The sequence below is a fragment of the Lissotriton vulgaris genome, chromosome 3_1, assembly GCF_964263255.1.
Source record: "Lissotriton vulgaris chromosome 3_1, aLisVul1.2, whole genome shotgun sequence".
In the NCBI taxonomy this organism is placed as follows: Eukaryota; Metazoa; Chordata; class Amphibia; order Caudata; family Salamandridae; genus Lissotriton; species Lissotriton vulgaris.
The window spans coordinates 1591167059-1591311237 of NC_141689.1; the positions used below are offsets into that span (position 1 = coordinate 1591167059).

General features: G+C 45.0%; 1 long non-coding RNA gene across 1 annotated transcript; it reads left to right on the forward strand.

Annotated features, from left to right (window-relative positions):
• Window positions 1–917: 917 nt before the first annotated feature.
• On the forward strand, window positions 918–4024 carry LOC147728225 (uncharacterized). Its single transcript, XR_015309543.1, has 3 exons — window positions 918–1016; window positions 1771–1896; window positions 3692–4024. It is a non-coding gene; the product is annotated as an uncharacterized LOC147728225 (long non-coding RNA).
• The last annotated feature ends 140155 nt before the right edge of the window (window positions 4025–144179 follow it).

Below are 144179 nucleotides of genomic sequence, written 5' to 3' on the forward strand. Positions count from 1 at the left end.
AAGTATGCCCCTAAGGGGCAGAATTGCAATTACCGTCGCATCCCTGCAAAGTAGCAGGGATGCGCCATTAATTGTGCGGCCCGCTACCACCACCAAACATGGTGCGCCGTATTTGCAATGCGGCTCCCCATGGGCCCAAAACGTCACCGAAGCTTTACTGCTGGAGTTGCGTCGCAACGATGGCGCAGCTCCATCAATGCTCTGGGGTACCCTATCTCCCCAATGCTGGGTCAAGCCGTACGTCTGCTTCAAGCAGGTGCAGGGTTTGTGTGACGCATCATTGTCCTAAAGGTGACTGATTGATATTTTGTAGATTTCCCTCAGCCACTATTAGGATGTGTTCCAGCGCAGGAATGCCCTCCCTTGCGCCGGAACGCCCCCTGATGGCGCAGGGCTTTATAACGGGATGCATCTCCCAAATGCGTCACGTTGTTATAATATTATACGCCGCACCATGGCGCCCTTTTTTGTTTAGCTGCTGCGTCACAAAAGTCACGCAAGAACGGCGCAAAAGAGCCGCAAGGGCTTAAATCTGCCCCTTCCTTTGTAACCCTGACAATAAGAAAAATAGTGGCGGTGGATTGATAGTTTGACTATTTAAATGACTGGTAATGTAGCAGGCAACTGTTAGTGTTGTCACTGATCTGACTGAAATCACAATGGAGTTTGTCTGTCACTTTGCGTCTTGCCTGCGGACTGCTGCCTGCCAGTCCTAGGTGAACGTTTCAGTACTTTGTTTAGTGAGTTACGTGACTTTCGAAGTCACAGGTCCGCAAATAAATAAAAAGTAACCATAATCAATATAATTTCGCGGAAATATTTTGTTATTGTTCTTTTGAAATGTTTGATTTGGTTGACATTGACAAGCAACAATCATCCATGTTTTCTGTTCTTTCTTTCATGTTGTACGTCAGCTCCCCCCAGGGGCGAGAGGAGGACACAGGAGCAGCAGGCGGCGGATGCTGTTCATCAACAGGGCCAGGATCGGGCAGGCGAGGGCTCCTCTGCTGGCCCCAGTAAGTTTTCATTTTAGACTAGTACCTATTTTTCCTAGCGTTCCTCATTTGAATTTTTTCAAAATTGTCTTTGCTCTTCTTGTAGACTGTATCTAAATTCTTATCCTGCCTCTACTATGACTCCCTGTGGTATTACTAGATTATTCTTATTAGTCTGTCTGTGTAGCTAACTAAGATTGCACGGTTGGCGAAACTCCCATGATTCTAGTCAGCAATAGCTCTATCAACTTAGTGCAGTCCTCTGGGATTGTCCATAATGTCTTTTGAAGTGTTCTATCTGGACTCATGCTTGCAAAAATTGCAAAACCTTTCGTTCAGTCACTCTAGTCTGGAGGACCAAAAAACACAGATTGTATTTAAATTTAAAAGCTTTATTAAAAGTAAACACATTTATTAAAATGAAGTCATAATAAAACTAAACGTTTAACTGATAATGGAAAAGTGGTTAGTGCTGACGATTAATTGAAGACATTTCTTGTGGTCGAGCCGAGCTCTCACCTGGTTTCAACTTGATCTTGTTGTTAGAAGTCCATCTTCTGTCTGTGTGGAGAAAAATGGTGCGTGTTAAAAAATCAGCCTTCATCAGTTGTGCCAAAAAGTGCAGCAAGACAACCTTCCCTGGAAAAAGGGACATTTTTTTTAACTTTAACGTAGACAGTCACAAATTACATTGTTTTCACATGTCTTCATTCCTAGACCAAATACTAGTGACTAGTGAGTGCTTTATTCTAAGATTCTTAAATGTACTTTGTAGGTGGAACATCTGGTGGCGGGGCCAGTGTGGTGGTGGTGCTCGACACGGAGGCGGAGGGCAATTCATCATCAGGGGAGGAGGCGGCGGCGCCGGATGTGAGAGTTGAGACGGTGGTGGCGGCCAGAGGTAAGCTCTTATATATTCCTTACTTATTGAGATTGAAGACTAGCTGGGAAGGCAAGAATATGAGATGCATGGCTGGGTGAATGATGAAGCAATGATGGGTGGAAGGACAACAGCCTGGGTGGGTGACACAGAAACTGTATGTGTCCATATACCTGGATCATGCTACTATCTGACTCTTAGATAGCATATGTGTATCTAGAGCAGGGGTACTCCTAGTACGGCCCGCGGGCCGGTGGTGGCCCGGCAAGCCTTCGTTGGCGGTGCGCTGACCTTGCAGACAATCACTGCTCCCCCGGCCCCCACAGAGCAGAGGCTTTTTTGTATTTCACCTGTTAGCGCCCCTGCATCTCCACTCTGACAATCACTGCTCCCCCGGCCCCCACAGAGCAGAGTGGAGATGCAAGGCCACAAAGAGGTGAAATAGAACTAAGCCTCTGCTCTGTGGGGCCGGGCAAGCAGTGATTGTCAGGGTGGAGAAGCAGGGGCGCTAAAACAAACAAAGCCTCAATAATATGTTAATGGTCTTTTAAAGACCTGTTAAGTACTTTGGTGTTGTTGTCTGTGTGTGCGCGTTGAGGAAGCGGTCTCAACCCGGGCTGAAGGCTGACACAGATAGACACACACACAGTGAGATGACAGAGGGAGAGGGAGGGCAGGAGGGAGAGAGAGATGGAGGGAGGGCAGGAGGGACAGCAGGAGGGAGAGAGATGTATGTAAATGCTGGGTCTGGTGGCTCAGTGGATGAGGGCATCTGCTGCAGGGACCTGTGTGCAACCTCATGGTCACAAGTTATCGTTTTGCTTTAGCCCCGCCCCCTCTGACTCCGCCCCCACCAGTGCGGCCCTCGGCCCCAAACTACACTGTAAATGTAGCCCCTGAGAGAAAGTTTGTGAGTACCCATGATCTAGAGAGAGTAGACGGTCAGTGGATGAACTAAGTGTAACTTTGAAGAGCATGTAACACTAACACTGCACCCGCACGTCCGTTCCAGTGTAGGAAAGGCAAGGAAAAGAACTTTTAATTTTGTCCAAATACTACCATAAATAGTAGCAGTAGTTTGTATTGCAAGCACTGCATAGATCCGGTTATTATGGTGGCCACTCCCTACCTCTCTTAATAAGTTTAGTAGTACTCAGTCATTCATGTGTGGATGTATCACTGCCTGTCACTCAATAAAAAGCAAAGCACCTAAAGTCATCCCATATATAAGCAAAAACATCCCATGTGAAGTGATAGATAATCAGATTATTTATCTTCTTCAATTTTCCATTTCTAGTACTCATTTCCACTGTAGGGTGAAAGTTAAATTAATTAAGCAGTAGCCCTTGAGTTGTAACAGAGTATTCTCAGTGCCACCCGTAATAGAAAAGTAAGAGATTCACCACCTGCATGTACTGGACGGGTACAGTAACGCAACGGCAACGCAAGTCTAGGTCACTCCTCATGGCGTGCGTCTCTTTTTCTCGGGTGCAAGTTTACCGCGCTGGCATTATGCCGGCTTGCAGAAAATAACGTACCAATTTTCCAAAACAAGAGACAAGAAGAAGAATAAGACTGGTGTACTTTCATAGTCGACTCCAATGGAAGTCCACAGTGCTCATAGAATTTGTTCCTTAAACTCCCACTAATGTTAGAGCAAGGATGAAGAAGTGTGAGGTTAGATAGATACTGGCCTCAATAGTTATGTAATGCGCTTGCAAGTTGCTAGTTGTACTGCAGCACACATTTCTGCTGAATGATTGAGTTAATCTTAAAGAGCATTGGTTACAGACTATGTCTTTCTTTCTTCATATAGGTTCTCCTTCCAAACGAACAAGGAGGAAGGAGCTGGCTAGAGCGGCCCGGCAACGGAGAATCGAGGCCACTGTTGCGGAATATCGGCGGCTGGTGGCCCTGGAGGACGTGGAAAGTGTGCGGTCGACAACAACGACAACGTCGTCCTCCGTGGCCTCACCGGCTGCCACCGTGACCCAGCACAGTGGTCCACCGAGACTGAGCCGGGCTGCCAAAGGCAAACGCCACCCCCGAGCAGCAAGGCCAACAGCTGCTTCTCACAGGCCTTGCACCTGCAAGGCAGTGAAGGCACGCCTGCGCCGCACCACCCTGATGGTGTCCCGCCTTCAGCAGGAGCTCGCCTTGCTCCGCGAGGAGCATGATGCCCTGGCCCAAAAAGTGAACAGCATCCACCCATAGTGTCCCTTGCCCCTTTTTTAGAGACTTTTGGGGGGTGGGAATTGGGAGTTGGGTTTTTGGGGACTTTTGAAGGACAATCGTTGGGGTTAGGGAGGGTCTTGCGGGAGATTATTTTGTTAGGGATATAAATATACTTTTTCAAACTTTATCTGAGCATACCTGTTTTTTACTGCTTGCCTGGTGGGTGGGGGTTTAACGTTGACTGTTTTCCTGAAAGTTTAGTTCCATTTTCTTCCTTTAAGTGTAAATGCCCAAATGTTTTCAACACTAAGTGCCTCTCACAGACTAAGTGAAGTGAATCCAAGAGTCCTAGGACTTTAGTAGTACTACCTTCAGGCTCTCGTCTCTCGTACTAATACTCCATTATACCCCCAAACCACCAAACGCTTATCTTACCTGTAATTTGTGTTTGAAAGTAGGGCTAGGCCCAGGGCTGGCTCCACGGGAAACACCGAATAACGTTGGCAATCTTGGTCGGATAAAATTTCCTCATAGCGGTGGTAGTAGTGGTGTGACACAGTGGCAGTTGCATGCCTATGAAAAAAAAGAAAATGAAATCTGGTTTGTCCTCCTGAGCAATTCAACGGTACAACTGAGAATATAGCAGGTGACAGAAGTACAGTAGAGCAGTGCCACATTGTAGCCTAACAAATGGTAAAGTATAACTACTAATTCGGTTGAAGTTCTTTCACATTAGCAATGGTTCTTTGTCAAGCAGAGTAAGAATATATCATCGACAACTGTGGAAAGAAAGAATGCGACAGTACAGGGCCTGTGTGGAATTATTGATAACTATATTCAACATAAGGTCTCTGTAGCCAGATACCCGAGAGCCTTGCTGGTCACTATAAATCCATTCACAACAACACTCAATGGGGTTGGTCTGGAAGGTGTCACGTTTACTCCCCGTGATCCAGTCGATGCAAATATGGTTCCACCTCCAAATGTCACCAACACCCAGAAGTGTAAACACAGGGTGTTCGAGGCATTAGGCGAGGGAGAAAAATAACAAACTAAAATAAAAAATGTGGGATGGGTAAAGGTAGGGTCAGCAGGGAAAGGATACCTGTAAGAGAAGACAAGACAGGCATCAGTGAAGTGATGTCCTAACATACAAGGGTACTCTCATATAGTCTCACTAAATAGTCTGCAAGTCTCCCGCCTACTCATGGGAAATGTAGTTTCATAGTACGGTAGGCGCTTAGGGGCTGCGTAACCTGACAGAAGGTATAGTAGATAGAAAAGGAGAAATTGCTTTTTTTCTAGGTGTCCCCTCACTCACCAGGGTTGCCCCTTGGTGACATGCTTCATCATTGGGGCCATCCCAGTCCTCTACGGCCTGGGGCGTGCTGCGACTTGCGAATTACGTAGGAGCACTTACAAATGACTATGTGTGGTGCAGATAGTGGAGTGGACTAAGTGATGTGTTAAGGGATCAATGTAGAAGCCGAGAGAGAGCAAAGAAATGCAGTCACAGTCAGAGAAAAAGGCAAGGGATACTGTATCTATGTGGTTGTAGTGGTCCTGTTGGAAGTGGTAAGTAAGTTGCCCGCAGAAAAAAAATCCTCCTATTAGCGGCACTCCTCCATTGCAGCCGACGCTTCGTCCACCGATGTTGGTCACCAGAAGACACCCTGTCCACTGCCTGCCTGATGCTGAATTGTGGCTCGCTACTGTGAAGCCTGACTCCATCCTTTTTTCCCCATTGCAGAGACTGAAACCCGGCCTGTAATTATTCAACGAAAAACAGGAAGTGATATAATATTACAACACCACTGATAAATAAATATAAGGTATGTAGGCTGTGGAGTGCAAAAAGTCACAATTTGTTTTTCCTAGTAGACAGACAGTACAATGTTTTTGAAAGTGCGTACTCTGAGTCACCTTTTGAAGGATAAGTAAGTATGGGCAAATTAATGTAGCGGATCTTGCCCCTCAAGCTAGGTGTACTGTAAACTGTGTTTTAGAACAAAAATAGATCTTCCTAGCAGTGCTCCCACCCAAAAAACGAGGCCTAGCAGAAAACTGGAGACAAAACTTACTTTGAAAGTAAAAGTAGGCCGAAGTACCCTAATTACCCATTACCCCCCGTGGATTGTATTCAAACCACTTGCAAGCAACCAAGCAAAAGTAGCCATAGCCAGCATCGCTCCAAGACTCGAAATCCCCCCCACTCAAACACATGCAATAGAAATACTGCTAACCCTAACGAACCCTAAGTTAAGAATAGTGGCAAAGGCTTTCTTTAACTATGCCAAATCCCCCCTTTCCCACCATGGATTTTCTTCAAATGACTTGCAACCAAAATTACACATTCTCACGAGTGCTCTAAGACCCCAGAACTCAGTTTGAAAAATCTAGAACACCCCGATACACATGCAATCCTGCTGCTAGGGCTAACCCTAACGAACCCTAAGTTACAAAAAGTGCCAAAACTAAAGGCTTTTCCGCGCGGATTTTGTCCCAACCACTTCTACCCGGTATTAGACCTTCCCAGGAATGCCCCAAGACCCGGCAACCCACCCGCCAAGAAGCATAACACCCCCAAACAGGCCAAAAGCAAAATCTCATACTTGCAATATTTCTGGGCCTTCGGTCCAAACGCGCTGCGTAGCTAGGCCATAAGTCGGGGTTGGCACGACGGATTTCCTGAAAAGCAAATGCAATCAAGATTAGAGTGTCCCAGCAGTGCTCCCAGACCACGAAACTCACCCGCAAACAGACGGAACCCCCCCTAAGAGCACCTCAAAGGCAAGCAAGTCATCAAAAACACAAAAAAAATTCCGCCTGGGATTTGGTCCAAAACACTTTTATCCGGTATTAGAGCTTCCCAGCAATGGCCCCAGAGCCGTCAACCCAGGAGAAAACGAGTAGAAGACCCCCAAACAGCCAAAGAGCAAAAGTACAAAAATGGGGACTTAGTCACTTTTTCACAAATTTCCCAAATCACTCCGCGCGCGCTCTGCAGCTAGGCCCTAAGTCCCCTCAGCCACCATGGATTTGCTTCAAACCTCTTGCAAAGTAAAGTATATATACCCAGCAGTGCTCCCACACCACGAAACTCACCCGCAAACACCAGGAAGCCCCCCAAACAGGCCCCCGAAAACGCTACATAGAGCAAAATGTCAGAAATAGCCCAAAAAAAAATCGGCCTGGATTTTGTCCCAACCACTTCTACCCGGTATTAGACCTTCCCAGGAATGCCCCAAGACCCGGCAACCCACCCGCCAAGAAGCATAACACCCCCAAACAGGCCAAAAGCAAAATCTCATACTTGCAATATTTCTGGGCCTTCGGTCCAAACGCGCTGCGTAGCTAGGCCATAAGTCGGGGTTGGCACGACGGATTTCCTGAAAAGCAAATGCAATCAAGATTAGAGTGTCCCAGCAGTGCTCCCAGACCACGAAACTCACCCGCAAACACCAGCAAGCCCCCCAAACAGGCCCCCGAAAACGCTACATAGAGCAAAATGTCTGAAATAGCCCAAAAAAAATCGGCCTGGATTTTGTCCCAACCACTTCTACCCGGTATTAGACCTTCCCAGGAATGCCCCAAGACCCGGCAACCCACCCGCCAAGAAGCATAACACCCCCAAACAGGCCAAAAGCAAAATCTCATACTTGCAATATTTCTGGGCCTTCGGTCCAAACGCGCTGCGTAGCTAGGCCATAAGTCGGGGTTGGCACGACGGATTTCCTGAAAAGCAAATGCAATCAAGATTAGAGTGTCCCAGCAGTGCTCCCAGACCACGAAACTCACCCGCAAACACCAGGAAGCCCCCCAAACAGGCCCCCGAAAACGCTACATAGAGCAAAATGTCTGAAATAGCCCAAAAAAAATCGGCCTGGATTTTGTCCCAACCACTTCTACCCGGTATTAGACCTTCCCAGGAATGCCCCAAGACCCGGCAACCCACCCGCCAAGAAGCATAACACCCCCAAACAGGCCAAAAGCAAAATCTCATACTTGCAATATTTCTGGGCCTTCGGTCCAAACGCGCTGCGTAGCTAGGCCATAAGTCGGGGTTGGCACGACGGATTTCCTGAAAAGCAAATGCAATCAAGATTAGAGTGTCCCAGCAGTGCTCCCAGACCACGAAACTCACCCGCAAACACCAGCAAGCCCCCCAAACAGGCCCCCGAAAACGCTACATAGAGCAAAATGTCTGAAATAGCCCAAAAAAAATCGGCCTGGATTTTGTCCCAACCACTTCTACCCGGTATTAGACCTTCCCAGGAATGCCCCAAGACCCGGCAACCCACCCGCCAAGAAGCATAACACCCCCAAACAGGCCAAAAGCAAAATCTCATACTTGCAATATTTCTGGGCCTTCGGTCCAAACGCGCTGCGTAGCTAGGCCATAAGTCGGGGTTGGCACGACGGATTTCCTGAAAAGCAAATGCAATCAAGATTAGAGTGTCCCAGCAGTGCTCCCAGACCACGAAACTCACCCGCAAACACCAGCAAGCCCCCCAAACAGGCCCCCGAAAACGCTACATAGAGCAAAATGTCTGAAATAGCCCAAAAAAAATCGGCCTGGATTTTGTCCCAACCACTTCTACCCGGTATTAGACCTTCCCAGGAATGCCCCAAGACCCGGCAACCCACCCGCCAAGAAGCATAACACCCCCAAACAGGCCAAAAGCAAAATCTCATACTTGCAATATTTCTGGGCCTTCGGTCCAAACGCGCTGCGTAGCTAGGCCATAAGTCGGGGTTGGCACGACGGATTTCCTGAAAAGCAAATGCAATCAAGATTAGAGTGTCCCAGCAGTGCTCCCAGACCACGAAACTCACCCGCAAACACCAGGAAGCCCCCCAAACAGGCCCCCGAAAACGCTACATAGAGCAAAATGTCTGAAATAGCCCAAAAAAAATCGGCCTGGATTTTGTCCCAACCACTTCTACCCGGTATTAGACCTTCCCAGGAATGCCCCAAGACCCGGCAACCCACCCGCCAAGAAGCATAACACCCCCAAACAGGCCAAAAGCAAAATCTCATACTTGCAATATTTCTGGGCCTTCGGTCCAAACGCGCTGCGTAGCTAGGCCATAAGTCGGGGTTGGCACGACGGATTTCCTGAAAAGCAAATGCAATCAAGATTAGAGTGTCCCAGCAGTGCTCCCAGACCACGAAACTCACCCGCAAACAGACGGAACCCCCCCTAAGAGCACCTCAAAGGCAAGCAAGTCATCAAAAACACAAAAAAAATTCCGCCTGGGATTTGGTCCAAAACACTTTTATCCGGTATTAGAGCTTCCCAGCAATGGCCCCAGAGCCGTCAACCCAGGAGAAAACGAGTAGAAGACCCCCAAACAGCCAAAGAGCAAAAGTACAAAAATGGGGACTTAGTCACTTTTTCACAAATTTCCCAAATCACTCCGCGCGCGCTCTGCAGCTAGGCCCTAAGTCCCCTCAGCCACCATGGATTTGCTTCAAACCTCTTGCAAAGTAAAGTATATATAGCCAGCAGTGCTCCCACACCACGAAACTCACCCGCAAACACCAGCAAGCCCCCCAAACAGGCCCCCGAAAACGCTACATAGAGCAAAATGTCTGAAATAGCCCAAAAAAAATCGGCCTGGATTTTGTCCCAACCACTTCTACCCGGTATTAGACCTTCCCAGGAATGCCCCAAGACCCGGCAACCCACCCGCCAAGAAGCATAACACCCCCAAACAGGCCAAAAGCAAAATCTCATACTTGCAATATTTCTGGGCCTTCGGTCCAAACGCGCTGCGTAGCTAGGCCATAAGTCGGGGTTGGCACGACGGATTTCCTGAAAAGCAAATGCAATCAAGATTAGAGTGTCCCAGCAGTGCTCCCAGACCACGAAACTCACCCGCAAACACCAGCAAGCCCCCCAAACAGGCCCCCGAAAACGCTACATAGAGCAAAATGTCTGAAATAGCCCAAAAAAAATCGGCCTGGATTTTGTCCCAACCACTTCTACCCGGTATTAGACCTTCCCAGGAATGCCCCAAGACCCGGCAACCCACCCGCCAAGAAGCATAACACCCCCAAACAGGCCAAAAGCAAAATCTCATACTTGCAATATTTCTGGGCCTTCGGTCCAAACGCGCTGCGTAGCTAGGCCATAAGTCGGGGTTGGCACGACGGATTTCCTGAAAAGCAAATGCAATCAAGATTAGAGTGTCCCAGCAATGCTCTCAGACCATGAAACTCACCCACAAACAGACGGAACCCCCCCTAAGAGCACCTCAAAGGCAAGCAAGTCATCAAAAACACAAAAAAATTTCCGCCTCGGATTTGGCACAAACCACTTTTAGTGCTTCCCAGCAATGGCCCCAGACCCGTCAACTCACCTGCAAAGAGGTAGAACAACACCCCCACAAGTGCTGAGTCTTTCTTCATTGGGCGTAAACCAGCCCTCTGCTTTGATGGAAATAGGAGTCTGGAGGAGGAGGATAGAGGAGCATGTTCTTCTGAACTTGTGAACCTGAGGAATGCAGACTGCGGCACCTTCAAATAAATTAGCAAACAAGTGAAGACAGTTCTGCTGATGGGCTTGTCTTTGTGATAATCTGATTAAAGTTTGAATTATATTAACTGTGCACAACAAAGAAAGACAGACACACAGGAATAAAAGTGAATAAGGATGAAAAAGAAAGTTATTGATTCGTTGTCTCATTTTCAGGGCTCGAAGTCGGAATCACGGTCCAGGAATAAGAATAAGGCTTCGTCATCATACTCTGCGAATTCAGCCCGGGTGAGGTCAGTGCCACCTGACAGAGTAGAAATTCCCTCATCTATGGTGCTGGCCACCTCCTCTTCATCCGGCACGCTCTCTCGTACTCTTATATCTGGTGGTATGAGGTGCTGATTCATCTTGATCATTGTTAACCTCTCCACATTTTTGGGCGAGAGGCGGCTCCGTTTGGGAGTTACAATCCCACCAGCCGCACTGAAAACCCGTTCAGAAGACACACTTGCGAGTGGGCAAGACAAGTAGTTTAAAGCCAGGTTGGTGAGCTGTGGCCACAATTCTTTTTTCCCATGCCAATACGCCAATGGGTCAGAATTAACATAGACCTCTGTGGAGTCATTCAGATAGTCCTTCACCATCGACTCAAGGTCCTCCTCCAAGGTTCCTCCACTTTGCGTAGCTCTTGCTGTGCCTCTGGCCTTTTGAGAACCAAACCCACGCAGAGCTAGCCAATCCTCTTCAGCCTCCAATGTTTCTGCTGTCTTTCGTGCAGATGATGCGGTTGCCGGTGTCTTTAACGGCTGAGAGGTCACTTGTGCCACAGCCACAGGTGCAGAAGTGGATTGTTTTGACTGGGGATGGCCTGCTGATGTACTGCCATTTCCTTCAATTTCCAGCCGTTCTGTTTCAAACTTCTTGGCTGACAAGGCTAGCCAACGTTTGTACTTTGTAACATCTTCATCAGCAAAAGAAAAGAATGCTCTGCCTGCCAGCGCCTTTTTGTAGCGTGGATCCAGAATAGTAGCACAAATGTAATGCTGTTCTGAGTGGATCTTTTGAAGATGTTCATCACCTTGTAGGAGCTCTAATAATTGCTCAGCCAGAAGCAAAGAAGAGCCTTTCTTTTTGTCATCTTTTCGAAACACAGAACACACCTCCTTCAGTTGGTCCTCCAGCATGTACAACAATGGGATAGCTTTTCCCAAATTAGAGTCCTCCTTGCTGACTGCACGCGTGAAGACCTCAAAAGGACGAAGCATGCGTGTTAGGCTTTCAACTATGTTCCATTGCGGCCCACCCATCCTCAGCTCCTCTATACCCTCTTTCAAGAAATATTGATCGAGTTGCGTATACTGCTCATACAGACGCTCAAGCATGTAGAAGGTTGAGTTCCAACGTGTTACCACCTCCTGGATGAGTGCTTTCACTGGCATTTGACATTGATATAGAATGCTCCTCAGCTGCTTGCGGGCCTTAAAAGAATGCCTGAAATGCTTGCAAATTTTTCGGCAGTTCTCCAATACACTGGACGCTGCACTGAGTTTATTACCCAAGAATTTTTGGACAACCAGGTTTATACAGTGCGCCAAACACGGCACTCTGAAATAGTAACCGTCCCTCATGGCCTTAACTATATTGGAGCCATTGTCCGTGGAAACATAACCAACCTTGCGTTTTAGTGGGGACAGACAGTTAAGGACCTTTGTGTTAAAGACATCCAAAATGTTTTCTGCTGTGTGACGTTTCTCCAAACCAAACATGGCTAGTGTTGCATGTTTCCGAGCACCTTTAAAAACAATGTTAGTGTCAACACCTGAGTTTAGCTTTGCTTTAGCCCCTGAAAAAGAGACCCAGTGTGCAGTGATGCACATGTAATCAGCGCCTGCGCCACTGCTCCACATGTCTGTTGTCAGATGTATAGTGTGAACAGCACTCTTCTGCAAAGCTGCCCCAATCGCCTTCAGAACATCTTCATGTAGTGCTGGAACCGCAACTCGGGCAAAATAGAACCGGCTAGGAACCTTCCATTTAGGGCAGAGCGCTGCCACTAATTCTAGAAAACCAACCCCTTCGACAAAAGAAAAAGGGAGAAGGTCCAGAGCTAGCATTTTAGCCAGCTTAGTGTTATACAGACGGGTCATTGGGTGGTTGCGTTCATATTGCGCTTCTGTAAACAACATCTTTTTAATGTTGCCCTGGACCAATGATTTACGGGATGATGATCTCTTCGACCCAGTTACGCTCGCTGATGAACTTTTCCGCATTGATGTCTCACTCTCTCCCACACTCTTAGTGTGGCTCCCATGGGGTGTGCTGCTGACATGGGAACTGGGTGTAAGTGAAGTGTTTGGATCGTCTTCTTCTACCTCCTCGTCATCAGCAGATGACAAATCAACGTTTTCATTACGTGCAATTCCGGCTTTCTTGACCGCCTCTAGGTGCGGAAACCATTCGACAGGGTGCCTTCTCTCAAGATGACCTCTCTGGCCTCCGGTACCATAGTTAGAACCAAGCTTACCACGACTATATCGAAGCTTACAAAGGCTACAAATGGCTACGTTTTCCTTTTTTGGGCAAACACTAAAGAAGTCCCAAACTGGAGACTTGAAATGTCTTCGGGGGCCGCCGCCGGAGGAGGCGTCGATACTGGTGGTGGTGGTCCTGCTGCTAATGACAGATGAAGTGGAGGATGTGGATTGCCGAACTTCAGTACGTTTTGCACTTTCACCACCACGAATTGAGGTCGAGGACGAGGTGGGTACCTTCTTGCGAGGAAGAAATATGGAAGCGGTAGGTTTTGGTGTACTACTTAACTCCAAATCTAATGATTCCATTTCCATTGCCTCCTCGCCGACATCATCATCACGCTCAGCAGCTTCTCGGGATAGGGTCAAAATGTCTCTTTGCTGCATGCCCGGTGGGGCTGCAGTGACCTTTGTGATGACTGCCTCGTCGTCATCGTGAGAGGCTTCATCACCAGCAGTATCTGTCACTTCTTGTTGAGCCTCATCACACTCCATAGGTTTGAGTTTTTGGACGACCTTCCTTTTACGCTTAGGTACCGGTGGCAGATCATGGTGTGCCTCTGCCTCACTGTCAGACCGCAGTTGTCGTGGTTCCCAAGACAGATCACTTGCACCAGAACGAGGTGGGCTTGAAGAAGATGTAGACACCCCCCTTGATCTTTTCCTTGCTAGGGATGTGGAAGACAATGAATGATCATCAGGAGGAGTGGCTTCCAATGATACCTCAGCTTCATTGTCGATTTCCAAATGTGCCCCTACTTCGGGAGGAACAACTATTGTGGGCACTTGTGAACGTCCATGCACCTTTGCTTGCGCATCTCCTTTTGCTGCCTCTCCTTCCACATGTACTTGGGCGTGTACTTGCACATGGTGTTGTTGTTGCGGCTGTGGTTGTTCAACACTTGTCAGATGAGTTACAACAACCTGTGTTGATTCAGGGACATTGCTGCTACTTTCTTGCGATGAGCCAACATCACTGGTCGATGGTGATTGGAGAAGTACACTGACTGCCTCTGAAGCACTCAAGGGCTTTGACTTAAGTTGGCGTGGTGGTGGAGGCACTGAACCCAATGGAGCAGGGGTGCTGCTCTCAGGTTGGTCCCCAGCAGATCCTGCTGCTGCAGGCGTACTTTTTCTTTTGCTCCCAAAAAAAGTGGCGGGTGACACACCAGCCTCCTTGGTAACTTGCTTCTTCTGCTCCTTACTAGCAACTTTCTTGCTAGAGGAGCTACGGAGAACTTTCTTTGGGGCCATCTTCTTCAGAGCAGGTCAGACAGCAGGCCGCAGTTGCACGAATTGTAGAGTTGTCTGAGGCCAGACGTGACGTCGCGTGACGTTATGCTGCACACACACACCGCTGCAGGACTTCTTCCTGGCACTGGTGGTTCTCTTGAGTCTTGTGCACCTAAAAAAAATGGAAGACAGAGGAACATCAGTTCAGTTATAGAGCACAAAAAAATCGAAAAACACTGCAAAATCAGCACAATCCCAATCCATCCATGCCCTCCATAATGTTTAAATTCAAGACAACCCACAGAAAGACTAGGCCCATGCAAGACTCACTACCCCTGGGCATAAATAAAGGTTGAAAAGTAGGCAAAATGGTTGGAGGCCTAACAACAAAGCCTGCATTCAAAATGGCCACTTGCCTGCCAAGCACATGGCCAGTGCCTGTAGCTGCACTCAAAATGGCCACCAGCCACATGGCATGTCCCTCCCCATGAACACCCCCAAAAATCGAAAAACACTGCAAAATCAGCACAATCCTATTCCATCCATGGCCTCCATGATGTTTAAATTCAAGACAGCCCACAGAAAGACTAGGCCCATGCTAGACTCAAATACCCCTGGTGAAAAGGCCCCAACAACAGGTCAAAAATCGAAAAACACAAAATTGTACAAAAAAAAAAAATCGAAAAACACAGAAAAATCAGCACAATCCCAATTCATCTATGGCCTCCATGATGTTTAAATTCAAGACAACCCACAGAAATACTAGGCCCATGCAAGACTCACTACCCCTGGCATAAATAAAGGTTGAAAAGTAGGCAAAATGGTTGGAGGCCTAACAACAAAGCCTGCATTCAAAATGGCCACTTGCCTGCCAGCACATGGCCAGTGCCTGTAGCTGCACTCAAAATGGCCACCAGCCACATGGCATGTCCCTCCCCATGAACACCCCCAAAAATCGAAAAACACTGCAAAATCAGCACAATCCCATTCCATCCATGATGTTTAAATTCAAGACAGCCCACAGAAAGACTAGGCCCCATGCACCACTCACTACCCCTGGTCAAGGCCCCAACAACAGGTCAAAAATCGAAAAACACAAAATTTTACACAAAAAAAAATCGAAAAACACAGAAAAATCAGCACAATCCCAATTCATCTATGGCCTCCATGATGTTTAAATTCAAGACAACCCACAGAAATACTAGGCCCATGCAAGACTCACTACCCCTGGCATAAATAAAGGTTGAAAAGTAGGCAAAATGGTTGGAGGCCTAACAACAAAGCCTGCATTCAAAATGGCCACTTGCCTGCCAGCACATGGCCAGTGCCTGTAGCTGCACTCAAAATGGCCACCAGCCACATGGCATGTCCCTCCCCATGAACACCCCCAAAAATCGAAAAACACTGCAAAATCAGCACAATCCCATTCCATCCATGATGTTTAAATTCAAGACAACCCACAGAAAGACTAGGCCCCATGCACCACTCACTACCCCTGGTCAAGGCCCCAACAACAGGTCAAAAATCGAAAAACACAAAATTGTACAAAAAAAAAAAATCGAAAAACACAGAAAAATCAGCACAATCCCAATTCATCTATGGCCTCCATGATGTTTAAATTCAAGACAACCCACAGAAATACTAGGCCCATGCAAGACTCACTACCCCTGGCATAAATAAAGGTTGAAAAGTAGGCAAAATGGTTGGAGGCCTAACAACAAAGCCTGCATTCAAAATGGCCACTTGCCTGCCAGCACATGGCCAGTGCCTGTAGCTGCACTCAAAATGGCCACCAGCCACATGGCATGTCCCTCCCCATGAACACCCCCAAAAATCGAAAAACACTGCAAAATCAGCACAATCCCATTCCATCCATGATGTTTAAATTCAAGACAGCCCACAGAAAGACTAGGCCCCATGCACCACTCACTACCCCTGGTCAAGGCCCCAACAACAGGTCAAAAATCGAAAAACACAAAATTTTACAAAAAAAAAAATCGAAAAACACAGAAAAATCAGCACAATCCCAATTCATCTATGGCCTCCATGATGTTTAAATTCAAGACAACCCACAGAAATACTAGGCCCATGCAAGACTCACTACCCCTGGCATAAATAAAGGTTGAAAAGTAGGCAAAATGGTTGGAGGCCTAACAACAAAGCCTGCATTCAAAATGGCCACTTGCCTGCCAGCACATGGCCAGTGCCTGTAGCTGCACTCAAAATGGCCACCAGCCACATGGCATGTCCCTCCCCATGAACACCCCCAAAAATCGAAAAACACTGCAAAATCAGCACAATCCCATTCCATCCATGATGTTTAAATTCAAGACAGCCCACAGAAAGACTAGGCCCCATGCACCACTCACTACCCCTGGTCAAGGCCCCAACAACAGGTCAAAAATCGAAAAACACAAAATTTTACAAAAAAAAAAAATCGAAAAACACAGAAAAATCAGCACAATCCCAATTCATCTATGGCCTCCATGATGTTTAAATTCAAGACAACCCACAGAAATACTAGGCCCATGCAAGACTCACTACCCCTGGCATAAATAAAGGTTGAAAAGTAGGCAAAATGGTCGGAGGCCTAACAACAAAGCCTGCATTCAAAATGGCCACTTGCCTGCCAGCACATGGCAAGTGCCTGTAGCTGCACTCAAAATGGCCACCAGCCACATGGCATGTCCCTCCCCATGAACACCCCCAAAAATCGAAAAACACTGCAAAATCAGCACAATCCCATTCCATCCATGATGTTTAAATTCAAGACAGCCCACAGAAAGACTAGGCCCCATGCACCACTCACTACCCCTGGTCAAGGCCCCAACAACAGGTCAAAAATCGAAAAACACAAAATTTTACAAAAAAAAAAAATCGAAAAACACAGAAAAATCAGCACAATCCCAATTCATCTATGGCCTCCATGATGTTTAAATTCAAGACAACCCACAGAAATACTAGGCCCATGCAAGACTCACTACCCCTGGCATAAATAAAGGTTGAAAAGTAGGCAAAATGGTTGGAGGCCTAACAACAAAGCCTGCATTCAAAATGGCCACTTGCCTGCCAGCACATGGCCAGTGCCTGTAGCTGCACTCAAAATGGCCACCAGCCACATGGCATGTCCCTCCCCATGAACACCCCCAAAAATCGAAAAACACTGCAAAATCTGCACAATCCCATTCCATCCATGATGTTTAAATTCAAGACAGCCCACAGAAAGACTAGGCCCCATGCACCACTCACTACCCCTGGTCAAGGCCCCAACAACAGGTCAAAAATCGAAAAACACAAAATTTTACAAAAAAAAAAAATCGAAAAACACAGAAAAATCAGCACAATCCCAATTCATCTATGGCCTCCATGATGTTTAAATTCAAGACAACCCACAGAAAGAATCAGTCCACCCACCACTGAGTACCCCTGGGAAAAGGCCCCAAAACAGCAAAAAAATCGAAAATCCCAAAATTTTAGTTGCAGCAACTGTAATGCCCCAAACAAACTTACTTGTAAAATTTCTAATCCAACAGTGATCCAAAGAAAGTCAAAAAGGCCTCAAATCCAAAGATCCAGCAGCATCCACAAAAGGTAATCCTTCCAGGTCCACATCCGAATGAAAAGTGACCAGGAGATGGACAAAGCACTGGGAGGAGCCTGCTGAACAGGAACAGGAAGTTGAAGACTATGGGGCACTTCCTTCCTCCCACCCCCCTGCCCCCCTCCCCAAAATGGACTCCTCGCTAAAAAAGTGGAGGCAAATGTCAAACTAAGGAGTTATTCACATAAAAATCATCATTTCTAGAAGGTTTATGCTGCTTGCTGGTGGATTTCTTGTGCAGAATTGCAAATTTATATTTTCGCGCGCCGCATCTCAAATCTCGCAATTTGCGAAGTACCGCGAGACGTGATCTCGCCGTACTCGCGTTGACAAACTCTCGCTGGCAAGCCGCGATGACGTAATCGCGCTCGCCAATTCCCGCGGGATCACACAGCAAGATCCAAAATGGCGCAGCACTCGCAAACTATCGAAAAAAACAACTCGGCAAACGATGATAAACGCCGCGCGCCGCAAAAATTGTATCACCAACGCCGCGCGCCGCCAAAAAAATCCGCTGCGTGCGAATTTGCGGATTTTGCGGGAAATCCGCAAATCTCGCGGATTGCGGATTTCCCGAAAATCCGCAAAATCCGCGAGCGGAACGGATTTTCCGCCCACGCTTAGACCTATTACCTATTTCAGTTCTGCGACAATTTGAACCGCCTTCCCTTGATTACATCCTTCAATTGCTCAATTCATCTCTCACAAATTCGACTGTTCTCTCTGACTGGAAACATGCAATGATTGTTGCATTGCTAAAAAAGACTGATGCTGATCCTTCTCTTCTCTCCAACTTTCGTCCTATTTCACTCTTGCCTTTCCTCTCTAAGATCCTGGAAAGACATATCAATGGGCATCTGTCTAAGTACATTGAAGCTACTGGGCTTCTGCACCCTTCTCAGTCCGGTTGTCGGACCGGATACTCTACGGAGTCAACTCTCCTTGGGGTGACCGAAATGCTGCGTTAATAGATTGACACTGGTGAAACTATGGCCCTGATATTACTTGACCTTAGTGCGGCCTTTGATACGGTCTCCCACGCCGTACTCATTAAGGCCCTCCAACTATCGGGTCTCACCGGAGCGGCCCCTAACTGGCTATGTTCCTTTCTCACTGGTCGCACCTTTCAGTTTTTTTCAACTACATCAAAATCAAAGCCTCATGCTTCTCCTCATTTAGTCCCCCATGGCTCTATTCTCAGTCCCTTGCTGTTCAACATTTATGTTAAGCCACTGGCTGAAATGGTTGAGGAATCCAGTCTATCGCTGTTCTCCTATGCCGACGATACCCAGATCTTATTCTCTCTTTCAGCAGATAATACCACCCAGCCCTCTGCTCTTAGATTTGGTCTCTGTAAAGTGGTGACCTGGATGAACGCCAACTCTTTAAAGCTTAGAGGCGATAATACGGAGATCCTGATCTTGGGGAAAGATCGTAACCTCTGGGGCCCGCAACACTGGCCGCCTGAGATGGGTCCTCTCCCTCAACCCTCATCACACGTACGTAACCTTGGCTTCATCGTGGATGATTCTCTCTCCATGCGTCAGCAGACAACTAAGGTTGCTGCCACCTGTTTTACCATACTGAAATGGTTGAGAAAGATTGTGTGGATGCTCCCATCACATGCCCAGCGTACCGTAGTCCAAGCCCTTGACACCTCTCGGCTGGACTACAGGAACGTGCTTTACTTGGGCGTAAACAAAGAGGTTACTCGGAAATTACAGCAAGTTCAAAACTAGATTACTCTGCCACACCCCCAAACTCTCACCCACATCTGGGCTGCTGGCTGATCTCCACTGGCTTTCCATGGAGAAATGGGTCAAGTTTAAAGCCCTAACCTATATGTTCCGCATTAAACACCTACAATCACCCCACTACCTGCAACTTTTAGCCTGCCCCCATGTTCCTCTTCGAAACCTCAGATCGTCTACTCAAGAAAGATTTCGAGTTCCTAAAATCACGCTGTCACGCATGGGGGGTGCTCTTTCTCGTATCTGGCCCCTACCCTTTGGAATAGCTGGCCGCTGCCTCTCCGCATGCAACCTAATCTCCTTTCATTCCGTAGATCCCTGAAAACATAGCTTTTCGGCCAATAGGCTGTTTTTCCTCTTTGCTGTTCTTGTACAGCGCCGGGAAACCCTTTTGGGTAGCTGCGCGCTGATATACAAATTCAAAAAAATAAAATAAAGTAATTACATTTTGATGCATTTCTAAGTTTACAGATGTTGGTAAATCAGGGAATGCATCATGATCCATAGGTGGATGTGTGGGAGCACCCATGCTCCACTCCGGGTAAGCCTTTCCAGGGCAGAGTCAGGTAAGTAGTGACTTATACTGCCTTGAGTTATTTCAGATTTACTAAGCAATGCAGGGCCAAGCAACGTAGCCTAGAGCTGCTTGGTAAATCCGACTTACAGACTGAGCTGCCCTTGTGTCATCCTATGTGATGGAAGGCAAGCATTTTGATGCATTTCTAGGTTTACCAGTGTTGGTAAATCAGGGAATACACCACAATTAATGGGTGAATGCATGGGAATACCCACGCTCCACTCATAGTACTCCTTCCCAGGGCAGAGAAATGGCAAAGGAGTGACTCATGCTGCCTTGCGGTATTTCAGAATTACCAAGGAATGCAAGACCACGCAAGGTGGCCTAGAGCTGCTTGGTAAATCTGATTTATGGATTAAGCTGCCATTGTGGTACTCTAAGTGACTCAAGGGCAATTCAATCCCTGATAAATCTGGCTCTAAGTTCTTCAAAACATTGGTTGGCAGTATCCACACATCATATCTCAGACCTCTCTCAGTCAACACATGCCTTTTGGAATTGAATTACTGAGCAAAGAGACATATAGGTATGTCAGAGGGAGATAATGCAGAAGTAGTAGATTATTGTTTTTGCAGATTACAAAACAATATGTATAACATATATAATAGCCATTTGTACTAACTGATTGATAGAAAATTGTTTTGGTGTGATCGTTATTCTTGATTAACAAGCATAGTAATATTTCATTTTACACATGTAAAGTAAGTGGTGTCCACTGAAGAAGGGTCAAATTGCCAGAAATGTGTTGGGTATGGGCAAACCATGGATCATTTTTGTGATATAAATAAATATTTTCGTAGAACATTTTTGAAATTGTTAGAGATAAATAGCACATTTCTTTTTTAAAAAAACATTATGGAGAAAAGTACTTTTGAATAAGCACTCAAATAAGCTTCCCCTAGAGTAATAATATTTTTCGACAATTCATAGTGCAAAGAAAATTACCCAAGAGAGAACAAGAAAATTGCAAAGTGGGACATCAACTAAACGGGTTTGGTGCTCAACTTTTTAAGGATTTGCGTAATGGAGACCAAGCATCAAAAATCAAGGGCTTACAATGACAAATTTTCATCAAAATCAGGAGTGCTGAGTGAGAGACACTTTCTCATACATTATGTTAAAAATTGGAGCCAGATCTATGGGAGTGGAGAAAGGGATTAGCCTAAGCTTTTGCACATCATGTTGATTCAGCAACATTCCATAGTGATTAGACGTGAAAAGCCACTTTCCCTTGTTAGAGATTTCTTACACATCTTTTTCGCAGGAATCTGGGTCTCCTACAGCCACACCACAGAACTTCTCTGGACGAACCCCCACTGTATCCACTTCTCCTTCAACAAAGCCATCGCACCCAAGCACTCCCACCGTTTTCCTTGCAGAAGCTGGAATAATGTCACTGAGGACCAGCTCACCATCGCCACAAACAGCACCTAACCACCGTCAACCTCCGACGCCAACACTGCAGCACGCTGCCCTCATCAATGGATCGCAAACTGCACAGACACCCTGGCCCCCCTCAAGAAAGCCACCGGCAAACATATCAAGAAAACAAGCTGGTTCATGCCTGCCCTCCAAGAATCCAGATTCTCCTGAAAATGACTCTAAAAGACATGGAGGAAGCACAAAACCCCAGAGGCCCACCCCGCCTTCAGAACAGCCACCACCGCATACCACGACCTCTTCAAAAACACAAGGAAGAAGGCCCTCCAAGATAGAATCAACACCAACGCACACAACACCACAACAGCAAGAACTCTTCACCACGATGTAGGAATCCACCAACCCCAACAGCAAAACCACAGATGTTCCGCCCTCCCAAGACCTCTGCAATAGTCTCAGCACCTTTTTCCATCACAAGTTTATGATGATCTACGACAACTTTGACAAGCAGGACCTCTCCACTTCACCAACAACCTCCTCAACCGATGCCCCCTGACATATCCTGCTCAGTTGGACCCCACTCACCACAGATGATATCCTAAAGACCATGAAAATCATCCACTAACATGGCGGGTGATTGAAGACCACTACGAACGAGCGCTACTGCATAACTAAAATACCCGTGCGAAATAAGAAAAGAAATCGAGTGCCTTGACGTATTGAAATTGAGTGCTCCGAGGTATCCAGTTGGAGGTTGGTCCGCACATACTAGAGAGAGCGCCCATCGGAACACCTCTAGAGGCAATTTGGAGAGTACTAATTAATTGGAAAATAGGAGTCCACACTACTTTTGTTCGCTATTTATCAGTTCATCTGGAAAAGTTATTTGCCGTTCGTTGTCTGCAAATCGTTTGGAGTACACTAACTATGACGGATTATCATTAGCCCTTGTCCTGATGAGGCCCGTAGTCAATGGGCTGAAACGCGTCGACACCCACGAAGAAACACCAGTGTTAAAACATCTTACGTTGTGAAAATATATAGTTAAAAGAGTTTAATAGGAAGATAGGTAGAAACAATATAGACCTTCCTTGCTCTTTGTTTGATTTCTGGTTAGATCTTGTTTCTTAGGAATGCTTAGTTGTACATGTTTATAGCATCCTCTTTTTCAAAATAAATTTGGGCTAACATATTTGGAAAGAGATACAAAAAATATGTGTGTATATATATATGTGTAAAAAAGTAATGTGTGTATATATATATGTTTGGTTTATTACTGTACCTAAATATTGGTTGGTAAATCAATAAGCCGTTGAGGTAAAGAATTTTTCTAATCAACACAAAAAATAAAGTACAAGTCATAAATTGGTGTTTTGTTTGGGATTGGGTATGGAGTGATATAAATAAGGTAGAATTTGTTTTATGAAAATGATTAGTTTCATTTAGGAGGAGACAATTTATATTGCTCTTTCATAAACAGATTGTTTGTATCAGACCTAAGGCATCGTTTGTTTTGGATTAGATGTTATTTACCCAGATGCCGTTGGCTTACCGGGTTTCCCCTTGTTTGAGGTACTGAACGTGTTTGTAGCACTACCCCTTGCCATGCGGCAAAACTACTTGAGAAGGAGGAGGAGGAGGAGAGCAGAGAGGATCTACAGGCAGAGGATCAACCTATTTGGAATGTCCAGCCAGGATGTAAGGGCCAGGTACCATTTCCCACCTGAAGTAATCCTGGAAATGGTATGTGAGTGGGAGCAGAACCTTGACTCTGTGACCTGCTTCTCACATGCAATACCAGCATACCTCAAGATCCTTTCTACCCTCCACTTCTTTGCTACTGGGTCCTTCCAAAGGGTCACCAGTGCCCATGTGGGCATTTCCCAGGCGAGCCAGTCGCGGTGCCTGCATCAGGTACTGAGATGCACCACTGATAGAGCCCCCAACTACATCAAAATGCCATATACACTGGCCTTGAGACAAAGGGCAGCAAGAGATTTTTATCTCCTTGCACAATTCCCACGTGTGCTGGGTGCAATTGATTGCACCCATGTGGCCCTTCAGCCACCCGCCACATTGCACACATCTTCTGCAACAGACACAGATGGTATTCCATCAATGTTCAAGCAGTCTGTGATGCCAGTGGAAGGTTCATCAATGTGCATGAAGTGTTCCCAGGCAGTACACATGACAGCTTCATATTCCGCATGTTTCCTCTTGCTCGGCGTATGGCTGCTGGAGAATTTGGTAACATGTGGCTACTGGGTAAGTACCAAGCACTGAAAATGAGTGATATGCATCATTGAAATGTCTGAATGCCCCCCAATAGTAACGATTGTACAATAAGAAACATGGCCCAACAGACACTGCATGTATGAACGTATAGATCATGTTCTGTGAAAGTCAAAGAGTGAAATGTTAACAACTGCCCATTCTTCCCTCCTCAAGCGACGCTGGGAATGCACTCTCTCCACATCTCCTCACCCCTTACAGGTGTGCTAACACTGTACCTCAGCGTAGGTACAATAGGGCACACATACGTACTCGAGCCATCATCGAGCGCACTTTTGGTCTGTTGAAGTCGCGATTCAGATGTCTCGACCGTACAGGGGGTGTGCTTCTGTACTCCCCAGTAGTCGTGTGCAATAGCATACTAGCCTGTTGTGTTTTGCACAACATTGCTCTAATGCATGGCTTACACATGCCTCTCGACTAGCTCTGAATATGGGAGACCGGGCTATTGCACATGACCGACGTCAGGGCATGCAAGTCCGTGATCAGCTCGTTGCCACGTATTTCACATGAGCAACCTGTAGTGCCACAGACAACATGTGGTTTGCTGTCTGTTGTCAATGATGAAATGTGGACAGACACAACAGTGTCCATAAATCCCACCCTGAGACGACTTTGCAAACCACACTAACTGCATGCAAATCACAGCTGCTAACAGAAGTCAAAAGGTGGATTGTGCCTGAGGTCACGTGCCCATGTCAGCGATCAGCGTATTGGACATCCCTTAAACAAACTATTCACGCTGATGACAAACAATACATGTCCTGAGTGACATACCTGGACCTCATAAGGATGGGTCACCAAATCACAAAAGGTTGCATACTCAGGCCTATGACCACTAGAGAATTGACTCCTCCACAAATGATGGGCCCAGAATGTGAGTGATGATGTCATGGTAGAATCCTGCACCATGGGTCAGATTTACAATAAGAGTTGCATCTCTGCATATCAGCAGGGATGCCCCAGTAATTGTGCCTCACAGCAGACCTCCCTTGCACCATCATGGCTGTGCCGCATTTACAAAGCTGTGCGCTGTGGGCCAAGTATAGACAGAAGCATGAAGCATATGCTGTCATAAAGGTGAAGCACCACTGGAGTTGGATCGCAAGCGCAACGCAGCTCCAGCAAGGCAAGCGGCGAGCCGATGCCCAACATGCTGCATCAATTCTCAGGCCTCCTACAAGCAGGTGCAGGGTTGTGACGCAGGATGGCCATGAAAATGACTGAGTGTAATTTTGTACATTTCACGCTGCCACTGTTCGGAAACGAATGTGTGTTGGAACGCCCCCTCCCACCATGCAGGAACGCACAACTGTGGTGCAGGGCCTTACAATATGACACATTTCACAGATGGGTCACGTTGAAGATACCCCACATCATGGAGCTGGCGTAGCGCTGCTGCGCCACTAAAGTTACGCTACTGTGGCGCAATTGGGGCACACAGGGGTCGTATAGCTGCCCCCATATGTATCTGACATATCCACACTTCTCCACACCAATGTTACATAACACTTCATTCAACTCTGATACTGAGTACTCAATATGAACTACATGTCCCATAATGCAAAGTATGAGAATAGGAAAGTGGGATGGATGTTGTCAGCCCCCTGCCCTCTGTCAGTGCATAAATGACATGAAATGATCTGTTCCCCCTTTTGATACATAATAATGAATCACACCTGCATTGTCCTTTCACTTTCCCCTACATCAGAACAACAGGATGGCAGTGGATTTGTTTACTGAATGTGGATGGCCCAGGATGAATACAAAATGGCTGCAAAATACTTCCTGTGATGTATTTCCTGTGCCCCACTACCTGTATAAAATTTCCTGAATGATATAATGTGTTCCGGGTCATTTTAAGGCGCAAAATCGTAGTTTCCGGTGGCCTTTCGTGATGCGCGAGCACGTAAACGACGCTCCGGAACCGGAAACTACGAATTCGGGCCGTAAATTACGAAAATAAACTAGAACACATCATTGCATACAGGCAAGGTAATACATGAAGTGGGAGACAGGAAATACATCACAGGAAGTACTTGGTAGCCATTTTGTGGTCATTCTGAGTCATCCTCTATCACTGATCAGATCCTCAGGCATCCTGCTGCTCTCATCTGACCAATTTCCCCATAATGGCTGTGGAATATGAGGAGAGAGCCCCCCTTTCTCAGACAGGGAATTGGACATCTCGTGGAGGGGGTGCTGGAGAAATTCCCTCAGCTATATGGGGACCCTGAGCACCAGCTGAGCACTGCAGCCCGGAGCAGGCTATGGGCCAACATCGCCGAGCGCTGCAGTGCAGTGGGAGTGTCCACCAGGAGGGCTAGGGCGTGCCTCAAGCGCTGGGAGGACCTGAAGCGGTGGGCCCGTCACAAGGCTACGGAGCTGGCTGGCCTGTCCTCCCAGCACCATGTACATCGTCCTCGCCTCTCACCACTGTACAGGAGGGTCCTGCGAGCAGCGTGGCTGACCCTCCATGCTCAGCTGGAGGAGCACGAGCAGCATAGACCTAGTAAGTGCATCATATGCAATATGAGTCTGGGAGTATGATGTCAGTGAAACAGTGCTCTACCATTGTGTGTCCCATGCCTCCATTAGCCAATTCCATGTCCAAGCAGCAGTCACCAAGTTTCTAGAGGCACACTGTGGCATATGGACTTTACAGGCCAGAGTGCAGTTTGGGAGTCGTAATTTTCTCATGACAACTGGGTAAATGAGCCACACTCATGCATCCATATTGAATTCTGATCTGCCAGCACCACTACAATTGTACCAAGTCTATCATAACGGATGTGTGCATTAGATGAGCGATGGTACAGAGACTGTCCAGTCTGCACATAGCAGGCCATAGGGGATTGGATGTTGTGATTAGCATTGCACCTGTAGCGTTGTGTTCCAATTGAGACAGATCATCATGTGCCTTGGAGTCAAGACAGATATTGAGATCCTTGCATCACTCACAAGTTTTCATAGGGCTGCAAGGTGTGTCCACTGACAGACGTCTCACCCTCAGTGACCTGTATGACATTTTACATGTACAGGTAGCTGTCACAACCGCCCACCACTGTTCAGCGGTGTACTGCACTACCTTGTTAGTCAAGTAAGCCACTATGTGGCACTGGATTGTCCGAAGATGTGTGGAGACATCAAAAGGCTAGACACACAATGTAGCTAGAGGAGTACTCCAGACCCCACGTGGATGTGTGACCCACATTTGTCTTGTCCCATACAATGCTACAAAGCAGATGCCACTTGTCCAGATGTTAAATAGCTGCAAATCCATATCAATGGCCAATATCTATTATATCTGGACTCTTCATGTTCTCCTCTGGTGGACTTGTAGTTGAACTGACACATGCAGCAGTGACACGACACACAGATCACAACTATGCCAAGGTTGAGGTTTGGATAATGCAGTTGCGCAAGCCACAATAATACACATGAGATGTCCATGTCAAACTCAAATCAGTATATGACAGTGTGCATACATGTAATGTAAGTGCATGGACAGAATGGGGGTTGGGAGCACACTGCCTCACAGTCCCAGCACGGTTTGTCCCTTTGCATCCTGGTAAATGCAGTACACATTCCAAACTTACTTTGGAATAATCTCGAGTCATACACCAAATTTGCTGCTGACTTTGCTGTATATCCCTAGACACGTGTTCCTGGAATGAGCGCTACATCAGTAAAGAGCAGCAGTTTCAGAGAGAGCAAAGTAAATCATCTTGGTTTGCTGTGTGCCTGTGTTACTGTGACCTGAGAATAACTTGGCAGCATTCCCAGCAAACACAGATGATTCAAGAGTTAGTTAGTACTGTACACAGCATATACCCGGATGCAAAGGGGCAAACTGTGCTGGGACTGTGAGGCAGTGTGCTCCCAACCACCATTTAGTCCATAAGGACTGATGGGGAGATGAACAAGGCACTTGCGCCTCTTTGCACCGCCATTGGGTCACTTTAGTGACGCAGCGGCGGAGAACACAAAGCGCCATGCTGCTGGATTATTACAATGTGACGCATACGGTGCAGGATCGCATCCTAAAAGTGGCTGAGTGAAACTACAAGATTTCACTCAGTCACTATTAGGGCCAAGCGAAGTCAAATCTACGCACCTGCTTGAAGCAGGTGTAAGGATTGCTGCAGCATGTTAGCGATTGTGCACCCCTGAGCCTTGATGGAGGCGGGTTCGCACTTGCCACACCACTCCAGCAAAGCCCGGCTCTTCCACTGGGGATGCATCACACATCTGCCCACCCTAGCGCCACGGTGTGCCGCTTTGTACATGTGGTCCATCAGGGGTGACGCACAGGTGGGATGATGCGTTGCAACTCATCAGACACACCTCTGCTGATTAGCGGAGATGCGCCAGAAGTTGTAAATCGCCCCCTGATAACTGGACTGTGTGATCAGAGATAAACAAATTCAGACCTAGGCTATTCTATGTATGTGTAGCGTCATGCATGGAACAACCACCACATCAAGATTTTGCTTACACTTCTGCAGGCACGGTTGATGAGACAGGAGATCCGCAGGAACAAGTCCCGAGAAGGAGACCATCAGTTCGGCGACGGCTAAAGCCTCTTTCCACCAGCGATGAAGGAGAGGAGGAGGAGGAGGAGGAGGAGGAGGAGGAGGAGGGGGGGGCATCAACATATGCAGGCCAGAGGGTTTCACCCACCCGGGATGAAGACGAACACGACACTGGTACTATGTCCTGGGTGGAGGCTGTGGACATTGAAGGGGGGGTGAAGGACCGGACACCTCGGACCATGATGTGGGGGATAGCCCCTCACCCACACATACATCACCAGTGGGTCACAAAGAGGTGTGCCCCGGGCAGGCCAACGTTCAATCTGGGCCTGCCATCTGCCCCACCATACCTTTAGAGTCCCCCATGCCATCGGGGGGTCCTGCTCAATCCCCTGATACCTGTCCCCCTCCTCTTAGCCGCCAAGCCAAACCCATCCTCTCCGGACCTGAGGCACCACGTCCCTCTGTGTCCCCCCACCAGTGCCAGTGCTGTTCCTCCTGTGGCTGTGCCAGGGGACTTGAGTTGGATGGTCGAGGGTCAACCTGACATGTCCGCTCGCAACTTGCTACAGGTGTGTCTGGAGATACGCTCGATGCAAGCGCACCTAGTCCGATCTATGGACAACCTCGGCTCAAGTCGAGTCCCTGAACATGGACCTAGTCCAATCTATGGACAACCTCGGCACCCAAGTCCAGTCCCTGAACACAGCCATTACGTCTTTCATCTCCCAAGTGCCTTCCCATACCACCGTCAATGTGTCCCCCTGTCCGTTGCCCCACACTGGTTCCCCCCATACTCCTCGTGTGTCACGTTCCCGTGTGGTGCCTGTTCGTGCATCAGCCAGACGTGTGGATGTGTCCGACCCTGAGGATATAGACATTGTGCTCCTGGATGATGACCAGAAAGACACTTGACTGTTGGACTGAGACATTGTTTTGGACGAAGATTTCTTTCTGCCCTTGTGATTAGACTGGTTCCCATGACGCTACCTGACGTATTATATTTGTTTTGCCCCACCCAAATCCAAGTTCCCTTCTCCTTCTGCATTAAGATCATCATTTGTTTTCCTTTCTCCCTTCCAAACGGACGGTTTGTTTGTGTTCCTGCATAAATAACTTTGCAGAATTATACTTTGTCTGACTAGTTTGACTTCATTTTGAATGTCTATTCCCAAATATAGACACATATTTAGTAAGTCATATGCTATGCACACTACACCGTGTTGCTATGATGTGTTACACTTGTACCCGTCTTACACACACACACATGCCTACATCGTCAGAAGAGACATAGTACACAACAAGATATTACTTTAGTAGATATTTATTGTCAAAATACTCCTAAAGAGCCCAAAACAAATAAGCCATTTCAATAGCGGTCATGTTTGAGTTTCCGCAATAGTGGGGGGGAGGAATGCGGTGAGGGGTGAGATTGAGGATGTCGCCTTCGTGTCTGTGGGTGTTGTCCAGGCTGATCAAGAGGTGCAGGTGCCGATGGTGTATGCTCATTAGGTGTCTGTGGCTGGACAAGGGCTGGTTGATCAGGTGGTTGAAGTGACTGTGCAGAGGTTGGTGGTGTTTGGGCAGGTAGTGGGGGTGGTGGGAGTGACTGTGCAGAGGCTGGTGGTGTTTGGGCAGGTAGTGGGGGTGGTGGGAGTGACTGTGCAGAGGTTGGTGGTCTTCGGGCAGGTAGTGGGGGTGGTGGGAGTTACTGTTCAGGGTGCATGTGTGTTTGTGTACCTTGGCTGTGGTGCTGTGCAGTTTGTGTTACAGGTGTGGGGATGTGCTGTCCTACAGGCCGACATGATTGTTCCCCTCCCTGCGTTGGCCGTGAAGGTAGACTTTGGATCACTCTCGCCATGCCCTCCATCATCTTCATGGCCAAGGCATGGTGTCTTGCACACTCTTCCCTTTGGATGGATATCAGGTCTCTCATATTTCTATACATTTCCTGCCAAATGCTATCCATCCTATCCAAAGCTTGGCCCACCCTGTCCACCACCTGAGGGAATTGGGCCATGTCCTGCACGGACCCAGAAATGTTGGACAGGGTAGTCCCTATGGCCCGAATGTCCTGCCTCACATCTGCCTACTGTCGGAAGAAGTCCTGCTCCCACTGGCCACCATCGTCATGTGCAGGCCCCCTCTGCTGGTGTCTGCCAGGGATGAGATAAGCAGGTCCAAAAACAGGGGGGCTGGCAGGTAGAAGTCTGTGGGCAGGAGAAGGGTTTCCAGGGGATACCTGGTCCACAACAGGCCTGGTACTTCCGACAGATGGTGGAGAGAATGGCAGGAATTCACTGCGTAGGGAAGAGTGGGTAGGGGAACCACCATGTCGGTCCCGGACGTGAGGGCTGTGAGTGAGTGATGTCTGTGAGTGGATGTGTGGGAGCCGAGGCTGGTTTGATATATGCCGTGGTATTGATGGTTTGAGAGGAGGCAGACGGGCGTTGCTTGTCAGAGGATGTGAGGCGGGGACGTCAGTATTGTCATCCCCGGAGTCAATGAAAATGTACTCATCATCCTCATCAAAGGCAACGCCTCTTGATCTTGATCCTCCTCCTCTCGGGCATGAGTTGCAGCCGACATTGCTGCCTGGAGGATCAAGGGATTCTCCCCTCGGATTTCCCGTCGGCCAGCACTGGTTGTCGGTCTGTCAGCCTCTCCCTCAGCATCATCTGAAACACAGAGGTTGCAACTGTATTGGTGATTGACCAGGTATTACATGTGCAGCAACACCAGGGTTGTATTTACTGCACCTTGCATCAGCAGATGAGGATCATCTGATCTGGTGTGGGTACCACCACAAATGGCCACTCACACCATAGCCCTGATGTGTTACACGGAGATCTACATGATACTAGCAAACTCACCAGTTCCAGCCACAACTCTCTGTCCCTTTGCGTTCCCTCCTGGTGTATCCTGCTGCACCTGTCTCACCATAGTTGTTGTAAACATAGCTGTAGAGGGTAGAAACACCATTCTCAACAATCTGCCTCACCAAATGACAGACATGCATGTGTCACTCCTGGTCTGTATTTCACTTTGTAACTGTTGATTCCATGTAGAAGGGGATCTCGATCTCTGTAATGGCTTTGTAATCTAAGCTGTTGACACTCATCATGCCCGATTTACCTGAGGGACAGGTGCGTGACAGTTTCACAGCTGCAGCCAGGATGTCATGCATCCCCCGGGATGGTGTCCGCTGCAGTGGTCTCATCCTGTCAGCACCTGTGATGAGAAATACATGCCCATATTTTCGTACAACAGATTGTAGCTATGAGAACAAATGACATTCTCATTAGCCATTCGTGGATAATCAAGGACGCTGTGCAGTATGTGTAGCTCATTGACTTAACATGTAGGCACCTGCTCACAAGCAGCATTTGCAAGCTTACAGCCATGCAGCACTGACATCAATAAGATGACACATCAACTGACGGACTTGTATGAGAAGGTTACTGATTTCACCCTTACCATTTTGACTGACTATTTTCATGGGTGTAATGTTGTCTGTTGACAAGTCAGAAAGGAGTTCATGTGTGAGATGTGCAATTGTCAGGGGCCTGATGTTGCGCTTCCCTACCCATGAGGTCACACAGCTCATTATTGAATGAGAGAACACAGATTACTAATGTCCATCCTTTGAGTGTTCTCTGTTCCATTTCCAACATCATGGTACTACTTACATGACAACAGATAGTGTCTTGTGTGTGCAGCAGACATCCAAACCTCATATTTCATACACTCACCTATACATGTGAATATGGTAGAAGGGAGGCAAGCAGAAGATAACATTTGGTTTAGATCACACATTGCAGATGAGGTGAGAAGCTTTGAATCTTCCCACCTGCAATGGATTATCCTGTTGCTATTCAACAAAATCATTTTGCAGGTGTAACTGCAATAAGATTCACCCTAGCAGCCCCTACACCCATCTCACAGGTACACAACTGGCACCTGTGTGTGCCTCAGCCATGCCAATTTCATATTGATTTGACCATGTTAATTTTGTTCTATTGTATGTCCATTTTGCACAGACTTGGCATACATTTTGCGTCAGCATCTCATTTGCCACCAGGGTCTGATCGGCCATGTGTTCAAATGCCCTATGTGAGCATATTGTGATGCAGGATAACAGTGTTGTACAACACATATGGTGGAGGTGAAAGGAACAATTAATAAGCATTCAGCAAGCTTGACTAACCGTGGCCCAGCACCGGAGCAGTCGGTGGTCCCTGGACAGATGTCAAGTCCAACCTAGTAGCAGAAGTCAGTGGGCGTCTGGGGTTATGGGAGGACCGCATTGTACCTACAATGATAAGTTTGTTTGGCAACTTTATATTCCTGCTGCCACATGTGATGCATTGGATTCCTGGCACAGGACGGGCACAAGCAGTCATGGTCACCACCGATGCAGAAGTGTGTCATACATTATGTAATGATTGATCCCACATATAACTTAGATTGGGCCCACTACCTTGATGCTACCTATATCACAATGACATGCCTACGAATCCAGAGGTAAAGTCCACTATCGTGTTTTGTTGATGTCCGGAAATTATCCATCCAATGTACGCAGTACATGATCAGTTGTGTGGACTGTGCTGAATAAAGTATGTATGAAAGATTAGAAGTTGGACAGTGTATGCATTGTCAATACTACAGAGACTGGTATCTCCCCGTTTAGTCTTCATTTCCGTATCGGTGCAAATGCTATTTCTTGATTAGGTCTACAAACACTATAACAATATGGTGTGTACACCCTTTTGACTTGTTGTGGCCCTCAATTACAGGATTGCTTTCCCCGTTCTGGGTCTGTTGGTGTAATACATGTTGTGTACCACATTTACAAAGGTATGATGAGGCAAGACATTTTATAATTTGTCTTTTGCTCTTCACAAATGTCATATGTTAAAGGTGAATGTCCATTGACATCTCCAATTGTAATGCAGCAAATGCAGCATACATGGTTGTCTTACATAGCTGGGCACTATTTGTCCCTCTGTTGTCTTCTGACGATGTATGCATTTTGACCATCTCCTGTCCACTTTGGCTTACCAGTTAGTGTGGTTGACATGCCTTCATCGGTACGCTGCCGATTCCTCCTATGCGATGCGGTGACCTCTGCTACTGAAGTTGTCAGTGCTCTGGCTGGATGTGTCAATGGGTGAGAAGAGAGAAAAGTAGACAAATGGGAAATATGCTTGTGTAACGTTTCGGGGATTTGCCCATATCTTCTGTGTGATAACAGTATTGCGTGGAACTGCCGCAGACGGGGCAGGTAGGAGCAGTGGTGTGTTGGGGATGTAATGACGTGGCAGATTGGAAATTGGACAACAGGATAGGTGTTGGACATATTCACATCAGAGGATACTCTCACCATCTGCTTTGTGATTTAGGCCGACACAGGATGATGTACTTTTTGGAGACTTTTGTGGCAGGTTTACAACCCCCTAGGAAAAAATATTTACACTGTTGTTGCATCACTTCTGTGACACAACAGTGGTGTACAACAGACAACACATTTAGGATTATTCGCAACGTGACGCTCCTATGGTGAATCGTCATGTTGTGGGGCCCTGCGCAACGTCAGCTTGGAGGTAGGCAGGGTGTGCACTCCTTTGGAATATGCCGCGTCCAAGTGAGTCAGTGTAATCTATATCAGTGGTTCCCGAACTTTTGACTCCTGAGGACCCCCATTGAGTTACCACTGGAAGCCGGGGACCCCCATGCAATTTGTATGAGTTAAATTTCAATCATTTTTACAGTAATTTGAGAAAAATACACACGTGTGCACACAAAACAAATACACAAAGTACTAAGGATTTTGTGGCAAGATGTGCAATCATTTAATTTAGCGCCTCGCAATTTGTGACACATTGCGAGTGGCAAATTGCGAGTCGCTAAATGAAATGTACACCAGTGTGTTTAACACTGTCTGGGATTCCCAATGGGGTCGCAAATTGCGAGGTTCATTAATATTATTGAGCCTCTCGCAATTTGCAAGCCTATTGGGAATGCCAGCCCTCCCAGGTATGGTGGCCTGCTGGGCTCTGCAGGCCACCATGTCGGGGACAGCTTTTAAATAAAGCAGTTTAGAAAAGAAAATGCTGCCTGTTTACAATGCATTTAATAAAAAGAATAAAGAAAATGAAAAGTTTTCTTTACATTTTCTAAGGGCAGGCAGAGTTCCCTGGGACCACTGCCTGCCCTTAAAAAATAATTTTGCATGCATTTGCAAAGGGGAAGGGGTCCCCTGGAGACCCCTTCCCATTTGCGAATGCATTACCATCTACTTGAAGTAGGTGGTAATTGTGACTGTTTTGCGACCACAAACATTTGTATATGGTTTTGAGACTCGCTATTTGGAAGGAAATGCCGCTTCCAAATAGCAAGTTGCAAAACCTATTTAGGGAGTTGCAAACAAATTGCAACTCGCAAAATCGGCTATGTACATGGCCCAATAGGTTTTTGCATGCGCAAACGGGTCAGCCAACCCATTCGCGCATATTTAAACCGATCGTACATCTGGCCCTTAGTGTTTTATATTGAAGTAATAGGCCCTCTGTCAAATGTATTTCATTTGTTTTATAGCATCTTTCATACCAATGTAGAATGTCAGAGCACTTTACATCACACACATTTAGAGACATTGAATCGTACATGTAAATCAGTGTGTATATAAAATGTTTAAAGAGTGCTTGGTCTGGAAAAGCACAAACTCAGGATTCAGAACATGACACAGTGGCTAGCATTGACTTTAGCATACAAAATGTTTTCCCACCCAAATATTTCTTTTTAGCAGCATCAGGATAATTAATAACTGGGACAAAATATAAGTTACTAACTGGTACCATGCAGTTTGCAAGCAGCTCTTTCATGACAGTTTATAGGTCCCTCTGCTAGATTACGATTGTCACTCATGAAGTGCACAGTAACAAAAGAATCTCTGTGACAAAAGCAGTAACCACAAACCTAGGTACATACAATACTGCTTTTTAAGATGCATTTTATATGTTCTTTGCAGTAGGCACATTTACTCTCAGTGCTACATTAGTTAAATCACAGCTGCCACTAAACTACATTCTCCTCATGCTCCAGCAGGTACATTAATCACTGGCATTCTCTTGACACTTTTATTGTTGCTGGAAAGCTGCTAATTATACAAGAAAGCTTCTGTGCTTTTAAAACTGTTGCCTACGGACCCCCTGGAAATGTGTTACGGACCCCTGGGGGTCCGCGGTGCACAGATTGGGATACACTGATCTACATGATTTCACAGTATCACTTATCAGAGGCTGCTGCGACGCAACCTTACGCTTGCTTGAGGCAGACGTAAGGAGTGGCACAGCACGTTAGGTATGGGCAGTGCATGGATATTGTTGGAGTTGCAACGCTCTTGCGACACAACTTCAGCAAAGCCCCCCCTAGACACCATCAGATTCAACACGCATCTGTCTATCCCTGCACCACAGTGCACCACCATATGTACACAACACATCAGTGTTTGCGCAAGGGTTGAATTGGTCACATGTCACATTGGTGCTGGCACTTCCCTGCTAATGTTTGTATTTAGCTAATTTATTTATTTAACTTAATTTTAAATTTCCATTTGTCATTGCACATTTTCTGTCAATATGTACAGTTATTGAATTAGCTGGGTTGTGTATGTATGGCACCAGTACTGTGCACATGTTTTTAATTGGGTGGGGGGGTTATTAGCCTTTTCTGATGCAAAGGATTCTGGGACTTGTGGTGCTACGTAGTGGGTGACACATGAGTCTCTGACTAACCATATATTTATATGCACTTAGGACAATTACCATGATCCCTATAACAGTGTCACACAGACAATCTCTTCACGCACATTTTCTTTTCATTCCACTTACCTGGTACCATGTGGCGGACGTCACTGACAGGCAGCCCATGGAACAAGTGGGGGTGTATTGTTGTCAGGATATCCTCCTCCAGTGGGGTGAGCTGGATGCGGGGTCCAGGGCATGCAGCAGGGAGGATTCTGCGCAGTTCTATCCTGGAGTATTTTTCCTTGACCCTCTGCTTTTCTTCCTGGCACTTTTTTTTAATGTCTGTATAGTTTGCCTCTCCACCCTCAGGGCTCAGACAGCAGTGGCTATCTGCTGCCATAGTTCTTGCTTCTGTGCCCCACTGGTGCAATATGGTGGTAGCCCATATAGGCGATTGTGGTGCCTTACTATGTATTCCACTAGCATGGTGGTCTCCTCTGCTGTGAAATTTTTCTTCCTTCTCATCTCCATGTTCTCTGGCACTGGAAGCATTGTAGTAACAGTCTCTCTGTGGCCAAACCTGTTCCTTCACTGTGTGCTGCTTTTATGTGTTTTGTGGTACTGGTCAATTAGTGTTAATTAGCTTCAGCTGGAGCGTGGTGGGGGATGGTAAGCAGTGGCAGCATACACCATGGCAAAATGGAGCTGTTGGCTGGGATTGGCTGCTGTGTGTCTGCTGATCCATGCTGGGGAATGGGTGGACTGGCCAGGTGTTTCCCCTTGCTAACATGACCAACGGCCTGTATTCGTAATTTCCGGCCCGTAATCGTAATTTCCGGCCCGTAATCGTAATTTCCGGCCCGTAATCGTAATTTCCGGCCCGTAATCGTAATTTACGGCCCGTAATCGGAGTCTACGATACTTTGCCATAAAGTCCGCCAAAGTGCCGTAAAATCCGGCCCGGTGGCGGAAATTACGGCCTGGCGGCGGACGTAAAGTTAGTAGTCGTAAGTCTATTCTGTGAATCCCGAAAAGAAGTAAGTTCATTCTGTGAATCCCGGAAGTAGTAAGTTCATTCTGTGAATCCCGAAAGTAGTAATACCAGATAGCAGTAAGTGCATTCTGTGAATACCAAATTGTAGTAAGTTTAGGATTAAGTCTTAAGTTCATCTGTGAATTGGGCCCAAAATATTTATTGAAGTTCATTGTCAATCGTGAAGCAACACTGGGCGCGATTCACAGAATGAACTTAAGACTAAATCCTAAACTTACTACTATTTGGTATTCACAGAATGCACTTACTACTTTCGGGATTCACAGAGTGAACTTACTACTTTTGAGATTCACAGAATGAACTTACTACTTTCAAAATTCACAGAATAGATTTAAGACTACTAACTTTACGTCCGCACTCGGGCCGTAAATTCTGGTCCGGAGGCGGAGTTTCTGGCTTGGGGGTGGAGCTTACAGCCCGGAAGCGGAGCTTCCGGGGCGGAGGTGGGACTTGCGGCTTAGAGGCAGAGCTTCCGGCACAGAGGTGGAGATTTCAGCCATGGCTAAATACCCACCTCTGAGCCGGAAGCTCTGCCTCCAAGCCGCAAGCTCCGCCTCCGGGTCGTAAGCTCCACCCCGAGCTGGAAACTCCGCCTCCGGGCCGGAATTTACGGCCCGAGTGCGGACTTAAAGTTAGTAGTCTTAAATCTATTCTGTGAATACGGAAAGTAGTAAGTTCATTCTGTGAATCCCAAAAGTAGTAAGTTCACTCTGTGAATCCCGAAAGTAGTAAGTGCATTCTGTGAATACCAAATAGTAGTAAGGTTAGGATTTAATCTTAAGATCTGAGATATGGACTCCAATAGATGTAGGGTAGGTAATCTGCAAAACAAAAATAAAAAAAAAGTGTTAAAAATTAGATCGATGTGACTAAATTAGGTCAAACATTACAAGTTAAGGTAAGCGAAATTTAGTTATTTGCACGTCTGCAGTGTGCCTGATACATTTCACCTGTCTTATAGGCCCGCGTACAAGAGGTGTCTGTTTGGAAGTGCCTACTGCGTCAGATTTACACTATGGACCAACAGGTCTTTAAAATGATTCAGAGATAAGACAGAATTAGGTGAGAGATCAAGTCATTATGCAGGACACTATTCTTTAGGGCTTATTTACAAGACTCTTGTGCCACTTTTGTGTTACTTTTCCCATGTTGAAAGTGACGCAAAAGTGGCGCAAGGGGCTTGTAAATAAGCTCTTTTATTTATAATGCATTTAATCGGAGGTATTGTATATCTAGACTGCTCTGCTTACCTTCTGTAAACACTGTGGCCAACAGAGTTCACAACTTGAACTCAGCTTTGGTTGTACACTGCAGACTGTCTTACATTCAGCCTTGGTAGAGTGGACAGCAGCGCCCATAACTTTAAAAGAGAAATGATGTGAGAGAGAGTGAGAGAGAGAAACAGAGAAAAAAACGACATTAAAACTGTGAGAGAGAAAGTTATAGATGGAGCAGTTAATACTGGAGAAAATCTTTGTAGCTCACCTTTTTGCCTCCTTTGTGTGTCCAAGCACGTGCCGGTTCATAGTGCACCCTCTAGTTTAGTAATCTGAAAGATAGTATATAGAGTTAGTAATAGCATAGTACATACAACTGCACACAGATATCTTTGCTTTATTTATTTGTACACTCAGGAGGAATGTATTTCATTCCGTTTCACTGTAAGGAGGTGTCTGTGGACTGTTTTTCTTCCAAAGTAGTATATCCCATGCACTCCCACTGCTTAGCGGTGAGTTCTCAATATTGCGTACCTAGTCTGTTGCAACCCATTGAATCGCAGAGTCCGGAGGTGAGTGTTTTTTTGGGAAGTCAGACGCAGATTTAGAAGCTCCTTACGCATCTTTTCTCAGTGACAGAAAATTGGTGCAAGATGCTTGTAGATCTGCCCCTCAGACTGTTTTAACCTATCTTATTTATTATGTTATTATTATTTATTATTTCACTGCTCGGAGGTAATTGTACATTACTACGCAGTGACGCTGCTGGCGACTACCCACTTTCTCTTTTCACAGATAAGTTGTTGTTGTTTCGGAAACAAGTTTCTTTGCTCACCTTGTGCCATTGGTGTGATTCAAAGAGGGTGCACCACGTGTCAAAGCAAGCTTCTCAGACGTTACGATGGCCACGCATCATAGCAGAACACGCAAACGTAGAGCTTTGTAGGTTTTTGGGGGGGAGGTTGACACCAACTTGTGAAACACAACCTGTAAGATAAAAAGGAAGTTAAGATTATGTGTCATTTCTTTATTAAAGGAGAGAGGAAGTGAGAGAGTGACTGAAAAGAGTATTCGCAGCTCACCTTTCTGTCACCGGTGTGTTTTTCACCACGTGCTGGGACATAATGCACCCTGAAGCTCTACATCTAAATGATAGTAAAAGAAAGATGTTATTATTGATATTTGTTACTATCTTAATGTGGAGTACAATAACATTGCCCTTTCACGCACCTTCCCTCCCGCATTTAAAAACAACTATTTGTACAGTTTATATTCTGGACGTTTGACCGATTATAAAAACATTCCTGCTATTGGAAAAAAAATATTAATGGTATAAGATTCGGTATATAGGACTGCGTTTGTCTAAATCGCTCGTTGGTTTTTTGTATCCAGTCTGCTGCAGCCCTTCGACTCCCTCCGATGCGCACCCAGGCCTCACTGCTCACCTTTTCGTGGACAGGACACCTTCTATATCATGCAGTCCCTCTCTGCCACCAAGAAGTCTCACATATGGTGCTGAGTCTTGATATGGCTCTTGCTAACGATATACTCGTATTCCCATCATTATCGTAGGTTCTTCACCCGCTCAGTCCTTGCGATGGGAGCAACTCTAAAATGGCGTACAGCACGTGTGCCCGTCTTTTTTATTGGTAGGGTCACATGTGTAATGACGCATGTGCTGGATGGGTGTGGTGTGGGTGTATACCAGCCATGAGGGAGTGTGTGTGTGCCGTTCTGACAACTAGATCTGGGACTAAGAAATCAGTACAATGGAAATCTGGCAGTGTTTTTGTTTTTTCCTGGTAGAGTAAGTGCAGTGGGCTGGCCTAATGTATTCCAGTGCTGCGCAAGGCTCTGAACCATGAATCCAGAGCTATGGGCATGATTCCGTCATTAACTTTATGTGACATCAAGTGATTCGGGTGACTGTTAGTGGCAAGAGGAAGAGCCCCAGGCCTAGATTGGGTCCCTGCTGATGTTTTTCTTAGTAATAAAGAGCGGTGGGGAAAGCGGTGGGGAAAGTATATTTTGCTTCTTGCAAACGCTGTGGCTTTGGGAGCACCAGTTCCAGATTCATGGCAGGGAGCTGTCATAATACCAGCTTTTAAGAAGGGCAACAAATCTCAACCTGGCAACTACAGGCCCATAAGCCTTATCGACACTATCCAAAAGGTGGTAGGGAGGATGGTTGTGAACAGGATTCTTGATTGGGCTGAGGAGACTATTGCCTTGTCACTCTTCCAAGAAGGGTTCCGAAAGTTCACTAGTACCATAGATCAAGTATTCCGGTTCACCCTCCTGCAATGGAAGACAGTGCTGTTGGGTAAAGGCAGTTTGTACGCGGCATTCGTCGATTTACGTGCTGCCTTCGACCTTGTCCCAAGATCACGGTTGTGGGCAGTCTGAAATAAATTAGGCTTACCCCCAGATCTGCTAACATTATTGATGAGGTTGCATGAAGCAAATTTTGCCAGGATCCAGTGGGGAGGGCAGGGAAAGGTTACCTCTGACTTCCCGGTGCAGCGAGGGGTTCGCCAGGGTTGCTCAATGGCACCTACGCTCTTTACGCTATATATTAATGGTGTTGTTGCGTGCATGCTATCTGCAAACATTGATGCCCCTATCTTGGCTGGCATTAAGACACCAATTTTAATGTTTGCAGACGACACGCTCATCCTATCAAAGACCCCGAGTGGTCTACAGCATGCCCTGTCTATTTTTGACAAATTTTGTGTGGACCACAGATTGGAAGTTAATATAGCTAAAACCAAGCTTATGGTCTTTAATCCCCATCGTAGCTTTAAAGGCAAGATCACCTTGAATGGTCGTCCACCAGAGGTGGTCAATGCTTTTACATATCTAGGCATTCTTGTGGCAAAGGACAGTAGATGGTCACAACACATAGATAAGGCGGTATTAAGGCATAGGCAACTTGCAGGAGCCCTTAATCTGGAACACAAAAGGTCCCTAACTAAACCAATAAAACCCGTACTTCAGGTGTACGAGGCTAAGGCTCTTAGCTCAGCGCTGTATGGGGCTGAGTTGTGGGGGTATGAGAAACTGAAGCCCCTGATGACTTCCGAAAACAAGTTTTTCCGAAGCATCACTGGACTTCCTGTGAGTACTCCCTTGCTCCCTTTGAACTATGACCTGGGAAGGAAGTCCATTCAGGGTCTGGCAAGGCTCTGCCCTGTCCTATACTGGCGAAGGATCTGGACTACTCCGGGGCTCCACCATTATGCGACAGGCTTCCTGGACATTATTAAATCTGATGTCTTCCATAAAGTAAGGTGGCTGAACGAACTTAGAGACACCTTGGTTGCCCTAGGCCTGCAAATCTAATGGGAAAACCCGGTGAATGCAGAATTTCCATCTAAAACAACTATCAAGGAAATTTACTGGGAAAAGGTGTCTCTCTGAGATTGGAATGATGTAGACTCCACTTCTATGGCTGGAAGATTCTTAGAGGCAAAACTTATCCCATGTTTAGACCCCTATTGGGATATAATTAACAAACCAGGGGACAGGAAGCTTTTTTTTTCCAACTTAGAGCTGGTTCCCTTCCCCTTAGGTCTCTGACTGGTAGGTGGGGCTATCGAGCCAGTAGTAATTGCCCCGCGTGCAGCGATCAGAAAGAAACTATTGGCCACTTTCTATTTGCTTGCCCGGCATATGAATCGCCAAGGCGAGCCTGGCTAATTCCATTATGTAAGTCTTTTGGCACTACCAGCAGTACTGTAGCCCTAAGAATAATATGCACTAGCACTTTACCACTGATCTTTGTAGTTACTGCCAAATATTTAGGTTGGGCATGGGTGGTTAGACTTAAGCTTTTAGATACTGAATGATGATTGCCTCTGTCTGCAAACATTTTTTAGATATGTTAGTCAATGCATTAAACGAGTGCTCGTAATTTACACGTCACATGTAAATAGCAATTGAGATGTATTTTACTTTTTTGGATTGTATTTTAACTTGTATTTTAAATCATATTTTATTCTTATTTTTATATATTTTTAGATCTGTATTTTTAAATGCTTGTAAATCTCAATGCTTTTATGAGTGAAACTCGAATAAAGCTATATGACTTGACTTGATTATAAAAACATTCCTGCTATTGGAAAAAAAAATAGTGGAATAAGATTCGGTATATAGGACTACGTTTGTCTAAATCGCTTGTTGGTTTTTTGTATCCAGTCTGCTGCAGCCCATCGACTCCCTCCGATGCGCACCCAGGCCTCACTGCTCACCTTTTCATGGACAGGACACCTTCTACATCATGCAGTCCCGCTCTGCCACCAAGAAGTCTCACATATAGTGCTGAGTCTTGATATCGCTATGGCTAACGGCATATTCGTATTCCCATCATTATTGCGGGTGCTTCACCCGCTCAGTCCTTGCGATGGGAGCAACTCTAAAATGGCGTACAGCTCGTGCGCCCGTCTTTTTTATTGGTAGGGTCACGTGTATAATGACGCATGTGCTGAATGGGTGTGGTGTGGGTGTTTACCAGCCATGAGGGAGTGTGTGTGTGCCGTTCTGACAACTAGATCTGGAACTAAGAAATCAGTACAATGGAAATCTGGCAGTGTTTTTGTTTTTTCCTGGTAGAGTAAGTGGAGTGGGCTTGCCTAATGTATTCCAGTGCTGCGCAAGGCTCTGAACCATGAATCCAGAGCTATGGGCATGATTCAGTCGTTAACTTTATGTGAAATCAAGTGATTCGGGTGACTGTTTTGTAGTGCTGATGTCACCCGCAAATGTGTCATTATATCTGTAAAGTTCCACAACTTGGCCAACAAGGAAGGTACGGGGTATTACTGACTCTATATTCGTTCATACTTGCAAACATAAAAGATGGTGGACATGACGCATTTCTGTGATTATGAATGTTTGTTGTACATTCAGTGGAGTGTTATAGCTGTAGTAATACAGGGCTGTGAAAGGTTTAAGTTGCAGTTTTTGGCACATGAAGAGCAGCTAATATATATATACGTATGTGGTTATTCAGGTACACTGTAGAACTTGGTGCTGGAAATCAGTGTTCGAGGCTCAGAGTTGTGTCCACATCCTGTTATTGTAGAGTAATGACGTAATGTACGCATGCCTGAAAATGTATTTGGTTGATTTTGCGCTATATATATATGCTTAAAAAAAAGGAGGAATATCCCCCACTTACTGTCACAGGTAAGATGGTTGCATATGCTATTTATAGCTCAACATAATGTGGTAGGGCCGAGGATCAGCATTTTACAAACACAATAAATGCCCATACACAGATAGATAGTTGAAGTGGGTACGGGCACGTGTGCTCAATTCCATTTTATTACGTTGTTTTTGGTAACAAGTAGAATAGTAATCATGATAACATATACCAATATTAATTCATAAATGGTTTATGATATCTGCTGTACAAAGGTAGGAGCATTGTATATGAAATAATACAGAGAAGATTCTATCGTAAAGGGTTCATGAGTTGTGGTGCACTGAGCTAGGGGTGGTTTGTGTGGAGCCTGCGATGATATGTGGTCCAGGCAGACCGCATTGGTCAAAATGTATTTCGACCATTGAATTTTGCCTTAACAAGGGCACGTGGCGATTATTTACAGTGTACTTAGTTAGTGGTACGTCTGGTGTTTATCGTGTGCTCACCCTGCGATGATGCGTGGTCTGAGTGTCTGCACTGAAATCATTCACTGTTGCATACTGGACTATATGAACTTTGAGGGGGGGAAAAAAACTAGCATTGCTGGTTATAAATTGCTGTGCAAACTAGGTGTACTGAATGCTCCCCATAACAAATTAAACAATTCCTCTTCACGCAGTGCATTGTAACTTTCACAAATTGGGGACGTATGTTTGGTAGCGATGTTGAAGGTCATACCCCAGAGGTACTTGGTATTGCTGGTGGTGGAGGTACATTTTGGCACAATCTTCTACATTCTTTGTTATCATAGTTCACACGATGCAGCTATTGAAGGAGCTTGCACATACTAGCAGTGCAACAGCACTATTTTTCTCTCTGCTTTAAATACATCGAGGCTGAATTTAATGCTGTCTGTAGTGTAGATGAAAAGGTAAATTCAAGTTATGAACCCTACTGTGCACAGTGTACATAGAAGCTAGTAGTCAGTACAGTTATAGAACAATGTTTTTCACTTATTTTAACAAAATCTGAATACATACAGTATAATTGTCTCTGCATTAAGTAAATCAAGGTTCAATTTCCTACTGTCTATAGTGTGGATGCAAAGGTGAATTCAAGTTGTAAACCCTGCTGTCCACACTGTAGATCTTAGGGTGGAGTGCATCATCTGCACTTATGACTGAAGTGAAAGATAGAAGCCTCTCCTGTGCCTTTCACCTCCTTATGGCCCTGTGTACTGGGCTCTCCCCCCACCCCTAAGGAGAGTGTTAAGAGCCTAGGAGTATGGCTGGACAACAAACTCTCCTTTTCCATCCAGGCCACCAAGCTGTCCGCCACATGCTTTGGCCTACTCAGAATCCTGAGGAAGGTCCTCCCGCTCCTTCCTCTAGAGGCCAAAAAGGTGGCGGTACAAGGTCTCATCCAGTCCCGCCTGGACTCGAACAATGCCCTATACGTGGGGGCACCTGAGATGACCCTTCGGAAACTGCAGGTCGTGCAAAACTGTGCAGCACGTACCCTGTTGCAGATCCCGCGCACCCAGTCAGCCAGACCTGCTCTAAAAAGTCTCCACTGGTTGCCAGTGAGGCAGAGAGTGGCTTTCAAGGTGCTGTGCATAGCGCACCGCGCCTTCTGGAAAACGGGCCCAGCCATTAACAATGACCTGGCCATCCCCTACCACCCTAACAGGAACCTCCGGTCAACGGAGGCGTTCCTTGCTGTTGTTCCCAGAGTGAAGCGAGCCAGGTCCGGGGGCAGGTTGTTCTCTTTGAATACCACCAGGCTCTGGAATGCTCTCCCCCTCTCACTCCGGTCCAACCCTAACCTGCTCTCTTTCAGGAAAAGCTTGAAGACACTACTGTTCGCTAAATCCCATGAGCCCTAACTCCTCTTCCGTCACCACTCTGCTTCAACTCAGCGCTTGGACGCCCACGGGCAGCAATCGCGCTCAATAAATGTTGTTACAATTACAATTACAATGTATGCAGCGTGCATTTTATTATTCAACTAAATCTATAAGTGATATAAAATAAGTTTTTCAAGGAATCATAATAAAGGGATATTGTGTAGGGTTTGATAGGTGTTATATTTAGTTTAGTTTACACTGAGTTAGTGGTATCTAAAACAAGAAGGTTCTGTGGAGCCTGCGATGATGCGTGGTCCGGGCAGGCCGTACTGATAGTAATGTTTTTTGTGTTGTGAATGGTGCCTTAGTAAGGCCAAGTTATAATCATTTTTGGTGCACTGAGTTACTAGTAACTTTGGTTCTTAGGGTGTACATATTCTGCGATGATGCATGGTCTGGGGGGAGGTGGGCACAGTAATTGGAGTAATGTCTTTTGTTGATTGGATTCTGCATGAATTCCACTAAGAAGTGATAGTATGCCTCATTGCTGACATAAAACTGTTCACTCTTCTTTCCGATGATTCATGGTGCACTGAGTTAGTAGTATCTTTGGCGCTGAGCTTGTACGTACCCTGCGATAATGTGTAATGCAGGGGGGGCTGTACTGGGAGCAATGTTTTTTGCCTAGTGAATTCTGCTTTAATAATGCTACGAGAAATGACTTGTGGTGCAGTGAGTTAGTGGTACCGAAAGAACTCAGCGTGTTCATACCCTGTGATGATTCATGGTTCGGGGGGGTCGCAGTTGTATAAAGTCTCTTGTCTACTTCAATGCGTCATGTACAATCGTCATTCTATCTGGAAAAATCTGAACACATACAGTACAATTGTCTCTGCATTAAATTAATCATGGTTGAATTCCTTAATGTCTGTAGTATACATGCAAAGGTGACTTCAAGTTGTGAACCCTGCTGACCGCAGAGTACATCGAAGGCTGTAGTTGACACAGACATCGAGGAATGCTTTTTGGTCACATACTTTAACAAAATCTGATGACACAGTACTATTTCTCTGCCTTAAATAAATTTAGACTGAATTTTATGTTGTCTGCAGTGCTTATGCGCCACTGGTATCAAGTGGTAAACTCTTTTGATCGCAGTGTACATTTGAAAACAGAACTCACTACAGTCATTGAGGAATGTTTTTGTGGCATCCTTTAACAAAATAGTCTTTGGCTTACATAAATCAAGGATAAATTAAATGCTGTCCGTAGTGTGGATAGGAAGCTGAATTCAAGTTGTGAACCCTGTTGTACGCTGTATAGATTGAAGGCAGTAGTCGACACAAACATCGATGAATGCTATTTTGTCACAGTTAAGAGAATCTAAGTACACAGTACAATTGTCTCTGCCTTAAATAAATCGAGACTGAATTAAATGTTGTTTGTAGTGCTTCTGCACTCCTGGTATCAAGTAGTGAACTCTGTTGATTGCAGTGTACATTTGAAGGCAGTCCTTTTTACAGACATTGAGGAATGGTTTTTGTGGCATCCAATAACAAAATTGTCTCTGCCTTACATAAATCAAGGTTAACTTGAATGCTGTCTGTGGTGTAGATGGAAAGCTGAATTCACGATATGAACCCTGTTGTACGCAGTGTAGATTGAAGTCAGTTGTTGAGACCGACATGGACGAATGCTTTTTGTCACTTATGTACACAAAATCTGCAGACATATAGAATTGTCTCAGCATTAAATAAATGAAGGCTGAATTTCCTACTGTTCAAACTTTAAGAAAATTGTCTCTGCCTTGCATAAATGGAAGCTACCTTCAATGCTGTGCGTAGTGTAGATCCAAAGCTAAATTCAAGTCGTGAACCCTGCTGTCCGCAGTGTAGATGGAAGACAGTAGTTGATACAGACATAAGTCTGCAGTGCTGTGTCGCAATTGGCCTGGATCGGGAGACATGTGGTCACGGCGGCAGCCACATGGCAGGGTGAGGACCTTCGCTGTGGCAGTCTTTCCTCTTTGCAGAAGTGAACCACACCCAAGTTGTATGCTAATTATTTATACTCTTACGCTGATGTAGCGTACGTTGGATCAGCCTACTTCAGTTCTGCTTGAAGGGGGGGACAACACAGCAACATGACCGAGATATTACCCAGAGTCTGATATAATATGGTTGCGTCCACTGTGCAATACACTACACGTATCAATGGTATATCTACACACAGAAAAGTTTTTGATTTGTATAGTGAGTTGTGTATAGAATGTCACCGGTAGTGTTAGCATTGTGTACATTATTGTTGATGTGCGAATTACTTCCCTTATACATAGTTGGTTTCCACATCTTTGAACATTGAGCTAGTGTGCTGTTGAGGGTATATATTATTTTGGGAAGGTCAGTTGTCCTGTTTTGCGCTGCCTCTGAGGTATTAGAGGGGGAGGGTCAGGAGGGGTGGTTGTAGTGGTAGTGGCGCTGGGTACTGTGATGTTGTTGAGTGTCGGAAGTGTAAAATTAGTACCTCTATCACATATTGCTCTTTAAATATGGGTGTGAATTAGATGTAATTCACGCAGTACATAGTCAACGTTCTTACACTAGTTAAATGTTGATGTTAATTTGTTGGTGGTAAGTGGAACTATTGCCTGTTTTTTTAGGTAGCATTGTAGATTTGGTTTCCTGTTGAAGATATGGGGAAGTGGTCAACATTATAATTAGGTATTGTCATTTAAAAAACCTTTGAAATTCACTGAAAAAAACATTGGTTTCAATCAGGTTTATAGTTAGGAATTATCATTTAAAAAACATTTGAAATCCACAGAAAAAAACATTGGTTTCAGGTCGGTTATAGTTAGGAATTATCATTTAGAAAGTCTTAGAAATTCATTGAAAAAACCATAGGTTCAGGGGTGTTATAGTTAGCTGGACATTTCACTCCTACAAAACCATTGAAATTCCTCCATTGTAGTTAGTTGTACTAACTGTAACTCTCTCGCTCGCAATCTACTGGTGATGATGTCACATAATCCATCATTCACGACATGGTCAGTGACATCACTGATGACATCACTGATGACATCTCAAATGACATCACTGATGACATTATCCATGTGACAATCAGATGCACCTCATCATACAGTACTATAACCTTTCATCACTCACTGTAAAATACAGATTACCATATTTGAATCCATTGACACAGCAATACAAGTATCTAAATCCCCACTCAGTGATGCCTAGGTCTACACACACATCTAATCAATTAACTATAGATTGACTCATACATGTTGTCAATGATCAATAGAACACTATCAAATATACTTATACACCTATTTTGACTTTACACAACAGCACACATCCTATTCACTTATGCAGCCATCCTACTCACTTTTGCAAACAATGTATCATATTTACATTTACTCAGCTACACACTTATACAAATAGCACGTTATGTATTCATATAGATAGTAACTCATACTTAGTGTGTTATGAAATCACTATTACAAGTATACAGTTATCTATATAGTCACTCATGCAATCAATTAGTTTTATGTATACTTATTTATATACAACTGTCACATACACTGCTTTTTATTTTTTCTACTTTGTTGAACATGTACCATTGAGAAATATATTTGCCCTGCACCACACCCATTAAGATATTCACCTACCCAAACAACTATTATAACATGTAGTCTTAACGTCATATACCTACTAAATTAACTATTCACATGTCTTTGGGCAGTCACAGAATCCCCACCGAACCACACACACATTCACTCCCCCATATAAATTGTCAGTTAAGTAAGCAACAACTAATATAGACTTTCACGTAGGTAGTAAGCAACTGGTGCAGCTGTTTACACAACAACTGACCAAGTAATACAGATATTCACAGAGTTTAGTCACTATCTAATATATTTAGTGAGACACTATAAATTATTCAAGTAAACAGTCAATCACACTGCTACTAAATCCTCTATCCAGATATTTATATATCCATTGATTCTTCAATGCAGATTGGTGCATATATAATACATATTCAAATAACAAACCAAACAACATCCACTGGATGACGTTATCAGTGATGTCATCAGTGATGTCATTTGAGATGTCATCAGTGATGTCACTGACCATGTCATGAATGATGTAATATGTGACATCATCACCAGTGGATTGCGGGCGCGAGAGTTACAGTTAGTACAACTAACTATAACAGAGGAATTTCAATGGTTTTGTATGAGTGAAATGTCCAAATAACTATAACACCCCTGAAACCTCATTTTTTTTAATGAATATATATATATATAGATGGCCTACTGGCAGTCTCCAGGGGGTAGTTATAGTTAGGACAGGCATTTTTTGACTTGCCTATATCTTTGGTGCTCTTTGACAAATCTTCAGTAAATGCATTTTCCTCAAAAAGTGCCTCAGTGAATCTTGTTGCACAAGTTTTGGGGCAATACGGCAAGTGTGGGCCGGGAAAAAAGAGGTGGGGGTCAACAATATTGTGTTTGCCATGTTAATTCCCATAGGCTCTTAAGACATGCCTGCAGCCTGAGCCACTGGAAAAAAATTACGGGAAATTTGGCCCAAAGGTAGCTTTTGGTTCGCAGATTTTGCTTTTTGTTACTTGGTGTAAATCTGTTCAGTAGTTGTAGAAAAATGTAAGAAAATCCAAATTTGTATATCTATGATTATGGCTAATTCACAAATAATAACACATGTGTGCAGAGAACTACAGAGTTCTGATTGCCTGCCAACACTTCAACCAGAAAATGTTGACCACCATTTTGTGGCTCGGTTTCAGCCAAGTCTTAAAAAAAGTGAGAAAAAAGAAAAGGGGGCAGGGTAGGAATACCCTGACACCCAAGCCTTGGTCTTGGGTCCCAGAGGTCCATTGGCAGGGCAAAAAAGCATTTTAATAACAATTTGTCTCAAAGTCGCAGCAAAAAAATTATTTTAAAAATAGCATGCACTCCCACACTTGTATTCAAGAGGGCTCCCGGGTAGATCGGGTCCTGGGGGCATTTTATTAAAAAACAGGAGAGGGGTTCAGGCCCCCCCAAGTCTCTTAGAGCACTGACAACCACCACCTCCCTGGGGCTTCGTTTGTAAAAAAGGAGGGGGCACACAGGGCCCACCTCCTGTGGCACAATAAACTCTGGGGACCACCACTTCACCGGGGCTGAAGAAGTATTGTTGGGGCAGCTGTGTAGGCCAGCTATTGAAGCAGGCTAGCGCCATCTCCTTATACTGCTACAACACCCTCCGCATGCTCCGCAGGATCTTCAAATGGATCCCGACCGAAACCAGAAGAACGGTGACCCAAGCCCACATCAGCAGCAGGCTGGACTACGGCAACGCACTCTACGCAGGAATCCCAGCCAAACACCTACAATGACTGAAATGCATCCAAAACACCTCCGCCCGACTGATCCTCAACATCCATCGTGGCAGCCACATCACCCCCACCTGAGAGACCTACACTGGCTTCCCGTTAACAAGAGGATCACCTTCAAGCTCCTCACCAATGCACACAAAGCACTCCACACCACCGGACCAGCCTATCTGAACAGCAGACTCAGCTTTTACACCCCCACCAGCCAACTCCGCTCCTCCAGCCTTGCCTCGCCGCCGTCCCCCACATCCAAGTAACGACATCCGGTGGCAGATCCTTCTCCTTCTTCTCCGCCAAGACTAGAAACACCCTCCCTACTCACCTGCGGCAGACCCAATACCTGCTCACCTTCAGAAGACTCCTCAAGACCTGGCTGTTCAAGGAGTAGCTGCACTTCCTCCCCTCAGCGCCTTGAGACCCTCACAGGTGAGTAGCGTGCTTCACAAGTGATTGATTGAGTGATTGATTGATCCCGAGCTCCGGGACCATCACCACCCTGTGCTAAATTAAATAAAATGAGGAGGCACGCAGACCCCCCCTGGGCCCCGGGGACCACCACCTCCTTAGAGCCAAATATTTTCTAAAAGAATGGGAGATGGGCCGCACAACCCCCTCCCAGGCCGTATATGGCCATAGGAACTACCACCCCTCCTCTGGGCTGGCTCCTGCTATGTCCCAGAGTGCCCACCCAGGGACATAGCTGTTTGCTTTGACCTGGCTGGAGTGTGAACAGCTTCCGCCAAGTCAGAGCAAACATGAACTCTACTCTCAGCAAGCAAGAGCTATGAAACCACTTCTGCTTGCTGAAAGCAGAGTTTTCCTCTGTTTTCCTGCCTGCTGTGAAGCGGGCAGGGAAACAAACAAAAATCTTGGATTGGGAAGGGAAGAAGAGAGATGGGGCGGAAGTTCTTCAGGTCTTTAGGGTCCGCTGTGGGTTTTTTCAGTAGGGCGTTGATCTCTGCGTGCTTCCAGCTCTCTGGGAAGGTGGCAGACGCGATGGAGTTGTTTATGGCATTCCGTAGGTGGGGAGCGATGATGGTGTCGGCTTTGTTGAAGATGTGGTGAGGGCATGGATCGGAAGAAGAGCCGGAGTAGATGGTGTTCATAGCATGGGCGGTGTCTTCGGTGCAGATGGGAGTCCAGGCGCTGAGGGTGGTTGTTGGGGGCGTTGGTTCGGTGGCTGGGGGCGGAGTCTGGGCGCAAAAGCTGTTGTGGATATCGGTGATCTTGCGGTGGAAGAACGTGGCGAGGGAGTTGCAGAGGTCTTGCGATGATGTGATGTCGTTGCTGTTGGGATGGAGAGCTCTTTTACGATGCTGACGAGTTCATTGCTGTTGTTTGTGTTGTTGTCCAGCCGTTCTTTGAACGGTGTCTTTTTGTTGGTGCGGATCAGCTGGTGGTGTTTGCGGGTGGCGTTCTTGAGGGTTGTCATGTTTTCTGTCGTCTGTTCGCGGCGCCAGGTTATCTCGATTGTTCTGCAGGATTTCTTCGATTCTTTGAGGTCGTTGGTGAACCATGTTGTTTTCCTGTTGCAGGGCTTGCCAGGAGGGTTCTTCAGTGGTGCGAGGGAGTCGGCACAGTTGACGATCCACTGTGTGAGGTTGTGGGCTGCGTCGTTGGTGTCAGTTGTGGTGATGGGTGGGTTCTGGCTCAGTGATGTGGTTAGCTGGTCTGCGGTGACTTTGCTCCAGCATCTACAGGGGATCTGTTGCAGGCGGTAGTGGGATGTGGTCTTCTTAAAGGTAAAGTGGATGCAGCTGTGGTCGGTCCAGTGTAGTCCGGTGGAGTGGCTGAAGGCGACGTGGCTGCTGGCAGAGAAGATGGGGTTGAGTGTGTGGACGGCGTACTGGTTGGGGGTGTTCACCAATTACTTGAGTCCGAGGTTGGCGAGGTTGTCGAGCAGGGTGGTGGTGTAGTTGTCATTGTTGTTCTCCAGGTGGAAGTTCAGGTCCCCTAGGAGGATGTAGTCTGATGAGGCGAGGGCATGTTGGCTGATGAAGTCGGCGATGGCTTCACTGAATTGTGTACGTGGCCCTGGGGGTCTGTAGACAAGGGTTCCTCTGAGGGTGGTCTTGGGGTCAGTGTGGATCTGGAAGTGTAGGTGTTCGGCGGTGGTGAGGGCACTTTCGGACTTGGTTGTGATGTTGATGGTGTTCCTGTGGATGAAGGCGATTCCGGTTTGGTTGACACGGTCCTTTCGGGTGATCTTGTAGCCGTCCGTGATGGCTTTGGCGATGTCGGGGCTGAGGAGGCTTTCATACAGGTTTCTGTGAGGAAGGCGACGCCTGGTGCTGTTGTATCGAAGAGGTCCCAGAGTTCGACGGCGTGCTTGTGGACGGAGCGGGTGTTGAGCAGGATGCACTTGAGTTGGTTGTTGTTGTTGCCTGGTCTGGGTGGTGGGATGTAAGTTCGGACGCAGGTGAATTTTCAGGTTTGGCAGGAGAAGGGTCCGTAGGTGCGCTTCAGGGTGGCTTGGTAGCAGGTGGATCATCTGCCGGTGTTGAGTGCGAGGAGGGTGGTGGTGTCGTATCTCAGTCAGCTTTCTTGGCGGGGGCCAGGGGTTCTTGCGCGGTCCAGGCGCGGACCGCCGCAGCCGGTCTCGCCTTTTGCATACCGCGCCCACTGCGCGGCCTCCATTAGAAGGGCTGTGGGAGGGAGGAGCAGCTGGGAGGCGGGAGCGGGGTGGCGAATGGGGCACCAGGGGGGCGGGGAGGCAGGATGGCAGCGGCAGGAAGCACGAGGGAGACATGCGGGTGGGGGGCAGGGGGGAGGGCACGGGCATAAGAGGTGACGGAGTAAAAGACTGAGGAGAACAATGAAAGTTTAAAGGAAGGCAGTAAAATGGCACAGGAAAGGAATACGAGGAAGGAAACAGTCCGAGGCAGAAGAGAGGACTGTAGTGGTTACAGGCGGCACAGCGGGCAGTGGGGCAGCGACCGCACAGGGGGACCGTGTGGTGGCTGAGGTGGCAACCTACCTGGTGACAGGGACAAAGGTCGCTCCCTTCATCACCGCGTGGCCTCCATAAGAATGGCTGCGGGAGGAAGGAGCAGCTGGGAGGCGGGAGTGGGGTTGCGAATGGGGCACCAGGGGGCAGAGCCGCAAGGTGGCAGATGCAGGAAGTGCGAAGGATACAGCGGGTGGGGCGCAGGGGGGGAGGGCACAAGGGTTGATGGAGTAAAGGACTGAGGAGAACAATGAAAGTCTAAAGGAAGGCAGTAAAATGGCACAGGAAAGGAATACGAGGAAGGAAACAGTCCGAGGCAGAAGAGAGGACTGCAGCAGTTACAGGCAGCGCAGCGGGCAGCGGCGGCACAGGGGGACTGTGTGGCGGCTGAGGGGGCGACCTACCTGATGACAGGGTCAAAGGTCGCTCCCTTCACCACCGCGTGGCCTCCATAAGAAGGGCTGTGGGAGGGAGGAGCAGCTGGGAGGCGGAAACGGGGTGGAGAATGGGGCACCAGGGGGGCGGGCCACAGGGTGGCAGCAGCGGAAGCGCGAGGGAGGGGAGCGGGTGGGGGGCAGAGGGGCGGGCATGGGCACAAGGGGTGATGGAGGAAAAGACTGAGGAGAACAATGAAAGTTTAAAGGAAGGCAGTAAAATTGCACTGGAAAGGAATACAAGGAAGGAAACAGTCCGAGGCAAAAGAGAGGACTGCAGCGGTTACAGGCAGCCCAGCGGGCAGCGGCGGCACAGGGGGACTGTGTGGCAGCTGAGGGGGCGACCTACCACATGACAGGGTCAAAGGTCGCTCCCTTCACCACCGCGTGGCCTCCATAAGAAGGGCTGTGGGAGGGAGGCGCAGTTGAGAGGCGGGAGCGGGATGGCGTATGGGGCACCAGGGGGGCGAGGTCGCAGGGTGGCAGCGGCAGGAAGCTCAAGGGAGGGGAGCGGTTGGGGACTGGGGGGGAGGGCACGGGCACAAGGGGTGATGAAGTAAAAGACAAGTAGAACAATGAAAGTTTAATGGAAGGCAGTAAAATGGCACAGGAAAGGAATACGAGGAAGGAAACAGTCCGAGGCAGAAGAGAGGACTGCAGCAGTGACAGGCGGCACAGCAGGCAGCGGGGCAGCAGTGGCACAGGGGGACCGTGTGGCGGCTGAGGGGGTGACCTACCTGGTGAATGGGTGCCTTAGGTGGTATCCAGGACACCAACAATCAAGAGGCAGGGCACTGGGGGATTGTGTGCCCGAGGCTTATATTGGCCCACATTAATCTAAGAATTTGGTCCTGGGGAGGTGGTGGTCTCCAAGGTTTCCCTGCTACCTTGCATAATATTAAGTAAGCCTCAGGGATGTGGCGGTCCGCAGGGCATATGAAAGCACTGGGGGTCCATGCAGAACCCCTCCTTTAGTAAAAATAAAGCCTTGTGGAGGTGGCTGTCCCCAGGGCTCCTGGAGCTAAATGATCCCACTGTACCCCTCCTTAATATTAGAAATCTCTAGTGAGGTGGTGGTCTCTACGGCTTTTAAGTGGAAAAAAGAGGGCAGAAAACTTAGCAGGAAAGACAAAACAGAGGGCATAAAAACGAGATGGAAAGGCAAACCAGAGGGCAGAAAAATTAACAGAAAGGACTAAACGGAGAGTAGAAACACGACCAGCAAAGGCAAAACAGATCAGAAGAGGGCAAAACAGAGGGGTGAAAAATAAGCAGGGAAGGCAACAGTGCGGGCAGAACATCAAGCAATAAAGGCAAAACAGAGGAGAAGAGGGCAACAGGTACTCAGACACTCACACACCATCTCACAGACCCACCCAGAGACTCATGCAACCACTTACGGAGCCAATGAGACACCCATAACCCTCTCATGAACCAACTCAGAGATTCATGCACCCACTTACAGACCCACTCAAAAACTCATGCACCAACTCCCAGACCCACTCAGACACTCAAGCACCTACTCAAAGACCTACTCGGACTAACATACCCACTTACAGACCCACTCAGAGATTTATGCACTCACTCACAGACCCACTCAGAGACTGATGCCCTCACTCATAGACCCACTGACACACTCACAGACCCACTTACAAACCCACTTAGACACTCACACAACCATTTCCAGACCCATTGAGAGACTAACACACCCACCCACAGACCCGCTAAGCAACTCACAAACCCACTCACAGACCCACTCAGAGACTCAAGCGCTCACTCACAGGCCCATTCTGAGACTCATGCACTCACTCACAGACCCAATCAAAGAGTTATATACTCACTCACAGACCCACTCATAGACTTACACACCCACTCACAGAGTCACAGAGAGGCTCATGCACCCACTTACAAACCCACTCAGACACTCATGTGCTCAGTCACAGACTGTTTCACACACGTATGGAAGAATTTGAAAACCCATTAAGACACTCTGATACCCACTCACAGATCCAATCAGAGACTCACACACCCGCTCACAGTCCAAATCAAACACTCATACACTCACTCACAGATTGACTCAGATTCTCATAGAGGCATTTGCAAACCCAGTCAGACAATCTCACACCTACTCACAGATTCACTGAGACACTTACACAGACACTCATGCACCCACTCAGAGACTCATGCACTCACACATAGGCCCACTCAGACACTCATGCACTTACTCACAGACTGACTCACAAACACATGGAAGCACTCGCAAACCCACTCAGACGCTCTCACACCCACTCATTGATCCACTCAGACATTCATTCACCTACTCAGACACCAGCGTTACAAGGATGTTAATATTAGGAAATCAAATTTGAAAAATCTTAGATTCACTAAAAAAACGAAGATTACAGAGACGTTATAGTGAGGCTCACATTTCGCTACTACTAAACCAGAGAAATTCAGCAGTTATATTTACTTGAGCCAACTATAACTTACGCCCCGGCAATGCATTGCTTATGACCGCACATATTACATCACTCGTGACATGGTCAGTGACATCACTGATGACATCACAAATTACATCACTGATGACATCACTGATGATGTAATCCACAGAACCACTCACACATCCACTCACACCCCTGAAGAACATCTCATACATGAAATTCCACTCCCGCACAACCTCTCACATACCCATTCACGCACACATACCGGAACTCACACAACCAAACACTCATCCATAGAACCACTCACACACCCACCCACTTATACTGCCATTCACATACCCAAAAACTCACCCATACAGTCACTCATGTGCCCACTCACTAACACATACCGCCACTCATGCATCCAGTAATACAGACATACAGCCACTCACACTAGAATATATGATGTTACAACACAAACAATTACAACACATACTTTTAAAACGCAATCCTTACATCGCAACTACCATTACATTGCATGATTTTACAATGCATGCCATTACAATGCATTTTTTAAAACTAATCTTACAACGCATTCCATTACAACGCATACCATTACAACACATAATACTTTTAGGGCAGCAGTAGGGTAAGTATTGGATAGTGTAGGGGTAAAAATGACTATTCCCACTCCAGTGAGTGCAACAGTAGGGTAAGCGTTGGATAGTGTAGAGGTAAAAATGACTAAGTGTTGGATAGTGTAGGGGTAAAAATTACTATTCCCTCTCCAATGAGTTTAGTGTAGTTCCTATATCCCTGATAGGCTCTGCGCATTGGAATAATATACACTATAGTTGTTGCATAGGACTAAGGTCAGTATGCCTTTATCGAGTACATTAAACTTAATTACTTGTGTGTGCCAGCTAACTCAGAGGTCACTAGAAACTTCTCGAATAAACAAGAAGGGATTAGTTTCTGACAACCGCATAAACATGACAACTTTGTTTCCCTTAGAATCGAAACAGTCTCAGAATCGTGGAAACAATAGATAACAGTTTCACTCAGTCAATCGTGCATGCTTCGTTTCTACAGAGTTTACACAGAAATATGTAGACGGACATTTCAATTAAAAGGCTAAAATGTGAATACTCATCTGGTGCTTCTAGCTAATTATACCCCAGCGTACCTAAGCTACGTGTAGTACGAGGTAAGAAGTAGGTGCTGTTCTTCTATAGTCTAGTTTAGCTATAGTTATGATTGGTCTTGCCAAGATTTGCCAAAATTCCCTCTAAGTTCTAGTCTGCTCCATATCTTAGAATGAGAGAGATTGGAATCTATTTCCAGGTCTCGATCTCTAACACCCTGCAAGCTGGATTCTCTGCAAGGAGGATGGCAGTGTCTGGTCAGTGAGTCAGGTGGAGACTCGAATTCCTTCCAAACTTGCAGTGGCAAGCTGTGTCGAGCTGTGTAGCCGAGCCGTGCTTTGCATTGGCAAGGGAAGGTATATTTATACCTTGAAGGTGTTTAGGAATGCCAGTATTGATGTAAAAGTCAGGCAGAGGAACGTCATGAATGAACCCCTAAGGAATAGATGTTCATGCATAATAAATGAGTTCTTGGAGAAATCAATAATCCGAGCAAGGGGAAGTCCTAAAGGCTTAAGAGTCTGGTTTTCCAAAAATTCATTGTGACGGGGATGGATGGCTATATGTGGCCATGCCTGTATTTGGTTAGCATAGATAATGCATAAATAAGGGTTGGATTTCTATGCCTATATAAGGGCAATGCGAATTGTGCCTATATAAGGGCGTAAATCGGGAAACCTATATACGGTACCTAAACCGACACACAACTCCCACTCAAGTTTCGTATGAACGATATTACTAAATTCTAAACATGCTAAACATATCTAAAATATAGCTACACATGATTTGCTAAAAACATGTCTAAAACACATTGTAAAACATGCATTAAAACTGTTGTTATGCATAACAAATGCATTGGTGCTGTACATATTAAATCAATGTTTCATTCTAAGCACAAATTGGCATTGAATGCTAAACGAATGAACACACATATATATATGTACACATGATGAAATGGCTCGTAAATACAGAAGAAAAAGCCGAAACCATTTCATGTCAAGTTACATAAAACAATCGTTATTGACAAGGTGACATATTGTCTCTGAAAGGTGTTTCAAAGAATTCTGTTCTCTATGAATAGCTTTACTATAAGCTGATTTATTTGCCAAAAAAAGATAAAATACACATTTTAAAAAAAAATAATCATAGGAAAAAGTTCCAAGTTTAGTCTTTGTTTTGAAAAATAAAGGCCAAATTCAGAGTCATCCTGGTACGCTGTGTGCTGAATCAAAAGTCATTGTATGGAGATAGAGAAAACATGAAATCTTCTAATACCTCAGTAATAGCAATTTGCGTCTGTGAGATCTCAATGAATGCCATCATCAGGATTGGTAGCCGCTGGGGACCACACAGCATGGGCCGTTACTGGGTCCAGCAGAGTATCGATATCCGTAGCCATGACTGATGGTAGTGTCAGACAGATGTCTAGCATGCATTCTTCACCACAAAGCAGGCAACGTAGAACAGGTAAGAAGCAATCTTGCCATATTGGTCTGAATGACAGAAACCATGTGGTATTTAATTCTCGTAGACGAGGTAAGCCTAAAATGTGGACGATGCGCTCACGACACTTCATCTCCAATAGAGCTCTCTCTATGGTGTTTGGAGTGATGCTGGTGATTTGGCTTGCCATATTGTAGCAGTAGGAGAAAAAACAGGATCCCTGCAACGAGTGCTAAAATTAGTGGCAGTCCGCTAAACACAGAATGCACAAAGTTTGGAATTATTCTGGGGACTGCTTGAAAAGGTGCTCACAGTCCCGAACAAACGTTCTTAAATATATGTACAATAACGCTTGTATCAGACATGTTTAAGATACGTTATATCATTTCTGAGAAATGTATAGGGCAGTTTGTATTCAAAAGGGCTTGTATCTCGGCTGAAGTCCTTACGACTCGTAAATCATAGGTTTCTTTGGCCAAGGTCTGAGGCTCTGTTTGTTGTAAAAGAATGGCTTTCATTCTGCTTAGAGTATCAATTCGTATAGAAGATATGTTCAGTGAAGGCCATAAAGGCAACTCCCTGACTGTATTTATTTGGGGAAATAAGACTTGCATACAGCAAGTGACCCTGGAAGTAACCGTTACTAAATATGGAATACCTGGCAACATGCCACAGCAGCTGTGATCATTCAACATAATGTAACTTCCATTCCAAAGTTGGCCAAAAATTGGATTAATCACTGTAGCTGGTGAGCCTTGCAGGTGGCAGGATAAGTTTGTAGTGGAACCATCACAGGCCCTGTGTAAATTAATACCCTGGCATAGGAGAGAACCGCTTAGTGCGTTTTCACAGTTTGTACCGCTAAGAAACACTTCACGCCCCCCACTCCAACATCTGTGTGTGTAAGGTAAATCCTAGGATGTCTTTATGTATTCTTGACCCAACTGTTCATATTTGCCTCCTGGTATCTGTTTTAGGCAATAATAAAAATGGAAAGTTGTAACAGGCAGAGTAATTTTACCATGTATGAATCACTCGTAGTTGGTTTTTCAACCACTGTGAATGGTAATTTTTTCAGTTTTTCAATGCTCAGCAACGTATAGTCTGCTCCCTTTTGTGCCAATTTGATCTGTTTATCAGTGAGATTGAATTCTGAAAACAGTGACGTCGTGTTGATTAAACGCCACTGGTTTTGTAGCGTTCAGCCTAATAGCATGATAGAACGTAGTTGAGAGTGACCATGTTGCAGCATGACCAAGTCATGTTCCATGAAGTCTATGCCAGAAGACACAATGCTGTCCAATGAATATATATCCTGGACGACAGAGTCGTTAACCCATTGTCTACTACAGCAAGAGATTTCTCTAAATTAATCCAATCAATTTCTCGTATGCTTTCTGCAGTTTCTGCTTGGGTAACCTTCCATATTTCATTATAAGCAGCGTAGATACCGGCATATATGAAACGTTACTGACACAGTTTTCTTGGATCTAGCAAGAATTCCCTATGGTCTGCGCCTTGTTGAAGTATATATAAGTGTTGTTTAACATACTTTAGTGTAGCTTTCTGTAGCCAATCAAGGCAAAGTTTCCCTACACTGTGTGTTGTTACTTCCCCTGAATGCTGTCTTTAAACATAGCGTGGGTCTGGCCTATTGATAGTGAAACTTTGTGTTTTGTTCAGGAATCGATCTTGACAGTTGTTTGTGTCTGTGGGTGAGAGCAACCATTTGTTACAATTTGGATCTGATCTGTTTTGATGCGAAATAGTTTGTACATCAACCTCCCCCTGTGTAGTGCTATTACTTGCAGGTGCAGGCGTGGATGGAGTGTTTATGTCTTTGATCTTAGCTATCCCAAGGCAAGATGTTTGTTGGACAGTGTCATTTCAAAAAACATAATTTGCTCAGGGATGATACAGGCTCTAAACAAAACGTATACCCCCTGTACTTGCCAACCTTTTGTACCCCAGACAGATTTTGTTTCAATATTGTCTTTTCAAAAGTCGAAACCTTGTCTAGACAGTTGGGCAATAAAGGCTGCAAAATAAATCTGTTTTGTATTGGTTAACATATTTTTAGTTCCTGTCTTGTTCACATTTTTAAAGAAAAACGTTTCTGGATTTGACAGGTTAAACACTGAAAAATATGGAACTTTCTTTGGGAAAGTTTTTGAGCTACGCTTTGGAGGTGTAGGACAATGTTCCCATTGGTTATACATAAATACATTTTTAGGTGATGTTGTGGTTCTATGCAGGAAATGATGGCCACAGTGGCTACAACAATACATTTCTTCATAGTCTGATGAACCCTCCAAATATTTATGATTTGTGAATACTGCAGACATTTCTAGATCAGACATCATGATATTAACAGTCTCAAAGTCCCAATCATCAGAAAAGGTACTAGAGGTAATAAAGTCACTCAATGAAATTATAAACAAGTGTAGAATCTTCAAGGGTTCCGATGGGCCAAAAATGTCATAATCAGTTTTGTCCCAAACTATACCATCTGGTAAAGGAATGGCAGTGATGTTCACTGCTGGCAAGTCTGTTGCTTCACGATGGGATGATTTGTAAGGCTGGAGAAGTAAGTTCACTCTTTTACTTGCAGTGTCCATTTGAATATATCTTCCGTTTATCAGCATACCCAGATGTATTAGCTGAGCTTCCCAAAGTAGAAAGAAGAATATTCCCAAAACAATCCATAGTTCAATCCATGGTGAAACCAGATAAGTATTTTTCAGGAGATGAAAAAAATCTGTTACTTGTTTATTGAAAGTTCTTTGTGCTGGCTTGTTTCAGGTTCGCTGGGATCCTCAGTAAACGTATCAAAGTTAATGAAAGAGCCAGAGGCAGTTCTGTCAATGGTTGGAATTGCTTCGGGATTTGTTGAAATCGCTGGAACCAATTGATCACTTGTTACTTCGTTGTAGACAGGTGTATCAGGACAAACTGTTAATTGGGTTTCAAGAGGAATGAGTTCCATAGCTTTGTTGCTTAGTCCTTCATTTCTCACTGTAGAATCTTCAAAGGTGATGAGTCTCTCAGTTTGAACCTCTTGGACTGTAGCTAGAGGAGTGCATTTGCTACATTGTCGGAGTCCACTTGGCTTACTGCTTAGTATCGCCCACATAGTGTGGTTTGATCAGGTCGATGGACACAAATCTTTTCTCCTTTTTACCAGCAAGGGGTGGCAAAAGTACTATTCTTTATCTGTGGATTGCTAGGACAGGTACTGGTTGTCTGTAAGAAAGCCAAAAATCCTTCTTGTCGGCGATCTTTTCCCTGACTAGATCACCAAGCTTTGGGATCCAGACAGGCCTTCCAGGGATGGCTGGTTCTTCCCCAGTGGTGGTTAGCTTCAGGTACACGTTGCTTTGTTTCGATCTTAGTTCATTTAAGTCCTATAAAAGAGCCAAACGATTTTTGATATAAAATTCTTTATTTTTCACCACTGTGCCTTTCATCTCAAGGTCCGGTACCAACATTCTAGTACCAAATAGGACCTGATATGGAGTGACACTCCCTATAGAACTTCTTGGCAAACTGTTTAATGAGCGTTGGAACCCATAAGGATAATTTGTCCCACCCATCACCCGCATCTAATACCCTAGCTGTTATAGTCTGCTTTATGTCCCGTTTTTTTCTTTCCACAACAGAATTTCCCTCAGGGTGGAATGTAGAAGAATACCGCAATGCTACGCCCAAACCAGCCATGGCTTCTCTGTAAGCTCGAGAGCTAAACGCAGGGTCCTGGTCAGAGTGCAGTGTGCCAATTGAGTATGTGCCGATAAAGACTCGCAAATCTTTTATAACAGTTCGAGTGTGAGCTGAGCCCCGAGGCCACATCCATAGGAACCTTGAACATGAATCCACTGTGACCATGATATATTTATAGTTACCATCCCTTTGTAAGGGACCGCAGTGCTCCAGGTAAACACACGCTAATGGTTTATCTGAGAGTAACAGGGGCATCTGCCCAGGACATTTCACAGTAGAGACTTTTATCTTCTGGCTCATTTCACAGTCCAAAACATAATTTCTGGTCTGTTTCCTAATTCCTGGCCACAAGTATCTCTGTTTTAATAACAATACTGTCGCGGAAACACCTGCATGTGCAGAGGCGATCTCTTTAGGTGCTACTAGGATTAGTCCTAATCTATGTTCCATGTTTGGTATTACCCTATCCCCCGCTCCAGGGATTTTAGCCATCTGAGCATTGTTAGCATCAATTGTATATGAGTATTTGAGTGAAAACTTCTTAGATAACGCTGCACCGCTGCCTTTGCTTGAAGCATTGACAGCCAGTATTATTTCACTGTCTATTTTTGTTTTTGAACGAGTGATTACAGCTCCGGAAGCTGTTTGCACAGCCCCCTTCGCGGCTTCATCGCCAATGAATTCCCTTCAACGTGAATGCCATAACGTTGATGACTCAGCGTGTGTATCACTTGATTGTTTTGGAGTCCGTTTCACAACCAAACTACTTGTTCCCAAAGCATTTTGTTCTTGATTGTTCCATCTTTTGCACCTTTGAAACCATTTTGAAGGCAATTCTGTAAATATTCATTGTAGGATTGAACACAGTAAAAACAATCGCACACTATGAGGATGGGGAATTTGCGATCCATATTTTCAAGTGCCATTTTGAATGCTTGTAGCTTGGCTCGCTGAGCTGTACAATCTCTTTGAGATTGTGGAGCAGATTTACAATAACTGGCGCATCCCTGCATATCAGCAGGGATGCAGCAGTTATTGTGCGTCATGGCTCCGCCACCTTTATACGCCGCATTTACAATGCAGAACACCATGGGGCAAAAATGGACATATGCGTGATGCATCTGCTGCCATAGAGGCGGCACATTGCTAGAGTTGTGTCGCAAGCGCAACACAGCTCCAGCAAGGCTTGGGGTGCCCTAACCTGGTAATGCTTCATCAATCCTTACACCTGCTTCAAACAGGCACAGGGTTTTGATGCACCATGAGCTTAAAAGTGACTGAGTGAAATCTTTTAGGAGGTGTTCCTGCGCCAGAACGCCCCCGTCTGCACAGGAACGCCTACATGTGGTGCAGGGCTGTACAACGTGACGCATCTCCCAGATGCATCACATTGTAAGTACCCTGCACATGGTGCAGGATTTGTGCCGCCGCTGAGTCACAAAAGTGACGCAACAGTGGCATAAAAGAGGCGCAAGGGACTTGTAAATCTGCCCCTGTGTTTTGTGACCATTGGTCTGAATTTGCCATCGCGCATACGACCTTTAACGATCGCGCACGCTGCACTGTAAGCTTGCCTACCCCCCATAGCGGCTTGTGCAGATCTGTCAGTATAAATTATAATTTTGTAAGTATGGGTGAAATTTGCGAATTTGCGGTCCGCAAATTCATGCGAAATGGCAAAAACATTCCGCGAGTTCGCGAATTTTCCTGCGAACTCGTGGATTTTTGTGTCATTTGTACAAATATGTGACCAGGTGTGCCTGTAACTTTGCCAGTGCACCAAAAGGCGCCGAGGTGCCTTGAGTGAGCTGGCCATTATAGTGGGGACAGGCGGGAAGACGTTTCATACCACTAGTGTGTGGTGGACGGGGCCAAATGGGCGGGGCTTCATGCAAGTTCGCATGCATCTTGTTTATAAGGGTCAGAGACGGAGCAGAGCAGCAGATGAGGAGAAAGCAGCTTCCTGGTCACAGGAGCTACACGGGGATGGTGCTCGGGAAACTCATGGATGCAAAAATACGTTTGGCACAGGACCCCAGAATCCTTCAGATGTCCAAGATAGCTCTGCTGCGCGTGTTGATACAAAGCCATTCTGATCCTACTCAGTGGGTTCAGGCGCATGCAGCTGCTGCTCCTGGACAATGTCCCATCTCATACTAAACTGCCCGTACAGGCATATGCTGGCGCTGGGCAGTAGGGTGCAGTGGCATGCGGGGGCTCCACGCCTGGTACATGCGCATACCGATGCCAGGGGGGACACGTGTTTATTGGTGCTGTGTAGCAAGTTATGACTTTACATTTTGAATGCACCAGACGGTGGTACCACCTACACGGATCAGGAGCAACCAGGCACCAGACTTCATGGTGCAAGAGCATAATGGTGCTATGCGGTACGGGTATATATGTGCTGGGGGCAGGGGGGCACTTAGCACAATGTGTGCTCATACCCAGAGGGCTCCCAGACAATTGAGCATGAATAATTTTCACACTGAGAGGGCTCCGGGGCAGTTCAGCAGCACAGGGGCTCACACCCACTGGGCCCTGGGGCAGTTCAGTAGCGCGTGGGCTCACAACCCCTGGGCAGCTCAGCAGCACGGGGGCTCACACTCACAGGGCTCCTGGGCAGTTTAGCAGTGCCAGCCTCTGGTTCTTCACTGCCACGCTCTGGTTCATCACTGCCACCCTCTGGTTCACCACAGCCACCCTCTGGTTCATCACTGCCACCCTCTGGTTCACCACTGCCACCCTCTGGTTCACCACTGTCACCCTCTGGTTCATCACTGTCACCCTCTGGTTCATCACTGCCACCCTCTGGTTCATCACAGCACCATCTGGTTCACAACTGCCACCCTTTGGTTCATCACATCACCCTCTGATTCACCACTGCCACCCTCTGGTTCACCACTGCCACCCTCTAGTTCACCCCTGCCACCATCTGGTTCATCACAGTACCCTCTGGTTCACCACTGTCACCCTCTGGTTCATCCCTGCCACCCTCTGGTTCATCCCTGCCACCCTCTGGCCGACCCCTGCCGCCCTCTGGTTCACAACTGCCACCCTCTGGATCATCACTGTCACCCTCTGGTTCATCACTGCCACCTTCTGGTTCACCACTGCCACCCTATGGTTCATCAATGCCACCCTCTAGTTCATCACAGCACCCTCTGGTTCACCCCTGCCTCCCTCTGGTTCATTACTGCCACCCTCTGGTTCATCACTGCCACCCTCTGGTTCACCACAGCACCCTCTGGTTCACCACTTCCACCCTCTGGTTCACCAGTGCCACCCTCTGGTTCACCTCTGCCACCCTCTGGTTCATCACTGTCACCCTGTGGTTCACCACTGCCACCCTCTGGTTCACCACTGCCACCCTCTGGTTCATCACAGCACCCTCTGGTTCACCACTGCCACCCTCTGGTTCACCCCTGCCACCATCTGGTTCATCACTGCCACCCTCTGGTTCAATACTGCCACCCTTTTGGTTCACTACTGCCACCCCCTGGTTCATCACTACCACTCTCTGGTTCTCCACTGCCACCCTCTGGTTCATGACTGTCACCCTCTTGTTCATCACTGTCACCCTCTTGTTCATCACTGCCACCCTCTGGTTCATCACAGCACTCTCTCTTGTTCACCACTGCCACCCTCTGGTTCACCACTGACACCCTCTGGTTTACCAATGCCACCCTCTCGTTCATCACTGCCACCCTCTCGTTCATCACTGTCACCCTCTGGTTCATCACTGCCACCCTCTGGTTCATCACTGCCACTCTCTGGTTCATCACAGCACCCTCTGGTTCACCACTGCCACCCTCTGGTTCACCACTGCCACCCTCTGTTTCGCCACTGCCACCCTCTATATCATCACTGCCACCCTCTGGTTCACCACTGCCACCCTCTGGTTCATCACTGCCACCCTCTGGTTCATCACAGCACCCTCTTGTTCAACACTGCCACCCTCTGGTTCACCACTGTAGATTATGGGGAGAAAGCACATCTGCCCAGCCTCAACCGGGGGCTGGTTAATGTGTTACTGAATTTGAGCTTCAAGTCTGGCACCTTCTTCCTTATCTATAAGTGCTTCCTGTTGTGGTTTAATTTTTGTGACAGCTTGGAGCATTGTGCCATACTTGTAACTATTCTCTGAACCTGCTTCAAGGGTCACAGCAGGGTCAGAGAATAGTTGCAAGTAGGCAACAACTCTGGAGGCACCGCTCAGGAAGCACTTACAGGGTTACAGCAGGTGCCCAAGTTGAAGGTAATTTCTTTGTAACCATTTTGTAAATGGTTACAAAGAAATTAGCTTCAACTTGGGCACCTGCTGTAACCCTATAAGTGCTTCATGTACTTCAGTTTTTGAAAATGCGTCCCGCGCGCGATTTCGTGGATTTTTCTGCAATTTCGCAAGATTCGCGGACCGTGAAATTGCAGAAAATCTACAAATTCCGCAAACGGAACGGATTTTACGCCCATGCTTATAATTTTGTACTGGTCAAGAGGGGGAATCTAAGTAGGCAGAGGACATTCATGTTCGTATTGCAGGAATGCTTGTGTTTTCAAGCAAGGATCAAAAACATATTCAACATCAGTTACAGCAAGTGAATTCACCCATTGTATCCATCTCAGATGTAATGCTTTTGCATTTGGAATGCTAGCTTTTGTAACTGCCTCTAAGGCTGGTACAGGAGTTACGGCCATAATGTGTTTCCCCTGAGCTAGGGCTCTTTCTTTTGCTACAGCGGTTTGAACTCCTGTCAGAATTATTTCTGTTGATGTAAATTTCATTTCTGCTTGTGTATACAAATGTGATTTGTATGCAACTGGTACTTTTTCACCTTCGTTAAAAGTTAGGTAGGTGAATCCGCATTGACCCGGAATGATTCAGATCACTAAGTTGCGTACATTTATGCATGTCTGTAAGTGTTTTGTTACTAACATGTCAGCTTGTAGTGAACGCAGGTTATCTGTGTGTTCCTGTGTCCAATGTATGATTTTAAAATCAGGTTTGATTAATTCGTAGAGAGGTTTAACCCTTTCTGCATAGTTTACAAAATATGTTCTTCCAAAATTCAGTAAACCTAGAATTGTCTGCAAGTATTTCAGCATTTTGGAGATTTGAGGAGCACACACTTTTCTAAAAAGTTGGTTTCCAGGCATTTGCCTTCACTTGATAGTTCATATCCTAGAAAAAGGACATTTCGATGGGCAATTCTTGATTCCTTTAAATTGAATTTATAACCCTCAGAGGCGAAGCCCAGTGTAATGGTGTTCACCCTATTCAAGTGCCTGTCCAGGTCATTGTCTGTCAGATATATGTCATCGACATGTAACAATGCCTTGCCATCATTCATTTGTAGTAACTATGTTACTCTTGCTGGGAATAACCCCTGGCTGTTCTTGATCCCTTGTGGGAGTCGACGGAAGTGACATTGGGTTCCCATTATTGAGAAAGCTGTCAAATACCTGCTTTCAGGTGCTATGTTTTGACAAAAGAAACCGTTAGAAATATCTAATGTGGTTTTATATTTTTTACGCACAATGTTATTCATTAATGCTGTACTGTGTGCATTTTGCACTGCAAATGTTTTACAACAAGAATTTAGGTGTTTGTAATCCAAAACTAGACAATATGTGTTGTCTGGTGTGGATACAGGAAACAAAGGATTGTTAATTGAGGAGGTGCATGTTTCAATCACCCCTTGGTATTCAAGTTGATCTAAGATCTCCCTGACCTGTTTTTTAACTTTTTGCCTTATCGGATGCTGCCTTTGTACAGTTGGTTGATTTTTTTAACTGGATCTTGTAGTGAGATGAGGCCTGGGCAACTGCCCATTCCCTGGCATATGTATATTTTAAATGTACTGGAACATGGAGGGAGAAGGCTGGCATAATGATGTCTTTGCCATGTGGGCACTTTCTGACAAATTCTGGGGGCCAGTCCTGTTCTGCTAAAAGTATATCCTAACACTTTGAAATTCTCTCCCAAAAGAATGCTTTCACTTTTCTTGGTATGTCTCCCTTCATCCGGAGTGTTATTTCATATAACTTTTGTGGAGAACTAACCCTGGTGTCTTCAGTCTTTTCCTGTATGTACTTATTCAAGTCCACTGTATCCAGAAGTTCCTTCAAGTTCTGGCAAGCTATTGTTAATTCTGCTGCACTGTCCAGCATTGTCTGAGCCCATTCTCCGTTCTTGAGTTGTGTTCTCAGAATCCTCGGCATGTCTGATCTTCAGACCTGCTACCTTCTTCTTGGAGAATTGAGGTTTTTATTTTTTTCTGAATGTGTTGGTCGTCTTTGGACTTCATGCATTCTTCTTTTTTATCTGACCGTCCTCTCCTTTCGGATGTCTGTGTCGATATCTTAAAGGTACAAGAGGATCGTGTATCAGTATCTTTATACCTATCAGGTTATCTCAAAATATCCCTATTCCTGAGGTTATACCACCTTTCAGAGGGCTCCTTTTGAGGAGACCTACCTCGGGATTGAGAACGCTTCTCTTTTTAATTTTGTTTATTAGTTTCCTACTTCTTTTTAGAAGAGGTAAGATTCTGTTTAATAGAGTCCTTTTCAGGACCTCCAGACAGTTGTGGTTTAACTGGTTTTCCACCCCAACTGTCTTTGCCTAATTCTTCATAGGATTTTTCAATTATTCTGGGTAGTTTGTGTAGATGATCTGCTACATCAAATTCCCTTAATTTCTGGCGGATCGCCACTGATGTTGCTTCTCCTTTAATATTAGATATTATTATTGTTGAGACCTGGTTGAAATTTTTCAGTAACTTCATACCTAAATTCAGAGCAGGCTCCGCCCCGTATTCATTTTGAATTTGTTTCAGGACATCAGGTATTACCGCAATAGACGGAACACCATGTGTTTTAGTATAGATGGCAGCAAAGACCGTGCCCCAAGTGGTGCAGTCTTACAGATGTGGTGTTATCCCCATTGGTAAACAGATTGTTAGAATTCTGTGTTTCTCGTAAGGGCTGGTATTAGCAAATACTGCTTCGATTTGAGTAATTTTTTGAGCTATCCAGAAAGGAATTTGTTCACATTTTGTGGGCATTTTACCCATGACTGTGTGTAACGTCTGTGGAGTAATGTTTAGTGTATTCCCCTAGTGAGAGGTTTGATTTGGAATGGTTAATGGTGGTTGGACTGTGAAAGTCTGCATTACATATTGAACTAATTGTCTGTAAGAAATTCCTCATTTAACATGTCTTCGATGTCAGGATAAGGTGTGTAGCCGGATAAAATCGGCCATGTTGCTCCTAGTCTACCTAGTGGACAGAGCCTGGTAATGTGATTTGAATGCTTTAGGACGCCTTTAAACCAGAGCTGATGCTCCTGGTATGTGAGTGGAATTTGAACATCCTCAAAATTAATGTATTCCTCAGGTGGTTCATCTTCTTTGTAGAAGTGAAACATTTTTGTTACTGGATGTGATTCAGGGAATACTATCCATGAATAGAATACCTTTCTCTGGTGAGAATCAGGTGCCTCAAAAACTGCTCTACCACCTCTTGGAGTTAGGCCATGTTTTATAAGTTTGAGAGTGATGGCTATCCTTAAATTTGGATGGATAGGAATCGCATTTGCATCGGTTTCATTAAAACCTGTTTGATTAAAAGCTGTTACAACTGGGTCAGTTGCAGCCTCACCGGTCACAGGATTATTATCCCCGTTTTGGGACACTATTTAATGAAAACTGCAGTTTCAAGGGAATAAAGATAAGGTGCGCAATTTTTTGGAACACTGTATCCTTCAACGTTGAACAAATCAAATAGCTAATACATAGGAATTTCGTCCTACTCAGCTATGGCGGATATTATCCCTACCTAATCCAGATATATTAAGGAGCTTTATGAGTAGGGGTCCCTCATAAAAGCACCACTGAGTTACTTCAGTATCTAGCATTAAGTTAGTCTCTTACCAAACCATTGGGCGCCATGTAGTGTAGTTCCTATATCCTTGATAGGCTCTGCGCATTGGAATAATATACAGTATAGTTGTGGCATAGGACTGAGGTCAGTATGCCTCTATTGAGTACATTAAACTTAATTACTTGTGTGTGCCAGCTAACTCAGATGTCGCTAGAAACCTCTTGAATAAACAAGGAGGGATTCGTTTCTGACAACCGCATAAACATGACTACTTTGTTTCCCTTAGAATCGAAACGGTCTCAGAATCTTTGAAACAATAGATAACAGTTTCATTCAGTCAATCATGGATGCTTCGTTTCTACAGAGTTTATTTATATAGACTTTGTATGTATATCGGAAAAGGCATGAATGCTTCCTATTTATGGCTTAGAAACTACCAATTCCAATAAATGACAACCAGTGCAGTGCTACAATCTAATGTACCAAAGTGAAACCTAGTCATTATGTTAACGAAATACATGTTTTCATTTTGAAGAGTCTTTATCATTGTTTAATATTACATTTGTAAGCATGATTTACAAACCAAACATGTTGATGGGTCTGCTTGTGCTCTTAAAAACAATTCAGACACTTTGCCCAGCCTCCCCTAATATTTTGGCTGGGTCACCCAGGGGTGTTGCTTCAGGGTTGGTAGTTGGTGTTTGACATCCCCCAAATAAATGCACTCTTGACTTTGGGAGTTGTGTTTGGTGGCATCTGAGTTGGGTCTTGTTGGAAATGGCACTCTCTGCAGGGTCACCCCTAAACCCTTTGCCTTCACCCATCCTGTTTTGTTGTCTTTGTTTTTATTGGCCTTAGGACTCAGTGCTCTGTTGGCTTTAGGACTCTGTGCCACTCTACCACTGCTAAGCAGTGCTAAAGTGCATGTGCACTCTTACTAAGACATGGTCCAATTATCTCACACCTGATTGCCACCTTATATTTATTTGTAGGTCCCTAGTAAAGTGGTATTACTTGTACTTGTGACCCCGAGTGGGATGGGTATGCCCTAATGTGAGTCCCATGCTCTCCATGCCACGTGAGTCAATCTATCTTGGCTGATGAGTGGTGAAACCCCGAAACTGGTCCTGAGATGCTTGTTTCCAGTCCAGGGAGGACCTGGCCTGGCAGTTCGGGCTGAGCTGTTCCTATTAAGCACAGGATCAAGATTGATTTGCATATGGCTGGGTAAACACTGAAATGGCATGGGGATTAAAAAAATAATGGATTTAGGCCCAGATCTCTGTACTGGGTTAAATGTATGACATTGTTCTGCATTCTGTCCATCAATTGTTCTTTTTGCACTTGTGTACCTGCAGCATTCATTCTGCCGCCACAGTAGCCTTTTAAAACATGCACTGCAGTACTGTTTTAAACTTCCATTTGAACTGGCAAAGTACGCCTTTTGCCTGGCCTAATCCTTCTTTTTTATTGCACATAAGTCACCCTGACAGTAGGCCCTGAACAGCCCTAAGAACAGAGTGCTTTGTATTTAAAAAGTTGGACATGCACTTTTAACCACATCGCTGCTGTGCATTTTCCCCTCCTGTGCTGCATGAGGCTCATTTCCATTGTTCATGACGAGCTGAGCTCGTCATCAGCATAGCTCCACTGTGCCTCATGACGAGCTGAGCTCGTCATGAGCATCGAAGGGGTTAAGTTTTAGATGTCCTGGTAGTGAAAAATCCCTATATTCATTTTTCACTGCTGCAAGGCCAACCACTCCCACCAGGATACCATATTACATTTAATAAGTGATAACCTTTGTTTGGAAAGAGGTAGAAACGTCATGCTTGGTCTCTTATGAATCGTAATTTGAATGGTAAGGTCAGATTTTAGGTCACAATTCTGAAAATGACAATTTTAGTAAGCTGCCATTTTCTTGTCCTAATCATTTGGCCCCTACAGCCTGTATCCTGAGTCATATGACTAGTTGTAGTTGTAGTTGCCTTTGTGTTTCCTTCCCAGACACTATCACTAAGGGAGGACTAGAGGTTAGCAGGATGGGCCATTCTACCTATCACACTTGTAGTTCAGAGGAGCTGCCACACCACACACACAAAGTCCTTCACCCTAGCATTTTGTGACTCCAGAAAACCAAGGATCAAGGCAGGGAGGGAGGAAGGAAATTTCAGTACCATATGTGAGGAGAAATCTGGACATTTTTCCCACTTCAATGCTGGCATCAGGTATACATTTTGGACCCTCAGACCAACTCTTCAGATCACTTCTGGACCTGTGGAACACTCAGAAGAAGGTACTGCTCTATTGCCCTGCTGCTGGAAGGGCTGCCCTACTGCAAGAAACACTACAATGCGGCCTGAGGAAGGAAAACTGGACCTGCTCCTTGAGCTCAGAACCACCAGAGTGACTCCAAGGCATAGCTGACTGGCCTCTTATTCTGAGCTACAGGGGCATAACAAGATCCTGAGACCTGTCTAGCATCTGCTCAGCTGCCAAGACTCAACTTGACCTGCCTGTGCCCTGATGCCCTATTCTGGATGGAGTCCTGATCCTCAAGAGGTGCATCACAGGTCCTGGACTCTAGGCTGCCATCTGAGGATACACCTACTAGCCCATCTCCACAGCCATCTCCTGAGGCGGAAGCCGGGAGACCGATCGCTGGCAGATTTTAAAAATTGTATCCTATATTGTGTTTTTAAACCTTTGAATCGTTCTCCCTGGGCACTTATATTTGGTATTTTGCACTCACTGTCTACTTCCCGAGCAGCGGAGTTATCGCTGCCGCGGTATACAATCTATCTCCTTGACACCATTGCCTGGGATTCCCCAGGCCACGCCCACTACTGGTGGCCACGCCCCTCCAACGCCATCACTACATAAAGCACTGACTACAAGCGCGACCCAGACACAGCCATCTCCTGAGGCGGAAGCCGGGAGACCAATCGCTGGCAGATTTTAAAAATTGTATCCTATATTGTGTTTTTAAACCTTTGAATCGTTCTCCCTGGGCACTTATATTTGGTATTTTGCACTCACCGTCTACTGCCCGGGCAGCGGATTTATCGCTGCCGCGGTATACAATCTATCTCCTTGACGCCATTCCCTGGGATTCCACAGGCCACGCCCACTACTGGTGGCCACGCCCCTTCACCGCCATCACTACATAAAGCGCTGACTACAAGCGAGACCCAGAAACAGCCATCTCCTGAGGCGGAAGCCGGGAGAACGATCGCTGGCATATTTTAAAAATTGTATCCTATATTGTGTTTTTAAACCTTCGAATCGTTCTCCCTGGGCACTTATATTTGGTATTTTGCACTTACCGTCTACTTCCCGCGCAGCGGATTTATCGCTGCCGCGGTATACAATCTATCTCCTTGACGCCATTCCCTGGGATTTCCCAGGCCACGCCCACTACTGGTGGCCACGCCCCTCCACCGCCATCACTACATAAAGTGCTGACTACAAGCGCGACCCAGACACAGCCATCTCTTGAGGCGGAAGCCGGGAGACCGATCGCTGGCAGATTTCAAAAATTGTATCCTATATTGTGTTTTTAAACCTTTGAGTCGTTCTCCCTGGGCACTTATATTTGGTATTTTGCACTCACCGTCTACTTCCCGTGCAGCGGATTTATCGCTGCCGCTGTATACAATCTATCTCCTTGAAGCCATTCCCTGGGATTGCCCAGGCCACGCCCACTACTGGTGGCCACGCCCCTCCACCGCCATCACTACATAAAGCGCTGACTACAAGCGCGACCCAGGCACAGCCATCTCCTGAGGCGGAAGCCGGGAGACCGATTGCTGGCAGATTTAAAAAAATGTATCCTATATTGTGTTTTTAAACCTTTGAATCGTTCTCCCTGGGCACTTATATTTGATATTTTGCACTCACCGTCTACTTCCCACGCAGCGGATTTATCGCTGCTGCGGTATACAATCTATCTCCTTGACGCCATTCCCTGGGATTCCCTAGGCCACGCCCACTACTGGTGGCCACGCCCCTCCACCGCCATCACTACATAAAGCGCTGACTACAAGCGCGACCCAGACACAGCCATCTCCTGAGGCGGAAGCCGGGTGACCGATCGTTGGCAGATTTTAAAAATTGTATCCTATATTGTGTTTTTAAACCTTTGAATCGTTCTCCCTGGCCACTTATGTTTGGTATTTTGCACTCACCGTCTACTTCCCGTGCAGCGTATTTATCGCTGCCGTGGTATACAATCTATCTCCTTGACGCCATTCCCTGGGATTTCCCAGGCCACGCCCACTACTGGTGGCCACGCCTTCCCTCAATGTCACTTCCTCTATAAATCATGTGCATTTACCGGACGCGCAGCGGGCGAGCGCAGCGGGCGCGCCGTTTGCGTGCCAAAGGCGCGCCTAAGGCAAGCGCGTCTGTGCCCGTCCGTGCCGAGACCGGGCCCAGGGCCATCCCCGCTGGCCCATTTCCCCCTACCTCAATCAAATATACCTCCTCTCAACTACTAGCACTTAAACCTTTAGCTAACTCACCGCACTCTTTACCTCAACTTACCTATATGAATCCGCTGATAGGTCCATTCAAATGTCCCGCCTGTACTAATCAGACCCCCCCTACCAATACCAATAAGCAGGTTCTAGCTGCTTTAATAAACGTTTGTTCACTTCCAAAACACAAACTCGACATTCTAGAGTTTACTGTATCACATAACCTTGACTTATTGTTTATTACAGAAACATAGGGTGATAACTCGTCTGGCCCTGACTTTAAAGCAGCCCTTCCTGAAAACTATTGCGTTCACAGATTGGATAGAACCAAAAAGAAGGGTGGTGGTATAGCCATCATCTATAGAAATCTCTACACAGTAAAAATTACAGACCTCAACTACAGAGATTGTGAAGCATTTTCCTTCTCTATTAGCCTTTCAGGCAACCAGTCTTTTACAGGCACTTTACTCTACCGCCCCCCAGGTCCTAGACCTAGCTTTTTTAACTGTCTCAATAATCTAATTGAAGTTACAGCTGGAGCTCCTCATTATACCATTTTAGGAGACTTTAATTTTCATTTAGAAGCCCTAAGCGACAATAACACGAATGCCCTTATCAGTGATCTTTCGTCAGTGGGACTTCATCAAATTGTCAACCATCCTACCCATATGGCAGGTCACACCCTTGATGGAATATTTACCAACAATCCTGACATTTTAATTTCCCCTCCCATTCCTCTCATTTGGACAGATCATTTAGCAATCTGTTTTTCCATTAAAACCAAATCCTTGCCACCTCAAAGTGGACCATCTCTCCCTATTACAACACCAGACTGGAAAAACATCGATACTGATCAGCTTACATCTATGCTGACAGAGGGCATTAATATCACGGAACAGGATCCATCATTGGCCGCTAGTAATTACCTTGACATTCTGGACACTGCATGTTCCAAACTGGCACCTCCCAAAACCTCTCACCGCAACAGAAAATCCCCTTCTGCCCCACGGTTCTCTGAACCCCTACGTCTACAAAGACAACATTGTAGGAATTTGGAGAGGCACTAGCGCAGATACTACAACCCTATAGATAAGATCTCATATAAAAGCACCTTATCTAGATACAAAGATCTCATTACTTCGGAAAAGACGGTTTACTATACTTCTCAAATCAGCCAAGCTCAAAACTCCACAAGAAAATTATTTCAAGTGGTCAATCATCTCTCAAACCCCTCTGTTCCCCCTCCTGACAAGTCTCAGGTCCTTTGCAACTCTCTTGCAGACTTTTTTTTGGACAAAGTTACGACTATCTTTTCAGCCTTTCTTCACAAGTCCTCCTCGACCAGTATACCTAAACAATCTCCAGCCATTAATGTTCCCTCCTTCTGTAATTTCAACTCTGTTTCGGAGTAACAAGTTTCCCACCTAATCTCTAGTACTAAATCAGGATTACCCCTGGACCCATGTCCACCTTCCATTCTCAATTTAATTCCGGATGCCATTTCCCCCGCTTTAACCAACATCTGCAATACCATGTTCACTACTGGCACTTATCCCACTGTTTGGAAAAAGGCTATCATTAAGCCACTTTTTAAAAAAAAACTCTTGACCCCTCCTCCCCATCCAGCTATAGGCCTATTGCATGTCTTCCTTTCCCTGCAAAGATATTCGAAAAGGTCATGAATGTACAACTCTCCAAATTCATTGACGAAAACAATCTGTTGGACGATACCCAATTCGGATTTAGGCAGGGACATGGAACGGAAACAGCCTTAATAAAAGCAGCAGATGAAATTAGGATGACATTGGACAAAGGCGGTGCGGCAATATTAATATTGCTCAATCTATCTGCAGCTTTCTACACAGTCGATCATGCTACATTGATCAACCGTGTCTCAACAATCGGCATTCAGAACAAGGCCAAAGAACTTCTTGCCTCCTTCTTGGCAAATGGATCACAGGCCATAAAACTAGGCTCTTTCCTATCCCACACATTCTCCCTTCCATGCGGAGTACCACAGGGTTCCTCGCTAGGTCCGACCTTATTTAATATCAATGTCTCGGACTTGGCGAGGGAAATCAAATCCTACGGCATCAATCCTACTACCTATGCCGATGATACCCAACTGGTCCTATCAGTTTACAATGATGGACCAACAGTTGCAGCAAATTTTCAGGAGGGAATGCTCGCCATCAGTTCCTGGATGTCATCAAACTGTCTTAAATTGAACTCTGAAAAGACAGAGATGATGACATTCGGGAAACTGGAACCTGTATGGTCTCCCTTATGGTGCCCTGATGAGATGGGACCACCACCAGAACCAGTCACTAAGGTTCGTAACCTTGGAGTGATCTTTGACGATAGACTGCTATTCCACCACCATGTCAACTCGGTAGTCTCTACCTCCTTCTTCACCTTGAAGAAGATCAAGAAGCTCCTCCCATATCTTCCTACCTCATCTGGTAAAACTTTGATAAGCACCCTCGTCTTTGCTAGAACTGACTACTGTAATACCCTTCTTCTCAATGCACAAGAAAACGTCCTTAAGAAGCTCCAATTAGTACAAAACGCCTCAGCCAGAATTTTAATGGGCATCCCTAAGTTAACCTCCATCACCCCGTACCTTCGACAGCTCCATTGGCTACCTGTTAAAAGCAATTTCAAAAAGAATAAATTCCTTTATTAATTGTAGAACCAGAAATCTAATATACTTGATAAAATACCAGTGTAATTTAATATACATAGGAGAAACAAGTCGAGAAATTCGATTAAGAATTAATGAACATAAATCGGCCATCCGTACAAAAAAAAAGAGTAGCTCCTCTAACTGAACACTGGCAAGAAGCGTACTACACAATTAATGACCTTTCATGGTGTGGAGTTGAAAGCATCCATATGAATCTAAGAGGAGGAGATATTGATCTCAAAAGGAAAAAAAGAGAGCAAATTTTTATGTCCCGTTTTAATACAGTGAGAAATGGCTTAAACAATTAAGAGCACTGGGAACGCATTTTATAAATTACCTAAGAAAGTACGATATCATTAAGCCTTCTGTATGAGTTTTACCCCTTCGAACTTATCACGTTGTATAGGTTATAATAAATGATCCGAAAAAAAATGCGACTAAATCTACAATTATAGATAAATTAAGTAAACAGATTTCTTTAATCTGGGAGTTCCGTATTAACCATGTACCTTCAAAAAATTCTGTACACTAAGAACTGATATAAAAGTTCGCCCCTGCAGACTTTACCATCCGGGGTCGCACTTAGTAAAAACTACAAGGGTAGTTCTAATCTTTTTTACGCACATTCACCTTTGCACTAGGAAGGAGTTCGTTCTAACACAGTATCGCGATACTCTACCTTACTAAACAAAGAGAAAACTACTAGGGTAGTTCTCTATAATTGGCGCATATTGAAATACCTCCAAAGTACGTTTTGCCCCCCCATGTACTCCCGCGAGAACGTAGATAAAAGGCTCGAACCGAGTGTACATAAAAGTCAACAAACAATTAGCACTACGTATCAACAACCCGACGAAAGGAGGTGTAAAAGGAGCAGGGAGGCGGAATACCAAATGTGAGGTAAGCGATAGAATGACTGAAAACTCTGACTGTTGAGACTAGAGATTATGAATGTTTAATGATAAAGATCAGTCTCCTTACTAAATTACTTTAGAAACATCTGAGTCTCCGTGCCAAATTATTTTAAAACTACCGGGTTTCCGGCATTTTTTCAAATATGCCGTAGAATGGGGAATCACGACCGCGTAATGAGGACAGCGGTGGGTCCTCTGTTCCTGCTACGATATAAACGGCCATTAAACTTGTAGGTCCTTGGTTATTATAAACAGGAAGGATGATCGAGTTAACATGACTGGGCTTGGTTCCTGCCTATTTTTGTTAATGATAAGGCAACAATTGAGGCCGTGATAGTGGAGCTACAATTACAAGCTATCACTGCAGAGATATTTACTGAACGAAAATGTTGATCTTGCCCCCATGCTGAGATCTCTAATGCAAGAAAGTTACTGAAAAGACACAACTATGTTAACCATGATGTCAGATTAAATAAATCTCTGCCGATAAATAGGGGTTTTAAACAATAATTAACACTAGCCCAAACGATACATCGTTTTTTAAGAACACAATCCTCTATCCATAAATTGAAGATATCCTAATCAGCTGGATGGTAATATATGGAATATATGAAACCATACAAATATATTCTTTTTTGCAGAGGCGGTAAATTGATTACAGACCACCCAAATATACTTTGTGAAAGGCAGCACGCAAAAAATAACTTGACAATATCTAGTCATGTGCAGTCCCTTAGGCTGAATCGATGCTTTTAAGGGTAAGTGTTGTACAACGATGTAGAAATAAATCATTAATATATACTTAACACACATAATTGAAGAGGAGTAAAACTGTAATAACTGATGATTCTTTATAGATTACTCCAAAAGTCCCTTATTACGGTGGCTCCTTTTTCCTCCAAATACAAGAATACAACGAAAGAGTTAAGGTAAATGAGTGGCTCGTAGAGAAGCATATTGTAGACTTATTCCATATATCTATGAATATGATCTTTAAGAAAGGCTTTTTGGTTTCAGATAAAAGTATCTATTGGACCTCTTACACCATTTCACTGAAAGGTGTTTTGACGATTGATGAAATTCCCTCGAATTGATCACAGAGGAATACTTTCCCAATATAATGAGAGTTCTTTTACTTATAAAGTAAGTAATACAAATCCCGAAATCTATATGTGTACCCCTGTAGCAATAAGTCTCGGCTGGGCTTATATGTCAATTGTAACTTGAGACCTAACATATCTCAAGTAATCTAGAAACCACCTTCCAATGAGACCTAACATAACTCAAGAAATCTAGAAACCACCATTCAATGTGCCCTAGTATAGTATGTATTAAAAAAATGTTTTTTTGTTCCCCATGAGAAGAAACAAAAGTGTGGAGTATGTGTATAAAGAGTAATGGAAATGTTGATTTTTTTAAATATTTAAAAAGATGTATTTCTAATATTATGTTTCTTTACTGTATAGAAACTTGTCCTGATGAAGGTGTCATCATAAAAACCGAAACGCTGCGTCGACAACTTGTTTTTAACAGCCATCTGCTTTTCTAATTTTGTCTTTTTAAAATAAATTTTGCTCTATTGGACTAATGGAAGTGTTTTTACACTTTTTAAACTATTTTATACTGTGGCACTGTAATTAATATTTGATACTATATACTGTGTGGAATAAACTGTTCAAATGTTATAAAATTTGTTTTGTCATTTTGCATATACCTTCTAAAATGTGGTTCGTTACTGTAAGGATCTTGAGTTATGGTGGTAGAATATATATAGAACAACTCATTGCGAGTTACTAATAGGGACTGTGCAAATTTTTCTCTTACCTGTGAAAAGCCGCACAAAATTTAAGGCACTATACATTGCATATAAATCTATTAACAACTCAGGACCGCAGTTTCTCAAAGACGCCTTTTATCCTCCTGAAAACCTCAGAACTCTTCGCTCATCTTAGGAAAAATTGCTCTATGTCCAACGCACAAGGAAAGCCAACTGGGGTGACAGATGTTTTGTGATTGCCACAGCCAGACTATGGAATTCACTCCCTCTGACCATCAAAACGCCCCAAACTCTCCTTAGCTTTAGGAAGAGATTAAAAACTTGGCTGTTCCCACATTAAAAATCTGCCATAGCCATCATCTGTTCAGTTAAGCGCCGAGACACCCTTGGGTAATTGCGCGCTCTAAAAATTGCCAAAACATAAACATAAACATCTGTGAGTTCCCTCAGAAAACGACATAGCACAACACAATTTTATTCCACGCAGTGCGTGACACAGGACCTCCCATCACAGCACCTCGCAGCTGCTGATCGGTGGCCTCATCAGGACTGATGCAGAGTGACATATCTCGACGCAGGAGCTTACATCGTGACACATAGCAGCTCCTGATAGGCATCCTCTTCAGAACTGATGCAGAGTGACGCATCTCAACACTGGACCTTGCATTGCAGCACATTACAGCTCCTGATTGGCAGTCTCATTCGAACTGATGCTGCTCGACACAGTGCAACACAGGGCCTTGCATCTCTGTCCAAGTACAACCAGATAATTACCCAGCAGGTCAAAATCAGTCCTGTACCTGGCCAGCATTCCAAGTAGTCAGCTTTGCCCTGGTCCAGCGCAACCAGATAACCCCAGTTAACATTTTGCCCTTCTTGGTACTACTTTTGCCTAAGACTTTGAATTTGCATATCCCCAGTTGTACTGATTAGACTTTTGTTGTTCTGGTATAATTTTATTCATTGAAATTCAATTTAATCTATTTTTCTAGATTGATGTGAGAATTTTCTTTTGTTGTGTGTTTCACTTTATTGCTGTTTGAGGTCTGCATACATGTTTCACAAACTGCCTCTAAGTAAGGCTTGACTGCACAGTTTAATTTGGTGTCTTCTGTGGTTCACCCTGACAAGGATTGTGGCCTTGGTAGTGATTTGGAAGTAGCCAGGAGTTGCATCTGTGACTTGTTTGCTTCCTGCTGCTTTTGGAACTTCCTTTGTGACAACTAGCCTCAGAGTGGGCAAAAGAGTTGGCTCATCTGACGCCAGGGGTCACAAAAAAGTGCCAGGAGTGGCAGGGAGCAGGCTAGATGTCACAGCTGAGACCCCAAACCACCTCCAAATGATGTCCATGATTGTGGCTGTTACTTGAGAAGGGCCCACACACCCTCAACCAACAACCCAATTTCTCACAAGTCTGGTATGTCTTTTGTCATTTAGCACCAACAATAAAAGACAAAACTGTGACCTTTGATGCAAAACAGACGAGAGACGGAGACAAAAATATACATCTGGTAGCTTAAATGTTAAAATGTGAAGCCACATATTGTGGAATCAATACCAGCTTCCCTGCTTGTCCACATTGGGCGATGCTCGGCAATATATTATTTCACATATAAGGGAGTACTTTTAAATGTTTGAGACCAGAATGTACCTGTGAAGCAACTCTTCTCTTTGATTTAATAGACTAAAATATTGCACCTTCTATAATAAGCATCTAGGCCTCGTTTAGAGTTGACATGATTATTGACTTGCCTCTTAGCTCACTAATGGCATTAGCTTTGGGGTGAGCCATTAATGTTTCTAAATTTATGTTTACAAACTATCGTTTTTAACACCTTAGCTGCGTGTAAACATTTCTCCCCAGTGCTGCGCTGTCCATTAGAACTAGTGCTGAATGGACGTTCAATGGTCGTGCGCAGCACTGGGGAGGTAGCGCTGCTGACGACCATTGGCCGTCAGCAGCACTTAAGGGGTTAATAAATGTCTGCGTGTGCAGTGATATATTCTGTTGTACTAATCTGAAATGCTTCTGCATGTTAAAGAAATACACTTTTTGAATTTTAAAGAGACTACATCATATTTTTACATTATGTTTGATGCATTATGTAAATGCCAAATGTTTTCATGACTTGGGTTGTGTATGAACTTTTAGAGGTAAGCCAAACTCTTGCCTCGGTCCACCCTTTTAACTTGATGGTCACCCACCTCCATTTGCAACTTGCATTTAGTACATGAGGATATCAGTCACTTGATAAAATAATTTTTAAAAGGTGAGGACTGGAAAGATGGAGCCCTGTCTGCATGCATCGACTTGACAAACTCTACCATCATTGATTCTCGTAGCAGAGACAACGAACAGTGAGCACAATGAAAATACATTTAGATAAGTGATCCCAGGGAAGGGACTTCAGGGCTTTGTGTTGTATGTGACTGTACTCATGAGTTGTCTGAACTGAACAACCAGGACCAGGTGGGACAACCAGGGCGGTAGCTTCAGGGAGGGGCTTTTGCGGTGTGCCACCCCCTCCCATATGCATTCTTGTTTTAGTAGTTACGTTTGGGGCTCTGAGTCGAGTTTGCTATGTCTGTGATGGTTTTTCTCATTGTTCTCATTTCACTAAGAGCTATTAACTTGTTCATTTATTGGAACAGAAACTTAAATGTATACAGTGATTGGTTTATTGAAAAAAAGCAGTACGTCTGCATCCATAGAAGTACACCTTGTATGGGTGCAAATTGAGGGGCATATTATCAAGGGGGTTTATCTCCGCTTTTTTGGCTTTAAAAGCCAAGAAAGCGGACATAAAATTATCTCCCTATTACCTAGCTGCCGCTAACACCAGTTAGCAACAGCTAGTAGGAGATAGCGACCATCTTGGGCCCCACTTTGCATGTCAGTGATATTTATCACTAATGAGATGCAAAGTGGGCGTGCCAAGATGTTAGCGACTGAAAACAGTCGCTAACATCGCTATCTCCTATTACCAACTTTTGGAGATATTCGCGCTAAGCGGGAATATCTCCAAAAGCTATCACCTGCCCTGAGCAGTTCTTAGCCATGTTATCCAATGGGAGGTGGATAACATGGCTAAGATCATTAGCTCGCTAATGCATGAATATCGCTGACTTTTCAGCGATATTCATGCTTTGCGGCGATTTTTACCGCATTTGCGTTAAACCTTGGTAATACCAAGGTTTATTTGCGGTAAAAATCGCCGCAGCGCTGCGGTAAATTTTTGTCTCTAACCAAGCAATAGCGATAATTATCGCTAAACCAAGCAATAGCGATAATTATCGCTATTGCTTGGTAATATGCCCCTTACTTCTTTTTGAAATTCACAAACATTTTCAGTAGTAGACTTGGAAAGCTACACCTGTCTCAGGTTTCTAGGTATACTACTGTCAATCAAACAACTAAAAGGTGAAGGTAGAAATACTTGCAAATAGCCTAACTAGTGGCAATTGCTTGGGGTAACATTCTAACCCATTGTTTTTAGGTCACTGTGCCACTTTATAAAGAGACCCACTGCTGGAACTGGCATTTTCTGGCTGGCTGAGGCGAAGTCCTAGAAAGGCAGATCCTACCACTCCCATCAGGGGCAGGTGATTACACACACTGCATAACCTGTGCTCACTCCTGGGCAGATTGGCATTGAGCTGTCAGGCTTATCACAGAGGCAATGTGTAAAGCACTGGCTCAGCAATCACTCAGGATAAATGCACTGAGCGTCACAAAAGAGACTTCACACATGATAATAACAATAATCAATACAACTTGAACATAATGGATTTCGGGACATGAAACACATTTGGAATTATTTTTAGCAGTCCATGACGAGCTGTGTTAAAATGACATCAGTAATATACACACTTGGATAAGATCCTATTCTACACCCCTCTAGCAACCTTATGTGGTGCAACATGTTGTCCACCCCAGGCCCACAGTAGCAATTCTTATAATTCCATGCCACACAGTTAGAGGGTGCACCCTGGGTAACAACGATATCAGAAATATGCACATACACAGAATTATACCACTTTTTAGCAGCACCACGGGCCGAGGCTGCATAGGTAAAAACCAATGTCAAATATAATTCTCTTCCTTCAAGAAATCAACGTGTCAGGCAACAGCGCTGGCCAGTGTTGTAAATCACAGGCGGTCCACACACTGTCACTCCCACACACAAATTCACTTCTAACCGATACGCGGTGCGACAGGCAGATCCGTACAAAACGCATTTGTACACATACGTACTCAGCACCCTAATGTGGTGCACTGATACCCAGCAGATCAATTGATAACACACTGCAAACCCATGTCCCAAGCCTCTGTCGATCCCCCAACTCAACCTGACTAGTCTACACCACAGATTGGAGATAACCCATCCTCCCCCCCGGACACAAGGCCACATGCTGCCAAAGTCACTCTTAGTCACAATCTCAGGGAAGCAGGCGGGGGTAGGTAGCAGGACTAATTAGGAGGCAGTTATCGAAGGAGGTTTGGCAGCCTTTCTGGAAGTTCACCCACAGGTTGAAGAGCAGAAACAGGCTGAGGGCAATAGTCGTACAAAAGGGGGTGGTGATGGACGGAGCATCTGAATCAATCAAACACTCACGCCCAGTCAAAAGATCTGGGTTTAATCCATCAGCAATAGTCGGTCACTCTAAAGGGGTCCACAAAAGCCTTTTGGTACCAGCCCAGTTCTACAAAGCATAGAGGGGGTCACTAAGTCTCTTGACCCACTTCCGATTGTTCTCAGAAGCGATCCTCCAGCCCAGACAATCACTCTCACCCCCCAGGCCCAAACTGGGAAATTCTACCTGGCAACACAATGTCATCAGAGGAACGGGTGAGGAGAGGGCAGTTGGTCTTTTGCACTGAGGGCCAAAAAGGGAACAATGGATGAATGGAGAATGATGCAGGAGAGTCTCTCAGGAGAAGGAGGCACTCCATCAGGTACAATTCGATCAGAGTCGCACTCAGGCAATATGGGCACAATGTCTGCTGCGTGATGACGCGGGTCGCACTAGGCTTTTCCGGTCACACACAACAAAGAGTTGCAAGTTTTGTACCCCCCTGGAAATGAGGCACAACATCCAGTGCGCATGGATATGGGTCTCACCAGATAATTCTGGTCACACACAACAAAGAGTTGTAAATTCCGTACCTCCTTGGACATGAAGCAGACGCCCGGTGCGAGTTGATGTGGGTCATACTAGACAATTTCGGTCGCATGCACAGGTGCCAGTTCAGCAATGCCTCATGAGGTAGAATGAGGTATTACTATGGTTACCCCACACCCACTTCCAAGGGTTGCAATCGGTGAATTGGACACCGCGTGCAATGAGCATGCAGACAGCATGTCGCACAAGAGAGATTCAGCATGACTGACAAACAGTCCATGGTGGATCCCACAACTAGTGAATCCACTCACCACCAACTAGAAGCTTATGCATGCCGAGGTCCCCATGATGCAAAGGCTACACATTTTAGATGCAGGCAAGACTTCTGGGTGTCCATACAGGGCAATCTAGTATCCAGGAACAATTCTTTATTCCACGCTCACGCCATGCTACCAGTTAGGATCCAACAGACAATGTAGGCACTTAAGAGGGCACCTCTCTCCAGGTGTAGACATTGTGGGTCCCTCGTTGGAGATCTTTGATGTCCCTGGGTCCTCTAAAAGAACAGGGGGCAAGCCAACAAGACTTTGGTGAGCACACTTGCGTGCCACACAGCAGCAGGTAGTTGGCCCAGGCTGGACACTATTCAGGAAGGCCATGCAGTCCCTTACAATGTCATTAATCCTCCTTGTGCACAACTGATTCCTCTGGCAGTGTGCACCACACAGTTCCAGGTTCTCCGGTCCCATGTCCCCACAAGCATATCCCTGCCCTGCTTAAGTATGGCACCAGTAGTTAAACTGTAGTGTGCCTTTAAATCTGTGGGTGGTTCAAGATTCCTCCCTTTGAACCACAGATGCCTCCCCTAAAGTTCATTCATGTATGCCGTGAGGCCGTGGAATGCAGATCTTAATCTTTAGTGGGGCCAGAGGCCAAGTGTCAAAACCACTACCGCCAATCTATCCAGCCAGGTTCGCAAATAGTAGTGGTCAGTTATTCTAGTTGCATGCCCAGTTTTTTTATACCTGTCGCTGGGGAAGGCCATGGTGTGCTCACGCACGCTCCAGTGTGGACTGGAGCAAAGCAAAAAGACACACAAGGAGTGTTAGAGCAAAGAAAGGCCCACTTTCCAGTAGTGGGATTTCTATGCTAGTCATGACAAAACTACCTTTATAAATGGAATACATGGATAGGAAACATTATGAGGCTGCTTCACTGCAATCCACTATTGCAGTCTGAAGCATTTTCACCCCTTTCCCCATGTTAACCTATGGGAAGAGTGAACCTTATAGATAGTGAATATTCTTCAATACCTGGGCAGGGTACACATGTGTTCCTACCATGCCTTTCACCTACCACTCACTTCACCCCGTAAGATTTACCCGAGGGGTGCTCTGATGGTAGCAAAAGGTCCTCTCAGGATGGCTAGTGATTCAGATTGGTCAGCCTTAGTAGAAGCGTAATCACGCCCATTCAGACCTGCAATGGCAGCTTGGACACATGTTTAGAAACCCCATAGGTGCAAATGCGAATGCCAGCCTATAATGACAGACTGGACACCAGTTTACAAACACCATAGGTGCAAATGTGCACACCAACCTTCAATGGCAGGCTGGACACATGTTCATGCACATCAATGGTGCAAGTGTGCACCCTGGCTTGCAATGGCAGGCTGAACACCAGATTACACCCAGCATCATTGCAAGTGCGCACACACCAGATTGCAATGGCAGACCTGACCTATGTTTAAAAACCTCAGGTAAGCACCACTTCCTAACACGTGCAGGAAGGATGCACGCACTTTGGCACTGCCTTTATTTTGGGAAGGTGCCCCAGGTCCTAAGGCCACAACCAGAGAATCAGCTAAACCTGGGAGGTGTCCTATGGGGAGCACCGACCCACTAAGTAGGAAAGAGCCACATGGGGGTTTGTCCCTATTTGGGCAGCAAACAAGCAGGTGTATCTACCAGGCCACTCACCTACTCCGAGCTCCACCTCACAGGACTTACTCTAAGGCCATTCTGTTGGTAATGATAGGCCCCCTCCGTGTGGGCTAATGAGTGAGAAAGACCGGGTGGGTGGCACAATCAGTGTTGCATCCCATCACTGGCCAGTGCAGTACCCACCCTTGGTGTGTGGTGTACCTTTTTTGTTGGGCACTCACAAGTATGACACCTGAACTAATCAATGAAGCAACCTATCCTGCCATGAGTAGGAAGGGTGCACACACTTTACTGCTGCAGTACAGTTGTAAAGTACCCAGAGTCCTAAGCTCATGAAAAGAGAGTTAGCAAAAACCAGGAGGACAGAAAGCAAAGTTTTTTAGGGAAATTCCCATAAGAAGCGCCACGCTCAACACCATCTAAAGAAAATAAGTACTGACTTTCTTCCTCGTGGAAATAGTCCATCCTGAAACTTGGTCATCTCTCACCCTCCACCCTACAGCTCACTGCTTTTTTGCTTCGGAAATGTGAGATTCACACCCCCTCTCGAATCTCACTGACTAAGCTTTGCCCCTATACCCACCTCTTTTTTTTAAAAAAAGAAACAGGATGGCAGCCATGCTTGAAACAACAGCACTTAAGCAACTGCAGGTGTTCCGTCAAGCAACAGTGTGTCTCCTATTTAGATACACACATTCTGCACATACATGCGTGTCACATCAACAGTCATAAAAACAAACAAGCCATGCCAACGCCACAACAAACGGTCCTAACCTCGCTCTTTTTTGTTTGCCTTCCTGTCTCTACTCTAGCCCAGCACAGCTCCCATCTTCAACTAGGCATATCTTCACAATGCAGCTCTGCATTGCAGGCCTGGAGCTCAACTCACCTGTGTGGTGTGGTTGACAGCACAAACAGGTTCTGCTGCATTGGTGTTTGATTCTATTGTACTGAGGCTTCCCCCGCACTGTTGATCACACTGCATGTGTGAGGAAGAGATCGATGTTGGTGCTATCTGTCCTTAGGGTTGCCACCTTTCCCAAATAAAAATACCAGCCATTTGTTCACGTTTTAAGATTCTGCACAATGCCAGACGTGATACTTAAACAGAACTTTAAATAAAATCACTTGTACTCATTTTTAACATGGCCTTTCTAACTATGTTTACTTTAATTGTCAAATAGGGATTATTAAGGCAGCTCTAGAAAGTTATTTCTTTTAATATCTATTGTTCAATGTATGTACTGACAAGGGGACATACCCACTTTAGGTTGTTTTACTAATTTGAGAATGGGCAGCGACATAAAATCGTCTGTCCCTCCTGTCTGTAAAACAAAGGCCAGATAGTAACCCCATCTGCTCTTAAGGTGGCCACATTTTATTTAAAATAAAAAACGACATAAAAAAGGTCTTTGTGAGGCCGCCATGGGCAGACATAAGGGTGCCTCATGACAGCATAGTGAAACTGGGGGTGGGGGGGGGTATTGTACCCATTGCCCTCACCCCTTAATATCTCTGCCACTGTACTGTACAGTGGTGTACTGCAACATATGACGAATTGTACACAATGTTGTCAGCTCTTTGATTTTGTTTTTGACACATCTCCTGACAACTGAACATAGCACTGCAGGAATGTCACACTTGCAGGCACTGCTCAAAATATAATATAATTCAGCACTAACTCGATCTGTATAATATCCAAGTCTCATGGAACAATATGCTAATCCATTCAACAAGCCAACTGTGCTCATCTAACTATAACAATAACTTTAACACATAAATGTCTATCTTACACTGGCTTTTCCTGTTTCCTTACCCTGATTTTGGTTCTGCATTTGTTAACCCTATTGTGCAATGTACCCTCTTTTGTTTACAAATCTACAGTAAACAAGAGAGCCTGACACAATAATATACACAAAGCAACATAACACAATTATACATAACAGAGGGCAAGACAACAAAAGAGCCAAATATTACAATCACAATACAACACAACATCACATTGCAATGCAGCACAAAAACACAGCTGTACAAAAATCATCACCAGCGTGACAAAATATGGTACAAATAATGTTGACAAACATTCTTGCCAGACATTACCAATCCCAGAAACCATGGTTTTATAATATGGTGGTGAAAGATATTTGTATCAATCAATTCGTCAACCTACCACCAAGGACATTAAATAGCATCACTCAATAATGTTTTATGATGCAGCCCACATTCCCTGCTACAGTTGATGCTGACCGTGTCTTGAATAGTTGAAAGGACGCAACAGAGCTAGTTTAACATCTTAGACAGTGATAAATGTTTGTTGATGGAAAGTTATAGGCAGGTGCTGCCTTTGCTGGAAATGTAACAGCATTTGTTGGCAGCGCTAAAGTAAACAACAGAATATTGCACAATAATACAGTCTGCTGAAAACCAACATATTTAAACATAACAGGGTTCAATGCAACATAATTGTGAAAACAAAATGCAACACAACAACTCCTGTACAGCACAACATCACATTGCAGTAATGCAGCATTACCTCCTCGTAAGTCTTCCTCGCCACATGATTTACATAGTGAGCTTAAGCTCCACGACAGAACCCTCCAAAGCAAAAAAAAAAGCCTCCCACCCCCTCCCAACATGGCCGACGAGTCACACCTGACCTCTATAAGAGGCGGGCCGGCCCAACCAACAGCCTGTTTTTTTTGTTCTGCGCATTCTACTCCAGAGCGCCGTAAGGTAAGTGTTGGGACCTGCCCTAGCTGGTCCATGGGTTCTTAGGTTGGAGGTCCTGCCCTAGCGGACCCTAGGACCTTGACCCCCTCCCCCTCCTCCTTCCCCCGGTCCTATAGAAGGGTTAGGTGCTGCTCTAGCGTGCCACGGCTCTTGGAGGGGAGGGGGGGGCGGCAGGGGGGTTGGGGGTTTCGCACTTTTCCCTTCCCGGCCGTTTTGTGCGATGGCCCTCGCCCGTTTCTCGAGGTCTGGGGTCCGACACTGCCCCTGGGGGATTGGGAGACGCGGCGCCGGTCGCTTGTGTGGCGTCCGCCGTGTTAGTATCTCCTCGTTAGGCACACAAGGTACTGTGTTCCGCGTCTGGCCTGCGCGTCCTGGGGCATAGGCCTGCGGGACTCCGCGCTCCCCGCTCGGGGCTGAACTTTCTCCCGGGACCCGCCGGGACAACGCCTTCCCGCCTCGGCGGGTCTTGTGCATTGGGAGCTACGCTGTCCCCCCACGGCCTGCACTTACGTGTCGCCGACTTCAACCGAAACGAGACGGGTGAGGCGGATTGCAGTGCTGGCCGCTGCCGCCGGGCTGGGTGTTTTCCTGGCTACGGCCCGCGAGTCGGTGCCGCGCACTGATTGGTCCAAGACGCATCCCGCCTTTTGGGGGCGGGGTTTCACGCCAGGTGCAGCGGGTTGAGTTTGGGACTCACAGCTGTGGCCCCGGGCGGATATTTTAGGCTGCATACACCGGGGAGACCTTGAGTTCTACGCTTTCCTTGGTTGGTGGTGTTTGCTCTGGCGCTATGGAGCAGGAGGATATCACGGCGGGTCAGGTGTCTGACCCCAGTTTTGCTTTGCCATTTTCGGCTCAGTCCCTGCAACTGATGATCCAGTCGGCAGTCGCTGATGCCCTTGCGCTGCGTGATGCTCAGGGACCTTCCTCGCCGAAACGTCCACGCAGGGACCCCACTCCTGTCTCTGATGCGGAGGGGGAGGATGAGGATCTCCATGGCCGCTACATCCAGGGTCAGGAGCTTCGTGAGGTCCTGGAGCACATAAAAGATAACTTGGCCTTCCCGCCTCCGGCGACGGAGGAGACGTCCGAGGATTTCTTTGTCCAGTATCAGCGCAAGGCTCCGGACTCCCTTCCGCTGCATGCGTCCATCAAGAAGGTCATCGAGGGGGAGTGGCTGGACATTGATAAACAGGCTTTTCCGCGTTATCTGGCGAAGTGTTAGGCTGTTGAGGAATTTACTCGAGACTTCCCTCCAGCTGTGAAGGTGGACTCTCTGGTAGTGGGCCTGTCGTCCCAGGGTTCCATCGTTTCGGAGGACGCCTCCCCCTCTGACCCTGTGGACAAACGCGTGGAGGCTGCCGCTAAGAGATCTTATGCTGCGGCTAATTTCACCATCCGGGCCTCTACCTATTTATCTTGCACAATACAGTCTTTGTTGAAGGACTTCCAGTCCCTGGGTGACCTCCTGGATCAAGGGGCTGATGTTGTGCCCATGCTGGCCTTGATGGAACAGCAGACGCGCCTCCTATCGGACATTTCCTTTGACACTCTGGGTGCGGCGGCTGCCGCTGGGGGTGCGGCGATACAGGCCCGACGTCAGATCTGGCTGCGGCATTGGAAGTCGGAGGCGGCCCAGAAAACTCTGCTCATGAAGATTCCATTTACAGGGGCTACGCTGTTTGGCCCTCCTCTGGAGGCTATGATTAAAAAATCGGCTGAGGACCGCAAGTTGCTGGCTCCCATCAAATCTTCGGGGTCCCGCTTCCCGGGTCGCGGCCGGATTTTCTCCTCGTCTTCCAGGGGTAGGGGCGGCGCGCCCTTTCGTGGAAGGGGTCGCGGCCGGGGCGCCCCTTACTTCAGCAAATCCCGGTCTCAGCAGGCGGCTGCCGCTTCCTCTGCCACCCAAAAATCCTGACTTTCGGCCATCTCCCTCCGGGGTGCTCCCTGTGGGGGGACGTCTCTGCCACTTCCTCCCGGCATGGGAGAATTCTGTCACGGATCTTTGGGCTCTTCGGATTGTGAGGGAAGGGTTGTCCATCACCTTCTCCTCCCCTCCCCCGGATTTTTTCCTCGCTACGCCCCTACCTTCCTCCCTGGTCAAAAGACGGGCCCTGCTGGCCGGAGTTCAGGACTTGCTTGCCAAACGAGCCATCAGCCCGGTCCCTCCGTCACAGAGGGGGTTGGGCGTCTACTCCATCCTGTTTCTGGTGAGGAAGGTGTCTGGGGATTTCCGCCCGGTGTTGGATTTGAAAGGGTTGAATTTTTATATTCCACATACTAAATTCAAAATGATCTCTCTACAGGAGATTCTGCCTCTTCTGGTGCAGGGCGAGGTGGTGGCTTCACTGGATCTCCTAGACACCTACCTCCATGTCCCGGTACATCCGGCTTCCCAGTCCTTCCTCAGGTTCTGCGTTGGAGGTTCCCACTATCAGTTCCAGGTACTTCCGTTTGGCTTGTCTTCTGCCCCGAGGGTATTTACTAAGATCCTGGCCCCCCTGGTGGGTATACTGCACCAGGAGGGGATCAGGGTTTTTCCGTACCTGGACGATTGGTTAATATCTGCCTCTTCTTTTTCCAAGGGGATGCTTCACGCCGGACGTGTCTGTGAGGTCCTGTCCAACCACGGCTTCCTGATCAACGAGCGGAAGTCTCATCTGTTGCCCGCTCAGGACTTGGCCTTCATTGGGGGTCGTCTGGACATGGTGCTGGGGAAGGTGTTTTTGCCTCTGGGGCGACGGGACACCTTGTGGCGGGATCTGGGGTCCCTGCTGGCTCGGGGTTCTGCTCCAGTTCGCCTCTGGTTACGGGTTCAGGGCCTAATGTCGGCGACCATCAATGTTCTCCCCTGGGCTCGCCTCCACCTTTATCCTTTGATCAACCATCTGCTGTCCTTCTGAGACCCCCGCTCAGAGGATTACGAGCTTCTGGTCCCGGTATCCCCTCAGCTCCGAGCGGAGTTGGGGTGGTGGTTGGTGGAGTCTCACCTTGCAGAGGGTCTTCCCTTCTTGGTCTCCCCGTCCAGGGTGATCACGACCGATGCCAGTCTCCTCGGCTGGGGGGCGACCTTGGGCGCGGAGTCGATTCAGGGTCGTTGGGATCTCCTGCAGTCTCGCTGCTCCTCGAACTATCAGGAGTTGAAGGCTGTCCTCCTGGCCTGCCGTCATTTTGCTCCTTCGCTGCAGGGTCACCATGTCTTGGTACGGACAGACAACCAGGTGGTGAGGTGCTATGTCAACCATCAGGGGGGGTGCAGGGTTCGCTCCCTCTGGTTGCTGACTCAGGAGTTGGTATCATGGGCAGAGGCGTCGGTCCTGTCCCTTCGGGCGGTCTATCTCCCGGGGTCCGACAATGTGGAGGCGGATCGACTGAGTCAGATCTTTCCTTCATTGCCTTGTCTCTCCCTATCCCCGAGGGTGTTTCAACGCCTGGTGTCTCGTTTCGGTCTCCCTCTGGTGGATCTGTTCGCGGACGGGCACTCGGCCCTCCTGCCCAGATTCTGCTCTCTCCTCCCGGGTCCGGGGGTATTGCGGGTGGATGCCCTGTCATTCGCTTGGCCTTCCGGTCTGCTGTACGCTTTCCCCCCGTTCCCCCTGATCCCCCAGGTTCTCTGCAAGATTCGCTTGGACAGGGCCAGGGTGCTACTGGTGGTTACCGGCTGGGTCCGCCGCCCCTGGTATCCTCTTCTTTGCGAGCTGGCGGTTCAGGCGTACTGGCCGATCCCGGATCTGCCTTTTCCGTTGAGGGGCCCCCCCCGCTCCCGGAGTCGGTGTTGCGCCGGCTCCATCTGCAGGCCTGGCTCTTGAGCGGGTGACGCTGCTTGCTCGGGGGTGTTCTTCTGGGGTTGTGGATTTGCTGCAGGGCTCCCGCAGATCTTCCACCTTGTCTTCCTATGCCCGGCACTGGGCTTCCTTCTCGCGTTGGTGCGGTCTGCTGGGTGCTGACCCCGCCACCATTGATCCCTTGCGGGTCTTGGATTTCCTAGCTGAGGGGTTTTCCTTGGGCTTGGCCCCCTCTTCCCTGAGGGCCCAGTGGGCGGCCTTACGGGCCTTCCGCAGTACGGATTTCGACGGGCTGGATCCCCTGGTGGCTCGTTTGCTCCGGAGTTGTTTTCTCCGTCGCCCTCGGTCGCTCTGCCTGTCCCTCCCGTGGGATCTGCCTCTCGTTCTGCGGGCACTTCAGGGCCCTCCCTTTGAACCCCTGGCCTCTGTGGCTTTGCGGTTTCTCACCTTTAAGGTGGTTTTCCTGGTGGCCGTGGTGTCTGCAGGGCGAATGGGCGAGCTGGGGTCGTTCCTCCGATCCCCTCCCTTCTTGCAGGTGTTGCCGGACAGGTTGCTTCTACGTCATGACCCCCGGTTCCTTCCCAAGGTTCCTTCCCTGGTGAACAGGGCTCGGGAGGTGTCTTTACCTTCTTTCCCTCCCGACACGGATCCTTCCTTGGCGTTGCTGGATGTCCGGCGTGCTGTTTTGATTTATCTTGAGCGCATGGCTTCCCTTTCCCGGTGTGATAGCCTGTTCATGACTTTCGGTCCGGTCCTTTCGGGCCACAAGCCCTCTCTTTCCACCTTGAGTCGCTGGCTAAAACAGGCTATCATCCTTTCCTATGCATCGCTGGGTTCGGTGGTTCCGGCGGGGGTCCAGGGTCGGTCCACGAGGAGTGTCTCTGTGTCCTGGGCCTCCTTCAAGGGTGTCTCCACTGAGGAGATTTGTCGGGCGGCGACGTGGTCGTCCCCACACATGTTCATGGAACACTATCGCGTTGTCTTGGGTGGTTCTGTCCAAGGGGACTTCGCTGGGGCCGTCCTAAGTGCGGGAGCTGTGGCCCCTTGACGGTGTGTTTCTGTTATGTCTTGATTCAGGTTTGCTGTAATTCCTGTTTTCTTTGCATTATACTGATTAAACCTTGTGTTGGTTTATCCGCATCACCGTGTGGTGTGGTTCTTCTGGTGTTCAATGAAGCCTTTTTGGCTTGGGTATTGGCTCACTATGTAAATCATGTGGCGAGGAAGACTTACGAGGAGGTAATGCCCCGGTTACTTACCGGTAATCTTCATTACTCCGAGTATAGTCTTCCTCGCCACATGATTTCCCCCCCCTCCTCCCTGTCTAGCTATCGGCTTCATTGTTTGCTTGGAAGTTCAGGCTGTTGGTTGGGCCGGCCCGCCTCTTATAGAGGTCAGGTGTGACTGGTCGGCCATGTTGGGAGGGGGTGGGAGGCTTTTTTTTTTGCTTTGGAGGGTTCTGTCGTGGAGCTTAAGCTCACTATGTAAATCATGTGGCGAGGAAGACTATACTCGGAGTAATGAAGATTACCGGTAAGTAACCGGGGCAAAAACACATAGTCATAGTGCAGTGCAGCAAGTCACCTTGTTGTGTTGCACTGCGTAACACGGGTGCCTGCGTTGTAAAAGGGATTGTTTTTATGCATGAACACATAGAAAGAGGAAAAACAAAGAGAAATGAAGATATTTCTCATTGTTATGCCGCACCTGGGGATGCATAGGTTTTTTTGCCATTCTCCGGTGTAAAACTTCAATTAAGGCTGGGAATGCGTCAGAATCCATGGATGTTGCATACGAACACCCACGCAGCACCCATGGAAGTGTCTCCCTTGCGCAGAGTAATGCAACGCAGCAATTTGCGCTGCTTTGCTTTACTCAAGATTTATGAAGCTGCTCAGGGCCACACAAGGTGGCCTTGCCTGGCTCCATAAATATAGTTTCTTAAATTGCGTAGCTTCTTCATCACATTGAGTGGTGCAAGAATGACGCAAAGGGACTCTTAAATATGCCCCATATCATCTTTATCCTTCGTTCCTGCCTTTGCTGCCTTGCTTTCTCTCTCTCTTGCTTAAGTCAAAGCCTAATGATTAAAAATAAGCCCCAGTCTCTAAAAAGAGTGCCGGTGGGCCCCACCTGCAACTACTGGAACAAATGAAGCACTGGAAATGTGAAAAAAAAATTCTGGAAAAGTATCACTTTTGTCAATGACACCTTTCAGTGTGTTCAGTAATACATGGCATAGTAACTGGATATAACCAGCTGCTGACTGCGAAAACATTTCCAATATCAACATATTGTGGAGGTATTTACAGTTTGGAAGATTTGTCCTTTCTTGTTTTTTTGGTATTATTAGGCGATTTAGGTGGTTTACGAAGCCTAGTGTTTTCACCTGTTTTCTCGTACATGTCTACTGATAATGGTATTCATATCTATGAGCTTCACCCCCGCCCCTCCAATCTCACTGTCTAAGCTATGCCCCTGTGCCCACCTCTGTTTAAAATAAAACAGAATGCCAGCCAAATAAAAGTCAACAGCTCTAGAGCTACTGCCGGTGTTCCATCAAGCTTCAGTGTGTCTCTTATTCAGACGCATATACACAGAACCTGCATACGTGGCTCACCGACACACATAAACACAGACAGGCCATGTCAACCCTACAACAATGGGTCCTAACCTCGCTCTTTTTCTGTTTGCTTTCCTGTCTCTACTCAAGCCAAGTCCAGCTCCTATCTTTAACTAGGTGTATCTTCACACTGCAGCTATGCATTGCAGGCCAGGCGGTGCCATCACAAGTGTAGTGTGGTTGCCACACAGACTGGTTCTGCTACATTGGTTTTTCATTGTGTTGTACTGCGGATTCACCCACACTGTTGATCACACTGCAGGTGTGTGGAAAAGATCATTTTTGGTGTCACCTTCCCCAAAGAAAAAGCCAAGCCATTTGTTTACGTTTAAAGATTTTGAAAAATACCAGACATGATCCTTAAAAATAACTTTATGTAAAATCACCTGTTCTCATTTTTAACATGGCCTTTCCATCTGTGTCTCAAGAAAGCTCTAGAAAAGTGCTTTTGTTTAAGGTATGTACTGACCTGGGAAAAATACCTACTTTAGGTGATTTTACTAATTTGCGGATGGGCTTGGAAATAAAAATATCGGTCTCCACTGTAAAAGAATGGCCAAAAAGTTACCCCATCAGCCCTTCGTGTGGCCACATTTTATTTCAATCAAAAACTGCATAAAAAGATCTTGCTATGGTGGTCATGGGCAGATATATTATGAAAAGAGAGAGGAACCCCTTGAAGTAAACAAGGGAATTGGGGTGTTAAACCTAAATCAAACAGAATGATTCCCTTGGGTCGTGTACAGGAGAAGCTTGGAATTAGCTATAACCACAATCAAATATAAACACACTAACTAAAGAAATTAATCAAAAATTAAGTTACATAACAATTTATTGAAACAATAAAAAGACAATTTACAATTACACTGGAAAAAATGTTAAAAAACAATTAAAATACTGTATAATTTTGTGACCAGCACAAAAATGAAGGACAGACAAAACTCAATTGTAAAACATACAAATTAGAGATTACAAAGCGTACATTCACAATTAAAATTTCAACGTCCCCTGGTTTTATAACCTTACAATCTTATATACACCAGTGGGGAAAAAAGATGAATTGTACAGAAAATTGCGTCGACGCGTTTCGGTGGTTTGCGTATTATTATGTGCCACCTTTATCAAGACTATTGATTTGTTGTCTGTCGTGTTACTGGATCCTTACGGTTGTCCTGGAGGTTACTAATGATTCTCCTATCCGATAAGGATTAGAAAACTTTTCAGAGTCTGTAAATCTTCAGACACTTCTATGTCACTACTCTTTAGTTATTCTTGACTTGTAGCGGGGATGGATATCAAGATCAATGGCGGTTGGCAAAAGCAGACGCTTTTGCTGTAGCAGGGGATACGATAATACCATTTTTTAAGAAACTACCCCAACGATCACAAAAGTAAAGGCAGCTCACTGCGCCTCTATTATTCCTTCTACTGCGAGATCTCTTTTTGACCATTATAGAGAGACTCGTTCTGGTCATTGAAGCCAACCGCCATTGATCTTGATATCCATCCCCGCTACAAGTCAAGAATAACTAAAGAGTAGTGACATAGAAGTGTCTGAAGATTTACAGACTCTGAAAAGTTTTCTAATCCTTATCGGATAGGAGAATCATTAGTAACCTCCAGGACAACCGTAAGGATCCAGTAACACGACAGACAACAAATCAATAGTCTTGATAAAGGTGGCACATAATAATACGCAAACCACCGAAACGCGTCGACGCAATTTTCTGTACAATTCATCTTTTTTCCCCCCTGGTGTATATAAGATTGTAAGGTTATAAAACCAGGGGACGTTGAAATTTTAATTGTGAATGTACGCTTTGTAATCTCTAATTTGTATGTTTTACAATTCAGTTTTGTCTGTCCTTCATTTTTGTGCTGGTCACAAAATTATATAGTATTTTAATTGTTTTTTAACATTTTTTCCAGTGTAATTGTAAATTGTCTTTTTATTGTTTCAATAAATTGTTATGTAACTTCATTTTTGATTAATTTCTTTAGTTAGTGTGTTTATATTTGATTGTGGTTATAGCTAATTCCAAGCTTCTCCTGTACACGACCCAAGGGAATCATTCTGTTTGATTTAGGTCATGGGCAGATGTAAGCATGCACCGTGACAGCACATTGAAGCCAAGGGATTCAACCACACCCTTCGCCCTCTAATATCTCTGCCACTGTGGTATGGATATTGAGGTGTTTGTTGACAAAAATGAACTATTTTCCTTATTAATAGAATCACATGTTCAGAACTCCACATCTACCTCGCCACTCAAGTATGTAGTTAGGCAGGGGCTGCGACTTAGGCCGGGGATTACTGATTGATGGTTAACAGGTGGGAGGGTCCATTGCTGGCAGGCAAACACTCAGGCAGGAAACTCTTGATCAGCTCCACAGATAGACACAGAGATATTATAATGGTCAAGGGAGATTGCTCCAATAAAGCACACATGGACGGTGGGGGTGCCCACTCCTAAAAACACAATAAAGTCAGCTGCCACACGAGTTAAGAACACTTAGCTAGCCAGGGCTTAGCACACGTCGTAATCATGCGCTCCCCATGCAGTACAACTGGACACATTCACCACTGGCCACACTATAACCACAGGATCGCTGACAGAATACTGACAACAACAATATCGACCTACAGAAATATCGGGAAATAAATATCGTTGTCAAAAATATCGACCTCCTATCTTCATAATGGCAATACGAAAATATATTACAAATATATTGTTGTAACAATATCGATGTATACAATATTGTTTTTATTATACGTATAAAAAATAATGTTAAATAAATTAAATAATTAATGTAACTTGAAAGTGTTGGATAGCGTATGGGATAAAATTACTATTTCCATTCTAGGGAGAGCAACAATAGGGAAAGTGTTGGATAGCGGAGGGGTAAAAATCACTATTCCCTCTCCAATGAGTGCAACAGTAGGGAATCTGTTGGATAGTGGAAGAGTAAAAATTACTATTCCCACTCCAGCAAGTGCAACAGTAGTGAAAGTGTTGGATAGCGTAGGGAATAAAATTACTGTTCCCACTCCAGCGAGTGCAACAGTAGGGAAAGTGTTGGATAGTGGAGGGGATAAAATTACTATTCCCATGCCAGCGAGTGCAACAGTAGGGAAAATGTTGGATAGCGGAGGGGAAAAAATTACTATTCCCACTCCAACAAGTGCAACAGGTGGGAAAGTGTTCGATAGCGGAGGGGTATAAATGACTATTCCCACTCCTGCAAATGCAGCAGTAGGGAAAGTATTGGATAGCAGAAGGGAATAAATTACTATTCCAGCAAGTTCAACAGTAGGGAAAGTGTTGGCTAGCGTAGGGAATACAATTATTCCCAATCCTGTGAATGCAGCAGTGGGGAAAGTATTGGATAGCAGAGGGTTAACAATGACTATTCCCACAGGAAAAAAATAAAATTAACAAACAAACAAAATATCAATTACAATACAAAACATAATAAAAAAACAAAAAACGAGACATATAAAAATAAGAAAAATTACAAAACATACAAACATAATATAATGTTAAAAATATCTAAAAATTACATCCAAAGATAAATCTTTTAAAAATTTACCAGAATTTACAAACAAATAAATATTTTGTAATAGAAATTATTTATAATCAAAAACATTAACTATTATATGAATATAATATTTTCTTACCAACCCTATAACACCACACAATTTAAAACCTGCAACTACATTTTAAAAAAATGTACACCTCCATAATTAGTACAAATAATTATCAATTAAACAAATAATATTATTAAAAACACATTAAAAAAGATACAAATTAATGCACTAACCAAACGTTACCACGTAGAACCAAAATCTACACAAATAAAATAAAAATAAACAATTACCAAAAATATTTATCAAGTACTAAATGAATCTCAATGATGAAGTAATGAGTAATTAATTGAAACTAAATTTGTTTCCGCTGTCTACCCCAATTAACACCACAACACACACCTAAAAATAATTACACAATTTCCATAACTAATTTTACATTAATAAATTAATATCAATTAAAGACAAATCATTAATTAATTAAAATTAATTTACTTCCCACCATTTACCACCATAAGCTTCACAACTCACACATACATTTTATTACTCAAGTGCCATATTTAAATTGTAACAAATTAATTAGCATTAATCAACAAATAATTATTATTTATAAATTGCCTCCCACCCTATTCCCCTATAAACCCCACCACCCATTTCTAAAAAGATGACACAATTAACATAATTAATTAATAACAATTAAACAGGTTATGAATAATTATTAATAAAATAATTCCCGCAATTAACACTATAAAATAAAATTTAAAAAATATTATATAAAATATATTAATAGATATAACATATTGAATTACTTCCCACCCAACTCCTCTATCAACCCACAACCCGTTCCTAAACATATTACACAATTATCACAATTACCAATTAATTAATAATAATTAACAGCCAAATAAATAATGAATATTTAATTAATTCTTACAATTAACAACATAAAATATTAAATAAATAAATATTACTTAAATAAAGATAAGAATGATTAAATTATAACTATATTACCTCCCACCCTATTCCTCTACAAACCCACAACCCACTCCTAAAAAAATTCCACAATTAACATATTTACCAATTAATTAATTAATAAAAAAATAACAGCCAATTATTAATTAATTAATAATAAATAAATTCCAACAATTAACAATATAAAATCTAAATTAAATAAATACTAATAAATAAAGATGAATATTCAATTATTATAATTAAATTACTTCCCACACTATTCCCCTATAAACCCACAACCCGCTACAGAACTAAAATGCAAAATGTGCTTATCAAACTATAACAATAAAACTTACGATGCCTTTTCCTGTTTCCTCACCCTCATTTTGGTTCTGCCTTTGTTAACTCTTTTGAGTACTGTAGTTTCTTCTTTTTACACATCTAATGTGAACAAGAGAAAGTATCACAAACATAAACACAAAGCAATATAACAATTAAAACACAATAAGATCGTCAAAGAACACAACAACCACAATATAACACAACAGCACATTACAAATGCAACACAAAAACAAAGCTGTACAGAAAACATCATCAGCATGACAAAATGTGATACAAAATTATGTACAAAAATTCATTACCACTCTGAAAAAGCTGGTTTGATGACATGGTGGTAATATATATATATATATATTTCTGTCAAGAGGACTTTAAAGCCAGGCACTGCCTTTTCTCGAAATGTTACGCGCTTTTGGCATTGTTAAAAGAAACAACAGAACATGAATAGGCCCCTTAGTGCTAGATAGCACCCCTATGCAAGTAGGCCTCATTGCCAAAGTGTTTTGGCGCTTGAAAAATATTCCCATGAACTTCCATTTCTACCCATGTCATATGTGCCAACACACGTATCTCAACAGGTACCTGCTTGCAATTTTTTTAAACACATACAACTTTATTTTTGCTGTCTCCTCCCTAAAATAGCGTCCAAATCAATGCAAGACAAATAAAGTCCTCAGATTTTATTTTTATCCCCCTTTCTTGTTTACAAATGTTGCCATTATGCTGTATATGTTTAATTCCCTGTTCTCAAGGAGAGAGCAGGTCTGTCTGGCAATGTGTGTGTACTGAAATAAATATGGCTCAAGTACAAATGTCAATACTTAATAATACTTAACATATTTAATAGACCGTACAACTGCACTTTCCTGATAACTTGCATTGGTGTAAAATGCATTTGGGAAAAAAAAACTATTAACAAGTATAATAAAATAAATCAGGCATCTTCTGCTTGCTTTGGGAGTGTTTTAACATGGGGATCCAGTGAAATATGGAGGTCATCTCCCACGACATGCCATCAATTAACTACTACATTTTCAGCTTTAGACATGTCACTTACAAATCGACATCCTGCGTTCAAGTCTAATTAGTTTAACAGAAAACAATAGACCCTTCAACATTAAGTGCATTGTGCTTGGTTTGTGACTCCCCTGGCTAAGTTTGGCGGCTCCCCAGGGAGCCATGGCACGCAGTTTGGGAACCATTGGTGTAAATGATGTATTTATATATCTCAAGACGCCTTACCGTTTGTGCTGAAAGACGCTGTGGAGAGTTCCATTTGGCTGCTGCTTTCCTGTTTCCACAACCTCAGAACCTCAGAACCTCGCGGTACCCGCTGCGCGGGTCCCGCATTGCTCATCTTGCTGGGGCATTGATCATTGGACCGAGGCTACATCACCAGGCGACTAAGGGCATAGAGTAGAGCAGCAGGGCTGCGGGAACCAGGACAGGGACTCCATTTACCAGGAGTCCCTGCGTGCTCATTACCTGCACCTGGACGCTCTCCCTGTTTGCCCCGCCCCCCAACCACCTCCTTCCGTTATTAGGAACTGCTGTACCCCGCGGCGCGGGAGCGTGCGGGAGAAGCCCGGGAGAAGCCCGGGACAAGGGCGGGACAGTCTGCGACAGTCCGAGACTGGCAGAGACTGGACTGGGCCAAGAACGCTGCCCAAAATACCAGCTGTGAGTTGTCTTTGTTGTTATTAGTGACTATTGTGGAACCCTTTGAGTATTGTTCTCTAACATTAGCGCGACACATTGTCTCACTTTCTCTTTTGATTATTATCTAGTGTGTCTCTTGGGGAAAAGGTCACCTACTGTGTTTGCGTAGCATGCCGAAGTCAAAAAAAACCCTAGCAGTAAACACCCTCGACAACTATTTAGTCCAGGTGGTTGCCAAAATTAACAATGATAGAAGATCTTCCTTGGGCTTGAGCCCATCCCCTTCATTGTCTATGGCAGAAAACATGCCTGTCAAAGTACCCGAGCCAGATAATAGCAATGAGGTTTTCTTGCAGGATCAGCACGATAATAATACATTAACACAGTTAATAGTGGCCTTAGCAGAGTCGGACACAGAGAGTACACATGAAGAAGAGTTAGTGTTATTAGAGGACGAGCCCCCGGTGCCGGTCCCAGCACCTAGAGGCACTAGAGGGGGGGACAAGGGCTACCCCAAGCGTGGTGGGTTACGCTCAAGCAAGAAAAGACTAGATACCCCACCCCCCAAAAGGGATGTAGAAGATGAAAGGGGTCTAAATGGAGGAAAAATACTCCTGGATGAAGACCAGCTCAAGAAATTAGTAAATATCCTAGATACTAAGATTAAGACCATTACAAAACCTCTCCTGGCAAAAATTGACCATCTTACAGAGGAGGTGCATAGATTAGGGGGGCTCTTACAGAAGACATTAGAAGAGGTGGTAAATATCCCTAATCAAGTAGTATCTAGAGTAGAGACCAAAAAGATTCCAACAGTTTCCTGGCCGGGGCCAACTGAGAATGTATCTTCCCTCCCAACTATGACTAGTCATTCGGGGGGAAGGGGTCAGGATCTAGACAATGGGGCACCCTCAGTATCAGGCCCAAGGGAAAAGATTGGAGATTCCAGGGCAGAGAAGGGCCCAGTAGAGCTAATTGTGGAGGCCTCCCCCTTAGTGTTGGTCTTGGCCAATGTCCCCCATTTGAAACCTGGGCAAATAGAAAATACACCCTCCCTAATAAGTAAGGCCCTGCACTGGGTATCTCAAAACATGGCATTCTCACCCGGGGGTATGCATCAGTTGGCAGAAGAGATAGTGAAGGCAAGGAGAGTGGAATGGATTGGGGGTGGCCATAAAAAATTCAGGGGGGATTGCGTGGTGCTGCACTTTACAGATCCGGAAGTTGTGCCAAACATTCTGTCGAATATATATCCTCCCCAACGCCGAACCGCTGAGATTATCCCTTTAACATTAGATTTTTTCTATGCCAGACAAGGTAACATCTTGAATCCTACAATCCTAAGAACCAAATGGAACACTGTGGCAAAAAAGGGAAATACGATTGGTCCAAAAAATAGTTGGGGTGTGTCCCTTGAAAATAGATTCTGAGCTCTATCAGATCTCAATGAGTGCGACTGACTTCATGGGACAGAAGCTGCTGTTCATCACAATTCAGCCAGCCTCACAAACACCAAGTCAAGTAGTGTCAAGAAAAGGGCCAATGAGCCTGTCTTACTTGGTAGCAAAGAGAAACATCACGCGAATGTACATTCTGTGTATAGAGTTGCGGATAACGTTGATGGGATCCCCGAATCTACTTCTAATAATCCCAGTAGCAACAGGACACGCAGTTTATTATCTAATTTTGGGCTAGTACCCAGTAGGCAAAATGTAGTGCCGTCCCAGGATATAGCTATACCAGATAACAGAAGTCTAAACCTCCTATCATGGAACCTTGCTAGAATTTCTAACAAAATGATTTCCCCAGAATGGTGTGAGTTCATAGAGCACCATGACATAATCATGTTTCAGGAAACCTGGGCAGTGAACCCAGTCTATTGGCATGGTTTCCTACATTTTTATGTCCCAGCAAAAAAGAACCCCAAAGGGAGGCCATCAGGGGGATTGATTATCTGGGTGCGCCAATCTTTGCATTGTAATATCCAGGAAAGATCCCTCAATAATAGTGACATACTGACAATTACGATTACCTGGGCCAATGGCCAAGAGATGGCCATCTATAACATATATGCTAGGGGAGTTGCAGGGGGAAAACCTCAGAGGTAATAACAGCACTTGATAATGATCTTGAGCTCCTTCCATCTCATCTTTCTATCTTGGTGTGTGGAGACATGAATACGACCTTCGAACCTTTGGGCTCAGAGGACGGTGAAATGTCCTTAGAAGAGGACAATAAATGGGGAATCCCCCAGTTGGACCTACCATTGGTCAAGAGATGGTCTGAGATAGCAATTCAAGCAAGAGCTTGTGCTCAGCAAGGGGCTTAAGAGCAGCTAATAGGCGCACCCCGTCTGACCGACGGGGAGTTCACACATTTGATAATGGAAGGGCAAAAAATCGAATAGATTATATCCTAGTGGATGTGAGGGATTGGCGCAGGCTGGTAGATATGAGCATCACATCTAGATTAGAGCGTGACCATAATCCACTATGCTTGATCATGCAATTTAACCAGGGGGTGCCAGCTCCAAGCCCGGGAAGGGGCACAGTGACTTTGGATATTATCTCTACAAATAACCAACGCCATGTAAGGTGGGGCAGACTGATAGAGAAGCCAGAGATGTTAGAAGATCTAAGGAAGTTAGTTGTCTCTGAAATTAACATTATGAAAGAACATTGTATCGAACCCAACTTCTCCAGATTCATGGAGAAGGCACACTCTGAGTTTTTTTCCAAAATTCAGGGCTTCTTTCTAAAACCAGTAGGCCAAAAAAAGGTGGTAAAATCACCCACAAAACAGGGGTGGTATGATCAAACATGCAGAAGAGCACGTCAGAAACTTAGTCTTGAGCTAAGGAGTCAAAACAGAGAAGGAGTGAAGAAGGCCAGGGATGTCTACAGAAAAGCACAAACCAAAGCGAAAAAGCTCTGGGATGAAAATCACTGGCTTGACCTCAAATCAGCATGTGCAGCTAAGAAGCAAAAAGAGTTTTGGGCAATCGTAAAATGGGACGGGGGGGTAGCAGAGCGTCCACAAAACAACGTTGCAAAGAACTTATAGATAGACTTCTTTAAGCCACAATATGCATGCAATCTGGACCCAGGCCATTATCCACCTTCCCCAATGGTCTTCTTCAAAGGCGAAGTGTTTACCCTGGGTGATGTAAACATAGCGTTGATGGGGTGTCTGGGGGGAGAGCGCCAGGAATGGAGGAATACCGGCCAATGTATTCTTAAGCGACCGGGCTTCATGGTGCCAATACTTTGTCTGGCTAGCAAACTCCATCGCCCATGGAGCTTCCATACCCAATTCATGGAAGGGTGCGGAGATCATCCCAGTCTTCAAAAAAGGTGATAAGACACTCCCAAGCAATTACAGACCCATCAGTCTTATCGATTCTGCACAAAAACTGATGGGTCGATTGATACAAAACAAATTACAAGCATGGATAGATGAGAAGGATGTTCTCTCCCCCTTCCAAGCCGGTTTCCGTCCCCTAACAAGTTCTATTGACCAGGTCTTTTACTTTTTAACTTTATACTGGAGAAACGTGACCTTGATCAATGGTCCATTGTATGCCGTATTTGTTGACTTGAAGTCAGCATTCGACTTAGTCCAGCGACAAAAATTGTGGAGCGTCCTCACGGAAGTTGGTAGCAGCCCCGAATTACTGACATTGTTAGTCTGCATGCGTGAAAATAACTACGCTAGGATCAGGTGGGGGGCCCAGGGTGAGGTAACTGATTCTTTCCCTGTAGAGCGTGGGGTTAGACAGGGATGAGTCCTGGCTCCCACCTTATTCTCATTATATATCAATGGCATAGTGGACTACCTGAAGAAATCCCCTACTGATGCCCCAATACTTGACGGGGTTCGTGTACCAGTATTAATGTTTGCTGATGACACGTTGCTGGTATCACGAACTCCTAGTGGCCTTCAGAAGGCAATTAATGCTTTCGGGGATTTCTGCCAGATCCGGGGCTTGGAATTAAACACTTCAAAGACTACGTTTATGTGCATGAATCCAGCTAAGCCATTTAGGGGCACAATAACTTTCAATGGGGCTGTCTTAGAACAGGTGGATGATTTTACTTATCTTGGTATCTCCTTACAGGGCAATATGAAATGGAAGTCCCATATTGACTCAGTAGTTTTAAAGTTCCATCAACTAGCAGGGGCCCTAGCACTTAAACATAAATCTTCATTAACCAAACCTATCCATCCTGTGTTAGAGATTTATAGTATGAAGGTGCTAAGTGCCTGTCTGTATGGTTCAGAGTTGTGGGGCTTTGCCAACTTGAGCATTTTGTCCACTGCTGAGAACAAGTTTTTGCGACGTCTGGTTGGCGTTCCACAGAGCACACCAACAATCCCCCTGTTGTATGACCTGGGGAAGAAAAAGATTGAGGACCTGGCTCGACTGCGCCCATTACTATTCTGGAGACGAATAATGTCAATGCCGGAGCTAGGTCATTATGCCTCCGCCCTCATGGACATTATTAAGAAGGACCGGTTCCATACAATAACATGGCTCAACGAGATCCGGAACCTACTAACAAAACTCCATTTAGACCATCTATGGGCTAACACTGACCCAACTGCCTTCCCATCAAAGGAGATTGTGAAAACAATGTACTGGGATATGACTTTGCAATCTGTGTTAACCTCTAACCCACATTCCATGTTAACATCCCGGTATTTGGAAATCAAATTTGCTCCATTTTGTGAACAATACTGGGATTTTATTATAAAACCTATGGATAGAAAATTGTACTTCCAATTTAGAGCTGGTAGCTTGCTCCTTAACGCTTTCACACAAAAGTGTTCGCCTAGTAATGTTAATATATGCAATCATTGCAAAGACTTGGTTGAGGACATCTCGCACTTTCTGTTTGCCTGCCCTCTTTATGCTTCTCCAAGAAGGAGGTGGTTAAAACCAGCGTGTCAGAATTTAGGGACACGTAGGTGCCAGGAAGCACTTAGAATTTTGGGATCAAACAGCTCCCCTCCATTAGCAATTGCAGTAGCAAAATATCTGGGATGGGCATGGATCATTCGCACTCACACTTTAGCCAGTGGAGTTAGAGGAAATGTAAGGTGATTTTATGTAGATTAATTATTTAATTAATCATGTTTAGTGAATTTGAGTTCTTAGCTGTAAATGCGTTCCTTTTAGTCATGATTCGTCAGCGTTTTGAATTTAATGTGTGTTTTAAAATGTGATTGTATTTTAGAATAGTATTTACTGATGTATAGGTTAGGGTTTCAATGCTTTTATGACAATGCTGTCGAATAAAGCTTTTTGAAATGAAAAAAGGAAAAATGAAAACTATTAACGAGTATAATAAAATAAATCAGGCATCTTCTGCTTGCTTTGGGAGTGTTTTAACATGGGGATCCAGTGAAATATGGAGGTCATCTTCCACGACATGCCATCAATTAACTACTACATTTACAGCTTTAGACATGTCACTCACAAATCGGCATCCTGCGTTCAAGTCTAATTAGTTTAACTGATTCCAACAGACCCTTCAATATTAAGTGCATTGTGCTTGGTTCGTGACTCCCCTGGCTAAGTTTGGCGGCTCCCTAGGGAGCCATGGCACACAGTTTGGGAACCATTGGTGTAAATGATGTATTTATATATCTCAAGAGTCAAGATTCTATTTGGGAGAGGATATTCTTGTTCATACTGCAGGAACGCTTGCATTTGTAATGTAGAATCGTATCTGTAATCTACATCTGTTGCAGGAAAAGAATTAGCCAAATGAATCCGTCACAGATGTAGTGCATTCATATTTGGAATGCTTCCTTTGGTAGCAGCTTCTAAAGTTGGTACCATGGTTACAACAATTATGCGTTTTCCATGTGCTAGTGCTCTTTCTCTTACTACAGCACTTTGTACAGTGGGCATTATTTTTTCTGTTACCAAAAATCGCATTCCAGCATTTGTTTATAAATGTGATTTGTTTGCAATATCGGACTGTCTTACCTTCATTGATTGCGAGGTAAGTATACCTTGATAAACCGAAGGTGACCGATCACCAAGTTTGTTGCATTCACACATGTGTGCAAATGTTTAGATGCTATCATGTCTGCCTGAACTAAATGGAGAGTATCTGTGTGTTGTTGCGTACACTGATATGGTGTGAAATCAGGTCTGATTAAATCATAGGAAGGTTTTACTTTTTCTGCATAATCTAGAATGTATGGGGCATATTATCAGGACAGGAGATAAAATTATTGCTGTTTTGTCGGCAGAAAACTGCTGATAAAGCGGTGATAATGGGCTTGATAATATGGTCTATGGAATTCCAATCGAAGCCCATGTTAGATGTCTTCACATCTAACATGGTCTTCGATTGGAATTCCATAGAGCATAATATCAAGCCCATTATCGCCGCTTTATCAGCAGTTTTCTGCCGATAAAGCGGCAATAATTTTATCTCCTGTCTTAATAATATGCCCCTATGTTCTGCCAAAATATAGAAATCCAAATATGGTTTGCAAACTGTTAGAAATGGGGGTCTCTAGTTGGCAAAGTTAGGTACCTTTGTCCAAATAGGGACCCTTGCTTCTAGTCAGGGTCAGGGGGATACAATTTAGATAATCTCTGACCACCCCCTCCATAGCTTGGCACAAGCAGACAGGCTTATCTGAAAGGCAATGTATAAAGTATTTATACCGACACTCACTGTAACATAGTAAAAACACTACAAATGGACACCTCACAAGTTTGGAAAAATAAAATATCTTTGTTATGTTAATGTTAATGCCATTTATAAAGCGCTCTGTTACCCATGGGTGTCCTGGCCCTGAATATCAGATGTCCTGCAGAGGCCTAAGCAAGGATGAGATAGCAGTTTAACTGGAGTGGAAAAGCCAGGGGCCTTATTTATGAGGCCTTGCGTCAGTTTTGCGCTGCCGGTGGGTCACTTTTTGTGACGCACCAGCGGTGTAAAAAATGCGTTATACATTAAATATGACGCATCAGGAATGTCGTAAGGAGTGTGCAGTGAAAAGTGACGCATCGCTGCTTTCACGCAGCGATGCGTCACTTTTTATAAATGAGGCCACAGGTCTTTAGGGCTTTCCTGAAGTCAAGGTGGTTAGCTATAGCTCTAAGCTGAAATGGTATTGCATTCCATGCCTTGGAGGCTCCGACCACAAATTGTCTACCTCCCCAGTTGGATTTTCTTACCAAGAGCACCAATACCTCTTTCGCTTCAGACGAGCGAAGGGTTCTCCTCGGAACATACCACTGGAGGTTCTAAGATGAAGGGGATTTATGGACCACACACAGAGCCTTGAAGTTAACGCGTTTCTTAACGGGCAACCAGTGAAGCTATTTTATCTCCGCCGATATCAAAGCATGTTTAGGTGTTTTCATGAGCAGTCTGGCTGCCGTGTTCTGCAATAGCTAAAGCCTTTTCATGAGCATTTCCTGGATGTTTAAGTGTAGACTGTTGCAATAGTCCAGTTTGGATACGACTAAGGCAGTGATGACAGTTTTCTGGCTGTCTGTAGAAAGAAGTGGGAATTTTTTTTTTGCAGGATCTTAAAGTAAAGGATGTTGTTGAGCTGGTCCTTTAGACTGAGTTTATTATCAATATAAACTCCCAAGTTCTTTACTTTCCTGACAGCTTGCGGGAGGGGGCTTTTTTATCCGGCCACCAGCCAGGTGACCAAAAATGTTGATTATTGCCCAACGAAACCACCTCCGTCTTACTGGAGTTAAGCTTGAGTCAGTTTTGGGAAATTCAACATCCTACAGCTGTTATGCTGTCCTGAAAGCGAGTGGCTGTACCTTGTAACATGTCAGGTAGCAGTGACACCACAATTTGGGTGTTATCTGCGTATGAGGTTAAATCGAAACCAAAGGATTCGATTAGGGGCGCGAGTTGAGAGACATATACATTGAAAAGATTCAGACTAATGGAGGATTTATCTAAACTTAACAAGACCAAAACTACAAAAATTCAACCAACACAGTTAAAAATATGACTTTCAAAAGGTTTCGAGAACATGTACCATAGAAAACTATGGATGCATGACTTTTACACAAAGTACCTGTAGTTGCGCCCAAATTCACAAGGCCCCACTGCCACAGAGTGAAGAAGCGTCAAAAACAAAGAGATACATCAGTTCCTCAGTCCTTTGCAAGGCGATGAGACAATTCTGCTCAACGCAGGAGAAGTGATGTGTCGCATCAGGTCTGTAGGGGGAAGTGATGTGTCGATTCTTTGTGACAGTTCCCGTCCACAAGTGATGAGTGAAGAAAACTTGTCGCACAGGTGCGATGCAATGAAATCTGGGATGCTTCGGTAATCTATGCGGCAGTGGAGAGCAGTGCTGCGTCAGTTTTCTTGAGGCGCGACCCCTTGATCCGTCAATTCTTGAAGTAAAGACAGGCAGTGTGTCGTTTTTCATAGCGGCGTGGCGATATATGGAAATTCTTCTCGCCATGGAGATGCATCTGCAAAACAGCTGCAGGAAGAGCAATGTGCTATTTTTGTAGTTCTTCAAGTTCCTTTTCTCTTCCAGCTCCCAAACAGTAGCAACAACCTCCAGATATCCAATACTGGCACAGGCACCTCCTGGCAGGTCAGAACTCACAGCAGCAGAATTCAGGGGAGCTGGAGATGAAGGTTTTGTTTCCCTAAGACTTCAGAACAGGAGGCTGGCACACACAGGCCCTTGGAGATCTCCTTCAGGCAGTTGATACAGCACAAAGCAAAGTCCTTCTCCTTTCCTTGACAGAAACAGCAACTGCAGGCCAACCCCACACACCAAAGGGGCAGTACTTCTCCTCAGTCTCTCCAGCTCATCTCCCTGGCAAAGGGTCCTACCGAATTCCAGGGATGATCTAAATATCTGGTGTCTGGACTCCACTTTTTATACATTAAATCTCTTTTTTCACTCCTGGCCCAGGGCTTTGAGACCAGTCCAAACCAGTTCTGGTGGGCACTTTCAAGTGCACAACAACCTTCATTGTCAGTGTGAGCCCTGGCTCCAGACACATCACAGGGGGGCGGAACCATCATTGTGGAAGGCAGGCACACCCCTATTCAGATGCAGGTGCTACTCCTCCCACCACTCCAAATGCAGACCAGGTCTGATCAGCCTAGAGCTGACTCATCCAGACTCTCTGGAGCCACTGCACATCCCCAGCCCCTGCCACCACTCAAAAGCCAGACCATCAATACACATCCTAGCAGAGGAACACTGGATGGCTAAGCAAGAAAATACCCACTTTCTAGAAGTGTTCATTTTCAAGCACAGAATGTAAAAATCAGCCTCACCAAAAGATGCATTTTGACATTCTGAGTTCAGGCATACTAAACTTTATTTTCCTATCTGGTTCCCAGGTGCAGTTATGTTTATAAGATGTTATAAGCAAACTCCTCATTCTATCCTATAGGAACAGATGGATTTACAACAGTGAAAAACAAAATTGGCAATATTTCACTATCAGGATATGCCACACACATCAGGGCATACCCTACCCTTCACATACACTGCACTCCGCCCACAGTGCTACCTTGGGCCTCCTTTAGGGGTGTCTAACATTTATGAAAAGTGAATGTCAGGGCCTGGCAAGTGAGTTTAGTTCCCAGGGCACTTGCCAAGTTGGCATGGAAGTTTACAAACTGTACACATTCACTGCCGTGACAGGCCTGAGATACCTTTTCAGAGCTACTCAGGTGGTTGGCACAATCAGTGCTGCAGGCCCACTAGTAGCATTTGATTTCCAGGCCATGGCACCCTCAGTGCACTTTACTAAGGGTGTATCAGTAATTCAAATATGCCAATCATAATAACAATTTACACAGAGTGCACATGCACTTTAGCACCGATTAGCAGTGGTAAAGTACCCAGACTCCTAAGGCCAATAACAACAGGTCAAGAAAAAATAGGAGTAAGAAGCAAAGAGTTTGGCGATAACCCTGCAAAAAGGGCCATTTCCATCACAAACCTTTGAGAGTCTTTGGAGGTTGGAGCAGCGCACACTTTTCTAAAAAGTTGGCTGCCAGGCTCTTGCCTTCACTTCTCAACATTAGGACATTGAGATGGTCAACTTCTGATTTTTTTTAAATTTCATTTGTAGCCAAAGTTCACGAATACCACAATTATGTTGTTCACCCAGCTGAAGTGTTCAATTAATTCATTGTCCATCAGATAGATGTCATCTACATAGGACACAGCCTCCTCATCACATGTTTGTACTATTTCTGACACACTTGCCGAGAATAGCCCTGGGCTGTTCTACTCCTTGGGCAAATGGAAAAAATGTTGCTGAGTGCTGAGAATGCTGTAAAATATCTGCTATATTCTGGCAGAAGAATCCGTTCAAGATATCTAGTGTCATTTTGTATTTCTTCTGCACAATGTTATTCATTAATGCGGCACTATTCACATTTTGAACTACAAATGTTAGTGTGCATGTGTTCAAATGTCAGTAGTCTAAAACTATACGATATGAGTTTTGAGATTTCATTACCGGAAACAAGGGGGTGTTCATTGAGGAGGTGTAAGTCTCAATTACATCTTGGTATTCGAGTTGGTCTAGAATTTCTTTGACCTGTCATTTTGTATTATTTTTGATAGGGTAGTGTCTCTGTGGATTAGGAGTAGATTTTAATTGGATTTTGTGGTGGGTAGACTCCAAGTCCCACCCTACATGGTTGTGGTGCAGAGACAGAATATCGAGTACAAATTCTCGAGTTGCACAAATATCGAGTCATTAATATCGAGGGTCAGAAATATCGACAGCAAGAATATCGTCTTCAAGAATATCGATTTAAGGTAAGTAATATCAATTAAAAAAAAATATCGAAGTGTTTAATATCATTTGAAAAATATTGTTATTAAAAATATTGTTTCTTTATATGAATTGTTTGTATTTTTAATATATGTGTTACATTTTTAGTAGTTAAAATTTTTTTTTGAATTCTGCTCTTTTAGTTCTGTATTGAATTGTGGGTTTAGAGGGGAATAGGGTGGTAAGTAATTTATTAATTTTACATTTTTAATTTATTTTATTTGAATTTTGCATTTCTAGTTCCGTAGCGGGTTGTGGGTTTATTGGGGAATAGGGTAGGAAGTAATTTAATAATATTACATGTATTTTTAATTTTTTTTTATTTAGATTTTTAGTTCCGTCCGCTATCCAACACTTTCCCTACTGTTGATAATAGTACATTTAATTTCTTTTTCACAATTTAATGTTTTAATTTATTCTAAAAAAAAGTGTGTATTTGAAATTATGTGTATATATATATATATATATATATATATATATATATATATATATATATATATATTCAATGAAAAAAATGTAGGTTTCAGGGGAGTTATAGTTAGCTGGACATTTCACTCATAAAAAACCATTGAAATTTCCCAGTTATAGTTAATGAAGCTAACTATAACTCACGCGCCCGCAATGCACTGCTGATGATGACACATATTACATCACTCATCATGACATGGTCAGTAACATCACTCATGACATCACTGATGACATCTCAAATGACATCACTGATGACATTATCCAGTGAATGTGTGTTTTTCTGAAAATTAAATATGTTTTATATTAGAACATCTCAAGGTCGATGGAAGAATAAATGGACATATAAGTGCCTAAATGGATGATTTGTTTTGTGAAATTGGTTGTAAAACTGACTGATTAAGTGTATCTTAGTGAATACATGGGTTAGTGAGTAATGTTTAAATATGTAAATATCTGTATCAGTCTCTCATGTTGTGTATAACTGGCTGCATGGGATGGTGAGTAGCTACATGAGTGTCCATATGGGTTATTAGTTGGTTTTCTGAGTATCAGTATGAGTGTATAAGCGTCCGTATGGTTCGTTGGGGGTATTACTTAGTGCATAGATGCATGAATGAGTTACTCACTGTTTGTATGTGTTGATGACAGCACGTATGCATGACTGTATGGGTGGATGAGTGTGTATGGGTGTTTTAGTGAGTGAATGACTCTCTCAATAGTGTCTTTATGAGTGACTACATATGTTTTAAACTAGTATATGTGAGTATTAGTGTATGTGAGAGTAAGAGATTGGAAGAGTTCCTGGATAAATAAGTATGTGTTTCTATAAGTGATTGTTTAAGAGAGTAAGTATGTGTAGGTTTCTGTAGAAGTAAGTGTGGTGGTGTGTGTATAACTGTATATATAACTAAATGGATGCTTGATACTTTGTTTGCATGTGTGACTATGTGTGAGTAACTCTATGTATGAGTGTCAGTGTGTAACAGGATGTATAGATGTATGAGTACATATGATGAATGAGTCCGTGTATGAGTGACTGTATATAACTATTGGTGATTGAGTGGATGTGTGTGTAGATCTTGGAATTACTGAATAGGTGTGTTCTAACTGGTATTGGTATCTCCATTTTTAAAAAAAAATGTTAGTTTCTATTTTTGAGTGTGTGTATCAAACGTTGTATTAGGGTGAGAGGAGGTCTGCCACTCTATCACAAGGATGATGTCATCAGTGATGTCATTTGAGATATCATCAGTGATGTCATGAGTGATGTCACTGACCATATCATGAATGATGTAATATGTGACGTCATCAGCAGCGCATTGCGGGCGCAAGAGTTTTAGTTAGCTGAACTAACTATAACAGGGAAATATCAATGGTTTGGTACGAGTGAAATGTCCAGCTAACTATAACGCCCCTGAAACCTATGTTTTTTTCTGTGAATTTCTAAGGTTTTTTAAATGCTAATTCCTAACTATAACGTTCCTGAAGCAAATGGTTTTTTCAGTGAATTTCAAGGATTTTTTAAATGCTAATTTGTAACTATAACGTGCCTGAAACCTATGTTTTTTTCAGTTTATTTCAAAGGTTATTTAAATGCTAGTTTCTAACTATGCCTACAGAGGTAGGACATGTAAAGAAATAAGAAAAAACACAGCAAGAAGAAAAGGAAATGCAGAAAGAAGCAACAAAAGGCCTCAAAGATGAAGAAAAGTGCATGAAGAAATGAGACATGCAGTAAGAACAAACAGAGGAGCAGAAAGAGGCCTTGTTCCAAAATTATTCCTGTACCCTCAACTTTTTCAGGTGTGTACTGGTGGTAACTGATTTGACTAAGCAGTCCTAGAGCCAGTGACATGGCCAAAGGACACTCTGAATACAGTTAAAACACCTACATACACTAGGGAACACTATGGGTTGGGGTACCCCAATAATTAGCATGACCTCCTCTGTAAGCCCCAAGTATATAATAGGGCAGGGGGATTAAAACTACCTCTTAAAACGCGACACAGGGCGTGTTTGCACACTGGTGAAGGGATGGGGGCTGAGCTGACATGTGCAAACAAGCCCTGTGGACATTTTAATTTGGTGGATAATGTCCCCTTGAATCCTGAGTGTCCCTTGGGTACAAGTAGCAAACCAGGTATCTCCAGTTAGCGCCACAGAGCTGCATTGCAGAGAGGTGTAAAAAGGGGCACAGCCTGGAACACCTCTCTACAATGCAGTGCAGTGGCGCTTACTGGAAGCACCTTGTGGCCTATTTGGCCCCCAGGGGCCCTCTGGATTGAAGGGGAATTATTTACCCATCATAAAACACGCCACAGGGCGTGTTTGCACATGTCACCTCAGGCCCCGTCCCCTCCCTTCATCCCTGTGTAAACGCGCCCTGTGTCTGTTTTATGTTGGGAGATTAAGTCCCCTTGAATCCTGAGGGTCCCTAGGGTCAAACTAGCCCACTAGGTACCTCCAAAAAACACCTTAGAGCAGCGTTGGAGAGAGGTGTAAAAAAGGGCGTGGCCTCTGAACACCTCTCTGCCACACAGCTCCCTCACGCATACTGGAGGTACCTGGTGGGCTAATTGCCCCCCAGGGAGTGTTTGCACACATATCACTTCAGGCCCCATCCCCTCCCTTCACCACTGTGCAAACGCGCCCGTGGCGCGTTATACGTTGGGAAATTAACTCCCCTTGAATCCTGAGGGTCCCTGGGTGCAACTAGCCCACCAGCTACCTCCATTAAGCGCCAAAGAGCTGCGTTGCAGAGAGGTGTAAAAAGGGGCATGGCCTCAGAACACCTCTCTGCAACGCAGCCCTCTGGCGCATACTGGAGGTTCCTGGTGAGCTAGTTGGCCCCAGGAACCCCCAGTATTCAAGGGGAATTTGTTCCTCATCTGCAGACGTGCCAGGGGGCGCGTTTGCATAGTGCTTCAGCGAGGGGGCGGGGCCTCCGCACAATGCCATTTTTTTCCATTTTTTTAAGGAGGGGGCCTGTGTGGCCCCCCTTCTTTTCCTAATTTTTTGGTCCTGTGGACCCCATCCCCAAGTGCCTGACCCCTTTTTTTTTATAATTTGGAACGGGGCCCCCACCCAAGACCTTAATTGGCCCTGGGGACCCCATCCCCCGGGGCATGGCATTTATTTATTTTTTTAAATCTTCAGGAGGGGGGCTGCCTTGCCCCCCTCCTCAGGCCACTTATGTCCCGGGACCCCATCCCCCAGGGCCGGCCACTTAAAAAAAATTATTTTATTTGGGGAGGGGCGGAGTGGCCCCCCTCCCGGGCCACTTATGGCCCCGGGACCCCATCCCCCGGGGCCTGGCCTCTCATGGGGGACCATGGGGGGCTCCCCAATCCCCCTACGGTCCCAGCCGGCTTCCCTACTCCTGCGGGAGCCGGCGTTACTTTTCCACATGGGGAGCTGCTAAGATGCAGCTACCTGTGTGAAAAAGCAATTTGGATTGCATTTCGAAAGAGAGAGCAGGTTTCCCTGCTCTCTCTTTCAAAATGCAAGCCAAATTTGCTATGACAGGGCTGGAGCCACGCGGCTTCCGCCCTGCCTTAGCGAACTACAGTGTCCCGGGGGTGGGTACCCCCGGACACTGCAGGAGCCGGCCCTGGGTGGTGTCGGTCCCCAGGGACATCATAGGCTCCAGGAGGGGGACCGCGCGGCCCCCCTCCCAACAATTGCAAAGCCCCAGGTGGGTGGTGCTCCAAATATTTAGAACCCCAGCGAAGTGGCAGTCCACGGGACGTGTGGGGGGTATAAGCCCCCCACAGGTTTCTTTAACATAAAAGCCCGGGGGTGGCTGTCCCTGGAGTTGCGGGGGGCCATGAGCCCCGCATATATTCTAATGAAGCCCTGGGGGAGGTGGTCCCCTGGGCTTGGGGGGCCTTTGAGCCCCCCAACCACTTACATTGAAGCCTCAGGGGGTGGCAGTCCCAGGTGCTGGGGGGCTGTGAGCCCCCCGCACATCACTTTTTTAAAGCCCCGGGGGTGGCGGTCCCCAGGGCTGGCGGGCCCCTCTGGGCCCCCCATTTACATAAAAACATTGCCCCTGGGACTTGGCCCCCGGGGGCTAATTACCAACGATGCGCGGAAGCCCGCGCTTTGTTTTTTTTTATCGGCAGGATCCGCGCACCCTGCACAGATTTTGCCCATTTTAAAAAAATATACATTTTTAGGGGGGCCTTGTGGGTCCATGTTGGACCCCCTGAGCAGGCCTAGGGGGTCGGGGTGTTTCTACGCTGCCCCCTTTTTGTGTTTTTTGTGTTTTTTACTTAGGTTTCTTGTGCCTCGGTTCTACCGAGGCACAAGATGGCTGCCAACACTTCGTAATTTGGAGTGTTGACAGCCAAGTAGCATACAGCTTGTGCTCTGCAGCCTGTGCAGATCCTCTGCGCCCATAGGTATACATGTGATTTTACTTTTGATTTTCTCAGGAACTACTGAACAGATTTACAGCATTTACCAAAAGGCCCAACTCTGAACCATTTTTGCCAAATTTGGTGTAATTCCGTTCAGCAGTTCAGGCTGTAGCTGAGACTAAAGGTTCCTATGGAAAATTGCATGGGAAAAACACATTTTGGGACCCCTTTTTTCTCAACCCCTGCTTGATAAATCACCCCGAAACTTCCAGGATAGCAGCGGACCGGAGCAATTCTCCAGTTTTAATTTATTTTTGAAGATTCGTCAACCGGCTCTAAAGTCATTGGGAATAGAATGTTGCGGATTTCCTATGGAAAACAGGTCTTAACGATAACTACCAAGGCTACTTTGCTATAAAGATGGCACTTGATTTACAGATGGCTTGCACCACATAACTGGTCCTCCCTCAATGAATACCAGTATCTCAATTTCAATGTGTGATGCTTTGTAGATTGAAGTTTGAGTATTGCAATAGTCATGCCAACCTGCACCAAGAGAGGAACTGGTTTACTGGTCAATTTGAGACTGGAATGCACATTAACAAATTAAGGCCCCTTTATGACTCAGGAGGGGCTCAATTACTTTTATGTTACATCATGAATACCGAAATGAGTAAGTGCCTTCTGTGAATACCGAAATGAGTAAGTGCATTCTGTGAATACCAAAATAGTAGTAGGTTTAGGATTGAGTCTTAAATTCATTCTGTGAATCGGGCCCTAAGATCAGTATGTACATGTACCTGTGTTTTCTTCCTCTTTTTCCAGTCCATCACACACAGGAGCTTTGCCTTGTGCTTGAATCAACGGGCACTGTTGAAGCCTGGGGATCATAGATTTTGGGTGAGTCCTCCCTACGATATTTCTTCTAATATTTTGTGTTTCTCCAAAGGGGCATTTAGTCACCATAGCTCACTGTGGATACTCACCACCCATGTTGTAACCCATTGTATATTTTACTTTCCTCTAAAAATGCATTTGCATTCACCACGCATGTTTTAATTTTTAAAGCTCTGGAGTCACAAAAAGACCGTGTCTATGCATGTGATGGACGACGTCATCAAGTATGTTACCTCTTATTCACTTTTTACTAAGGTCCTGAAGAATCGCAAGTTTACTGAACAAACAGCGAGAAACATTTTGACCCACACGCTCTAAACAAGGACACCACCACACGAGCCATTATCCTTGGGCGAGTGCCTTGTTCACTGTTTTTAGTTAGGGTAGGAGACCTCCAGAATAAAGTTTGTCCTTCTATGTACTCCCAATCCTATTTTAAATCACACCATCACATCTACTCTGTTCTGGCCCCACACCTGCACTTCACCAAATGGCAGTTGGATAGAATATCTCCGACAATCTGCCCCTATTTAGGGAGCCCGTTGGGTATTGCACAGCCGACCCAATGAGGAGCAGCCCAAATGATGAAGCATCACCCCTGAAAGGGTGTGTGTGGGCTTTAAGATCCAACATATGGATCCCTGTCTATTACCTGTTCTGGTATAGTGGGACCAAGTCACCCGTGACTCCACCTACCCCCTTCTTAGAGGAACAGCACAATCCTGTTTTTGGATGCAGAATAATTCACTGAAGGTGATGTGGAAGAACCCTCACCATACATAAAAGGACCACAGCAGTAGGGTGTAAATACTATTGGCATGAGAGACAACCTTATTATTATTATTATTATTATGTTTCTTATATAGTGCCAGAATCGACCCCCGAAGGGGTATCTCCACGCTTGCCTTGGGAACCCGTCCTGGCTTTTCCCTGTGAGATAGCCCCTACAGGGCATCCCCAAGGTGAAAGCCAGGCATCCCGCCGCGGGGGGGGGGGGGCGTTGTGGAGATTAAGCAAGCTTAATGCCCAGAGTTGCAGAGTGTGAATCCATGATTAGGTCAGGCACCGAAGCGAGAATTATCGAGTCCATGGACATTTGAGCTCAAGACCCTGCCGCGTCAGGAATTGAACCCTGGTCCCGGGTCTGACCTCTGCTTCAGGGTCTGCCTGCTCTAACCAGTGAGCCACACTTCTCCACCTTATGCATACTTATTTCTAGATCACTTGTATACCTGTTTAATGTGAATGTCAGTTAACAGTGAGTTTTTTGGAGAAAAGATGTAACACCAAGAAACGAACCCCTCTTCGATCCAGCTCTTCAAGTAATCTAGCACAAGAAATGAAACCAATAAACAATACTATTACATTATGCACATACCCACTACCATAACCGCCAAACATGCCCTATGCTTATTCCCTAAAATAATGACTTCTTCACACAAAGACAATGCAACCCCTCTCATCCCCCTATTCATAGGTCCTAACTATACTACTACCCCACACATAATACCCATGTAATGAAACACACCACACTTGACGATCATGAATTAAGTGTTCTAATATCATTAGACTCATGGTGCACATTTTTGGAGCGGTAGAATCTCGGTCTTGGCTGTTGGAAGTAGAGGTAGACCCTTCTGAGGCCATACAGAGAGGGGGCCTGTTGAGAAGATGCTAAAGATAGAATGGAGGTAAATGACTGTAGGAGGTTTTAGGGGATGTGTATGTGCCACCAACAACAGTAAAATAGCCAGCTGTTCATCTTTAGCCATGCCAAAACCTGCATCATTAGACAAATTGTCCATTTGCTATTTGTTGTGCATGGTCAATCAAATGTTACTTTTAGGCAGACCTCATGTTGCACCACATTGAAAGAGATGATGTGCTGCTGATCTCTGCACCGGTTGCTGCACCCTCACCAGTGGACCACTAGTCACACATAGAGACCCACAAATGACTGGGTTTCAAGTCGCAATCCTTTGTGAGATTTGATCCGATGTCTTGGCCATAGTGCTGGTGGTGGTGGGCAGAGGTGGATGTTCTTTGGCTATTACAGGCTGCATAACTTCTGTGGAAGTGGAATTAATTTTATATCAGCCTTAAGTATTGGCAGTGACACTTCCTTTTCCTCCTTCTACTCCACCTCTTCCTCTTCTTCCTCCTCCCTTTCTGCACAAGCCTATCCTCAAGGCTTTGAAAATGGGGGCTAGCTACAAAGGGTGACGTGATGACCAAAGTGGCAGTTGGTATTTACCTACTAGAAGCCAGTGGAATTGATGTACTGCCATGTAGATAATTACTTGTTTATTCCACAACAGTGATAATGGTGTATGTTGATGCAGTGGTGATAGAACGAGAGGCGGGCTGGCCTTGTGTATTGGTGTATATATGATAAATGTAGTGCCCATTGCTACAAGACTCGCTCTAACAGTGGCAGTGACGGCTATTATGGCAGTTGTAGACTTTGTCTGTTATTGACGCAGTGATGGTACTAGTTTGTCGGGAATTCTTCACCTTAGCCTGTGTACTAGGTATCTCATTGAGGGCTGTTCTGAAACACTGTGTGCTGTATCTCCTGCAAGGATAATGGTAATAGATTGTTTAACCCCTTCACTGCTAGGCCTTTTCCCCCCTGTGCTAAGACTTTTTTTGTCTATTTGGGGTGGTTTGCGCTTAGGCCGCTGTAACTTTTAAACCACATAAGGCATCCATGCCAAATTTGCGTCCTTTTCTTCCAACATCATGGGGATTCTATAGGTACCCAGGGTTTGTGGATTCCCTAGAGGGGACCCAGAAATTAGCCAAAAATACAGTTACATTTTGTTATTTTGTGGAAAAATTTGAAAAAAGGGCTACAGATGAAAGCATCTGTTTTTTTCCCTGCAAATATTATCGGAAAAGGGGTTGTGGTGCTGAAATCACCATCTTCCCAGATTTCAGGGACGAGCAGACTTTTGTCGGAAAACCAACATTTTTAATACAGTTTTGGCATTTTTCTGGGACATAGCCTATTTTTGCTATTTTTTGTGATTTCAACCTCCTTCCAGTTAATGGTAGAAATGGGTATGAAATCAATAATGGATCCTGGAAAGCTATCCATTTTAGAAAAGTATACAAAATTCCTAATTTAGAAAGGGGTCATTCCTGTAGATACATCATGGTTTCTTTATAGAAACTAACCGTTAAATATAGAAAAAATTGAAAATTAGTTGAAAGAAACAGCCATTTGTTTCAACGTTTTCATCTGTAACTTCTTCTAATAATAACAGCTGTTTGTAAGCAATATATTGTTACATCCGTTGGACCTTTCTGGTTGTGGGGATATATAGGACTTGTAGTTTCACCAAGAACCCACAAACCCAGAGCCAATAACTGAGCAGCGTCTTGCAATGTTTTTTATTATGTACCGGGTATATAGCAATTCCTTTGGAAAAATATATACATGGAAAAATCGGTATGAGAGACACCAATGTATTTCTGAAATTGGAATAAAATATAGAGTTTAAAAACAGTAGATATTTGCACATACCCGTAATTGTGAGTACCCATACTAGCATGAGATTTATAGGTCATCACATTGTCTTTCATTTGGAAGGCAGAAATGCCTCAAAAGTCAATAGGTAATAACAATTCTGTGTTACCCTTTGTCTCCCAATAAAAATGGTACCTCACTTGTGTGGGTAGGCCTACTGCTAGCAACAGGAAACGGCTCAAAACGCAACTTGTACACACTTTATTTTTACAGTGAAAGCTGACCCTTTTTTTGCAAAGTGCCTAGCTGTAGATTTTGAACCGTAGCTCTGCCTACAACCTATATATAAACCTATACATTTTTGAAAATTACACACCTAGGGGAATCCAGGATGGGGGTGACTTGACTGGCTCTCACCAGGTTCTATTACCCAGAATCCCTTGCAACTTAAAAATTTGTAAAACAGAACCACATTTTCCTGACATTTCTGTGGTGGAAAGTTCCAGGATCTATGTGGATCCACAAAATTATACCCACCCGGCGTTCCCCAAAGTCTTCCGAGAAAAATGGTACCTCACTTGTGTGGGTAGGCCTAGTGCCCACAACAGGAAATGGCCCAAAACGCACCGTTGACAAGCCACATTTTCACAGTGAAAACTGACCCTTTTTTTGCAAAGTGCCTAGCTGTATATTTTGAACCCTAACTCTGCCAGCAACTAGGGAAACCTAGCAAACTTATACATTTGTGAAAACTATACACCCATGGGAATCCAGGATGGGGTGACATGACTGCCTCTCACCAGGTTCTGTTACCCAGAATCCCTTGCAAACCTAAAAATGTGTCCAAAAAAACACATTTTCCTCACATTTTTGTGGTGGAAAGTTCTGGAATCTGTGTGGATCCACAAAATTCCATGCACCCCACGTTCCCCAAAGTCTTCCAAGAAAAATGGTACCTCACCTGTAATGTAATGTAAATTGATACTTGTATAGCGCACTACTCACCCGCAAGGGTCTCAAGGCGCTTGTACGAATACCGCTGTGGAACCCATCCTGGCTTTCCCTGTGAGGCGTCCACTCCTGGGCACCCCCAAGGTGGAGGCCAGGCATCCTTAGCGTTGTGGGGGCCGTTGCGGAGATTAAGCAAGCTATTGCCCAGAGTTGCAGAGTGGGACTCCATGATTGGAATAGGCACCGAGGCGAGAATTATCGAGTCCGTGGAATTTTGAGCCCAAGACCCGCCGAGGCGGGGATTGAACCCTAGTCCCGGGCTAGACCTCTGCATCAGGATCTGCCGCTCTAACCATTGAGCCACACTTCTCCACTTGTGTGGGTAGGCCTAGTACCCGCGACGGGAAACGGCCCAAAAAGCAATATGGACACACCACATTTTCATAGTGAAAACTGACCCTTTTTTTGCAAAGTGCCTACCTGTAGATTTTGAACCCCAGCTCTGCAAGCACCTAGGGAAGCCTAGCAAACCTATACATTTTTGAAAACTAGGCACGGAGGGAAATCCAGGATGGGGTGACCTAGGTGGGTCTCACTAGGTTCTGTTACCCAGAATCCCTTGCAAACCTCAAACTTTGTGAAAAAAGCAAATTTACCTCACATTTCCGTGGTGGTAAGTTCTGGAATCTGGTTAGGACCACAAAACTCCACCCACCACACAATTTCCAAAGTATTCCGAGAAAAACGTAACCTCACTTGTGTGGGTGGGTCAAGTACCTGCGACAGGCAAGGGCCCAAAACCTATTGAGGCAACATTAAAATGATGTTGCCTCAGTAGGCTTGCAAGGGATTCTGAGTAACACAACCTAGTGAGACCCGCACAAGTCACCCCATCCTGGATTCCCCTCAGTGTTTAGTTTTCAAAAATATATAGATTTGCAATATTTCCCTAGGTGCCAGCTGCGCTAGGACCCAAAAGCCACAGGTAGGCACATACCGCAAAAAAAGTCAGTGCTTAGAGGGCTTTGTCTGACGTGGCGAGGGGGGTAATCAGGAGCTATTGCCCCGATATGCCCCCTAGAGGGGCAGAAATACGACGTCTATTTTTTGGGGGGGCTAGGGTCATCGGGATGCCCATTCTGGTCAACCCCGACCCTGCCTATAATAAACCCAGCATAATTGCTGCCGCTTTGTGGGCTTTTTGCCCCCTCTGAGATCAGGGACTACTGCCCCCATCAGCCTCATGGGAGTGGCAGAAAGACCATGGCATCTTTTTTGAGTTGGGTGGGGGCATTGGCATGTCCATTCTTGGCAGACCCCACCCCATACCTATATAAAAATAATAATCCCTGGTGCCTAGTGGGCTTTCTGCCCCCCGGGTGGGCAGATCAGGGGCTATTTCCCCTATCTGCCTCGGGGGGGGGGTGGGGGGACAGAAAGTCTTTTGCTTTCTTTGGGGGTAGGGTGGGGCATTTGCATGTCCATTCTGGGCAGCCCCCACCCCGGGCCTATAAATAATGAATCCCTGGCATCTAGGTTGCTTTCTGTTCCCCGGGGGGGGGGGGCAGCTTGTGGGGTATAAAGACTGAAATTTTGTGGGGGGAGGGATGGGGGCATTGGCATGCCCATCTTTGGTAAGCCCCACCCCTAGATTCAGCGGGGGGGACACTGGTGTCTACTGGGCTTTCTGCTCCCTGGGGGGGGGGGCAGATTGGGAGCTCCTGTCCCTATCTGGCCCCCAGGGAGGGCAGAAAGACTGTACCTTTACGGCGGGGTGGGGGCATTGGCATGCTCTTATTGGGCAGCGTGACGTGCGCGCTGATCATCATTTCAGGGAAAACAGGGGGTAATGGGATTCCCTCTGGGGCCCGCACCAGAGGGATTCCCTATGCCATGGTGTCAGACACACTGGAGCCGTCCGACACACATGAGCACTGATGCATCAGACGCCTCCCGCGCGTCCGAGGCATCCAAGGGGTTAATGAGCTCACAATCCCATCTTGGGGCATGCAACAACAGTATCCAGATTCCACTGTTTATGTCTGAAAGTTTGTTTATTTCTTAGCAATGTTTCAGCCTTTACACCCTTTTTATGGCCTAGGGATTCCAATGGGATCTACCTACACTATTTGTCATGGATGACGTCTTATCAAACAATATTTGGTCTTACATGGCCTCATCCATCCTGCATCTCCTCCACCCATTGCAAATTTCTCTCATTTGAGTCATGAATGTAGATTTAGGACACAAAGTATAACATGGTGAAATCGTTGCTTGCAGTCTTGGGCTGTCTAGGGCTATGCTAAGCCTGCATTCACTTTATCTGTGATTTGCTGCCAGATCTTTTTTAATTTGGGGCGGAGGGGCATCATTCCTTTAACATGCCCCCCAAAGTCCCAGAGATGAAAAAAAATGATAATTTATTACCATTTTATTTTTCATCAGGCGGAGCCTACTGAGTGGCAGCAGGGAGGAGTGGTGGCCAGAGGGCTGCCTGTGCACAGTTTAAAGTGTGCATGTCTCTGAGACGCCCATCTAGAAATGCACACTTTAGACAGCTGAGTTGAGAGGAAGTGCAGGGCTCCAGCGTGCTGGGGAGCACCAAGAGAGTCTCCCTTCTATCAGAATTCTGCTCTCATGCTGATTAACAGCATATGAGCAGCGCCAGGATTGGCCAAGGGAGTTTTCTGGTCCCTGAAGTGGATGAAAGAAGAGGTCCGGAGTGGAGGATGTGTTCGGTAAGTGTTTATTTTTTAATTGTATTTGCGCGTATGCATGCTCTCCCCCAGATGCCACTGCAAATGGCCTGTTTGTCAGGTCCCTCCTTCCAGTCTGTCAGTATCTGCAGTTCAGGCTTGCTTAATCTATACTTCCTGACTCTCCCAATTCTCTGTGGTTTAAATTTGGCTGATTAAATGTCTTGGAAGGTGCTCTCTTTTGATAGATTGAAGTAGATTGTAATTCTCCAAAATAGATGGCAAAAGTGAATGCGGCTGCCTGTCTCAATTGCTGTTTCTTCTGAGAAGGCTTAGGGTGCATGCAGTTCAGTCAGTGGGATATCCTCTGAAATTGCATTGAATTCGGCAACATAAAATGACATTTGCTGTTGTTTTGTCGTTTCCATTGAATCACTCTTTCTGTGCATGCGCAGTTTTTCAACTGATAATTGGGTGTGAAATAATTGCAGCCAGTAATCCTGGTAAATGCTCTTAATTGAGGAAAATGCAATTTCCCTGGTCAGATTTTTCAGCGGTATCAGTAATTACGGGTATGATTTTACAGTACCCATTTACCCCATCATTCGAATTTGGGGCCCAAATGGAGTTTGATAATGGAAAATGAATATGGAATCCTTTCCCCTTTACCTCTGTGTGTCCTCTTGAGCCTTTATTGGGTATACAGTGATTATAAACAGAAGCATTGGTTGCTGGGTTCGATCCTTTTGAATTACAATGCAACACACATCTGAATAAGGGTAAATTGGCCTGTCTTACCATCAGCAGTGCTGATCTGTAGTAGAGCACTGAAAGCATATAAGAAATACTCGCCATATGCTGTGTACTGCAGAACATTGCCACAAAACATCCAATCCCAGTGCTTGAAGACACACCAAACCTTTATATTGATAATTTTTATAATCTAGAAAAGGCCATGGAAAGGAGAACTCTGAAAGAATAGGTAGCACTGCCCTTCACCTTATTAACACTAAACACAGGAAAAAGTCAAATAAATGCATCATAATGATCTGATTAAACATACAAAGGATTGGCAATGCGTAAAGTGAAAATCTGGATCAATGAGCATAGGAGCAAGATGTAACAAGACTACTACAAAACTGATGTAACGTTTTTTGAAAAAAGATACTCAGAGAAACACACAGTGGGTTGTTATTGTCCCAGGGTGCAACATCTCCAGCTGCTGGCCGCACCTCCCTAACCCCTGCATACATCGGTGTACACCCTGGTGTGGACTATGAGTCCCAGGGTGCAATGCTGCATTTTCCAGCTACCGCCGACGAGGGGGAGGTGCCAGCATTGCGCATTAAGCGCAGCCTCACCACCGAGGCGCGTGACGCGTGTGGGCCGTGCCTGGGTGAAGCCGGGCAAATGGTGGTCCCGTCCTTGCCCGTCATTGACAGGAAGAGGCTGGGAAGGGCCACCCCCATTTCATCTGGCGTCAGGATCATCTTTTGCCTAGGGTAAGACTCCTAATTTCTCCCTCTAAAGTTACTGAAGGGAAGTTTTTGTTCCCCTCTGTAACCAAGCCATAGGGAACATATTTGGTTAATGGCATTTGCTTTGAAAGGAGGTGAGGCGAGGTCCTTGGACAAACTCTAATCACTGATATCTAGATATTCGCCTCATGCTGTGACTTAGGGCCCGTGGCTTGCATCGACCAAGATTCAATCAGCAATTTATTGGTGAATTAGTGGTGTTAATTAATATACTCCAGGTGTATCTAAAGTCCTCCTCCTGAAATCTCTCCTTATTTTTTTCTTGCCTTATTTCTTCCATTTGTATTCTTACATTTATTGTCAAATGTTTTCTTTCCATCTGGCAAAAGTTTAATTTTGTATAGAATTGTTAATTAGGGGAAGTAGAATATTCTAAGAAAATGGTCGCTCTTTTTAGCCCATACTATTCAAACTTTTTTCATAATGGGAAAGCGAAAGGCCCCTGATGGGCCAGTCAAAAGAAAATACTGTAAAATTAGGTAGAGCACAGCAGAAAACTGTTCTATAGATGAAATTGATCATTTGATTGAAGAGGTTGAATCAATGATAAACAATAAATGTAAATCAATAAGTAAGAAAAAAGGAAAAAATATTGTTTTTTCCACTAAATGCCCAACAAATTTACAAGAAGAGACCACCACTACAAATGGGCCAGACCAAGGTTACTATTGAGCACCAGTCTTGTACATTAGATAATATTTCGTTCAATCAATCTGACAACCAGAAAGACCACTATCTCCATTAGCAACCACAAATGGCACATTAGCTGAGCTCAATCAACCAGAGATAGGCATAGTGTCCTTGACACCAGTTGTGTGTTTAAATAGGTTTGCCCTATTAGCCACAACACCAGGGGCAGACATTGAAACTATAGATTTATCGTCACTGCCTCCTGCGATATATACACAAACACCATACCCTGATTCAACCCACAGACCAGTTAGCAAATTATACTATCTACCAAAAGGGACTGTAATACAGGGTAATAGTCCATTAACCAACGGAAACACACATACAGATGCCTGTCGGGTGAAGAGCTTCGACTGGGAGCTCCCGGCTAGAGATCGCCTTTTTGGCATAAATCCCCTGAAATCTTCCCTCCATCGACCCTCCCTGCTTACCTGGGGTCTTGTACGGCGGTTCTCACCTTGCTGGTCTTCCTCTCTTGGACTTGAGACCTCCCATGGAATCATGATCAATGCTACTGGCAGCGGATCCTGAACAACATCTCCTCAATAGCCTCCCTGACAGCTATTGAGGAGATTGGCTCCAGTTTACTACCTCGGCCGTCACCTACCCAGCTGAACATTGAGCACAATGCATGTCTTCACTCTGCTGGCTCTGCTTTCTTCCTTTACCTCATAGCGAGCTCCTGTGTGTCTGCCAGTAGCTAGTTCGCTGCATCTCTGCGGAGGCCTGGCTTTGCCACCATGGTGGCCCCGCCAATCGACGCTTCCTTTCCAGACCTTGCTGAGATCTATTGGCTGTGGCGCCTCTGTGGTATCTGCAGCTGGTATGGGTGGCTGCCCACCTTCCTCTCTTGTCCAGAGACACAGTGCCTGCCATCCTGCTCCTCATCAGTAATAAAAACAGCAAAAATGCGCTGAGGAGGTCTTGCCTACGCCTCTGTGCTGCTCGGCTACGTGGGAGTCTGGAATTCCGCTGGCACCTTGCCGGGGTTTACGATGGGGAGACGCATGGGTCCTGTCTTCCCCTCAGCAGAGCTGTCTCGAGCCTATTCCTGTGCCCCGAGATGGCTGATGCGCCCGCCCGACCCTTAGCTGCGTTCCCCCTATGAGGCTGCTCCCTTGCTCCTGTTCTTCCCTGGAGAGATGTGTTGGGTGCGATCTCCCACCTCTTTACTTTGTTCATTATGCGTCTGGCATGTGCCCCCTCTCAACCCTGCTCGTGGGGTAGGCTTTTCCTTTTTGGGAATTTTTCACACGATTTGTATTTGCCCGCAATGCCGCCATTTTTGATTGCGAGGTACCTGGGATCCGGGTGACTGAAACCGCCATCTTACGGTCTCATCATTCCCCTGAACTGACTCTTTCTCCTGATCAGTGCCTTGTTCCACTTAGGGTCCTGTTCTAATCTACCTCCCCTCTTCCTCTTCACCCTCTACCACCCTTATTCCCCTTTTCCACCCTATGTAACGTCCTTGCAACTGGTAGAACTTGTTTCGGATGTATTTGATGTAACTTTGTAACAATATGTGACTAATGTAAAGATCTTTGATACCTCCAGGTCTAACCAGCGCTATATAAAACTCACCAAATAAAATAAAATAAATAAACTGATAATCGACCTTGTATGCAAAATAGATGCACTAACTAAAGAAGTAGCTAACCTCAAAGAAATATTAGGACACTTAACCTGTCATCTGGGTAAAGATAGGGTAGCTACATCAGACAAACCCTGCATGAACTGCGACAAGGGCCTGAATGCCACCCCACCTCTAGTTACAAGCAAAGAGAGATTCTATGACCCAACAATTGCAGGTGGGAAACAGGTGGAGCAAAGAGTTGCTAAACAAATGGAAGGTCCTAAATCAGTCCTACCACAGTAAGATCAATAAGGGATGTCAAGGACAGGAAAATAGAATGAATTACAATCCTAGAGGAGCTAGTCTTGAGTGTGGGACTAACAGAAGAGGGGGAGAACAGAGGAACACCATCTACAAAGACTCCTACGATAAAATAAACGAATGGGGAATTACTAAGAGGCATAGTATGGGCAGAGACAGCAGAACTTGAGTGCAGGATTATTATACTGCACCACATACTAGAGATCCATCTATTAATCAGGGAGAGGGCAAGTAGACTACACCAATACAGAAGAAAATCGGCTGGAGAGTCTTTATGGCCAGCTCACTCTCTCGTCTTATAGGGAGGACGAAGAGTTGCTGAAAAATAAAGTTATACATTGGATCCACCATAAACGTGACTGTCTTTCGGTAATACATTCAGACTTATTGGAGGTTGAGCTTTTATCCAGCAGGAATTTATTCCACGACACCATACTCATTACATTAAGAACCAAAGACATAGCCGACAGGCTATTTGCTCTTGACTTGAGAACAGGACCACATCATTGTAGCCTGGTGAGATTCAGACTACAAAACCCGAGTAACATGCTGTAAGGGGGATGCTTTAACTCTGCCAACCATAGACCATCTTCCATCTTCAGTACTCCATGTAATAACCTGGAGGTGGTTGATTGACAGCCAAAGATACCACCCCGCTTAATCAATGTGAGGCTTCTTACACCATCTGTAAAGCCATTCCACTAAAATCACCCTTCATTAATAGGCATATAGATAACAGAGAAAAAGAGACAGACTCAGACCAAGATAGTCTCCATTTAAAGAGAGAATTAATCCAGCCACCCAAATTGAGATTGATATCATGGAACATAGCTGGTCTGAAACAAAAACTAAAAGACTTAGAATGGCAGGAGTACATTAACCTTAGTGAGATCTGTCTGCTGCAAGAAACTTGGTTACTGGCAACCCCACTTAAACTTGGGTATAAAACATTTAGTACCAGTGCCACTCCTTAAATAAGAGGTAGACAGTCGGGTGGCCTTGTAACGTGGATAAAAAACACCCTAAATCTAGAAACATCAAGGCTGAACCTCAACTCAAAAGACATACTCGGGGTAAAGGTACTAACTTACAACAAGACGCAAATATATATAATAAATATTTATAATAGACCAAGTCCTGCTAGTAAAGATTTGCCAGTGATTGAGCAGATTGATAAGTTTCTAAGTACAATCAACCCAAGGGCAATTATATTTGTAGGTGGAGATTTGAATCGCAAATTTAAACCAGTTCTGGGATTAGACAATATTTTTGAAGACGGGGACATGGCAAACAATATACCCTCCCTAGAGCCCGGTACTGCTGTGCCCTGCACAGTTGCAGTATCACAAATTACTTGATTAATTGCTGGGCATGGACTAAGGCCCTGCAACGGTAGGTTGCTGTCTGATAGACCAAGTGCCCCATCTTTCAACAGTGGGCCCACTAAGAGTAACATCGATTGTATATTGGTATCCGCCACCTGCTGGCCAACCATTTGCAATTTAGAAATCGAAACCAGAGATGACAGTGATCACTTCCCACTGTGCATAACAATAGCAGGCACTCTCTTTGTAACCAAGAACAAGAAAACCAAACCCCAACTCAACTAATAGTCAGTAACAATCTTACATCTCTGAAATGGCCATCAATAGTGGGCAAAATTGAGGTCTTGATACTAAACTTCAACACTTTTTCTGAAGTTATTGGTCCTTACGTTAATCTTCCCACTGCTGAGATCCCTATAGCGCATATCCAACGAACCATTTCAGATGAATTAAAATTGACTGTGACCAAAGCCCCCAGAGGCAATGAGGTGGGAAATTCTGAGATCATTACCTCAACCAACCTGTGGTATAACAGCGAGTGTTGTAGAGCAAAGATGGAACTGCTACAGGCAGTAAAATCTAACAAAATTGAGGTACTAAGACAAAAGGACAAGATACAAAAGATTACTTACCCAAACAAAGTGAGACTAAGATGACAGCATCTGGTTCGAACTGATTTGAGGAGCTAAAATTAAGGACCAAGCAGGCTTTAGGAGACGAGTAGCCATGGATAACAAAACAGGGAGAAGCATCCTAGAACTTTATTTGGATCCAGGCACTTTGGTGACCCACTTTACAAAGCTCTATACAGAGGTTGCTGATGAATCAGCAAATAGTTTACAAGTAACTACGCAAATTCCACCTGTTTCTCTCAATATGGGGAAAAACCTGGCCCCATATTTTAGTGTAGAGGAAACATTAGCAGCCATAGACGTGGTCCAACCTGGGAAAGCACCAGGACCCGATAAAATACTGGGTGACCTGCTGAAACATGATTAAGCTGTTTGGGGGTGTACAATAATCTTCTCTGTAATGCCGTGGTGGCAGGTGCCCCTTTACCCGAGTCCTGGAAAGTTGCCGAAATTATTCCTATTTTTAAAAGGGGGGATTGATTAGACCTAGCAAATTATCGCCCCATAAGCCTTATCGATGCCCTACAAAAGATCTATGCAAGGCACATTTTAGTAAAACTCAACGAGTGGATAGAGTGATATCATATTTTATCAAGATACCAGGCTGGGTTCAGAGCTAGAACTAGCACAATTGATCAGGTTTTTAGATTTCTCTGCATGGGTTGGAAATACACTATTTTAAGGAAAGGCCATCTGTATATAGCATTTATTGATATGAAGGCCGCCTTTGACCTTATCCCTGGAGACCTTTCAATGGCACGCTTTAAAAAAGCAAGGCGTCCCTGAGGATCTTCTTGTTCAATTAAAAAGACTACATGAAGATAATTATGGGAAGGTCAGATGGAGACCAAGGGGAGAACTCACTGACGCAATCCCCGTTTGAAGGGGTGTAAGACAGGGCTGTGTGCCAGTGCCCAGTACCCACGCTCTTCTAATTCTATGTAAATGATGCCCCGAATTATCTTCTGGGATGCAGGCATGATTCTCCGAAATTAAGTGGGGTGCCAGTGCGGGCTCTTTTATTTGCAGATTACCATCTTATTGTCACAAACCCTGAAGGGCCTCCAAAATCTACTAGATTAATTTAGTAATTATTGTGCTACAAAGGGCCTAGAAATCAATTCTAATAAAACAAAATATATGGCAGTCAACCGCACAAATAATTCAAGAAGAACATTACCATCGTAGACCAGAGACTAGAATATGTGCTAAATTTTTATTACTGAGGTATCACAATAGACCCGAAATTGACTGGGGACCCGCATCTACAAAAAAGTAGGTCCATTTTGACTCAAAATTCGACATCCATTCTAAGAAAACATCAGAATAGCATTAGCAAGTCAGTATCTCCCGCACTTGAAGTATATAAATTCAGGGCCTCATTTATGAAAAGTGACGCATCGGTGCGAGAAAACAGCGATGCATCACTTTTCATTGCACCCTCCTTGCGACACTAATGTTGCGTCATATTTACAGTATGACGCATTATGTCGCAAGAACTTACAGATACGTCAGTATTTCTGATGTATCTTTAGGCGCAAAGATTACGCATTGCTGAAGTGTGTCACAATGGGTCATTACACATGGGCAAGTCCCATGTGAAATCTGCCTTCGCTAGTCTTACGCCTGCCTCGAGGCAGGCGTAAGATGTTGACGCATTTGCGTCCCAAAAGTGACGCAGTGAAATCTCATAGATTTCACAGCGTCACTTCTACGAGGCTTACTTGTGTTGGAACGGCCACCCTGCATACATTATACCTGGGGCAGGTATCATGTGGCACAGGTGTTTACAAGATGCATCTCTTTGTAAATATGGTGCAACAAGGCACATTTTTTATGCCGCTGGTGCGTCACAAAAAGTGACGCACCGGCGGTGCAAAAGTAACGCAAGGGCTCATAAATAAGGCCCTCAGGGTGCAAGCTGCTACCCTGTATGGTGCAGAACTTTGGGGGGTCACTTGTAGGAACATGTTTGCGGGGGAAGAAAAAAAGCTTGTTAGGATGCTCTTGCCCCTTCCGGTAAGAACACCCATGATTCCAATCATTATTGATTTGAACTTAAAGCATGTTGACCACCAAGCTACTCAGACCACTCAGAAAATTGTTTACAGTGTCATTAGATTTTTATTTGCTGTGAATGTAGTAAGAAAAAAACATGGCATGAAATGTTAAAAAAGTATTTTGTTTTGACGTTCTTCTAGCCGTTATATGCACGTTATTAGTACTCATTTATTATTATCTTTGCAATTGAGCCCGTCTTGAATCAACTAGAAATTTTATGCACTTTGCACTTTACAGAATTTGCACTTTAATCTGTGTTGAATCCATGCAGGATCGTCTACTAGCTAATGTTTTCTATTCACAGCCTGGAATAAATATTACCCCTTTTTCAGGGAATAGATCAGAAAATCGAATACTTTTTAATTGTATTTTAATTTTTTTATTGAGTTAGTGGTTTTAGATTTAACGAAAAAAAATATTAACTGTCCAAGGGCAGACTATGAAGAAGACTAATGTAACTGTGGGCATTCTTAATATCTGTTCTGTTATCCATTTGTATAGTTTAGTTTTTTTTTAAACCGAATAAAGATGTTTGAATGAATGAACGAATGAATGAATGAATGAATGAATGAACAACTACTATCTCACGCTGGAAACTTGGAGTAAAAGCTACTGTATTTTGAGCAACGCTGGATCTATTGCTTGAAGACATCTACATTGGGTCTAAATGATGAAGTTTAATAGTCTCAACAATAAATGTAACCCATGAAAGTTGTGCCATAAATAGCCGTTAAGACAGATAGATCTAATATTTGCCCACTGGGAAATGTGGCTGCAGATTCTATTGAGCATATTTTTGCACAGCCTATAAAAAAGCAAAGTGCTCATTGGATTAAACCACTCTGTAAACTGATGAGTTCTAGGGACTGTCATACAGCTGAGGTTCCGTGATTCTGAACCCGTTCTATAAAGGTTGTCGTATCATGACGATTTTGGTATCAGCGAACCACAAATGATGAGTGCGGTATGTACGAGTGTTTTCGTCATGTTCGATTGTTGGATTCACTGTGTATTAAGGGATTTCGTTCCGAACCTTTGGCTTCCATTTTGTGTACGGCAGCCATTTTGTGGTTGCCCTCACATAGGCCGATGCCTACGGCCGAGCGAGTCTTTGGGACACGTACACCTTTAGCTGACTTCTGTGTGACCTGAGCGAACTAACTCCATTGCCCGAAGCTAACCTTGTTGAGCCAGTTCCTTGTTCGGCAGCTGGTCAGATAGAGAGCAAAGAGAAGGACATTGCTGAGTTTATGGTACACGTACACACCCTTCTATCTTGCTTCTCATCTGTTTCTGTTCCTTCTTTTATGGCCTATTTATGGTTTGGGTTGTGGTCCTTTTATTATGGGTTCGTCCGGCCTGTCCGAGCAAGAATGTTGGGTTTTCCCTTGTAATTGATGGTGGGCTGGACAACTGAAAAGTGGGCTTGTCGTTATGCGATACCTTTTGCAATGTCACTTTGTGATTGGACAGTTCGTAAATAATTGATGCTAGTCAGAAATGTGATTTTTGGCATAAAAGACGATGTCTTGCAATACGAAAATTGTGCAGTCTCTAGCGAACCACCCGTGTCGTGCTTCGTAGACTTCTGTTCCTGGTTGCAGCCAATAAATTTGATCTTTGACGTCACCGAGAAGTATCCCGTGTCTCTGTATTCTAAGACAGGTGAACCCGAAGACATTGGGCGTGCCCCTGGCGCCGCTGGGTTCTAAAACCCGGTTCTTCACAGCACTGAGAATATGCAGAACACATACCAGTGGCCCTTTTGTTTTCTCAATTGATAAATACTCATCAGCAATATAGAATTTGAGGACAAAGAAAATTAATGGAAAGTTCTGAGATCTTAATATGCCAGAGTTATGACTGTTGAAGTTTGTTTGAAACACTTTTTAACAATTCTTTTCATTTTTAAATGTAAATATATGTATTTTATCATATTTGTTTAATTCATATATGACTGTATCCTGTTGCTTGTTATGTTTTTTTTAATAAGAAAAAATAAAGGAATATGTTGATAATGATGACAAGGACTAAAAAATATACTGGAATAAAGGCAAGGTAATAATGAGAATATAGGTGAATCATATATTTTCACCTAATATTCATCATAACTTTTTCTTTTAAACTTAACATGGGTTGCCATTATTAAAGGCAATACCTGCTTACCCTAAGATATTTCTACTTAAAACCCTGGATACTTGGAAAAACTCCAGATGCATATCTAAGAACTCCCATAGTGGATGAGTCAGTGGGTCTGGCATTCACCTACTCCAGCACAGTGGGGCCCCCAAGGATGAGGCATGCTTTGAAAAGAGGAGGGTGAGGCGATCTTTATAATGTCTGTTTGGATTCCTTCCATGAAACTAATGGTGAATTAGTAAACAGATTTAGTCTAGTTGTTTAGAACCCTCACTCAAGCACCTGAGGGTTTGTTTACAAGCCCCTTGAGCCACTGGTACGTCACTTTTTTCCATTTTAAGAGTGATGCTCCAGCGGCGTAAGGGGCTTGTAAATAGGCCCGCTGGTGAGATGTGTGGTGATTGGTTAAGACGACATGCCTTTCCTCTTCTTTTTTTGTGAAGACTGGTCTGTGTAATTCACAGGAACATGTTTCTGCATATAGGTCGAGGCGAGGGGTACCCACCATGTACTAGAATTCTTTATTTGTTTAATCTGAGGGTTTCATGAGAACTAGCAACGCATTTATGCACATTGGTTATGGGGAAATGTATAATTCTATTTTACAGTCCAGACTAGTGGGTCGAGTGACTGGTCCAACCACTTAGGGCCACTTATCCAACAACATATTGAATCTTAGAAGTAGTATTGAGGGTAGAGTAGACTGCAAACAGACAAGGGGGAACCTACAGAGAGGCAAGGTTAACCTGGTTAGTTACTATGAAACTCTCCTATAAAGACGTGCCTTCCGACAACATTGTTATGAATGTTATCCATCTCAATTCCACAGTATGTCCTTGTCATCCCTTATCTACAAAGCTGGTTAAGAAGAGCACTGAGGTTCTTCCCTTGAACCACAAGCCAATTAGCCAATTGGTCATTTTTTATGATGCCCTGCACAATCATACTCCTGTGCGTTGATTATGTCCAGTGTGCCGCTAATTAAGGGGCATGTTAGCAAGAAGCTTGTTAAAATTATCGCCGTTTTAGCGGCAGGAAACTGCAGCTAAAGCAGTGATAATGGTCTTACTAATATGCACTATAGAATTCAATAGAAGCCCAGCTTAGACGTCCTGCACATCTAACCTGGGCTTCTAGTTTGGCTCCACCGTATGCCTCTTCTTCCATCATCCAAAATGGTCTGTCTCTTTTTCTCACTTTTCACTGGTTCTCTTTCATCACTTCTTTCTCCTGTTAGCAGTTTGCCTACATGTCTCTTCCTCCTTTCTCCCTCTGCCGTCTTTGCCTCTGTAGCTCTTTTAATGAAAAATAAATCCTGTGCCCCAAAAGTGAGTGCCAGTGCCATCTGCAACCACTGACACAAATTAAGCACTGTCTGCTGGTTATACAGTAGTGCCATGGAGTTGTAACTTGTGCTCTCTAAGAACCATATGTATGAACAGATTTTCGCTTAGACACAGAATGGGTAAAACCCTTTAATACATCTGGCCCTAAGTCTCATAAATGTGTTTCTTAGCATGGAAGTTAGATCAGTTCCATATGTGTATGTGTATGTGTGTTATGGGAATGTTAAGTCACATACTATATTTTTCCCATAGTTTGATTTTTGTGATGCCATTCTAATGATTTAAAATATGATTTGCACTGCCTGCTGTCCCTGTGCAGCCTGCTGTCCCTGCACTGCCTGCTGCCCCTACGCTGCACTGCCTGCTGTCCCTGTGCTGCTTGCTGCCCCTGCACTGCACTGCCTGCTGTTCCTGCCTGTGTATACCGTGCTCAGAACCTTGAAGGAGATACGTTGCTTAATGGGAACCCAGTACAGGGCACAAATACCCTCCCTGGCAGATTGTTGCTTTGGAATGTTCAGGATCAGTCTTGCTGCTGCATTCTGAACAACCTTAAGTTTGTTCAGAGAAGTCGGATTGATGTTGAGGCATCAAGCATTGCAATATTCTACCCGGAAGGTGATAAGTGCAGTGATTCAGGAGGGATAAAGGGTAACACCTTTCCAAAGATCTTTAAGATATAGAAACAGGATCTTACCCGTTCAGCCGGGGGGGGGTCACATAAATGTTAAATAAGGTGGGGCTTAGGGAGGAGCCCTGAGGGACCCCACATAGAAGGCTAAAAGCCTTAGCTCTAAAACCTTCGCATCTAACGGACACTTCACCTGCCAAAACTTCCACTTTTCCTGTGACAAGACCTGCAAAAGATCCTGCACCACTCTTTCCCACAAGATCAAAAACACCCAGTAACCACTTCACTGTATGCTACACAATGCCTGCTCCCTCTGAAAACTTGTAACAGAAATTTGGGACTCCAACACCACCATCTCCATGGATGTTGCCTTCATCACCGAAATGTGTCTCAAACTCTCCTCGAACTCTGACATCACCACCACCATCCCCGAAGGCTACAAGATGATACACTGAGACAGTGCTGACAATCAAGGTTTAGGCATTGCCATTATCTTCAAGGACACCCTCAGGTGTACCATCACCAACAATGACCCCACACCCCTCAAGGAACACCTCAACTTCCTACTACATACTGTTGCAAAGACCCAATATGAGGCGCCCTTGCCTACAGACCCCTGGGACCCCAAGCAACATTCTGCGACACCATCTTCAACCTCATCACCCCACTAGCAATCGACTCTCACCACAACCTCCTACTCAGTTACCTCAACTTCCACATCAATGACCCCGATGAAAACTCTTTCACCCTCCTTGAGAGCCCAACTGGTCACTGAACCAATGCGCAAAGCAGGACACACACTCGACCCCATTTTTACCTTAGCAACAGAATCAAATTAAGCCACACCACAGAACTCACCCGGACTGACCACACCATTGTGCACTACACCATCACTGATGCACTGCACACCATCAACAGGTATTAGATCCCCTCTAGCTGCAGCTGGAGCAAAAGTCACCAAAACTACCTCCAACTCAACTCTGACAAAACTGCAGTACTGATCTTTGGGAAGCACTCCTCCGAATGGGACCATAGCGGATCGCCTGCAGAACACAGACCCACACCCACACCAACCAACCATGAATACAACCTCAGCATTATCCTCGATAGCCAACTGACCATGAAACGACAACACAGTAGCCTCCTCCTTTTATCACACACTTCACATGCGCAGCAGATTCTTCAAATGGATTCCAACCAACACCAGAAAGACAGGTACTCAATCCCTCATCACCAGCTGCCTTGACTGTGGCTATGCCCTCTATGCCAGTATCCCCACCCAGCTCCTCAGAAAACTCCAAACCATGCAGATTGCTGCAGCCATACTCATTCTAGACCTTGCCAAATGAACCCACATTGCCCCCTACTTTAGAGAGCTCCACTCCCCATCCAGAAGAGATGCCATTTCAAGATCCCACACAAGCCTACACAGCCCTTCACAACCTAGGACCTGCGTACATTAACCATTGACTAAACTTCAACCAACCCTCCGGACACCTGCGCTCCCCCTCACTCGCACACAACCCCCACATCCATCGTAGCTGCAACGGTTGCCGCTCCTTTTTCTACATTGCTGCCGAGACCTGGAACGACTTTCCCCTCCAGCTCCCTATGGCACCATGGCTGGCAGAACTCAGAAAGGGACTTAAGACTTGCCTCTTTGACAAGGCACAGTGTCCAGATACCCCAAGGGGTGACAATGTGCGCTCTCCAAATGCTTGCTTGATCTGCTCTGATCATAATGTGCAAACGCCTACCACTTCCTCATATTTGCGTGGGTTCACAGATACTCGATGCCCAGGACTGAATTCTTCTGTGTTCAGTGTCAATGCCCAAATATGGCAAAACAGGGAGCCCTAGTATCACTCATTGCGAGTGAGCCTCACACATTTGGAGGTCAGATTCTGCTCTCACTCACAATAAGTGATATTTTACACCAGCTGGGTAGGCTGGAATTTGATCCCTATATCCCCCAGTGATAAGTGCTTTGCTTTTTGTGGAGCAGCCCATAGCGTCATTTAGCTTCGCACATTATCACAATGCCCTGGACATCATGTACAAGGTCTTGTTTCACACTATGTACAAATGTCATCACTATATTCATCCAGGGGGCGACAGGGCTCTCTATATATCCATAATATCCCTAATCTATGCACATATGGCAAGGCTGCTTTCTATTATAAAAAGATGAGCATCCAATAGATTAATGGAGGAGGTAACTCCACTGACACAGAGGGTTCTTGCATGCTGAGAAATCACCATGCAGTTGTCTGACATCTCGTGAGGGGTGTCCAGTTTGTGACCAAGACGGAGTCCTTCACTCTATCCCATCAGGTAATGTGTCTGATCGTCCCTTGGGGGGTTTCTTGGCTCTACACCTACACACACTCTAGGTAAACTTAGAGTACGGTCCGCATAGTAGGAGTACGCTAGATTACTGTCTTATTTATATGCCTGCATATATACATTGTTTTAGCACCATGGTAGAACTATTTCTACTATTTACGCTTTTGATGCTTGTAATCACGTTTATCTGCTTCTGTCTACTAATCATTGCAGCACACATATTTTATGCAAGAATAAAGTTGGTTCAATAAATGTTATTGAAAACGTCCCACTGTGTATTCTCTGTATATTTCTCTGATAATAAGTGAGCGTAAGTGACTGAGAGAAACGTTCTGTACTGTTTCCACGGTCCCTGAGGGTCAGTGTTGTCATATTCAGTGGTTGGCAGAAACTATCCACGGTGGCACTGTGAACTAGATGGTCGATAGGCCAACATATCCTGCTGGGGTATTTGAAATCAGTCTTGACACCAAACTCTTACTTTATGTTGTCCAAACAATTCACAGGTCCTACGGATTGGTAGGAACAACACAACATGGTGCCGCCAATGTTGGTTAAGGCTCTTATTTAACAGTCAAATCTGAGAAGTTCAGTCAAGCTTTCTCTGAGAGCCCTACTCACATTTTTACAGGAGACCTCCATAGTGGGAAGGGAAACCAATCCGCCTCAGGTGATTAGGTATACCCTATGTATTTGCTGTAGGTTAATCAAGCTTGGAGAATTAGAAGTTCCCCCATTGTGCAAACCATATCTCTATAAAACTTTGTCTGAATACTACTGCTTTAACAATGACATAACAACCAGGTGATGACATGGAAGAACAGCTAGTAGGACTAAACAATTCAGAAAATTGCAGACAAGCAGTTACCATAAAAGTGTTACAAAATGACCTCCCGGCAATGAGTGGAGAAGTTACCTTCATGGTTGAAGCACATGAAGCATTAAGAAAAAAAATATTTTATTCTTAGGTTGAATTCCTGTCTGCTGATGCACACACACTGTTATTCCATGAATAAATTGAAGATGAACCACCTGATAAGTATTTCCCAATGTTGGACTTAGAAGTCCTGTTAACTTACCAAGATCCCATTAATTGGTTTAAAGGCACGCTACCCCATACCACAGAACATGAGAGACAGGGTCTGCTCAGCAAAGAAGGAATGACTTAGCCAGTTTTAGCATCATACACACCGCTTCCAGACTTTGCTGCCTTAACATCAGCAGGGATGCACAAACTAGAGATCTAGTACAACTTTACGGAAATCTTACTCAATACGTAATGAAAACATTGAAAGTTGAACTTGCAGGGGCTGCTCAGGCTATGCAACCATACATGGTTACTGCAGGTATTAGCCCACAAACACTAAATGAAGTTATGGGAAAGGTTCCCACCAAGCGGGAGCAAATTCCATTCTGGATAGCACAAAAAACAGTACAGCTTGAAACAGTTTTTGCCCACACTCACTCGCAGGAAAACCACAGAATACTGACAATTTGCATGCTGATGCTGATGGCTCCCCCGTCAGAAGAATGTGTAACTTGGGATGCAATCTTCGCTGCAGTTTATACCAGAACACATGGTAGCCCTTCAATAGCAGTCATGCCAGTTGTCCTGAAGCAAATACAGAACGAGTACAGGACAGAGCCTGCCTTAGATCTGGGGATGAAACTGATGGGCACTTTTGCCCAGGTATCAGCCATTATGTAAAGTACCATAAAAGGGGAGGCAACATTGGTGCCTATATGCCAACACCTGAGAGTATTTACTCCTGCACAATAGGAGCGAAAATTGCTTAAGATTATCGAAGATGCATATGAGATAATCTAGGAGCCAGACCTGGGTAATCAATCACTAAGAGTAGTTCTGAAAAAGATAACTCCAAGCAAGCAACCGATTCTTCAAAGAAGAAATGGGATAATAAACAAAAAAATAAACATATCAAAACACAGTCACAAGGTGGGTCTCCTCAACAGGATCACACCAAATGAAAATACAAATCTGAGAAAACATGAAAATATTAGAAAACTTGACAGGTATCAGGATACTGATACACGTTCATCTTGGGGACATCCAAAAGGCATTCGGAGAGAGACGGACGATCAGAATACAGATTGGAAGAGCGAGTCAAGCTGAAAAGGGAGACGCGTCGCACTTCCGACTACATCATTAAACAGGAAAACAAACAAAAAACGTCAAAACCTAACCTCAATTTAAGAAGAAAAAGGTAGCAAGATTAAAATCAGAAATGTCCAGGCTACTGAGAACTCCGCTTCTGATGGGGAATGGGCAGGGATGATGCTGGACAGTGCATTAGAAGTCACAATAGCTAGCCAGAACATGATGGATTATCTGGTGGGAGTAGCACTGAGACAACATATCACGGTGAAAACACCTGATACAAGGGTAAGTGTCCTGCATCTTTATACAGAATGACACTCCAAATGGAGGGGGACATACTCAGGAAGGTTA